General features: G+C 49.2%; 6 protein-coding genes across 23 annotated transcripts; 3 read left to right on the top strand and 3 right to left on the bottom strand.

The window, feature by feature from the left end:
• Window positions 1-9,432: 9,432 nt before the first annotated feature.
• Window positions 9,433-12,766, bottom strand: CCDC87 (coiled-coil domain containing 87). Its single transcript, XM_027531618.1, has one exon. The coding sequence runs from the start codon at window positions 12,613-12,615 to the stop codon at window positions 10,042-10,044; it is 2,574 nt and encodes an 857-aa protein (XP_027387419.1). The 5' UTR covers window positions 12,616-12,766; the 3' UTR covers window positions 9,433-10,041.
• CCS (copper chaperone for superoxide dismutase) lies at window positions 12,757-26,406 on the top strand. The gene is made up of 8 exons (XM_027531619.1): window positions 12,757-12,906; window positions 13,239-13,311; window positions 20,436-20,573; window positions 20,788-20,965; window positions 21,537-21,597; window positions 25,750-25,827; window positions 25,899-26,002; window positions 26,083-26,406. Exons 1-8 carry the CDS (start codon window positions 12,868-12,870, stop codon window positions 26,234-26,236), a joined length of 825 nt encoding a protein of 274 aa, XP_027387420.1. The 5' UTR covers window positions 12,757-12,867; the 3' UTR covers window positions 26,237-26,406.
• An 11,498-nt stretch (window positions 26,407-37,904) lies between these two features.
• Window positions 37,905-55,275, top strand: RBM14 (RNA binding motif protein 14). Of its 4 annotated transcripts, none has more exons than XM_027532553.1 (3): window positions 37,905-38,333; window positions 44,004-45,468; window positions 46,243-47,123. In XM_027532553.1, the coding sequence occupies exons 1-3, from the start codon at window positions 37,997-37,999 to the stop codon at window positions 46,448-46,450; spliced, it is 2,010 nt and encodes a 669-aa protein (XP_027388354.1). In that variant the 5' UTR covers window positions 37,905-37,996; the 3' UTR covers window positions 46,451-47,123. The 4 variants fall into 4 exon arrangements, 3 of the variants coding, with proteins under 3 accessions (XP_027388354.1, XP_027388356.1, XP_027388355.1); XM_027532555.1 differs by having other exon boundaries at window positions 37,908-38,333; window positions 44,004-44,114; XR_003509428.1 differs by lacking the exons at window positions 44,004-45,468; window positions 46,243-47,123 and adding exons at window positions 53,793-53,988; window positions 55,052-55,275 and having other exon boundaries at window positions 37,912-38,333.
• On the top strand, window positions 53,862-61,709 carry LOC113886385 (RNA-binding protein 4). Of its 3 annotated transcripts, XR_003509429.1 has the most exons (5): window positions 53,862-53,988; window positions 55,052-55,475; window positions 58,756-59,440; window positions 59,606-59,770; window positions 61,292-61,707. XR_003509429.1 is itself a non-coding variant. In XM_027532556.1 (4 exons), the coding sequence occupies exons 2-3, from the start codon at window positions 55,064-55,066 to the stop codon at window positions 59,430-59,432; spliced, it is 1,089 nt and encodes a 362-aa protein (XP_027388357.1). In that variant the 5' UTR covers window positions 53,862-53,988; window positions 55,052-55,063; the 3' UTR covers window positions 59,433-59,440; window positions 61,292-61,709. The 3 variants fall into 3 exon arrangements, 2 of the variants coding, with proteins under 2 accessions (XP_027388357.1, XP_027388358.1); XM_027532556.1 differs by lacking the exon at window positions 59,606-59,770 and having other exon boundaries at window positions 61,292-61,709; XM_027532557.1 differs by lacking the exons at window positions 58,756-59,440; window positions 59,606-59,770 and having other exon boundaries at window positions 53,901-53,988.
• Window positions 61,710-76,310: 14,601 nt separating this feature from the next.
• LOC113886382 (RNA-binding protein 4B) lies at window positions 76,311-86,187 on the bottom strand. Of its 6 annotated transcripts, none has more exons than XR_003509427.1 (5): window positions 85,954-86,134; window positions 84,868-85,291; window positions 81,206-81,308; window positions 79,338-80,014; window positions 76,311-76,918 (listed from the first exon to the last, which is right to left on the bottom strand). XR_003509427.1 is itself a non-coding variant. In XM_027532551.1 (4 exons), exons 2-3 carry the CDS (start codon window positions 85,277-85,279, stop codon window positions 79,347-79,349), a joined length of 1,080 nt encoding a protein of 359 aa, XP_027388352.1. In that variant the 5' UTR covers window positions 85,280-85,291; window positions 85,954-86,175; the 3' UTR covers window positions 76,311-76,918; window positions 79,338-79,346. The 6 variants fall into 6 exon arrangements, 3 of the variants coding, with proteins under 3 accessions (XP_027388352.1, XP_027388351.1, XP_027388353.1); XR_003509425.1 differs by lacking the exon at window positions 81,206-81,308 and adding an exon at window positions 77,575-77,796 and having other exon boundaries at window positions 76,311-76,999; XR_003509426.1 differs by lacking the exon at window positions 81,206-81,308 and adding an exon at window positions 77,575-77,796.
• Window positions 86,188-96,882: 10,695 nt separating this feature from the next.
• Window positions 96,883-138,395, bottom strand: SPTBN2 (spectrin beta, non-erythrocytic 2). 8 transcript variants are annotated; one of them, XM_027531540.1, is made up of 37 exons: window positions 138,038-138,395; window positions 130,779-130,957; window positions 125,479-125,630; window positions 124,870-125,043; window positions 123,721-123,812; window positions 123,497-123,577; window positions 123,069-123,184; window positions 120,650-120,762; window positions 120,341-120,528; window positions 118,810-118,927; window positions 118,064-118,222; window positions 117,440-117,742; window positions 116,115-116,268; window positions 115,026-115,896; window positions 112,825-112,962; window positions 111,491-112,247; window positions 110,708-110,910; window positions 110,060-110,150; window positions 109,672-109,818; window positions 107,163-107,426; window positions 105,533-105,757; window positions 105,148-105,237; window positions 104,375-104,635; window positions 104,156-104,286; window positions 103,699-103,903; window positions 102,765-103,139; window positions 101,651-101,895; window positions 101,417-101,555; window positions 100,896-100,980; window positions 100,437-100,633; window positions 99,964-100,106; window positions 99,814-99,874; window positions 99,680-99,730; window positions 99,245-99,480; window positions 98,573-98,746; window positions 98,047-98,089; window positions 96,883-97,738 (listed from the first exon to the last, which is right to left on the bottom strand). In XM_027531540.1, the coding sequence occupies exons 2-37, from the start codon at window positions 130,933-130,935 to the stop codon at window positions 97,505-97,507; spliced, it is 7,173 nt and encodes a 2,390-aa protein (XP_027387341.1). In that variant the 5' UTR covers window positions 130,936-130,957; window positions 138,038-138,395; the 3' UTR covers window positions 96,883-97,504. The 8 variants fall into 8 exon arrangements, with proteins under 8 accessions (XP_027387341.1, XP_027387343.1, XP_027387342.1 ...); XM_027531542.1 differs by lacking the exon at window positions 138,038-138,395 and adding an exon at window positions 137,372-137,456; XM_027531541.1 differs by lacking the exon at window positions 138,038-138,395 and adding an exon at window positions 137,179-137,197.
• Window positions 138,396-139,024: the final 629 nt, after the last annotated feature.

The raw sequence follows: 139,024 nt of genomic DNA, 5'->3' as shown, positions 1-139,024 counted from the left end.
CGGGGGACTTTTGGCAACAGTTACAGTGGGGCTCGGTAAGTTCTGGAAGTGACTTTGGTTTTGGGCTCTGCACCTGTGACCTTGGTACAGGACTCCATACCTGGGACGCGTCTTTTCCCCGCTCTGAGCCTCTTTGTATTGATGCGTTAGATTACCTAAGATCATGCAGTTCCTCCTATCTGCTCACTGAACGGCAGCCGTGGTGGACATTATTATGTTGACCGATTCCTTGATGACACAAGAGGCAATAACACTGTTCTATCTTTCTCAAATAAGTCCTCAAACTCCGATGCCTAGCTAGCTCTTTCTTTTGAGGCTCCGCATGTCCCTCCCATTCTGAGTTGTCCAAAATCCGCAGTGATTTACTCAGTCCCAAAGAGGTGCGGTGAGGCTAGTTTCTGAGGCTACTGCCAGTGGTCTTATCGCTTTCTCCACCGAGCAAGGTAACCGGAAGTCCTGAGTTCACTGCTGTTGTGACTTATTATCGCCACACGATGGCGCTGTTGAAGCTCGGTCCTGGCCACTCCCAGGGCGTCCACAGAGCAGAGCCCCTTTCAGGGTCAGGGACGGACTCGGTGTCCAGCGGCTGGGAATGCCGCCCTCCGCTGTCAGCCCCTCGAGGACTGCCTCGGCTGCCGAGTCATGCCCACTTCCTCAGGCAGCTGCATCTAATGACAAATCTGAAGGGTCATCCCAGCTTCAGAGCTCCCTGCTGGGTGGGAAGAGGTGTCCCTTGAGATTGCAGGGCAGCGAAAACTCTCCCGCTGCCCAGCCTGGCCTCCTTCCCTTCTCTTCCCCGGCTGTTGATCCTCAGAGTGCTCCCAGCAGACTTCCCGCCCGCCAGTCACTCTCTCCAAATCTGCTCCCCAGGGAACACAACCCAACCGGCACCGTCCACTTAGAATAAAATCTCATCTCCATAAGGCTGGGCATCGCCTGGTCCCTGTCCCCCTATCTGAACTCACCTCATGCTCTCTCGCTGCCCCGCACTAAGCCCCCACCACAATGATCCTCTTCCTGGCCACAAGGCAAGTGATTTTCAGGTTCAGGGCTTTTGCACTGGCTGTTCCTTCTGCCTGGAGAGACTCCGCCTGCTCTGTAGGGGGCAGGCTCCTACCCAGCGGTCCAGTCAGCCTAAATACTGTTTCTTCGGAGTAAGGACCCTCCTGCTCCCTCAAAGCACTATATTTGTCAGCACCCATCACACTCTGTCCTTATTCCGCTTATTCCCACTGGGCTGTGTAAACTTCTGAGAGCAGGGACCTTGACTGTCTTATTGCGGTGTTTCTAGCCCTGATATGCCGGACCCTCAGGGCCATTTTCTCCCCCTAGACACCAGAGACTTCTGAGCTCTTCAGAGGCTGTGAAAATGTTAGAGTCTGGAAAAAAACTTTTATTGAGTCCAAAAAAAATTTTAATGGACTTTGCTACATATTTAATTAAATGCCTGAAGTCATCTCGTTGACTTTATTATTAAATTCAATATTCACAAAAATTTTGGTACAACTGAGAAGGATTTATGAGTTAGAGTTTCTCAACCCAAGCCCATCTGGTGTATACAGGCTGATTGTTTAAAAACATCACAGTAAATCATAATTTTTTTTTTTGTAAGAGCTTTGGGGTTTTTTTTTTTTTTGAGTATTTTTGTTTCTTTTTAAAAATTTTTTTCTGTGTGTCTTTTAGTCGTTCAGTTGTGTCTGACTCTTTGTGACCCCACGGACTGTAGCTCGCCAGGCTCCTCTGCCCATGGGATCCTCCAGGCAAAAATACTGGAGTGGGCTGCCATTTCCTTCTCCAGGGGATCTTCCCGACCCAGGGATCGAACCCAGGTCTCCCTCACTGCAGGCAGATTCTTTACTGTCTGTGCCACCAGGAAAGCCCCTCAAATCATAATTTAAACAAGTTACATGAAGTAACCTGTGGGGTGTCTTCCATTTTCTCGACAGAGTCCATGGATGCGCAAGTTCTAAATTTTTATCTGTCACTTACTAACTATACTATTCAGTAGGACTCTGCTGATGAATACTACGGAATAAAGCCCATGCTGGACCTGGCCCTCCCTCCCCCTCCAACCCCACTCCCTTCCAGGCTTTTTAAAGGCTAGTTAATGCCAAAGTGCTTGTAGTTCTCCCACATACACTATGCTCCTCTCCCATACTTCTGCTCATGCTGGGCTGAGAAAGTTCTCTTCTCCTCTGCCACCACGTGCCTGATGACTCCCACTCAACCTTCTAGACTTTAGACTGCTTGAGTGTGGCCTCTTCCAGGAAGCTCTCCCTGATCACCCTCCCTCTCCTCCTCCTCTCCTGGGCTCTGTTGAATATTCCTTTTGTGGGCTCCCACTGTACCCTTCACATGCCATATGATTGAAATTATCTTCCTTAGTAAACCTGAAATTCCTCAGCAACAGGGACTGGTTCTCTTTGGTTTCCTCTGGCTCTGCCCTCCCCACTCCACCCCCCAACCAACCCCCCAGCTGTGTCTGGCACTTGGGAGGAGTTCAGGGAAAGTGCTCTGGGCCTGGAAGAAGAATGATGTGGCCTGAGTCACTGCTGGGAATCAAGTGGGCTGTGCCCAGGGCCTGAGTTCCCTCAGGTCCAAGTGATGATGAAAGCCAAGAATGTGATCATATTCAGCTTCTTCCCAAGGGCCTCAACTGGGCAGACTTGTTTTTGGTATTTGTGACGAGAAACAGTAAAACACTTAAGAGCATGTACTTGGTGTCAAGACGTCTGGGTCAGAATCGAGACTCTGAAATGTTCCTAGTGGTGTGACTTGAGCAGGTTATATAACCACTTGTGCCTCAGTTTCCTCATCTGGACCACGAAATGATCATAGTACCTACCTCTACCTCACCACATTCTATGAGGACTAAATGAATTACTGCATGAAAAGTGTTTAGAATGGAGCCTGGCACTTAATAATCATACAGTATTAGCTAGAGTCGGACACGACTGAGCGACTTCACTTTCACTTTTCACTTTCAAGCATTGGAGAAGGAAATGGCAACCCATTCCAGTGTTCTTGCCTGGAGAATCCCAGGGACGGGGGAGCCTGGTGGGCTGCCATCTATGAGGTCGCACAGAGTCGGACACGACTGAAGTGACTTAGCAGCAGAAGCAGCATCAGTGTGATTAAAATAGCCTTTTAAAATAAGTTTTAAAAGTGAGTCACTTTCAGGACTTCGCTTGCAGTCCAGTGGTTAAGACTCCACACTGCTACTGCAGGGGGCGCAGGTTCGATCCCTGATTGGGAATTAAGATCCATCTGCGAGAAGGAAATGGCAACCCACTCCAGTGTTCTTGCCTGGAGAATCCCAGGGACGGGGAGCCTGGTAGGCTGCTGTCTATGGGGTCGCACAGAGTCAGACAAGACTGAAGCGACTTAGCAGCAGCAGCAGCAGCCAGTTGGCTCAGCCAGAAGAAAAGTGAGTCAATATACTCACGCAGAGACATAGACAACAGACTTGTGGTTGTCGAGGGTGAAGGAAGGCGGGGGAGGGGATTTGCAGATGCGAACTAGGGTATATAGGATGGATAAAGAACAAAGTACTTGCAGCACACGGAACTATATTCAATATCATGGTGAACTATAAAGGGAAAGAATATGAATATATGTATGTATAACTGAGTCACTTTGCTGTACAGCAGAAATTAACATAACATTGTACATCAAATATACTTCAATAAAAAATTTTTTTACAGTGAGTCAATATAAAGAAAATTGTTTGGGGCCTTCCCTGACAGACCAATGGTTAAGACTCCTCGCTCCGAATGCAGGGAGCATGGTTTCAGTCCCTTGTCAAAAAACTAAGATCCTGCGTACCCACAGTGTGGCCAAAAAAAATCATTTGGCAAACAACAGTACAAGGAAGAGGTGGACCAAACACAGAAACCCCAAGACCAAGAGGGGTGGGACTGTAGGCTTAGTGGAATCAGAAGTACATGGGCCCAAATCCAGCTTCCATCAGCACCTGTGAACCATCGGATCTTGGCTCCGTCCTGTGGGTCTCAGCTTCCCAGAGTGACCGGGTCACCCCAAGCCCGTCAGCTTGTCCGCAGCTGGATGACCAATGTGCTGAGCTGCCGACTGTTTTTAAGTTGCGGTTTTGCCTCTGGCTTTGCCCTTGACATTTTATAAGCAAACAAGCTGGTCAACAAACCCTTCCGCCATGTTTACTGCCCTTGCCCCAGCCCCTGCCCACCCCTGACTCAAGTCTCACTGTCTCTGCCTCCATCCCCACCACTGTCTTTGCCCCCACCTCTGTCCCTTCATGCAAAAAATACAAATAGGGCCCCCCAGACCCTTTCTGGGGTTTTCATGATGTCCAAACCATTTTTGGTAATACTGCCAACATGTTATCTGCCTTTTCTCCCTTCACTGTCTCCTGAGTAGTGTGTTTTCCACAGGCTGTGTGAAGTCCGACATTGCAACAGATGCAGCAGAAACATAAATGAAAATCTGGCTGTCTCCTATTAAGCCAGACACTCAGAAGATTTGCAAGACAGTAAAATAGCCACCCTTCACTACTTAAAGTCATTTTTCATAAAATACATTATCTCTGTAAACGTATAATGGGATTCGTGTTTATTTATTTTTTAAAAATGTTTATCAATTTATCTGGCTGTGTCAGGTCTCAGCTGCGGCACGCAGGCTTATCTAGTTCCTTTGTTACCCGGTGGCATGTGGGATCTTAGTTCCTCAAGCAGGGATCGAACCTGTGCCCCCTGCATTGGAAGGTGGATTCTTACTGACTGGATCACCAGGGAAGTCCCAGCATTAAATAACAAATATAAATAAATAAATAAATAACAAAATATATATATAATAAATATATTATAAAATATATTCTCTCTATATATTAAAATGTGCAAATGAATGATCCATCCCTTTAATGTAATAATGAATACAGAACATATTGGACTTTCATGGGTTTAGACCCTAGCCCTGCCTTGACAACGAAAGGGCTGCAGCAAATGATCACAGCCCAGATTTTAAAGTATTTTTCTGATGGCCTCTGGGTTTGGGGAAGGCCCAAAACTAAAACTTCCACAAAAATCCTCAGTAATTTAGAGAATTAATTTTGTCCAATTATCCTAGAGTCCAGTTTCCCCAGAGGGAGGTATCACTGCCCTCTCTTTCTTTGCAAGGTTGCCATGAGGATTAAATGAAATAATATCCTTAAAGCACTTCAGCGTAACTGGTTCTCAACACAGTTGAGTTTGCTGGCGTGGGACCTGGAAACTCCAGCTGCATGGAGGCCTGGCACCGAGCAGGAGCCCCCACTGGCAACCAGACCCCCCAGGCAAAGGACTTACTCCAGATCTGGGTTTAAGTCACAATTCCACCAGTTCAGAGGCAAGTTACATTCGACTGATTCTCAGTAGAATGACCGTAAACAGCACTTTTTAATCAGTAGAACAAGGATGAATATGAATTATCATCATTATTAGTTATCATTATTATTATTCCATATGTAATACTCACATATATGTAATAATGGTAATAATTCACCAAATCTATATATAGGATCAGCAGGGAGGGGTCACTAAGCCATGGGTTTAGGCCTGGAACTTCGGGAAAGTCAGTCCTAGGCCTTCAGAGTCTCAGATCCAGGGACTAGGATGAAAGGGAGGATCCGAGAGGCAGTGTTTTGAGGCAGCTGCAAGAGTCTCCAGGTCTCCTGTGGCTCCTTCTTGAGCCTGTCCAGGGCTTCATGATGTCCTTTCACATCCCCTGAGGCCCAGATATCCCAACTGTACCTGTGTGTCTAGGACTATACCCTCCCGTCCTATCTCTGTGTACTATTCCCATCCAGACGATCGGTGGTGATTTCCAAGGACTAATTCATGTGAGCTGTTTCCCAAAATTAACTTCCCAATGACCATAATGGCCATGAAGGAATAAAAGCATTCTTTGTATTTTTTGTAAGACCCATCCAAGCTCCCAATGCGCTCCTATGTACTGTGAAACTCTGAGGAATTTCAGGAATGCAGTATGTAATGTTCCCCAAGGTTATCTGACCGTGGAACCCTGGAACCCTTTTCCCAGGACTATCACTCAGGACTAGCTTACTTGGCACACACTTTGGGAAATGCTGCACTAAGCCTGTTGGCTTCCTCCTCCTGTGTGTTTGCTTCTTAAAGGGGCCGATACTATAGAGCTTCAATTAGCAAACTACACCCTGAGGCAGCTGCCTGTTTTTGTAAATAAAGTTTTAATGGAACACAGCCTGCTCATCGGAGAAGGCAATGGCAACCCACTCCAGAACTCTTGCCTGGAAAATCCCATGGACGGAGGAGCCTGGTAGGCTGCAGTCCATGGGGTCACTAAGAGTCGGGCACGACAGAGCGACTTCACTTTCCCTTTTCACTTTCATGCACTGGAGAAGGAAATGGCAACCCAGTCCAGTGTTCTTGCCTGGAGAATCCCAGGGACAGGGGAGCCTGGTGGGCTGCCGTCTCTGGAGTCGCACAGAGTTGGACACGACTGAAGCAACTTAGCAGCTTAGCAGCAGCCTGCTCATTTACTTATATACTGTTATAATTGCTTTCACACAACAAAATCAAAGTTGAGCCTTGGGACAGAAACCATATCGCTCACAAAGCCTAAAATAGTTGGTACTGTCTGGCCCTTTAAAAAGCTTGTGGACCCCTGCTCTAGTGTTGCTCACCTGGGTTCTGTGTAACCTCTAGAGAACACAACAGCAGATCAGGAGGGAAACCATACTACAAAGGCTGACTATAGCGTATCTGCCTGGAGGGCCAGTTTCATTCAAAGCACCAAATGGCAATCCACTCCAGTACTATTGCCTGGAAAATCCCATAGACAGAGGAGCCTGGTTGGCCAAGGTCCGTGGGGTTGCAAAGAGTCAGACACAACTGAGTGACTTCACTTCATGGTTTATATTTAAAAAAAAATCAAAAACAAAACATGGACAGGGAATTCCCTGGTGGTCCAGTGATTAGGATTCAGGGCTTTCATTGCTGGGGCCAAGATTCCTGGTAGGGGAATTAAGATCCTGCAAGCCATAAGGTGTGGCCAAAAAAAAAAAAAAAGTACATATTACACAGAAGAATGCAAATCTTGCATAGATTTCAAAACTAAAAACTTCCAATTTCTCAGGCCTCTCAGGCTAGCACTGCTTTACCCTCCCTGCTCTCAGCCTCCACCCCAATCCCTCATACCTGACCAAGATGCTTGCTTCTGTTCCTCAATTCTAAGACTTACCTGGGTGGAAAAGTTTGAGAAGTGCTGCTTTGTTAGGAAAACAAAGTAGAAGTGCATGCATCCATATCAGCAAAGAATGAATGGAGAACTTCTGGACCAGGGGCTTTACCTTACTTGTGCAGGCAGGTGAGGCAGGCTGTGTGTAAGAGCTTTCTTACCATAACTCACAGAATCAGTGCACCAAGACAGACCTGGGCTTGGAGCCTGGCTCTCCCATTAACTATCTTTATGATCTTGGGTTAGTCACGTTATCTAACTGAGCCTTCATTTTCTCAGGGGTAAAATGGTGATTAAAATACATGCTTCACGAGAAGTCTAAGAGATTGTGCAGAGAGAGTGTTCTCACTGAACTCAGTAAGTGCTAACTCACTACTAACATGTCAGCTAAATTTCCTGAATAGGTAAAGAGCTCAGAAAAATCAAGAAAGCAAAATAGTCAAAAACAATAGAAAAGGAGGCAAAGGGCTTGAGTATTTTACAGAAAAAAACCAACCAACCAACTAACTAGGGCTTCCCTGGTGATTCAGTGGTAAAAAAATCTGCCAGCCAACGCAGGAGACATGGATTCGATCTCTGGCGCAGGAAGATCCTACACGCAAGGAACAACGAAGCCCGCGTGCTGCAACCATTGAGCCTGTGCTCTAGGGTCCGAGCGGCACAACTACTGAAGCCTTAGCACCCTAAAGCCTGTGCTCAAGAGAAGCCACCACAAGGAGAAGCCCGCACTCCACAATCAGATGAGCCCCTGCTTGCCGAAACTAGAGAAACCCAGCACAGCCAAACAATAAAGTACTTAGAAGAGAAAAAACGCCTTTAAACTTAAAAAAGATGCAACTTCACTCAGAGAGAGGTGAGAACACAACTCAAATGAGATCCTATTTTTTCACGTATTACATGACAAAGATGAAACTTTCTGATAATACTTCTAGTGAGAGTGGGGAATTATTACTATTGTCAGGCAGTGTGGCTGATAATGCAAATGCTTACAGCCTTTGTGTAGCCTCAGTAATACCTATCAAAACTACAAATGCTGGGACTTTCCCGGCAGTCCAGTGGTTAAGACGCTGCATTTCCAAAGCAGGGGGTGAGGTTGGCTCCCTGGTGGGGGAACTAAGATCCCACATGCCGCATGGCATGGCCAAATAGAAGGAAAAAAAAATATATATATATATACTTATGCTTAGATATAATTCCACTTCGAGAAACTTTAAACCATAGAAACAGCTGCACATAGTGAATAAACGAACAAGGATTTTTTTAGAGCATTGTCTGTGTGTGTAAGATCTTAGTTCTCTGATCAGGAATAAAACCTGCGCCCCTTGCATTGGAAGCTCAGTCTGAATCACTGGACAGCCAAAGAAGCCCATGTCTTTGTTTGTAATAAGGGGCTGATTAAGCAAAATAAAAATACACACAGTAGGATATTCTATAGCAACCAAAACAAATAAAGCAGCTCTATGTGTATTAATGTGGAATGAGCTTGGGGCAAATTAGGATAAAATTGAAAGGGGCGAAACAGGAGACAATGCTACTGCTGGTGCCGCTGCGGACACAAGGATGAACAATATATTCACGCGTGTTCATACACACATCGGCTCTCTCTAAAATAATTTTCACATAATCCAACCTGCCCCCCTTCCTTGCCATGACCCCTCTGACTCATGTCTTTCTCCTCCTCGCTCTGCTCCACCCACACTGGCCACTTTGCCTTTCTGGAACACCCCAAGCATCCGCCTGCCTTAGCTGGCGGGAACACTGTTGTCCCGGATGTCCACAGGGCTCACTTCTTCCCCTCCTTCAAGCCTCTGCTCAAATCTCCCCTTCCCGGCGAGGCCTGCGTGGACTACCCCAGTAAAATCACATCCTTCACCCTGTTTCCTCTTGCCCTCCTCTGCCTTTTCTTTTTTCCAGAGTACGTATCATCATCCTCCATTCTATTATTCAATGTGCTTCCGTACTGTGTTTATGGTCTACAGTCTGTGTTCCCTCAGGAGAATGTAAACTTTACAAAGGGTAAGGGTCTTGGTTTTGTTCAGTGATAAAGACCCAGCATGAGTACCTAGCTGGTATTCAGTAAATATCTGCTTTTGAATAAGGGAATGGAAAGATACACAAGCAACTGGCAACAGTTGTCACCACAAGGAGAACGGGGTTACTGAAGGGAAGGATGGGAAGAAACACTTTTCAGTGCACACCCTTGTGTACTTTGTACCAGGTGCTTGTATGAATTGGTAAATAAATTTAATGGAAAATTTTAGCTCTGCCAACGGTGTGCTAGACCTGGAAGAAGTGACAGCCAACTCCTTTATCTGACACAGGAAGGTCCAGATGTACAGCAGTTAGGTACTTTGCCCAAGGTTACACAGGCAGGACTTAAACCCACATCTACTAACCCAGAGCATTAGCTCTTAGTTATCATGCCATTGAGCCTCTTGGCTTGGTGTTCTAATCAGTCAATCTAATGGCTCGTGATAGAAACGCTGAGCTGAGGTGTTCCACGGGGCATGGTTTCTGTCTGTCTAACATTTCCTATTACAATGAACTTCAAGGGATAGTCTTAGTTCTTTTGATACATGAGACTTTGGCTGTAATGTGCATGGTTTGACAGAAATGGGACTACTGGGCTCGGGGCTTCTTTTATGAGAACTTCTTGGTCAAAATACAGTGTTAATGTCAGTCCCTTGGTAGCTGGAATGCAGGTTTCCTGAACTCTACCCTCCCAGATACTTCTTCTTTCAAAGGAGTCAAGAGGTCTGGATGAGCTGCTGTGTGTATGGGGGTGACAGAGAGATCCGAGGGCGCTTGATCCGGTCAAAGAGTAATGGGAGTATTCCCTGGGGCTACTAAAGGCTGGCTGCTGAGCTTCCTGGACAGGACTGACTGATGGGAGGCCCTTTTGGCCCGGGTTAGGTGGCGGACCCGCCGCTGCTGCTGCAGCCAGTAGAGCATCTCCACTTTGTCGTGCTTCATCTTGTCCAGGTAGCGCCGCCCCTTGAAGGTCACCGGCTCACCAAAGACTAACTCGATCTCCTCCAGGAGGGGAACCAAAGGAGCCTCCACCATACTGAGCTTCCTTTGGAGACGGCCGCGGATCTGACTCTCCTCCAGGAAGCGACTCAGGCCCACATCAGTCTTTTGGAAGAAGCGGTTAGGGTCAGAGGCTTGCCGCTCAAACCACTCCAGTCTCCCCAGCAGTATCTCCCGCAGCTGGATGGGCTGCAAGGCCCGCTCCCAGGCACTCACCAGTGCCGGCAGCTGCCTCAGGCGGGCGTTGGAGCTGTATTTGATGGCCATGTCCAGCCGGTCCTTCTCTGGAACGTCAAGCATGGACCAAACCTGCTCCAGACGCTTCTGCAGGCTCAGGATTTTGTGAGAATCTTCCAGGAGGCTGCTCTTAGTTTCTAGCCTGTGTTCCAGCACCGTGTCCCAATCCCACTCTCCTGGCACAAAATCTGGTTCGTCATCTTCTAGCAAGGGGGGTGGGTGTTGGATCTTTATGGACTCTTTGATAGGGGCCACGGTCTCCACAGGACCCTCCTCTTCATACATTTGGAAGATGACATGGAGGAAATCTGTCTCCTGGGTGGTGAGGTACTTAAAGTAGTCACCCACAGACAAAGTGCTTTTCCACCAGTTCAGCCATCTGGCCCTGTTTGACCACCTGTCCCAGCTTTTACTTGCTTGGAGTGATGTGAAGGAGGATATCTTATCTGCATTGGACTGTAAAGTGCTTGATTTTTGGGGATAAAGTTCAGCCAGCTTGGTGTTGATGATACGATGCTGTTTTTCTTGACGTAGGAAGGCTGAGGACAGGAAGGCTGACCAGTCTTTATTGGCTGCAGGCTCAACCAGGGGCCCCTGGTCAAAAGTGAAGTGGTTGTTAGAGACACGGCTCATCAGCTCCTTGTAGACTTCCCTGATGCTACTGCCAAAAGTGCGATCTATATCCATTTGCTCGATAAGTTTGGGTTCCAGTTCACCAGCCAGGTGGTTGTATAGCACACCGGCCGGCTCAATGTGGAAGGAATCCAAAAAATTTCTTCCTGAGACCTGTACAGCAGCTATCTGGACCATCTGATTTTTTAGCTTCAAAGTAACAGTCACTGGCTGTGGTTCAAGTGGAGGGGGTTTAGGGGATCGGAGGCCCCGATGTTCCGAGGCCTCTTGCTCCTCGAGGCTGTTCAGCTTTCTCTGCAGCTCTTCTAGGTGATGGGTAGTAGCTGGGCGGTAGGTCAGAGCCCCCAGGAGTGGGGGCAGCCCTGAGTCCAGCGGTGAGTACTGAGACCACCCCAGCTGCATATGCTTCATCATCTGCTTCAGGTCCTCAGCCACCGTGTCCCTTGCCAGCTCTGGTTTGCTCTCTGCCACCAGGACCAGTGGGGTTAAGGGGCGAGGACTGAGTGGAGGAAGGCCCAGCTCATCTGCTAGCCTCCAACCCTCACGCAGAGAGGGCATGGACTGGCCCCTCTGGAGCTGGGAGTAGAGGGGCAAGTGCGAGGTGGGGGGAGCCCGGCTGCGGGGAGCCACAGAGGTCCCAGGCAGTGATGCAATCTGTGAAGTGAAGGTGCTTTCTCTCCTCTTTTGCATGGAGGACAGCCAGCGCAGAGGCTTCTTCTTCTTCAGCTGGGGAATGGACTTCAATTCCTTCATTGGATCCTTTTCAGGCTCACTGACAAGGTCTCGCGGGCGGCTGAGTTGGATGAGGTAGTTCAGGCTGAGGTTGAAATGTGGCACTTGGGTGACGCCAGTGATGTGATGCCATGGGACCTGGAAGAGCCTGTAAGCCCCAAGGCCAGCGGCGCGCAGTCTGGGCGCGGAGACTCGGGCCTGCTCTTCTTTGAGCAGGGCAAGGAAGTCAGAGAGCAGGCTCCGGTAGACGTCGGGGCCGGTGAGGAAAACTGTGCAGTCCCTGGCGAGGCTGGCGGCCAAGCGGGTAAGCGTGGCTGATTCAGTGAAGACAACTGCGGAGGTCGACATGAGCTTCTGGAGGTGCAGGTAGCGTACGAAGAGCTGCTCGCAGCTGAGCAGCACGTAGATCAGGAGCCGCTTTCGTAGCCTCTGATTGTTCAGGTGACTCATGCCAAGTTCGGTGGGGGGCTCCTGCCAGCCGCACTTTAGCTCGTCCAGGATGACCTCGGTGAAACGGAGCCGTACCTTGTGAGGCGCCCGCGCCTCCAGGCCGCTTTTGGTCAGCCGCTCGGCTACCTGGCGGCAGACCAACTCCGCCGTCAGCCGTGGAACCGGTAAAGGCAGTAGCATCGGGACCTCCTGCGAGAGGTGCTCCTGAGACGCTGTGCGTGTCGTCCTGCGGGGGAAGAGCGACAACGGACGCAGCAACCGGTGGTAAATCCGCTGGAATTCGGGGTCCAGCTTATACGGCTCCATCTTAAGACGAGGCGGTGCCGACAGCGCCGGCTGCTCTAGCGGTTACTAAGGTAACGAGGGGCCAGCGGGCCCAAGTGCGCCTGCGCAATCCCTGCCCACCGTCGCGTGGATGCGGGAAGGAGCAGAGCCTTGCGTGCGCGCGCACCGGAAGGCGGGGCAAGGAGTGGCTTCCGGGGCTCCGCCTCCCCCTCCCGCGGCGCGGCTCCGGGCTGGCTCTTCAGTTCCTGCCCTCGGGCGATAGCTGGATCCTGGATGGCTTCGGACTCGGAGGACCGCGGGACTGCCTGCACGGTGAGGGTCGAGGCCTCGTGTGGGAGCCTCGCAGGGCAGAGAACTTCGGCCCCTGGAGAGCGATCGTTAACTTGAGAATGAGGGAAGGAGCAGACACCTGGGCTGGGGCCTGGGGCCAGGGCTGGACTGTGAGAGTAGGAGGACGCTTGGCGTTAATGTTACGGGGTGTTGCTCCTGGAATGATCGTGAGCGACAGTGAAGAAGGCGCTTGAGGAGGGGTCACATGGGGCGTTACTATAGGCCTTCAGGGGTTGTCCTAGGGGAGGTAGTGAAACAGGATCACGCAAGAAGTTTCCCCAGCTCCTATCAGCCCGTCCCTGCCACCCTTGCAGCTGGAGTTCGCGGTGCAGATGACCTGTCAGAGCTGCGTGGACGCGGTGCGCACGTCCCTGCAAGGGATCGCAGGTAAGAACCAGATGAACTTTTGTGAAAGCAAACCGGAGACCTCGGGGAGGGGCTGGCAAATCTCTTAGGCCTACCCCGCTCCCGTTTACAGAAACAGAAATGAAAACCTGGAGAGAGGAAAGAATGTTCTCAGAGTCACACTGAGACCCAGAAATGGAGTCTAGTATGCAGGTCTCAGGCCTGCTCTGCCAGATTTTTCTACTGGCCCTAACTTCCTGCCTTTCTGGTGTCTTAACCTCAGGTGCCTGAAAAGTAAGGAGGTAGGCAGAGAGTAGTCCCCCTACAGGGTGTTCCCTGGAAAACAGACAGTTAGTTCTTGCTTGAGAAGCAGCATAATCTTGACAAAGCAAACAGCAGCCCTGGCCATGTTCTATCCAGGTAGCCCTGGATTTTTTTTTCCCCCCACACTGCCCGGTATGTGGAACTTTCCCAATCAGGTATCAAACCTGTGTTACCAGCAGTGGAAGTGCGGAGTCTCAACCACTGGACCATGAGGAAGGTCCTTGATCTGGCATGATCAGCAAGCTCTGAGAAGGCAAGGCCACCAACATGGCCTGGAGAACTGCCTGTCTTTGAGTCTGTTAAAGGTTTATTCAGTGATTCAGCAGGTATAGACCAGACCCTGGGAGCTTTTTAGGGAGAAGGGTTCACAAGAGTTTCAGGCACAGCCCCTGCCCTCAGGTAATATGAGCACTTGAGCGTTGTGCTGGGAAGAGCCGTTCTTGAAGAACTCCTGCTTCTGAAGCTGAGACTGATGGCGCTTGGCTCTGTATCAGGCGGTTGTATGTCGCTGGCATTAGGGGTATGTGTTCCAGAGTCAGACTGTTCAGATTCAAATCCCGCCTTTGCCATTTAATGGCACTAAGGCCTCATGCATGTTACTTTTTTTTTTCTTTTTTTCCAAAATGGAAGTCTTAGACCTTTATCTTTTTTTTTTTTTTTTTTTTTTAATATTTATTTATCTGACTGCCTCAGATCTTTGTTGCGGCATGCAGGATTTTTCGTTGCGGCTCATTGGCTTAGTTGCTTTATGGCATGTGGAATCTTAGTTCCCTGACCAGGGATTGAACCCACGTCCCCTGCACTGGAAGGGGGATTCTTAACCACTGGACCCCCAGGGAAGTCCCACATGTTACTTTTTATGCCTGTTTCTTCAGGCATATGTGCAAGATAATGGAAGCTACCCCAGAAAATCATCAAGAAGAGTAAATTAGTTAATATGTGTAAAAGCACTTTAGAAAAGGACTTTGGCATATAGTGAGAGCCCATTGAATCTTAGGACCTGTGAGAGGAAGGGCTTATAGGGGGTAAGCTGGTTGGGCAGAGGAATGAGGGGACACGTCTTTGTTTAAAGTTGTTCAAATTGGTTTACTTTGGGGTTCCATTTTCACTCAATATAGATTTTATGTATCTCTCATAGGCTTCTTCACTCATTAGTTCATCTAGTTCTGAAGGGTTACTGAATGTCATCTTGATCAGCCAACCATCTTCATAACAGCATCTGTTGACAAGTCCTGGATTTTCTGCAGGAGCTTCATTCATTTAAGTAACTTCTCCTGATGGAGGAGAACTAGTAGCTTTCACACTTTCCACAGCACCAGACTCCTCTTGTTTGTTCAATTTTGTCCCCACTCCAGGCAGACTATAGGAAATGACGTCTCCCAAAGCTTCCTGTGCAAATATGCTGATTCTCATTGTTCCAACACCGTTTCCTGTTGTTCGTCATGTGTGTTTACCTGTGAATTTACGCATGGAGAACAGAGCGCCCAGGCGCTGTCTGCCCTCAGCCCCCAGAGTGCTCCATGGCGGCTCCCAGCGCCACTTTCACAGAGGGTAGAGATCCTAAAGCTGGGTTTGCTTAGACTGTGTGTTTGAGGGTGGTGGGTGAGGGTCCAAGAAAACCGAACCATTCCACTGTGAGTAGAGTGTTCTGACCACAGATTTCCAAGGCTGTTAGGCTCTCTACCTCCTGTAAAACATTCTTGCTGGGAAAGCAGACAGCTGGACTTCTGCTGAACATAGGGCAGTTTCTAGCTGTTAGCAGATTTCTTAGTGACCAGATAAAGACTTCCAGTGACTCTCTGTTTCCTAGCCTGGGTAACTGGAATCAGCTTGGCTTTCTCATGGGCTGGCTCCCCAGAATGCAGAGGAGAGAGAGAGATGGGTTGGTTGATTTGCTCTCTCCAGGAGGCCTGGGTTTGGGGACAAAGGCTCTGCTTTCCTCCTAGGGGTAAGTGGGAGGCCCTCCCAGCCCAAGGCTCACTCCCTTGAATCCTTATCATCACTACCCTAGAGCCCCCTATGGCCTTGTTTTTTCTCCCTCTCTGAGCTAAACAGATACGGGCCTGGCCACACTCCACACCAGCCAGACTGAACTGCTACTCTGCTAGGGAGCCAGCCCTCCTGGTTCAGACCCACGTCAAAAGTTCAGGAAATGTACAGTCACAGGGAGCTTCTCACCGGGGCCCTTCCCTTCCAATGCAGAAAAGCAGCTCTTAAGAGATGTCATTGCTCTGCTTAAAATCCTCAAACAGTAATAATATTGAGAGCTTCCCATAGGCCAGGCACTGTTCTAAGTGCTCTGTGTGAGATGACTCATTTAGGCCTTCAGTAGCCCTCTGAAATAGGTTGTATTATCATCTCCATTTGCAGATACAGAAGCTGAAAAGAAAACTCAACACAGAAAGGTTGAGTAAGTTGTCTTAAGGCCACACAGCTAGTACATGGCAGACTCAGGATTTCAACTCCAGAGCCCATACCCTCAACCACGATACTCCGTGGCCTCTCCCAGCGGCCTCCCCTGCATTAAAATTAAATCCAGATTCTTTCCTGTTGTCTGCAGGGCTTTGTTTGATTGGTCTCCACTTGTACCTTCACATCTTATTCTTCTCTTTACTCCAGCTGCAGCCACTCGGGCCTTTCTCAGACACATAGATGTCGTTCCTGTCTCAGGGTCTTTGCCCAGACTGTGTCCTCTGCTGGAATGTTCTTCCCTGACTACATTCAGGCATTTGCTTCAAGGCTCAGAGAGACCTTCTGTCCCTCTGTATCTCACTGTGCGTGCTGTTCACTGAACCCATGGTAGGCAAGGTGCATGTAGGGAAGCTGGAAGAAAACTCAAGGAGCTGAAGGAACTGCAGACGTGTTTATTCTCTCCTGGCTGGTGCTGCAACTGTAGCAGCAGACATAAGATAACATAGCCTAACGTAACATAACCTCCCCAACAAGGACTTTCCAGTTGGAGCTTATGTATGCTTACAGAACAAAAGTAGCCCGTGGCCAAGCGAGTACCTTGTGACGCACATGCGCAGTGCTGTTAGTGATCTCAGCTGTTACATAATCATTATTCACAAAAGGGCCTGACCACGCCATCTTGGCTAGTTTGCTTTTTCCCTGCACCTTCCTTGACCAAGCCTGTCTAAGTGTTCATCCCCGAGTTGTTCCCTCAGACCTGCTTCATTGAGCACACATTGCACTACCCGAATCTCCCTGAGCGTGTGTTTGATATGCATGCTCCTGCCCTGGAATACATGCTGCTCTGTGGGGCAGGGACATCACCTGACTTGTTCCCTGCTGCATCCCTGCTGCCCTGAACAGGGCGCATGAGAGGTGCTTAGTGTACATTTGTTAAATGACTGAATAGGCATGTGAATCCCTTGCACTTCATGTTTCTTTGAGCCCTGGGAGCCTCAGACAGTCAGTCCTTTGGGGCCCAGTTCTACTTCCTGTGGGACGAAGGGACCAAACAGTCAGCTTTGGGGTTGGACCGGCTGCCTTCTGAGCTTTGTGATCTCGAGCCAGCTGCGTAACCCCCCTGCCTCATTTCACTTGCCCAAGGAGGACAGTATCACCATCCTGATGTGTGTAAAGCGGAGCACACAGTTTGTGGCATTCCCTAGAGGCTCAGGCCCCAGGAGTTCCCTGCCATTCTCCCTACAGCCCCTTGGCACCCAGAAGCACCTCTGGGTGAACCCAGAGCGCCAAGGCTTCACGCCAGGTGGCCTAGTATGAGATGTTGTGTGAAGTGATGGCATTTGGGTTCTTTGGAGAATTTTCTTCTGGCAGAATTGCCCTGTACTTGCTGGGGAGGATATAGGTGTGTCTGTTTACAAATCCGGCCCCTCCCCCAACCGATGCGGCTGGGATCTATGGACGCAAGCCCATGGGACCTTTTGTAACACAGGCCAGATAGTCCTGCCTCTTGGATGCTGCCTCTTCCCAGTACCATTTCCGTGTTGCTTCGAGTTGGAGGGAATCTGAACAGCTGACGTTCCTTGTCTGTGCCTCAGGGATTATACCCTTGCTGGCAGGGGAGAGAGGGAAACCAAGGATGGAGGGAAATTGGATGGCTTAGCCTTCAGTCCACAGAGCGCTGGCTCAGCAGAGGGAAACGCCTCGTTTAACCTGCGTTTGCTGGGCTGCCCAGGGCTCCTGGCTCCGGTGGGCTTTACTCTCACCCAGAACAGCAAACACACTAAGATCAGAGCAGGATGTTTGTAAGCTCCACGGGTGAGGTCAACGTTCAGAGTTCCCAACCATCCCCTGTATTCTGGTTCAGAATTCAAATGTCCTCTTGAAAGGTTTGTGAGCCCTGAAGATCTGAATGGAAGAGAAGCCCCTTCTTGTCCTTCTCTTGGCCCGACAGCCCTCTAAGCTGAGTGTGTGTCAGAATCACCCTGCAGGCTGTGTGCACAGCAGGGTGACTCAGGGATTTGGAGGGCAGTTGAGAGCCACTGACTTTTGAACCTGACGCTTGTGGGCCACACAGAGGATTGCAGTCCACACAGCTTGAGTTATGTGGGGGAAGTGGGAGCTGCCGCAGGAGGACGGGGGAGGGGGCCCCAAAGCTGGAGGCTGGAGCTGCTTCTCAGGGTGAGCAGTGTCCAGGCGAAGTGCTTGGAAGCTGGAGCTAGGCTGCCTGGGATGAGTTCGAGTCCCTCCATTTACTACAGTGCAATGAGTTTGAGCAAGATCTGGGAGTTGGTGATGGACAGGGAGACCTGGCGTGCTGAAACATGGGGTCTCAAAGAGTTGGACATGACTGAACTGAACTGAACTTGGAGCGTTCTTAACTGAACTTGAAGTTCTTAACTTCGCTGTGGCTCAGTTTTCTCACCTGTAAAGTGGGGATAACAGTGCTCAACTCCTAAGGTTACTTGTGTTAATACAGGTACAGTATGAGAAAGCCCACAGTGCATGCTCAGTGAATGTTAGCTTTCATAATGATGGTGATAGCCCCATCTTTTTTTTTAATGTGTGCCGGCTTTATTGAGATATAATTCATGTGTTATAAAATTCATCCATTAAAGTATACAATTCAGTGGTTTTTAGTATATTCACAGAGTTGTGCAGCCATTACCACTATCAATTTTTGTATTTCATCACCTCATGAAGAAAGTGTACCCTTCAGGGGCTTCCCTGGTGGTGCAGGGGTTAAGAATCTGCCTGACAATGCAGGGGACACGGGTTCAGTCCCTGTGGGAAGATCCCACATACCACTTAGCAACTAAGCCCATGAGCCACAACTATTGAGACAACGTTCTGCAGTTACTAAAGCCCAGGTGCCTACAGCTCGCAATTATCTGAAGCCCAGATACATAGAGCCTGCATTTCACAAGTGCAGCCGCCGCAATGCACCACGCCTGTGCACCATGACTAGAGAGCGGCCCCTCTCACTACAACTAGCGAAAGCCCGAGCACAGCACTGAAGACCCAGTACAGCCAAAAATACAATAAATAAATCTTAAAAAAAAAAGAAATTATACCCTTTGACTATCACCCTCCTGTTCTCCTGCCCCCTCATCTACTTTCAGTCTCTGTAGATTTACCCATTCTGGATATTTCATCCACAGTGACATCATCCAATATGTAGTCTTGGTAACTGGCTTTCACTTAATGTTTTTAAGGTCCATCCACATCACGGCAGGTATCAGTGCTTCATTCCTTTTTATGGCTGAACGTCTACCATCGTATGGCTGTACATTTGGTTTATTCACTCATCATTTGATGGGCTTTTGAGTTGTTTTCACCTTTTGACTATCATGAATATTGTGACTATCGATAGCCCACTTTTTTTTTAAGATTTATTTTTTGGCTGTGGTGGGTCTTCGTGGCTGCCTGCGGGCTTTCTCTAGTTGCAATGAGTGTGGGCTACTCTTTCTTGTGGTACTGGGGCTTCTTATTGCAGAGGCTTCTCTTGTTGCAGAGCATAGGCTCTAGGTGCTTGGGCTTCAGCAGTTGGAGCACGTGGGCTCAGTAGTCGTGGCACAGAGGCTTAGTTGCTCTGTGGCATGTGGGATCCTCCCAGACCAGGGACCAAGCCAGTGTACCTTGCATTGCAAGGCATATTCTTAACTACTGGACCACCAGGGAAGCCTGATAGCCCACTTTTATGTAAATATTTTTTCATCATTTATTTTTTCAAAATTGAAGTACAGTTGATTCATGATATTGTGTTCAAATATTTTTAAAAGAACTATCTATGTTTCAAAGGGCTACCCAGGTGGCTCAGTAGGTAAAGAATCCACCTGCAATGCAGGAGATAGAGGAGATGCCAGTGCGATGCCTTGGGTTGGGAAGATCTTCTAGAGGAGGCCATGGCAACCCACTCCAGTATTCTTGCCTGGAGAATCCCATGGACAGAGGAGCCTGATGGGCCACAGTTCATAGGGTTGCAAAGAGCTGGACACGAATGAAGTGACTGAGCATGATCACATGCATCTATGCTTCAAACATAGATGAATAACTCTTGGCACAAAATAAGAACTCACAACAGTCCTGGGGGCAATGTGACTTTATCCTCACTTTGTAAGGAAACAAGCTCAGAGAGGTTAAGGGCCTGGACTTCCCTGGGGGTCCAGTGGCTAAGATTTGAATCTTCCACTGCAGGAGCTGAGGGTTTGATCCCTGATTGGGCAGCTAAGACCCCACATGCTGCTTGGCACAGCCGGGAAAATAAAAGAGAGAGGTTAAAGGCCTTACAGCTAGAAGGCGGCTTTGGAGCTTGCCTCTGGCCACAAAAAGGTGATGAAGATGGAGATGGTGAATCACCGTCTGTTTCTTTCTTCCCTGCTCCCAGCAGAGGGGTGCTAGCCCTCTGCTGCCCTCTGCCCCCTGTCTTCTAGGCATCCAAAGTGTGGAGGTGCAGTTGGAGAACCAGATGGTCCTGGTGCAGACCACCCTGCCCAGCCAGGAGGTGCAGGCCCTTCTAGAAGGCACTGGGAGGCAGGCGGTCCTCAAGGGCATGGGCAGTGGCCTGTTGCGTGAGTAACCACTATGGCCTTGGACTCTCTGGGAGGGAGGTGGCCTGGGTGTGGTACAGCTCTAACCAACCATAGGATCTGGGGGCTTTGGGTTGGAGAGGCTTCGGGGACCATGTGAAGGTTACATGGGGCTCTCTCCCTGCCCTTTCCAAGCTGATGAACGGGTGGGGCTGGGTGAGGTGGCGAGCCAGCCCTGGTGTCTGATACCTTACAGAGAATTTAGGGGCAGCTGTGGCCATTCTCGGGGGGCCTGGCCCTGTGCAGGGAGTGGTGCGCTTCCTGCAGCTGACCCCTGAGCGCTGCCTAATCGAGGGGACCATTGATGGCCTGCAGCCTGGGCTGCATGGACTCCACGTCCATCAGTTCGGGGACCTCACGAGGAACTGCAACAGGTGAGTCCTCTGGAACCTCCCTGGAGCATCCTCATTGCCCTGGTTGTGCACCCACTGTGCACAGGGGGCTGTACTCAGCTTTTTACACATACATTCACATATGGTCCTCACAAGTACCCTGGGAGGCGTATACACACAAGCCCAGTCTACACATGAGAAAACTGAGGCTCAGAAAGGTTACATGACTTGTCAAAAGCCCTAGAGCATGTAAATGACAGAGTGGGAATTTGAACCAAAATCTGACCTTGACACTCCTGCTCCTAGCTCCCAAATGGAAGGAGACTCCTGAACATGGGAGGATCAGTTCTCCGCGAGTGTCATGGTGTTTATCATGCTGCAATTAGTATTTACTCACCCATGTTTACCCTGGAGGCCTGCTGAGGACAGGTCCCATGACTGATTCTTCTTACTGATCTCAACCCAGAGCCTGGTACAGAGTGGGTCCATTTGTTGAATGAGTGGATGAATGAATGAATGAGTCAATGAATGGAACAAATGTAGTTAAAGTAAAAGGATGGATCACCTGGTCCGTGAGCTGTTTCACTGCCTACCTGCTATCTTTTCTTCTTAGCTGTGGGGACCACTTTAACCCTGATGGAATGTCCCATGGGGGCCCCCAGGACTCTGAACGGGTAAGTGTTGATCTTGGGCTGGGAGAGAACCCGAGATCTCAGAGGCAGGGCAGGCAGCTCTTGGAGCCTGAGAGTGTGATTCCATTTGGGGGGAGTCTTTCTCCCTCACTTTATCTTGTTCGGGTTAGAAACATTTATAGGCACTTCCTGTGCTCAAGGCCTGACCCCGTCTCACAGCCTGGCGAGGGAGACACTTAGAACTCTGTGGTTGCAGCATAGCCAGAACATCTTTGCAGGAGCCTCCGGGAGGCCCTGGGAACCCAGAGCAAGCTCCAGATCCAGTCCGAAGGGCACAGGCTGTGGGAGAGAGCTTCCCAGAGAAGGTGATGGTGTGGAAGTTAAAGGTTTTACCTTAAGTAAAACGGCTGTTCCCGGGACTTTCCTGGATGTCCAAGGGCTAAGATTCCGGGCTCCCAATGCAGGGGGCTTGGGTTCAATCCCGGTCAGGGAACCAGATCTCACATGCTGCAACTAAAAATCCCTCGTGCTGCAACTAAGACCTGGCACAGCCAAATAATAATAATTTTTTAAAAAGGCCATTCCTGACTCTGCAGCTCCTGGCCCTGGACTTTCATTTTACACCAGAGAATTGGCCCCCCTCGACTGTGAGTCACATGCCACCTTAATGATTTTTGCCTTATCTGAGTCCTTCTTGTTCTGTTAGTTACTCAATGTTTTGATTTAAACTGGCTGATTTTTTTTCCCCCTTAAGTAAATTTAATTTATTTTTAACACTTTAATCTATCACGGAACATGATTTCAAACATGTTCTGAAGTGGACAGACTAGGGTCCCAAACCCCTGTGTCCCTGTCACCCAGCTTTAACAGTTGCCAGCTTGTGGCCAGTCCCCATTCCATCTACACCCCTGGCCCTTCTCCATTATTTTGAAGAAAATCAAGACGTCATTCATGTAATTCAAGTAGATTTATTTTGAACAAGAAATGATACTGCCACAGAAACCAGTACTTCTAGCTCCAAGAGAAGGATCCTTCTAAAAATAAATCAGTGCAGACCTTAAAAGTGTCATCAGGGGAATTCCCTGACGGTCCAGTTGTTAGGACTCTACATTTCTGCTTCAGGGGGCATGGGTTCGATCCCTGGTTGGGGAACTAAGATCCTGCAAACCATTCAGTGTGACCAAAAAAAGAAAAACAGTGTCATTAAACACCTACGAGGGACTGCGGCCTGCTTATCTTTGTTAGAGTGCTTAGTGAATGTTAAGAGAGGTCCTGGGTGTTGTCCAGGAGGACCGCCTTCTCTCCTGGGGATATTTCTTTCTTTTTTTTTTTTTTTACTTACTGGGCAGGGAGGGAGGGAAGGAGGGGAGCTTGGAGAAAGAAGAAGAAGGGGGAAAAAGCTCTGTCTCAGGAGGTGGTCCTCTGGGAGCGGGTGAGGTCAGGCTCAGCTTCACTCCTCGCTGACTCGATAGCTTTGCTCTCCTCCTCCCGCCACCTGGGGATATTTCTTAACGGCCCATCGACATACGCCTAATTCCATCTCTTCCACTTGTGGCGGTGTGTTCCCCTCCTTGCGAATTCTGTACCAGGGCAAACAAGTGAAAATGTGGTGTGTGTTTCTTAATTCATGTCAGTGGTAATTCTCTCTTTTTTGGACTTCTGACTGCTCTGTTACATTTCTAACAGTCAAAAGTTTTTACTTCTCACCCGCCACCCCCTGGGGAGCTGAGGAAGCCTTTCTATGGGGTCCATTGCATAGCGCCATGCTTGTGTGCCCTGCGTCAGTTATCTATTGCTGAGAATCAAATTACTTTAAACATAAGAGTTTTGGTTTTTTGTTAGTGGCGCGAGGCTTGCAGGATCTTAATTCCCCAACCAGGGATTAAACTGGGGCCCTTGGCAGTGAAAGCACCAAGTCCTAACCACTGGACCGCCAGGGACTCCCCACATTTAGGGGTTTAAAACAGCAAGCATTTGTCATCTCACAGTTTCTCTGGGGCAGGAATCTGGACACAGCCTAGTTGGAGCTTCTGGCTGAGTGTCTCTCAAGGCCTGATTTGGGGAAGACCCACTTCCACACTTGTGCATGTTGCTATTGGCAGGCCTCGCTGGGTGTCGGCCAGAGACCTCAGTCCTGTGCCCCATGAGCCTTTCCCTAGGGCACACACAGCACTGCAGCTGCCTGTCCTCAGAGCCAGAGAGAGAAGGCGTCCAAGACCCCAGCCACACTCCTTTTGAAACCTCAGCTCGGAGGTGATGCCTGGTCCAGCCCACACTCAGCAGGTGTGAATCCGGGGGTGCTCCTTCAAGGCTGTCTTCCTCATGAGCTTTGAAAGGTGCTGAGCAGGTGAAGTGGGGAGAGTGGGAGCAGAGGCTCAGCACGGGGCCGCCCCACAGAGCGAGCCCCGGAGGCATGAACCCTCGAGACTGAGTTCTGGGAGGAAGTGGAGTTTCGAAGGGCAAGAGACTACCTTGCCTTGACCTGGGCCTGCTAGGGGTAGGGCATCTGAAGGGTCTGGTGCCAGCTGCTCCATTGTACCCAAGCCCTTGTACAGACGGAGGAAAACTTGAGCGAGGGCTCCATAACCAAGCCACCATGGTGACTGGCACGTTCCTTTGGGATTTCAGCATCTGGTTTTGCCCAAGTGGAAGTGAATTCAGTGAGGGGATTTATATCCAAGCCTGGTTGTCCCTTTGCATGTCTCCTAGCTGGTTTCCATGCTTCCTTCCGCCCTCCCCCTGCCCCGCTCCAGTCCTTCCCCTCCCTCTCCATGCACTGCATTTGAGAAATTGCTCCAAAGCATGGGGTAACCATGTCACACCCCTCCTGAAACCCTTCTTGGCTCCCCAGTCCCCGAGGGTACAGATCCCACGTGGCTGCGTGGTGTGACATTCGGTGCCACCACTGCCTGATGATACCTCTGAGCCACACACCGGGCGCTCGCATCCTCTGTCTGGTCCTATAAACTCCTCCCCATCCTTTACCTTCCCACCACAAAAGGCCCCAACACCAGGTGCAGCAAAAAGTGCCAGGTGTCGGCAACAGAGGTCCCCCAGGGAAACAAGATAAAGCAGAGGTGGCTCTTCTCGCCGCTTGCTCATCAGCCCCATCACGTGGCAACATCCTTTGTGACCAGCCCAAGGCAAGGCCATGAGTACCAGTCCATGTTGGCAGGGATCCTTCTGCCCAAAGTGTCAGGTTGGGGACGGTTTATTTGCACAGATCCTACTGTGACTCTCCAGTAGTCTTGTCACAGGGAAGCACACTCACTGTTGTAACCCTGTGCTTTGCAGCCACTAGTCTGCTCCATGTCTGGCTCCCCACAGTGTTCCAGACCCCTGAGGGTGTTTGACCACGTACGCATCCCCAACCCCCAAATCCCACCTGGCAGAGGGTGTCTGACGTAGGAGGTGGTCAGTAGCTGTGTTGTTGTTATTTTAGTCACTAAGTCGAGACCGACTCTTTGTACAAACTGTAGCCCGCTAGGCTCCTCTGTCCATGGGATTTCCCAGGCAAGAATACTGGAATCAGTTGCCATTTCCTTCTCCAGGAGATCTTGCCAACCCAAGGATCGAACCCATTTCTCCTTCACTGGGAGGCGGATTCTTCACCACTGAGCCACCAGGGAAGCCCCCAGTAGCTGTGTTAGCACATTTTTATACCTTCAAGAGGAAAGGTGGGCAGAAACAGTCTTGGGGGCAGGATATGCCCTCTGCTCCTGTGTTTCTTCTCTCTGTTCCTGGAGGCTGGACATCAGGGAAGGGATGCTGGCTGCCTCTGATGGTCAAGAAGCCAAGCTTGGCCAACTTAAGTGCAGGGGAACTGCAGACTGCCAGGGGCTGACAGAGTCATCGGGAGGCTGGAGAACTGGGCTTACAAAGAAGCAGGAAGCATTCTGAGGCTGGGATGCACAATGGGCAGATGCCTCCTAGGGGAAAGCAGGCTGGGTAGTGGCGTGACTTCCTAGGAAGAGGGCCACTGGCTATGTCCAGTGTGCCATCACCCGACCCAGGATTTTAGTTCCAGGGGGAGAGAGTCCAGTTGCCTTCTGTGTGTCCTGGGCTGTCCCTTCGTCCTACCAGACTGAACCTGTAGGAGGACACTGGTACCCTGGGGACGGGGAATCAGACACTGGGAAGCCAGAAGTCAGCTGCCGTGTCCCACATGCCCTCTTCCCCCGGCTCTCACTGCAGCACCGCGGAGACCTGGGGAATGTCCGTGCCGATGAGGATGGCCGAGCTGTCTTCAGGATTGAGGACGAGCAGCTGAAGGTGAGGTGGAGGAGAAGGCAGGGACCTTTCCTAACAGATCCAATGTCTGAGGCTGTTGTCTCCCCTCAAAGGTGTGGGATGTGATTGGCCGAAGCCTGGTCATCGATGAGGGAGAAGATGACCTGGGCCGGGGCGGGCATCCCTTGTCCAGGATCACAGGAAACTCAGGAGAGAGGTGAGTGCTCTGCCCGCGGTGTACACAGAGACCTGGAGGGTCCTGGTGGGTGCTCAGTTCGACCCCACGCTCTTCTGCAGGTTGGCCTGTGGCATCATCGCACGCTCTGCTGGCCTCTTCCAGAACCCCAAGCAGATCTGCTCCTGTGATGGCCTCACCATCTGGGAGGAGCGGGGCCGGCCCATCGCTGGCCAGGGACGGAAGGAGCCTGCCCAGCCCCCTGCCCACCTCTGAGCGCAGCCTCTGCCTCGGGTCTGTCACCGTCCTCCCTGCTGAGCACCGTCCACTTCCAGAGGGAGGCCCTGCTCACCCAGTCCTGGGAGAACCAGTGTGCAGGCTATGTTTGATCTCAAAGGGTTGCTTGCTCTTCCCTTGGCAAATTAAAGTTTTATTTTCACATGGAACTTTGTGTTTTGTCTGTGTCCCCTCCTCCCTTAATGGGCTTAGTAAACACAGTCCCTCTGCCTCTGTCCTCCCTGTTGAGGGCCACCTCTTGGCTTTGTAGGCAAAGAAAACTGGATTCAAATCCACACAGTTCTGGGACTACCCAGTGGTCCAGTGGTTAAGACTCCATGCTTCCACTGCAGGGGGCATGGTTTTGATTCCTGGTCAGGGAAGTTTGCATGCGCATGGAACGGCCAAAAAGAAAAGAAGAGAAAATCCACACAGTTCCTGAGGGCCACTTCCTTTTCCTCAGGGTAACAGCGAAAGACCATAGCAGACGTATTTCTGTTTGTGGCCTGACTCCTCTCCCTTCACTATGGCCAGTTGGAACCAAGATGGACACCTGACCCATTCAGGGCCTTGCTTTCCTGAAGAAATCAAAGCAGATCCAGCTTTAGTTTCCCCCTGAGCGTATGGGAGCTGTGGGTGGGCCTTTTCTCCCTGCCTTTGTCACTGTTCAGTCCCAAGTCATGTCTGACTCTTTGTGACCCCATGGACTGCAGCATGCCAGGTCTCCCCTGCCCTTCACTATCTCCTGGAGTTTGCTCAGATTTATGTCCATTGAGTCGATGATGCTATCTATGCATATCTATGCTATGATGTCGATGAGACAACAGCTATCTCATCCTCTGCAGCCCTCTTTTCCTTTTGCTGTCAATCTCTCAGCATCAGGGTCTTTTCCAATGAGTCGGCTCTTTGTATTAAGTGGCTAAAGTACTGGAGCTTAGTTCACTGATTCCCTAAGATGTTGATGTTCATGCTGGCCATCTGCTTGACCACATCCAATTTACCTTGATTCATGGACCTAACATTCCAGGTCCCTATGCAATATTGTTCTTTACAGCATCAGACTTTACTGTCACCACCGGACACATTCACAATTGAGCATTGTTTCCGCTTTGGCCCAGCCGCTTCATTCCTTCTCCCTGCCTTAGGGACTGAATATCAGAAAAAGCTGATTGATCTGCTGGGGAGGAGGAATAAGGCAGATTCACAGGAAGAACCTAAGAATCGCGGGAGAATGCCAGATGCTCCAGAGTCCCCAGTCTGGTCCTTCCCTGAGGCCAGCTACCTGGAAGTCAAGAGACAGTTCTGTATCCCTTCCAATGCATCACCACCTATTTTTTTTAAATCTGGCTTGAGTTGATTTCTTTATTCACGAGTAAAAGACTCTTAATTAATGGAATAAATAAAGTGCTTGGCACAGGGCCTAGCACACGGTAGGTTAAGGGAGCAGTGGTGGCGAATCTGAGGCTCCATGGGGTGCCTAGAGGCAGACTGAGCCAAGCTCCTGTCTCACACAGATGGCCAACATCCAAGGACCGGTGTATGAGGCCAGGAACTCTGGGGCTCCCCACTCATCTGTTCTGCCCACCTGCCCCCACTGGACTGTGTCTCTCTTGCTTATCCATGACAAAGCTGCTTTCGTGCCCAGGTAGCTAGGCTGGCAGGGTGCAAACTTTGCCCCTTACACGGACTGCTTGGAGCTGGGTGGGTGGTTTCACAGTCTGTTGGCCTTGGCTTAGATGTGCCTGGCTCTGCTCCCATTCCCCAGGCCCTGCCTGTTTCCCCATCAAGGCTGCTGGCTCTGCCTCTAGCCCTGTTCTTTCTCACCGAATCTACATTGGTTGCTTTCCAGCTTTCCTTGGTTCCTGGGGAACCAAGTCCTTTTAAGCCTAGGCCCAGGCTGTGTTTCTCCACCTCAGAATCATTGCAGAATGTCCTCCTGGACTCTGCCCACAGCCAACCCCTGGCCTCCTCTCACCTTCATCTGGAATTCTAGCTAGTTTCACCCATTTATGGCTAAGCTGCTCACCATCCCCTGCCACTCTCTTTCTACTCCTAAGGGATCAGTATTCCCATTAGCTTTTCTCTCCTTGAAATTCTCAGCTGTGTGGTTTTCAAACTTCGAACTTTGTTTTTAAATCACAGAATACTGTTCAAATACCTTGAAACCGCATCTGTAAAGCAGAAGTGGAACTACAACCAAAGCTGCTTAGTTGTGACTAAGCTCCCCCAAAGCCCTGGAGCTCTAGGGAGCACAGCTGGAAAGTGAAAGTGTTAATCAGTCATGTCTGACTCTCTGCAACCCCATGGACTGGCCGTCCAGGCTCCTCTGTCCATGGGATTCTCCAGGCAAGAATACTGGAGTGTGTTGCCATTTCCTTCTCCAGGGGATCTTCCCAAACCAGGGATTGATTCCCAAACCAATGCTCTCCTGCATTGCAGGCAGGTTCTTTACTGTCTGAGCCACCAGGGAGGCTTCCAACTTCCTGGTCCAGTTGGAAAATCTTTGCCAAATTCAGGCATTTTTGTGTTATCTCCCAACTTCTGCTGTGTCCACAAACCATCTGTTCTATCATTAACCAAATACTGTTCTTTAACTCACTTTTAAACTTACTTAAAAAGGAAAATTTACCCCAGGTGAGTGATTCTAATTTTAAAAAGACTGTGGGGTTCAAGTCCAAGTGGGGTTAAAGTTTGACCTCTTACCTTCTGAGATGGCCTGTACTCTGTGTGGGAAGTGTGTTTCTCTCTAAATAAATCCACTTCTTACCTCACAAAAAAGAAAAGAAAACTTAGTCATATTAGCTAATACCTATATAATGATGATTAAGTGCCAGGTTCTATCCTGAACACTTTACATGCGGTAATTCATTGAATCCTCATGACAAAACCACAAGGTAGATTCTGCTATATTTTCTTAATAATAATAAATAAATAAAATAATAATAATAATAAATCTTCTTTATTTTTCTTAGCCACACCTTACGGCTTATGGGATCTTAGCAATGAAAGGGTGGAGTCCTAACCAGTGGACCGCCAGGGAATTCCTAGTAGGTTCTGTTATTGTCCCAAGTTACAGATGAAAAAAGAGAAACACAGAGTGATTATGCAACTTGCCCAAGATCACACAGCTAGTGACATGGCCAGATCTAGATTCAGACCCAGGTACTCTGGCGTTAAGGCTATATTGGTTCTCATTATAAAGTATGAAAAGCAAGAGTCACTTGTTATAAGTTTGCAGGGAATTCCTTGGAGGTCCGGTGGTTAGGTCTGCCTGCCAATGCAGAAGAAGCAGGTTCAATCCCTGGGTTGGGAAGATCCCCTAGAGAAGGGAATGGCAACCCACTCCAGTATTCTTGCCTGGAGAATCCCATGAACAGAGGAGCCTGGAGGGCTACAGTCCACGGGGTCGAAAAGAGTCAAACAGGACTGAACAATTGAGCATGTATGCATCCGCATGTATAACGGATTCACTTTGCTGCACAGCACAAACTATTAATAATACAACATTATAAAGCAACTGAACTTCAATAAAAAAATTTTTAATGCCTTGTATGTGATTTTGAAGCACACTAAAGTTTGAGAACTACTAGTTGCAAGTTATAAAAACTGGTTAGCTCGGGATATTCCCTGGTGGTACAGTGATTAGTAGGACTCGGCACTTTCACTGTCATGGCCCAGGTTCAATCCCTGGTTCAGAAACTAAGATCTTGCATGCCCCGGGGCACACCCACCCCCCTAAAAAAAAAATTGGAATGATGTGTTGCAGTAGAGGTCAGAACCATCCTCTAGCCCCCCAAATCTTCACCTCTAGTTTTTATTTACTGTAAAGAATTTTTCTAGTTACCGGGAATTGCTACTGCTGTTAGCTTTTTATTTATTTATGTGGTTGCTGCACTGGATTTATTTAGTTGGGGAACTTGGGATCTTTAGTTGTGACACATGGGATCTAGTTCCCTGACCAGGGATCGAACCCCAGCCCCTTGCTTTGTGAGCATGGCGTCTCAGCCACTGAACCATCAGGGAAGTCCCTTCCCCTCTAATTTAAATACATACAAGGCACCTATTTCCGAAAAGGACTTGAGGTGTCTTAGCCAGAGAGAAAGAGCAGATAATAACTAAAAATTCAGATGAGGGAAGCACCAATACAGAGAGAGGGCTCAGCTTGGAGGCAAAGAGGAAAGTGCTCTGGGTTCCTGGGTCTAATTGCTTAATAATACAACTAACAATATCAGCAGGGTAGAATCCTGTCACTGTGTCTATTATGCATTTTAGTGGTTTTAGTGGACATGAAGAGACTGTGATTATGCTTTTTTGTCAAGTTACTGCGATTGGCTCATAATGGCCCTCCAGATTATCAGGTCTTAATCTCTGGATGCTATATTACCTTATTGGAGAAAAGGATCTTGGCAGATATGGCTGAATTACAGATTTTGAGATGAGGTTATCCTGGATGATCTGGATAGGCCCTAAATGTAAGCACCTGTATTCTTACAAGAAGGCCTAGCAAGTTGTTTTTTTTTTCCCCCCACTGCAGAGCATGTAGGATCTTAGCTCCCTGAGCAGAGATTGAACTCTCACCCCCTGCAATGGAAGCATGGAGCCTTAACCATTAGACCACTAGGGAAGTCCTGAGAGAAATTTAATGATGTTGACCCTGGAGACTAGAGGGATTCCTAAGGATGCCAGCAACCACCGGAAGCTACAACAGCTGGAAGAAGCGAGCAATGGTTTCTCTCTTAGTCTTAAAGGAACAAGGCCCTGCTGACACTTGATTTCAGCCCAGTGCTACTAATTTTGGACTTTCAGCCTGCAGAACTGTGAAAGAATAGCTTTTTTTGACATATAATTTATTTACTGGCTGTACTGGGTCTTCGTTGCCACATGGGCTTTTCTCTATCGCAGCGAGCGGGGGCTTCTCCTGCATGTTGCTGAGTGCTGTAGGGTGCATGGGCTCAGTGGTCACAGTCCCCAGCTTCTAGAGCACAGACTCAGTAGCTGTGGTTCATGGGCTTCGTTGCTCCTTGCTGTGTAGGATCTTCCCAGACTAGGGTCAAACCGGTGTCTCCCGCATTGTCAGGTGGATTCTTCATCGCTGAGCCACCAGGAAGCCCTTGCCACATCACATTCTATTGTTTTAACCGACCCAGGTTTTGTTACAGCATCCACGGGAAACTAATACAGTTACTATTCAATCACATTAAAGTAACACACTTAAAGCCTAGTTTCCTTAAGGCTTTAACTCTACAAGGTTTATTGATCTGTTTATAAATCTAGTAAAATAAGAGTTATTATCTTCACCTTTTCTTTGATAAATGCTGGCAGACTACATTGGACTCCTAAAATCATACCCATTTGCAACTTAAATTCCCTCAAACTTTAAAAAAGTTGCATTTGTATATTTGTTTAATATTCTTAACTACCACAGACCCCTGACCTAAATGTAAACTTCACAACAAACTTCCTGATAAGTCTTATACAGTGAAATTACTCTATAACTGTTTACAGACTTAACAAAAATTATACATTTTAGCTAAAAATTGCAACCCACTGGTCATAACAAACACCCTCTTCCAACAACACAAGAGAAGACTCTATGCATGGACATCACCAGATGGTCAACACCGAAATCAGATTGATTATATTCTTTGCAGCCAAAGATGGAGAAGCTCTATACAGTCAGCAAAAACAAGACCAGGAGCTGACTGTGGCTCAGACCATGAACTCCTTATTGCCAAATTCAGACTTAAATTGAAGAAAGTAGGGAAAACCACTAGACCATTCAGGTATGACCTAAATCAAATCCCTTATGATTATAGAGTGGAAGTGAGAAATAGATTTAAGGGCCTAGATCTGATAGATGGACTGCCTGATGAACTATGGAATGAGGTTCGTGACATTGTACATGAGACAGGGATCAAGACCATCCCCATGGAAAAGAAATGCAAAAAAGCAAAATGGCTGTCTGAGGTGGCCTTACAAATAGCTGTGAAAAGAAGAGAAGCGAAAAGCAAAGGAGAAAAGGAAAGATACAAACATCTGAATGCAGAGTTCCAAAGAATAGCAAGAAGAGATAAGAAAGCCTTCTTCAGTGATCAATGCAAAGAAATAGAGGAAAACAACAGAATGGGAAAGACTAGAGATCTCTTCAAGAAAATCAGAGATACCAAAGGAACATTTCATGCAAAGATGGGCTCTGTAAAGGACAGAAATGGTATGGACCTAACAGAAGCAGAAGATATTAAGAAGAGATGGCAAGAATAACAGAAGAACTGTACAAAAAAGATCTTCACGCCCCAGATAATCACGATGGTGTGATCACTGACCTAAAGCCAGACATCCTGGAATGTGAAGTCAAGTGGGCCTTAGAAAGCATCACTACGAACAAAGCTAGTGGAGGTGATGGAATTCCAGTTGAGCTGTTCCAGGTCCTGAAAGATGATGCTGTGAAAGTGCTGCACTCAATATGCCAGCAAATTTGGAAAACTCAGCAGTGGCCACAGGACTGGAAAAGGTCAGTTTTCATTCCAATCCCAAAGAAAGGCAATGCCAAAGAATGCTCAGACTATCGCACAATTGCCCTCATCTCACACGCTAGTAAAGTAATGCTCAAAATTCTCCAAGCCAGGCTTCAGCAATATGTGAACCGTGAACTTCCAGATGTTCAAGCTGGTTTTAGAAAAGGCAGAGGAACCAGAGATCAAATTGCCAACATCCGCTGCATCATGGAAAAAGCAAGAGAGTTCCAGAAAAACATCTATTTCTGCTTTATTGACTATGCCAGAGCCTTTGACTGTGTGGATCACAATAAACTGTGGGAAATTCTGAAAGAGATGGGAATACCAGACCATCTGACCTGCCTCTTGAGAAACCTGTATGCAGGTCAGGAAGCAACAGTTAGAACTGGACATGGAACAACAGACTGGTTCCAAATAGGAAAGGGAGTACGTCAAGGCTGTATATTGTCACCCTGCTTATTTAACTTATATGCAGAGTACATCATGAGAAATGCTGGACTGGAAGAAACACAAGCTGGAATCAAGATTGCCGGGAGAAATATCAATAACCTCAGATATGCAGATGACACCACCCTTATGGCAGAAAGTGAAGAGGAACTCAAAAGCCTGTTGATGAAGGTGAAAGTGGAGAGTGAAAAAGTTGGCTTAAAGCTCAACATTCAAAAAACGAAGATCATGGCATCCGGTCCCATCACTTCATGGGAAATAGATGGGGAAACAGTGGAAACAGTGTCAGACTTTATTTTTCTGGGCTCCAAAATCACTGCAGATGGTGACTGCAGCCATGAAATGAAAAGAGGCTTACTCCTTGGAAGGAAAGTTATGACCAACCTAGATGGCATATTCAAAAGCAGAGACATTACTTTGCCAACAAAGGTCTGTCTAGTCAAGGCTATGGTTTTTCCAGTGGTCATGTATGGATGTGAGAGTTGGACTGTGAAGAAGGCTGAGCGCCTAAGAATTGATGCTTTTGAACTGTGGTGTTGGAGAAGACTCTTGAGAGTCCCTTGGACTGCAAGGAGATCCAACCAGTCCATTCTGAAGGAGATCAGCCTTGGGATTTCTTTGGAAGGAATGATGCTAAAGCTGAAACTCCAGTACTTTGGCCACCTCATGCGAAGAGTTGACTCATTGGAAAAGACTCTGATGCTGGGAGGGGTTGGGGGCAGGAGGAGAAGGGGACGACAGAGGATGCGATGGCTGGATGGCATCACTGACTCGATGGACGTGAGTCTGAGTGAACTCTGGGAGTTGGTTATGGACAGGGAGGCCTGGCGTGCTGCGATTCATGGGGTCGCAAAGAGTCGGACACAACTGAGCGACTGATCTGAAAGTCAAGTTTCAAGAGTTTTTCTACTTTTAAAATTTCATTTATTTTTAAATTTTGGCTGCACTGGGTCTTCCTTGCCGAGCCATGTGAAGGCTTTCTTTAGCTGTAGCCTTGGGTCTTAATAGTTTTGACTTGAGCATGCCGGTTCTTAGCTCCCTAAGCAGGGATTGAACCTGCACTCCCTGCATCGGAAGGTGAAGTCTTAATCACTGGACCACCAGGGAAGTGCCACCACGATACCTTTATTTTTTTTTAATTTATTTAATTGGAGGCTAATCACTTTACAACATTGTGGTTGTTTTTGCCATACATTCACATGAATCAGCCATGGGTGTACATGTGTTCCCCATCCTGAACCTCCCTCCCACCTCCCTTCCAATCCCATCCCTCAGGGTCATCCCAGTAAGGGCACCAACCCTGAGCACCCTGTCTCATGCACATGATACCTTTTAAATGGCTATGTGCCCTGGGTGTCTAGAGGCCTGCTGATACCCTGCTCTGAGAGTACTGCCAGCAGTTTGGATTTGTGGAGATATCAGAGTGGTATCAAAGTGATGCCCCTCTTTTCCTCCTTATAATGTACTTTTTTAAATTATAAAAGAATTAGATGCTCATTGCTGAAAGTCTAATGATATGGAAAAGTAAAAAAAAACATTAAACCCCATCTCATTCCCTTGAGGTAATCCATATTATTTTTCCTCTGCTGAAAAACATGTGTATCATATGAAGTTTTTTTTTTTAATCTATATCTTAGAAATAGGTAATGTTATATAGTCACATTTTTTCCCTCTTAAATTATGGCCTCCTTCCACATCATCCTTCCTCATCAATTCTGACCTATTTTTAGTTTTTAGAGTCTTAACCACTGGACTGACAGGGAAGTCCCTTGACCTATTTTATTTATTTAAATAATTTATTTGCCTGCATCAGGTGTTAGCTGTGGCAGGCAGGACTTTGTTGCATCATGTGGGATCTTTCACGAAACATATGGACTCTAATTGTGGTGAGCAGGTTCAGTAGCTGCAACTCACAGGGTTAGTTGCTCTGAGGCATGTGATCGTAGTTCCCATCAAAGGGTACATGCAATCCCTTGCATTGCATGGAGACTTCTTAACCACTGGACCGGCAGGGAAGTACCCTCTGACATACCTTTAATAGCAACATGATATTCCATCCAATATTCCCTTATTTATGGACATTCAGGTTGCTTCCACTACTTGCTACTACAAATAATGCTACAATAAATAAATTTATATCAATATCCTTATTGATGAGTTTTCTGTAAGCTAGATTTCCAAAGCAGGATTACCATGTTAAAGGCTCACTACATTTAAAGTTTTGATATTGCCAGAATACTTACCAGGAAGGATATAGAGATCACACTACATATGTAACTCATACATACAATCTGTAAGTGTAATTTCCTCACACCCATAAGACCAACAGATATAAATCTTTTTTTTTTGCAAATATGAGGCATGAAAATGTTCTAATTTTCTCACAAAATTGCATTTCCCTGATTAGCAATGAAGTTTCTTTTTATTATTTGCACTTCTTTTCCTATAGAATTACCAGTTAGCATCCTTGGCCTATTTATCTCCTCTTTTTCCCCCTATCAATTTGTAGGAGTTCTTGTACAGTACAGATATTTGCTCAGTCGTGTCTGACTCTTTGCGACCCCATGGACTATACAGTTCACGGAATTCTCCAGGCCAGAATATTGGAGTGGGTAATCTTTCCGTTCTCCAGTGGATCTTCCCAACCAAGGGACTGAATCCAGGTGTCTTGCATGGCAGGCAGATTCTTTACCAACTGAGCTATCAGGGAAGCCCCATAGATATTAACTCTATAGATTCACAAATTTGTATCAATATCTTCAGTCCAGACTTCTCCCCGAACTCCAGACATATCTAATTGTCCATTGGTACCTCCATTTGATGACTTGCAGGCATCTCAAACTTATCATGTCCAGGGAACTCCTTGGCAGTCCAGTGGTTAGGACTCTGTGCCCACTACTGCGGGCCTGGGTTCCATCTATCCCTGGTTGTGGAGCTAAGATCCTGAAAGTGGCAATGAACCGCCAAAAACAAAGAAACAAGTAAACAAAACAAGCCCCCAAATTTTTATGTCCAAAAATAAATTTCTGGCCATCTACAATGTTCCCCATATCAATAAATGGCAACTTTATGCTTCCCTTTTCCTGGTGTCATCTTTGACTTCTTTCTCTCACAATTCACATCCTATCACATACTGTGTTGGCTCTACAGTCAAAGTATATCCAAATCTAAGCACTTCTGCTGAATTTTACTACAGCCACCCTAATCCACTCTCACTTCTCGCCTGGATTTTTTTTTGACAGCGCCCTGCAGCAGACCAAAGATTAAACCCCTACCCCCTGCAGTGGACGTGCAGAGTCCTCATCACTGGACTGCCAGGCAGGTCCCTTTCTCCTGGATTTTTGCTGCAGTGATAACTGTTCTGAGCAAATGACTATCTTCTGTTTTTGCCCATTTCAAGAGCCGCCAGAATGATACTCATAAAACTATGAAAGCTAAGTCCTATCAGGCGAACCCCTCTTCTCTCTATAGACTTTCAGCCTCACTAAGACTGAAAGCCAAAATTATTTAAATGGCCCACCAGGTGCTATACCTCCTCCCTGTCCTGATCTATTATTCACTGTGTTCCACCCTCCAGCCATACTAGCTCTTGTGATTCTTTGGACAGACACACTCCTGCCCCAGGACTTTCTGACATGTTCTTACAGGCTGGAATGATTCCCCCATAGCATGGCTCCCTCAGTTATTTCAAGTCTTTATCACTACAGGCTATTATGTTTTACTTATTATCTGCCTCTCTCCACAGTAATACAAGCTCCAAGGTCGGGATTTTTGTCACTTTTTGTTCACTGCTTTATTTTTGGTCTTGTCCCAACAGGGTGGGCGCTGAATAAAATTTGTAGAATGAACTTGCAAGCAAACATTTTCCTGAACTTGTCACATGTTCTTACATTTTTGACATCTTCTGCCATGCAAAATCTTTTCCTCTTTTTTAAAGGCTCAACTTTCATCCCCTCAAGGACTGTTCTTTTGACTCAATTTCCGATTTTATTAAACTTTTTGTTGTGGAAAATTTCAAACATATATCAAGATTGATATATCTTATTCCTTGTTTTTAATGTCCATAAAGGCAGAGGTGGGGTCTGATTGGCTTTTCAGTGTCTCCAGCGTCTGCCTGGACCTCAGCAACCTCAAGGAATGTGTTTCCAAAGAAATTAATAGCACGAGGGTTTCTATGGGGTAGATGCCGCTCAGGGCCCCCTCAGACGGCCCAGCACAAGCGGCAGTCCTGGGAGCCAGTCCCGGGAGTCTTCTGCTGAAGGAAGGCGTTTGTCCTGGTTTCTCCCGCCAGGCCAGGACTTCCCGTGGACACTCTCGCTGCTACCCCTAGCTAGGCGCGGGTTTGGCCTAGGCGGCCAGAACGGGAGAGGCTCTGACTTACGACTGAACTAAGTTTTTCCTCTGGGCCTGCCGATCCCGCCCCACCCTGGCCAGAGGCCGCCTAGCTCCCTAGGCCTCTCAGCTGCCCCGGCGCTCCCTGCGCGCGTAACCCCTTTTCTTCCCCTCCCCCCGGCAGTGGCGGTTGGTCGCGCGCCGTCGTCCCTCTCCCACCCACTCCGCTAACGAGCGGGCTCCAGACCCTCTGGGATTGGCTGCGTCTGAGAGCATTTTCTCTCAGCCTCTCTGATTGGCTGCATGACGCGCGGGATCCGGGCTCCGATTGGCTAGGTCAGGGCGCCTGCGCGGCGGGGTTCTCGGTCGCCAGCCATTCCTAGGGAGGACTGCCGGCGGTTCGGACGTTTCGCCTGTCGCTGGAGGAGAGGTCCCGGCTCTCCGGGAAGGCGGCTGCGGCGGCAAAATGAAGATATTTGTGGGAAACGTTGATGGGGCCGATACAACGCCGGAGGAACTGGCAGCTCTCTTCGCGCCCTACGGCACGGTCATGAGCTGCGCCGTCATGAAACAGTTCGCCTTCGTGCACATGCGCGAGAACGCGGGCGCGGTGCGCGCCATCGAGGCCCTGCATGGCCACGAGCTGCGGCCGGGGCGCGCGCTCGTGGTGGAGATGTCGCGCCCACGGCCTCTTAACACTTGGAAGATATTCGTGGGCAATGTATCGGCAGCGTGCACGAGCCAGGAATTGCGCAGCCTCTTCGAGCGCCGCGGACGCGTCATCGAGTGTGACGTGGTAAAAGGTAACGTGCAGGCGGGGGCGCGCTCGGGGCACTCTGCTTGTTAGCCACGCCCCTTTCCCGGGGGCCGGTCACAGCGCGGTTGGTGGGGCGGGGGTGGGGCGAAGTCCGCGGGAGTGAGGCCGGAGGTGTTGGGGGCGCGTTGGGTAGAGCCACCGTCCTCCCGTGCGGTCCAGGCACCATTAACCAAATGGGAGGAAGCGGCTCAGGGTGGGTGCGGCGGCCACTGAGAGCCGAGCTACGGGGCCGGGGACGCGCCTGAGATACTTGGGAGTATACCGGGGGCGCGCCTTCTACTGGTCTCCTGGGCCTGGCACCGAGCGGAAATTGGGAAGTGACGGGCGCAAGCCGGATCATGGAGCGGGGAAGATTTTGCCACTTCCCCACTTCCTCTCCAGACGTCTGTCAGAGCAAGGGAAAAGGTGGGGGCTGATCTCCCCGCCCCCCACCAAAAGCCATCCTCGTGTTCCCTCCCGGTGAATGCTCCCGAGCGGAAGGTAACGGGGCCCTTGGAAGTTTTTCGGGCTGGGATCTTTTAGTACTGTGTGGCGTGGGTCTGCTCATGGGCATAGTTAACTCCTGGGTACCGGGCGGGAGGCGAGGGCTTCCGAACTACTTTGGCCTTTCAGTATTGTTAGGTGGGTTAGGCCTGGCAACTCTGCGCTTTCCAACTCCCTCAAACTTGTCCCGTCCCCCACCCCCCGCTTTGAGACCGATTTTACATCCGTAAACTGGAAGCCCCGACCTTTGACCTGTGGAAGAAGGCTTGTTTTATGAAAAGGCCTCTTCTGAGCCGCTAACTTGTCAAGCCGGTGCCCCGGAGCAATGTCCTTCTTTTCTAAACACGGTGATTTTGCAAGGGGGCACACTCTGTGGCTGAGGAAACATGGGGACTTAGTAGTCGTCTTTGCTTGAGTAGTCTTCGTGATCGGGGTAGATCCTGAGAAGAATGTATCATCATAGTTTAGGCCTGACTTCCTTTTTTGGACCCAGGTGACTTCTTTTCATAGTCTGGGTTCTTACCCCTTAGGCTCTTTTTCTGTTTTGTTGGCAAGATCAGGAATACAGTCTTTGTGTGTGTCCAGTCTGTGTTCCACTTGGAAACAGATGAGAGTTAACTTTGCCTTGCTGTATCTTCAAGGATGCAACCTAGGAGTAAGTATCTGGTTCCTGGCTGCTGGTTTTGAATTCGTACCTGCTCATAACCTGTGTAAGAAGTTGTGAGGATAGTAAATAAATTTGGGGGCAGGTGCTTTATTCATTTCCTCCAAGATGCATCATTTGCTGTCCTTGAAAGGCGCATCTTTTGGGTCATTCCTTAGCCTTTCTACTGGGGGAAGTGTAAAGGCTGGTAGTCATCATTAGGAGTAATTCCTTCTTCTGCATTAATACTGCGTTCTATTTTCCTCAACTCAAGCTGTACAAGTTCATGACTATCCAGGCAGGCTGTATGGTGCATGGATTTTTGCTTTTATTTAGAGTGAAAGAATGGGAAAGGCCCCAGATTGGGCTCCTGGCCAGGAATTGGATAGGGGTATACGAGAGTTCTGTGTTTTGACCTACTACGTTTTTGTGTGTAGTTCTTTAAGCAGGCAGTCTACTAGATTGAGAGTTCTGAAACTTGCATCTGAGGGGACTGTCTATGGAACTCATTGGTCAAGGAGCCTCCTTTGGGGTGGTAGAGAGAGCTGAATATTTGCTTGAATTGCTTGGGACTGACACAGTGACAGTGGATGTGGGGGTGGAGTGGGGTGAACTGTGTAACTGGGTCTGGTTTTTAGAAATTTTGTTTCCTTGTGAAAGTTTTGTGCATTTTGTCCCTTTGTGAACATTTGATTTGCCAAGTGCTTTGACTTCTTCAGGGAGTGGTGGTTAGCTGTTATTTATAGTTATGCTGATATGTGAGCTCAGGATAATATTTTGATACAAAGGACTCTGAGAAAGGTTTGAGGATCGTATGCGGGCCCCCCCCCCCCCCCCATGCCTTTCTATTTAGAGTGAAGGAAAATGAGGTTTTTAAGTTAGGACTGTAGTAGAGGAGACTGGCTTTGGCTCTATAAATAGCTTACTTATTTCTTGGTCTGGGAAAGGACATTTGAGGTGTCTTATGTTGATTGTCAGGTCTTTGAAAAGCACAGAAGCTTAGTATTGCACAGGGCAGCCAGTTCTGTTTTATTTCACAGGGGGAAAATTTAGTTGCTTGGTTCCGGGACCTTAGATATGATTTGATTTGGAGAGAGTAAAAATCTCCATAGCAACAGCAGATTGTAGCCACTCTCCACCGTTAAATTCTATTGGGTGTTAAAGGATGAAGTCTCAAGTGTTGCTGACAGCTTTAGGAACCAGTCAGATTTCAGAAGTCTGAAAGGCAGAAGAGGAAACTGTTTCCTATGTTGTGGGTGGCCATTCTTTCCTTCTATGTATAGCTCTGTAGTTTCACTTTAGAAGTTTTTACTCTGAGAATAGGAAAACTCATGTTTCCACATTCTGTTAAGTTGGGTATTGGAGGAATTGTGATGCCAGATCATTAGGGGATCTCTGTAAATCATTGCCTGGTAGTCCTTTTAAATGAGATGAATTACTTCAGAGGTCAGTTTCCTCGAACTAATTCAATTCAGGCCAGTGAGTCCCTGGAGTTTGCTAGTTCTTTGTTGTTGTTGTTGTTGTTGTTGTTGTTGTTTAAATCATCCTAAGAGGAGTTGGGTTCCTGGGTGTCTTTGATAGGGCTAGGCCTGGGGTGTTTGAGTCAACTGGACAACCTTTTCACACTTCCCTCCAGTATCAGGCTTAGAAACTTCCTGATATAAATTGGTTATAATTGTATCTCATGGCTTTCTGTCAGTTATATAGTTCATCTGTGTGGTCAATTGAATTGTACCTATGAAATTTCGGTTTTCAAGTTTCACAAGTTGGTCTCTAAATAAAACCTAGCTAAGTAGGAAATAGACAATGTGATATCCTATTGCTCTTGTAAACCCATTGAAACATTTTTGTTGGGTGTTTTTTTCCCTAGTTTCATATAGTCCTAGGAATTTGTGGATAGGTTAACCAGGAATATAGTATGATTCCCTTGTAGTTCCTGGAGGCTTTTTTTTTTTTTTGGTAATTCCCTTTAATCTGCCTACAAACTTGCTTTCTACTTACCATTGCATTCCCCTGGTGCTAGGCTCAACTCAGTCTTTTCTTTTGAAGAAATCTGGGACTACCAGCATTGATTTTTAGCTCACTCTACCCAGAGTGGAGGTGAGAGATCAGAGGACAGTTTTAGTGCCCTGTGGCTAGGTCTAAAGAACACTTTTGCTTTTCACAATTGGTAGATGAATCAGGTTTGGGCCGTAAGAGAGTGAAGACAGTTGTGATAGTTCATCTTGTTTCTTTATCATCTCTGGCAAGTTCCAAAGTTGCGTTTACAGATGGCATTGTGTCTCTTGTGTTTTATTAGAAATGAAGGATCATATCCTGTAAGGAAATAAGCCTATGGTTATTCCTAGGCTTGAATAAGGATCATGATTTTTATCATAGAGCTATTTATACTTTCAGCTGTTGTTCAATCACTAAGTTGTGTCTGACTCTTTGCGACCCCTGTGGGTTGTGCCCCTAGGCTCTTTTGTCTGTGGAATTTCCCAGGCAAGAATACTGGAGTAGGTTGCCATTTCGCTCTCCATATTTATACTTTATAAGGCATTTTTATCATCTCATTTGAATGATTTGGGCTTGCCTGGTGGCTCAGATGGTAAAGAATCCACCTGTAATGCAAGAGACCTGGGTTCATTCCCTGGGTCAGGAACATCCCCTGGAGAAGGAAATGGCAACCCACTCCAGTATTCTCGCCTGGAGAATTCCATGAACAGAGAGGATCCTGGCAGGCTACAGTCCATGGGGTTGCAAAGAGTTGGACATGACTGAGTGCCTAAACACATTTGTTGAATCTTGAAACTCTGAGGTGGGCAGGAAGAGGGGAGAAACAAATTTTAAGTTCTGTAAGAACTTAATAAAGCAAGTCAGTGATCTGAATCTTCAATTGAGGCTAAATTTTAGCAGCTAGTTCCAGAATTCTTTTGCCATACCACACTTCTGACTTCTACCTGTTGATTATATCTTTATTCTCATTTTTGTAAGAGTCACTTCGGTTGCATTGCGTTACATCCAGGAAAATTACTTGCTTTATAGAAGTAGCTATAGAGCCAGTCCCAGTGTGGAAGTTTCTGAATATTAGGACACTTGTTTAGAGGACATTTAAAAGGATTTTTTAAAATCAAGAATGGAACCTTAGTAATTTCATGTAGGTAATTTTTCATTTCCTAAAGTGATGTAAGAAAGATGGGGTTCTGATACTTGAACTTTAAAAGTAGCCTCAGGTCCAAGTGGTGGTAAGTACATGACCCCGCGTTACCACAGGCATGATCTCATTGTTCTTCAGATTCTGCTTGCACTATTGTGATTTGTGAGATTGGATTTGGACAAGAATTTCTTCCTATTCCTTTCTTGAAGGTTTCCTGTTCTGTGTAGTTGATGAGTAGGACTTTGAGATCAACATCCTGTCTTAGAGCCTGTCCTCCCACAGCTCATTCAGATCCTAATTGAGGGCCTGTGGGATAACCTCTTAGCAGAGCCTGGTAGCTGCAGGAATTGCAGCTTCTTCCATGAAGCTGAGAAACTAAATCTTTTCTCTGAACAGAAGCCCAAGGAGTAAGGGATGTCTCTTGATACAAGTATCAGTGGAGAAGGTAATGTGGCCTAGGAGTGGGGAGTGGCTTGTGCCTGAACTGAGTAGGGCCTGGCTTAGACTGGGCGGCTCAGTTTCCATTCCCACATTTCATTGGCTTACATGGGGTCCAGCGTCTCCCTTTCTCAGCTTAAGTGTCTAGTCTTAATACACAATCCTGCCTTATACATTGACTTCTTAGGGATAGACTGGTGTCGTGAAGAGGCATGGAGAGCTGGGATTCTGTTTCTGGCTCTCACAAGTGAATTTGGGGCAAGCCATATAAATTCTCTTGAGTGGGTTGGCCCACCTGTAAAATGGGGATAATGATCCTTTGCTCTGCCTGCCTCCTGGGATTGTTGTGAGGCTCCGATGGGATCTTGTGCATGGAATGCTTTGAGAATTGGGAAGTACTGAGGGGAGATCATATTGGAGGACTGTCACAGATTGTGTATTGCTATGTAGCTCTGCCTTAATTGGACCCTGGGCTGAGACATGGGTCATGTCGAGACATAAATGGTCATTTCCAGTGTTTGAGAGTTAAGCCTCAAAGGTGAACAGAAGTGTTTGGTGGTCTTGGGTTAGAGAATACTGAATAATTGAGTGATCCAGGAATGCTGTCTGCATTTTTGTCTGCGGATTTGTACTTAATAGAAGATGAAGATTAGTGAAGATTTTTATCCTCTCTTGCAGTTCATCTTTGCTCTTTCTTTTCTGAGCAGGCAATTGGGTGAGGTGGCAGGGGAATTGGGGAGAACAGGAAGAAAGCCATAGGCAAAGCTATTTGGGACAGTCAGAAGCTTTGTTATATGGGAATTACATTTTATGACCTACTCCTGGAGAGGAGGGTTTGGAGGCCTGGAGGTAGCTGGCAACAGCTGGGTGCTGTTGGTGTGTCCAGTTTGGGACCCATCAGGTAGCGTGCCCTGCCCCCCTAATTGCTAACCCTCTGTCTGCTGCTTTATCAGACTACGCGTTTGTTCACATGGAGAAGGAAGCAGATGCCAAAGCCGCCATCGCGCAGCTCAACGGCAAAGAAGTGAAGGGCAAGCGCATCAACGTGGAACTCTCAACCAAGGGTCAGAAGAAGGGGCCTGGCCTGGCTATCCAGTCTGGGGACAAGACCAAGAAACCAGGGGCTGGGGATACGGCATTCCCTGGAACTGGTGGCTTCTCTGCCACCTTCGACTACCAGCAGGCTTTTGGCAACAGCACTGGTGGCTTTGATGGGCAAGCCCGTCAGCCCACACCACCCTTCTTTGGTCGCGACCGCAGCCCCCTGCGCCGTTCACCTCCCCGAGCCTCGTATGTGGCTCCTCTGACGGCCCAGCCAGCCACCTACCGGGCCCAGCCCTCAGTGTCACTGGGCGCTGCCTACAGGGCCCAGCCTTCTGCCTCTTTGGGTGTCGGCTATCGGACTCAGCCCATGACAGCCCAGGCAGCCTCTTACCGCGCTCAGCCCTCTGTTTCCCTTGGGGCCCCATACAGGGGCCAGCTGGCTAGCCCTAGCTCCCAATCGGCCGCAGCTTCCTCGCTTGGCCCATACGGTGGAGCCCAGCCCTCGGCCTCGGCCCTCTCCTCTTATGGGGGTCAGCCAGCTGCGGCTTCTTCGCTCAACTCCTATGGGGCTCAGGGCTCCTCCCTTGCCTCCTATGGTAACCAACCATCCTCTTACGGGGCACAGGCTGCTTCTTCCTACGGGGTTCGTGCAGCTGCATCCTCCTACAACACCCAGGGAGCAGCTAACTCCTTAGGCTCCTATGGGGCCCAGGCAGCCTCCTATGGGGCCCAGTCTGCAGCTTCATCACTAGCTTATGGGGCCCAGGCAGCTTCTTACAATGCCCAGCCTTCAGCCTCTTATAATGCCCAGTCTGCCCCATATGCTGCACAGCAGGCTGCTTCCTATTCTTCCCAACCTGCTGCCTATGTGGCACAACCAGCTACAGCTGCTGCTTACGCGAGCCAGCCAGCTGCCTATGCCGCACAAGCCACCACCCCGATGGCTGGCTCCTATGGGGCCCAGCCAGTTGTTCAGACCCAGCTGAATAGTTATGGGGCCCAAGCATCGATGGGCCTGTCAGGCTCCTATGGGGCTCAGTCAGCTGCTGCGGCCACCGGCTCCTATGGCGCTGCAGCTGCCTATGGGGCCCAACCTTCTGCCACCCTGGCAGCTCCTTACCGCACTCAGTCGTCAGCCTCATTGGCTGCTTCCTATGCTGCACAGCAGCATCCCCAGGCTGCTGCCTCCTACCGTGGCCAGCCGGGCAATGCCTACGACGGGACAGGTCAGCCGTCTGCAGCCTACCTGTCCATGTCCCAGGGGGCCGTTGCCAACGCCAACAGCACCCCGCCGCCCTATGAGCGTACCCGCCTCTCCCCACCCCGGGCCAGCTACGACGATCCGTACAAAAAGGCTGTCGCCATGTCGAAAAGGTACTGTATGCCCCCCCGCCTCTGCCCCCAGCTGGGGCTCAGGGCAAGGGGCTGAGGTTGGCATGGGAGGGAAACTGGAGCCATCGGCCCCTCCCTTGGCCTTCTCTACTCCTGTGGGATGTCCAGAGGCCGAAGTGGGTGATGTCTGTGAACTTCCTGGTCACCAGGGTTCAGGTGGAGCTTCGTGCTCAGCCTGGGGTGGTACCAGCTAGTCAGGCTGGGAGGAGTGTCACCTGTCTAGACTAGCCCAAGTGCTATTGGAGCTATTGCCTGCAAGATTGTGGCCCATAGCCTCTCCCACTGTCTCAAGGATCCTTAAGCCTGTTAACGTGGTTGTCCTGGCCTTTGGTGGGGGTGGGTTTGAAAGAGTAGTCCCTTTGGCACTCACTGGCTGAAGGCAGGGTGTATGTGGTGCGTCCACTCTTTGGGAAATTGGGGACCTTGCTTTCGTCCGCCGTTCTGTTGGTAAACAACCAAGGTCTTTTCTCTGCAGGGCCCAGGGGTGGGGATAATTTGTTTGTGGTTTGGGAATGTAGGCCAGCGTCCACCTTGGCCAGTTCAGAAGGGAGGGCTTCAGTGGTGGGCTTGGTTTCCCACAGTTGGACCAGGCTTGATTTCTTGGCCTGGATAAGGTGATGAGCCTTCTGAAAAATCTTGTTTGTTGGAGACCAGTCTGATTACGCCCTCCCTGCCCCCATTGGCATTTCCCCAGTGCCCACCTGGAGCCCTCCCCTCGATTGTCTCATTCACCAACTGTCTTCTTCTCTCGACTAGGTATGGTTCCGACCGGCGTTTAGCCGAGCTCTCTGATTACCGCCGTTTATCAGAGTCGCAGCTTTCGTTCCGCCGCTCGCCGACAAAGTCCTCGCTGGATTACCGTCGCCTGCCCGATGCCCATTCCGATTACGCACGCTATTCGGGCTCCTATAATGATTACCTGCGGGCAGCTCAGATGCACTCTGGCTACCAGCGCCGCATGTAGGGCCGTCCTGCGATGGGGCACCACAGGGAGGGAAGGAGAGGAGAGATGGGGTCGGGTGCAGATCCAGGTTATAACTGCTGGCCCATACCTCTCCTGTTGGTGGTTTTTCATCCCCTCTACCATGTGGGCCTTCCCCAGGAGACTATCCTTTTGAGTGTTCGGCAGTAACCTACTTTGTTCCTTCGCCTCAGCAGCAAATCTTGCTACTGGCTCTAGATCTGCGGTTCCCCTCTCCCCTGCCCCATCTCCCTAGGATGGGAATCTCTTTTATGTTTTGATTTTTTTTCCTGGCTCCCTTTTATTTTTGTGCGCGATATTTAAGGTCGTCTGGATGGGGAAGCAACCTGCAGCTGAGGTCGGCGGCGCCTTTTTCTTTTTAGATGTGAGGGAGGCCAGGAAAGGGTTAGCTTAACCATTTCCTATGCGCCAAGCTGTGCCAGGTGTCCAGGGGGCCCTGACTGTGTCCCTCTATAGACTGTGTTGAGACTGAGTTCCTGTTGGGACAGTCGGTTGGTACATGTCCAGTCCCTACTGACCCCTGACGTTCTAGCTGATGCTGTGCGCCACAGTGCACTTCCCCATCTCCCCAAGTAGGTGGTGTTAGAAAACCTTAATTTTTTTTCCCTTTTGTATGGACTACAAATAAAACTTGGGGCGATTTGCAGTTTGGAAACCTGGTTGTCATTGTCTTGATTGCACTCAGTTTCAGAGAAGCCAGTTTGACATCCAGGAATACATGACAGCTGAAGGGAAGGTGGCCAGAGGACCCAGGGCAGATGAGGAAAGGGGTCTGAACCTGGGAATTAGAATGATTTCCCTGCTGCCAGAGGGATTTAACTCCTTTCTCTGCTAGTCTGCCATCTTAAGGACTGGAGAATCTGGACAAAGTTGCTTCGACTTGGGTTAATCACACCAAAATGCAGTAAATTTATTGCCCATTTTCCTCACCCATGCTTGGCTGTTTCCTTGACTTGTCTCCAGTTCAGAAACAACCTGGACTCCAGCAGGGTGGTTCTGGGGTTTGACTTCTCAGGTGAGAAGTGGGGAATGGGCTCCTTTGGTGCTTAGAAGACTAGTAGGGCCTTCAGGCAGTGGGCTCCAGTGAGTACTGGGGCTGGGACCTGGAAAAGGGTCAGTTGGGTTCAGGCGGTCACGTTAACTGTGGCGGTGTCTCTGTGGTTGGGACATTTGGAAGCCAATATGGGGGGATTCTGGCCATAGACCTGGTATTTTGCCTGTTGAACATCATCCTGGAGTGTCCTGCCTGCGTCCTGCCAACCCCTGCCATCATAGTCACCGGCGACTGCAAATTCCTTCTCTCCATCTGTTAGGGTTTCCAGATGTTTTCTGGCTGGGTTTATATTTGAAGGTGTTACGGTAGACCATGGGAAGGGGGCAAGGTGCAAACATAACTAAGAAGGGTGCTGGGACAGGGTAAGGAATTGAGTCTTCCTATACTTTTACTCTGGGACTAGGGGTTCAGAGGACCTGGGCACAAAATAAGATGATTCTAGCCATGACAAGATGGAAGCTTGGCCTTCCTGATGGGTGAATGGAAGACTGGTTGGGTAGGGTGGTAACGGGAAACCTCCTAACATTCCTTTGGGAAAGGGGCTTTAGAGATTTGATTTGGGAGTCTTTGGGCACGGTGATTTGGGGGAGGTGTGTTGTCAAGTGGAGTTCAGGTTGGTTCTCTTCTGCCTCCACTGGTTTCTTGCGAACTTGCTTATGACACAGTAGTTTGCCCCAGGTGTTCTCTTCCCTCTGCCCAGTGGGCCAAAAGCACAGGCTCTGTGTTAAGTATGAACTACTTGCGGATGCAAACTGGAGTGATCTCAGGGGTGCTGAGGCCATGGCTCTCACTTTTCTTTCTGCTCACTGCTTTGCTGCTGCTTTCCGTTTCTTTTAAGGACTGGGAAGAGGGGGAATCTAATAGGTTTCTTGTCAGTTTTCTGCAGTGAGAGTGGGGTTATCACAGGGCCAACCTAACAGACTTAGCTCTGGTTATTTCCCTGGGAAATCAAGGGTTGTTTAATTGTAGTGCTGTGATTGTGGCCTGTGTATTTGTAATTACTTCTTTCTTTGTCAGTGTGATTTTCTGTCATCTTTCTCTACAGTGAGCGTTCAGCCACTGTCCCAGTCCCACAGTTCGTGTGAAAAATAGCCTAATGTGCTCTCAGGGCCAGTATTGATATTTCTTTATTACAGCTTTAGTTCTTCAGAGCAACCTGGCCGAGATGATCACCCAACTTGTCATCTCTAGGTACTGATGCCCTTGCTGCCTCTGCTGCCAGGCTTCTGGTTTAAGCTCTGAAGAGCTCTAAAGCCAAATCACTTGTCATTTTCCTCTTCCTTGCAGATTGTTTTAAAATTCTCTTCCCCTTTTTTATTTAAATTACGCTACCTGTGTTAATCCTATAGCCAGCTTCTCCTACTTTGCTTTTTGTGGGTTTCTGATTTCCAGGGTCCTATAACTTGAAGACGGTTGGGTTGAGTGAATGGGAGGATAGACATTTAATGTGTGTTTTGGGAAAAGGGGGTGGGAATATGGGCTCACAATATCCTTCAGGTCCTTGTAGCTTGATCTGTCAGCTCTAACTTGACCTTCATTGGAGAAGTTTTAAATGATTTATTCCTGGAACAAGACTAAAGTCTTCTCACCTCATCAGTCTGTTCTCTGAGGTTCGGACCTTGTTTCAGATCGTCTGGGGTGGGTCTGGGGCTGCTACCCTTGTACTGGCGGTAATGGGGCTCACTGAGTGGTCAGCCTCTATAGTAGGCTGCCTTTCTAGTCATTGTCCATTAGTTAAGCTCTGCCAAAGTCTGTACACAGATGGTTGGTTCCAGTCATTTTGTCCTATTAAGCCAAGTAAGTTGACTATAATGTCATAATGAAAATAAATTTCCTAGATTTATGGACCAGTGTGTAATGTATTTAATAGGAGGTTTGGGTAATAACGATAAGATGGATAGGATAGGTGGGAAATACTTACCTTCTTTCTTTCTTTAGGTGCCTTTAAGAGATCATTAAGGGTAGAATCTAGTTTTCCAGGAAAAAAGTTCTTAAAATGATTTCAAGTCTGTAAATCATTAGAAATACGGTGTGTCTGTATTGTTGGAAATAGTGTTGAGGCAGCTGAGATGAAATGCAGTGATCACCCTTGGGCTGATCTTGGGGAATGGGTAGCCCAGGGGAGGCAGGACCTGCCTCGATGACCTAGTTACATACAGTTAATAGCAGTGCCAGGCCTTCCCTGGCAGTCCGGTGGTTTGCACTGCACTTCTGCTGTAGAGCAGTGTGGATTTGATCCCTAGTGGGGGAACTAAGATCCCTGTACGTGCTGGGAGACAAAAAAAATAACACTAGGGAGGTTGTAGGTAAAGGAGGAGCGAGGATGGTGCAGTCCCATTAGAGAAAACTGGAGCTAGGATTTGTTTGCTTTGAAACTGACTTGGCAGAGAGAATTACTGAGGGTGCTGGCTCTAAAGTCAGACTTCCTGGGACTTCACTGGTGGTCCAGTAGTTAAGAGTCTGCCTTGAAATGCAGGGGACGTGGCTTTGATTGATAGTTGGGAAAGTAAAATCCCACATGCTGTGGGACAACTAAGCCTGCGTGCCCCAACTAGAGGGCCCATGCAACTTGACACAGCCAAATAAATATTAAAAAAAAAAAAAAAAAAGACTTTCTGAGTTTGGATCTTGGTTCTGCCATGTATCCGTGTGGTCTTGGACATGTCAGGAATTCTACCTCAGTATTTTCATCTATAAAATGGGGATAATAGCTCACATCTACTGAACATAACTTTATTGCAACTCAAATGTATTAGGTACTTATAAACCTTTGATTAATTGGGAAATTGAGTCTGTAGGTTACGTAACTTCACAAGGCTGAAAAGTAGTGGATCAAGGAATTGAATCAGCCATTTTGAGCCATCCAGGATTTTGCTTGTAATACTGTTGGAAGGAGCAAATAGCATGTATCAGGTATAGGGCCTCATATATAGTCACTGCTAGCCATCTCAGAAATAAGGAGTTAGAACATTTTGGGGAGGTTGGGATGGCCTACTGAAAGCACACAGCTGAGGAAAGGACTTTGGATATGGGTGTGAGTGCAGCATGTGAGTAACAGTGAAGGAAGGAAACTTCTGTAGTAAGTGGTACCTGTGTGATGTAGGCCACTGGACCGTACCAGTTTTGGTCACCTCTGGTTTCAGACAACACTGTTGTATCCTGGGGATCAGATTCTTCTAGGTATGGAGAAGAAAGGTATGGGGTAGGGCAGAGGTTCCCAACCTCCAGGATCTAATGTCTGATGATCTGAAGTGGAGCTGATGTAATGATAGAAAAAAAGTGAAAAAAAAAAAGTGCACAGTGAGTGTACCGCACTTGAATCATCCTGAATCCAAATCCATCCCCAAGCCGTGGTCTGTGGAAAAACTGTCTTCCGTGGAACTGGTCCCTGGTGCCAAAAAGGCTGGGAACCATGAAGATAAGAGGACCTCCCCAGACATTAATGGGAGGCTTAGAGGGCATCACCGACTGAATGGACGTGAGTTTGAGTAAACTCTGGGAGTTGGTGATGAACTGGGACGCCTGGTGTGCTGCAGTTCATGGGGTCGCAAAGAGTCAGACGCGACTGAACTGAAACTAGAGGGTGTAGCTGGCAGTGGTGTTGGAGGCCTAGTGGCTCCCTCTGAACACTCCCAGAGAATGTTTCCCCCTGGCTTTTGAGCATCTGCTTGTTAGTACTAAGTGTCCATGTTTTCAAGCTGGTGTTGACTAAAAATCCAAAGTTATTTCTTTCCTCTTGGTTATCAAGAATTTAACTCGTGTTCATTTGTCCATTTGTTAACAAATACTTGAGTGCTTGCCATGTACCAGGTACGGTTTTAACACAGGATAAATACATTAGGAAGGAGAAATAATCTGCATACTCACATACCCATTCTCTCAAAATGCCTAGTGCAGAAGGGCACACATTGTTTCTAAAATTCATTTTCCTTTGATGAGATTTAGGCTCAGATGGTAAAGAATCTGCCTGCAAAGTAGGAGACCTGGGTTCGATCCCTGGGTCTGGAAGATCCCCTGGAGAAGGGAATGACAGCGTTCTTCAGTAATCTTGCCTGGAAAATCCTATGGATAGAGGAGCCTGGCGGGCTACCATGGGGTTGCAAAAGAGTCGTACATGGCTTAGCAACTAAATTAGTAGGCAGTAAGAAAATGTCCTTGCCCTTGTAGAACGAGTATTTGCTGGGGGCAGGGGGTAGGAGGAAGTGAGAAAATGAATCAACAAGTAGGATTTCAAGTGGTGGTAAGTATTTGGAAAACTACTGTGGAGTTCATGGGGTAGAACTCCAAGGTGTATGTAGGGTTGGAGTGGGGAGATGTCTAGATGGGGTGACCAGCTTAGGACCTGGAGAAAAACAACATTTCATTCAGCCTGAATGAGCTTGGGACATAGGCTACTGTGCAGGAGTCTAGTGGGAGTGGGGGTGGGGTGTGGGGTGTGTGTGGGGGTGGTAGGAGCACTGTTAAAGAGATTGGAGATTTTGGAAATCCAGATTGGGTAGTGTGCATTGAAGCTTTTCCAGTTGCCATGGGCTTTAATTTAAAACCCATGATGTGATGGATTTAATTAAATGATTTAATGTGGTTTGCTCAGTTGGAGCAAAATCAAATACAACTCAATCTAGAGGGCTTTCAAAAGGTAAATCCGATTAGGGAGTGGGTGTGGTTGGTGGTCTGCAAACTGGCCTGAACTGTGATCCTGAGAATTATATTCCCAGTTTTTCACCTTTGGACTTGGGAGAGATTGCCGGTAGAGTAAGCTGACCTCATATGCTTTGGTATTTTGAAAGGTTTATCTCCAAGGCCACTCAGGGCAAAAATTTTGGAAGATCAAACAAAGGAGCTTAAAGGATTTCTAGACCGGATGTGTTTCCCTGCCCAAATGGAGTTGTGACTGCCTCCAACTTGTAGCAGACTAACACGGAGTTGTTTTTTTTCCATCATTGATCCTTTGCCCTTTACTCACAGCTGGAGTGTCAGCATCAGGATGCACAATGAAAATGGACCACGATTAGTGATCCCATTTGTAAATACAACATTTTCACATTTTTTAGATTATCTTTTACTACCCTAGAGTAAGCCTGGTGTGCTGCAGTCCATATGGGGGTCGCAAAGAGTAGGACATGACCGAACTGAACCCTAGCATAAATTCTTGACCACCATTTATTTCTGAGTCGTCAGGTTTTAAAAATGTTTCTACTTTGACTTCGCTTTTCTCGCTATGATCCCCACCCCTTTTGGCGGGGGGTGGGGGTGGTGAGCTCCTTTGAACTGGTGCTGTGTTCTATTTGTATTATCTCCACTCCTGAGGATCCCTTTCCTCAAACCACTGCTTTTATCATGTTTTTAAGTTCTTCCATTCTCCCCTTTAAACTCCCTCTTCAAGAACTGCCTGCAAAAGGGTCATATTCATAATATGGGATTAATGTGAAGAAACCAAAGGATGATTTTTTAAAAAGCCAAATGGACGCCCTGCAGGACTCTGTTTTGGATTGTATTTTTGCTTGTTTAGCTGGTTGTGATTTATTAGGTTCTTTATTCCCTTTAAGGTCGGTTCTAGTTTAAACCTAACAACTCTGACTGATGGCGCCCAATAAAATAAAACAAAAAACTTCGCTGCTCTAGTTTTTTTCTCAGGGCAAGGTGGGGGTGTTTTCTCAACCTCCACAGAGAAACCTTTTCCTCATCTTGAATCCCAGGAGGGTGGTTTCTTGAGGGAACCCTCAACCGAGTCGAATTCGTGGACCTTTATAGCCTAATTGAAGCTGAGCCCATTAACCGTTTTGAGAGTCCTTTCACCACCTATGAGAGCAGTTTCAATTGGAGGGTAGCTCTGGAACTTCCAGGGCGCCACTGTGGACTCGGCCGAAGGAGGTTGGTTTCTTCAGATGGGACGCTTCGCTGTTTTTCTTACCTGGCTTCTGGGTCTGCGTAAGCGTCCTTCGTAGCATCCGAGCTGCGAAGGGGTGGCGTTTGGGAATTTAGAGGGAGAAGTTCGGAGTAGAAGGCAAAATGGAACGCACGTGGATTGGCGAGAAGTGGAGACTTAACAAAAATTGGCGCCATGACGCTAAACACCGACCGCACACCGGAGTCCTAACTCGCTCCGCCTAATGGCGGGCGGAACCCCGCCTGCGAAGCTTACGTTGGTAGGCCCGCCGTCATGCCGACCTCCTACCCAATCAATGACCTCGGCTTCATGAGGGTGTTGCTCATTGGCTTTCGCGTAAACGCTCCGAGGTTACTGACGTTTCCACCTCTTCCCGGCCTCAGGTAATTGGCGTTCGTGATAACCAATCAGGAAGAGCATCTACAGGAACGCCTGCCTTTTATTTTGTTGAACGGCCAATCCGGTGGTAGGTTCTCCTCCCCCTCTCTACCCAGAGTCACTACTGCGGCCGTCGCCATTTTAGCGTTTTGTCAGAAGCGTCCGCGCCGCGAGGAAGAGCATCTGCTGCTTTTCGTGCGGGTGAGAGACTCCGAGCCTTTTCACTGTTTGTTTTGCCTTGTTAAATCTCATTCCTTGGGCTTCAAGGGTATCCTTGTGGGGTAGTGGCCTCCACACCCGTCACTGAGAGCCGACCTCTGCTCGGCGTTGCGCGGTAAGCCTGAAGCAGCCCTTCCCCCACAACCTCCCCTGAGAATATACTTTCTCCCCACCCTGCCCTCTGCCCGACTAGGCTCGGCCCACTGCCTCGAGGTTTCCATCGAGTAACCGCGCTTCCGTTAGATTTAGGAATTAACCACGTTTTAAGGATCTCTTAGGCCCTGAGACTTGGTTGTCAGGCCGATGAGGTTCAAGCCCCCTTTTCCAACCATGCATTTCTCCAATTCTCCAGGAATTCGTAGGACGGCACCCCAAGAGAGGCGTTCCCAGTTCTACACTTATGTACTCTTGGAACGCCTGACTCTCCGGCCTAAGTCAGCGGTTCACTGCTTCTAAAGGAAACCCTAAAACCTACTTTTAAGGTCCACCTTTCCGGAAATGGTGGCTGATTCTTCGGTTACGAGAGGAAGAGACAGTGCATAGTTTCAGACGGTCAATCCAGTTAGACCTTTGTTTTCTTTTAAAAAAATATTTTGGCGGCTCTACCGCACGTCTTGCGGATCTTAGTTCCCGGCCGGGAATTGAACCTGAGCTCTCTGCGGTTCAAGCGTGGAGTCCGAACCACTGGACCCACCAAGGAAGTCCCCCTGATTGTCTTTATAGTAGTTAGAAAGTCCACTATTCTCTCGGCTACATTTATGCCCTCACTTTCATTTCCATTACCGTTTAAAATTATTCAAGTTTTATCAAACCGTATTTGACTACCAAGGATTTTTATTACAGATGCTTTCTTGTATCTGTTGGTTCTGTAGCGGGCCTTCTTATTCCCGATTCCCTCTGATAATTGTGTAGAAGTGTGCGTGTGGGACGTGAGAGAAAACTGGAAATATTTGCCAGACAGAAAGGAGATGGCGGTATTGGGTTTTTTTAAAAGCTGATGTGGGCCTGAGATCTTTCGTTAGAAATTTTGTTTCTTTTCGCCCAGGCTGTGTCCGAGATGGTGAAGCTGTTCATCGGAAACCTGCCCCGGGAGGCCACAGAGCAGGAGATCCGCTCTCTCTTCGAGCAGTATGGGAAGGTGCTGGAATGTGACATCATTAAGAACTACGGCTTTGTGCACATAGAGGACAAGACGGCGGCCGAGGATGCCATCCGAAACCTGCACCACTACAAGCTGCACGGGGTGAACATCAACGTGGAAGCCAGCAAGAATAAGAGCAAAACCTCTACAAAGTTACATGTAGGCAATATCAGCCCTACTTGTACCAACAAAGAGCTCCGAGCCAAGTTTGAGGAGTACGGTCCAGTTATCGAATGTGACATCGTGAAAGATTATGCCTTTGTACACATGGAGCGGGCTGAGGATGCAGTGGAGGCCATCAGGGGCCTTGACAACACAGAGTTTCAAGGTGAACCATCCTTTTTGGGAAAGAGGGCTGAACACAAGGCTTGTGTAGAGAATAGATTGGATAAGTAGAAGGGAGGGGTCATGGGTAGAGACAGCTGTTGGTTGGCTGATGGATGGTGAGGATTAAGAGTGGATGATGAACTTAAATGGAGAATGCATGGGATTTAGAGGCTTTACCTCAGGCAAATCAAGTTTGGGAGAAAAATCACTTGGCTTTAGATTGGAACCCCTAGGCATTTTTATCTATTGGTGCAGAAATCTTTCCACTGAAGATTTGTTTGTTCTTTTTTTTTTTTTTTGGCAGTAGTAGTAGTAAGGGAGAAGGCAATGGCACCCCACTCCAATACTCTTGCCTGGAAAATCCCATGGACAGAGGAGCCTGGTGGGCTGCAGTCCATGGGGTTGCTAAGAGTCAGACACGACTGAGCGACTTCACTTTCACTTTTCACTTTCATGCACTGGTGAAGGAAATGGCAACCCACTCCAGTGTTCTTGCCTGGAGAATCCCAGAGAAGGGGGAGCCTGTTGGGCTGCCGTCTATGGGGTCGCACAGTCGGACATGACTGAAGCGACTTAGCAGTAGCAGCAGTAGTAGTAACGGTAGTAGTAAAGCGCAGAATGGTATTTCACTCTGAAATTTATTGCCTCAGCACACCATGTTGCATATGAAGGACTTGGCAAAAGCTGCCTTAAGCCACCCGTTCAGAAGCAAAATACCAGTTAAGCTTCCCAACTTCATCCCAACTCATAGCTTCTTAGTAAATATAATTCATTGTTAAACAAGTCTTTAGAGAGCTAGTGTGTTTAAAGGGCTTTATCTCTTACTACTTTTTTATTATGCATGCACCAGAGGTTCAGTTTGGAGGATGAGGGCACAGTGGGATTAAAGGATAGTTTCAGGAGTGTCTGAGGAGAAGGTATGGGGATCTGCAGGGGAGGGGGAGTCATCAGGGAGGGGGCGATAAAGTTGATGCCTTTTGCTGGTTTGAGGAGTGGGCTCTCACATCTTTGGTGGAAAGACCACTTAGATGGGTGATATCTTGGAGCCTTGACGAGAGTAATAGTGTGCCTGGAAGGCAGTATGCTATGGATGATAGTTTATTTGGAATATATTTTGGTGGTTTATGATCTGAGCTTCTGTGGCAAGAGTGGCAGTCATGAAGGGGATGGTAACCATGGTGAGTTGCTAACCTTAGTCTTCTCCCATCTGCTTTGGGTTCCCAGTATGGAAGTCAGTAATGAGCCTTTCACCTTTGGTGTAGCTGCTTCTAAATTATAGGTTATTCCCATAACTCCTTGCTATATTTTTAACCTATATTCCACTTTTTCAGCCAAACAAGGTAGTGGCTGCTGCTTTTCCTGAGCACTCCTCTTAAGAATCATTTTGGCTATCTTTGATGTTTATATAAATTGAACTTTCTTAGATCTGGAAGTCTGATCATCATTCCCCCTAAGTTAATGGGTGCCTTGTGTCATGGGTGTTACTGTGCATTATTAAAGACAAATGTCACAGGTCTCTCAGGTCTCATTTTCCATTTTTAATTGGTAAGTTGAGAATTACCTTGTGTCAACAGTGTAATTGGGCGCAAAGGCTGCTCTTGTGGAGGTTTTAATACTCTTCTACATTTTAACCAAGTTACAGAAGAGGTGGTGGTGTCTCTTTGCTACCACATGTAAGGGAAGGACAGTGTGAGCTAATACAGGATAAATCCTTGGACCATGACTCTTGGCTTCTGAACTGTAGGCTCTTTGATGCTTAGTTACTTTTGCGGATTTTTTTTTTTTCCTGGAGAATTTTTAGATCAGGACATTTATTAGTGACCTTCATGCCTTGAAGGTACATGATTGGTTCCTTAATTGCTCTTGTTATGTCTGGTTTTGTTAGGTGCCAAAGTGGCCACTTGGGCAAATGCAAGGAACGTGGGTTAGCACTTAAAGTACTTAATTGCATATCCTATCTCTTAATTGGCAATCTGCACCTACCAGAAAGTTTGTTTGAACCAGAACTTTTTTTTGATAGTTTGATCCTTCCATCCCCTATCCCTTTTCTAGTCTTTAAGAATTTACCTTGAACTTTGTAGGTGAAATTGTACCACCTTCTGTAATGTTAGGTGCATAGATGACCCGACCTCTCTGTTTACCCCCCTGATTAAGCATTTTTAAGCATGGGACCACTGTTCTTTGCCATTTGCATGCTTGGGGGCATGATAACCAGTTGTATTGGAAACGTTTTGCTGGAATTTGGCTTACTGTTAAAATGGTAGATCATGTTAGGTGGACACTGCTTCTGTGAGAAGGTTTAAAACTTAAACTTTCTAAGAAATGTTTCTTCTGTTAGATTTTCAAAAGTAATATTTTTCCATTTCCAGAATACAAGTTCTAATTTTCAGCAAAAAAATAGTGTTAAGTACATGTTGTTGGGATCTTGGGTTTTTTGAGGAAAAGTACTTTAATTTTGCTGAAATGAACAGTTTGATCCACTAACATAAGTATTCATTCTCCACTTTTCTCATCCTTCCCCCTTTCTTCCACATTTTTCGTAATACCCTTTTTGAAAATTCAGCCATCTTGTGAACTGCCTGCCCTGTTTTCTTTGACCCCCTACTTTAAGAGGTCGCTGAAGATTTTAAGTAATTCTTGTTATAATGAATATCAGAACTAGCAATTTAAAGGACCCAGTTAAGGATAAAGCAGCCTGTCAACTTGTATTTTGCCCCTCTTCACGCATTTGTGAGGTTTTTTTTTTTTCCCCCAAAAAAATCTTGGAACTTCCCTACAGCATTCAGCCATGGATCAAGTCTGGATCACTATCAGTGGTAACTTCAGTGTCTTGCTCTATTCTCTTTGATTTTGGGGTGATGCGGAGGACTGACCTTTGCATTTTCCTGCTTAATGAAGTCAGGAGTCTTAATAGTGAAGATTGGAGGTGTCAGAATGTTGTAGAGCACTCTTAATTGTGGTGTCTTCTGACATTGGGCCCCTGTTCAGAGCAGTTTGTGTCCGTAGTTACTTGGCAAAAAATGAAATGCCTATTTTTGAACGAGAGTAGTTTTTCTTAAGCATTAGACTGATGTTTGAGCGGAAACATTTCTTCATTTATCTTTGCCTGAAGTCAGGTCATCATACTGAATTTATACTGGACCTTTAAAAAACCATTTTAAAATGGCAGTGAGTCCTGCATTACAGTTGTCTAGGTAAAGCCAGCTATGACCAGTGTCTGGGGTAGGGGCTGGGGCTATGACTAAGAGTATAGCAACCCTTCTTGCGTCTGTTTCTTCAAGGCAAAAGAATGCACGTGCAGTTGTCCACCAGCCGGCTTAGGACTGCGCCCGGGATGGGAGACCAGAGCGGCTGCTATCGGTGCGGGAAAGAGGGGCACTGGTCCAAAGAGTGTCCAGTAGATCGTTCGGGCCGCGTGGCAGACTTTACCGAGCAATATAATGAGCAATACGGAGCAGTGCGTACACCTTACACCATGGGCTACGGGGATTCATTGTATTACAACAACGCGTACGGAGCGCTCGATGCCTACTACAAGCGCTGCCGTGCTGCCCGGTCCTATGAGGCGGTGGCTGCTGCAGCTGCCTCTGCGTATAATTACGCAGAGCAGACCTTGTCCCAGCTGCCACAAGTCCAGAACACAGCCATGGCCAGTCACCTCACCTCCACCTCTCTCGACCCCTACGATAGACACCTGTTGCCGACCTCGGGAGCTGCTGCTGCTGCTGCTGCAGCAGCTGCTGCTGCTGTTACTGCAGCTTCCTCTTCATATTACGGGCGGGATCGGAGCCCCCTGCGTCGCGCTACAGGCCCAGTCCCTACTGTTGGAGAGGGCTACGGTTACGGGCATGAGAGTGAGTTGTCCCAAGGTTCGTCGGCTGCGCGGAATTCCCTGTACGACATGGCCCGGTATGAGCGGGAGCAGTATGCGGATCGGGCGCGGTATTCAGCCTTTTAAAGCTTGAGGTGAGAGCGGTGGGGTGTCCCTGGTTCTGGTTTTGCCGTCCCTCCTGCAGCCTAAAGGCTCCAATTAGGCTGCCCTGCTTGCTTGCTTTTGCAGGGTTAGGGTAAGGATGCTAATGGTTCAGGGGATTAGGGAGAAGTCCTAATTATTTAATTTTTCTGAAATAGACAAACATCTTTAGCCGCCATGGCTGTTTTTCCAGGACTCCTAGTCCCAGGAGTCAACCTGATTCCATTTGTGTCTGGAAAAGCAAACAGTGTGACGTGATGAATCTCGGGTCACACCTGTGTGCTGTAATTGAACTGAACCTGGAACCCGGACATCAGACCCAGGTGTGTCGTTTCTCAGAGCCTTTGTTGGAATTCCTAGGTGTGTGACATTATTAATGTTTGCAGGGTTCCTCTTCTGCTTCATGCTATGTGAAAGGTCTGCTAGGACCTGCACAGTTAAAATCTGTAATTGTAGTTATAATTGGTCATCACTGCTCAAGTTCCAGTTACTATGAAGACTACCCAATGGTATCATCTTAATCTTGAAGCAGTGTGTTTCTGACATTTCTGAAGTTAATCCCCTATGAGCTTTAGAGAAAAAACTTACTTGATGGTAAGTTGGGGTAGAGAGGAATAGAAAAAGATCTTTCAATTTATGAAGTTAATTTCAACACGGAGTCTGGGGCATAGACTCAAATTCAACTTCTCTCCTCAGTTCACATTCATTCTCTGAGCTGAATAGGATGCCCACTCCATTGCTTTATCTTTGAATCTGTTCTGTGAGAGCCTGTTTACTTTGTCTAGTTTTTTTTTTCCCCACTGTCCCCACAGTGTTAGATTTGACATCCTCTCCATCTCTTTAAGGTACATAATAATGTAAATAATGTATGCACCCCTGCCAGTTCTACTCTTCAGTAATGCTGAAATCCAAGGTTGGGAGCTTTGCCTTAAGCGGATCACTCCCTTCATCTTCCCACCAGGTTTGGGCAGTTAACACTCTTGAACCACCAGCTGTGCCTTGAGTCCTCTGGCTTTTTCCTATACAGTTTGAGCCTCATGATCCGTTTGGCTCTACTTGACTGTATTCTCTTCTGACGCTTGCCAGCTTTGGGCTCTAGGTGTATGAGATTGCTGTTGTATTTAGGGGTGTTTCACAACACCCTTTGTCTTGAGTAGCTCTCATTGTGGCCCAGACATTCCCACTGATCCATGATCCTGAGGTAACAGGATGGGTGGTACTGCCACCTTTTCCCATTAGGGCAGAAAATACGTGACTTGCCCAGGGTTTTGGGATAGGGAATAAAACTAGTGGAAAAGAAACTTGAGAGACTTTATGTTTAGCTTACACACGCTCTCCAGTACATTCTTTTATTCCCTAGGCAGAGTTGGATGCCCTCAGGTCTTACAACTTACTCAAATTGATGTTACTTTTTCCTGGACTTTAAATGGTTTTTAACTTGCAGCCCCAAGATTCAAACATATTTTTTTTTCCAGAGAGCTAATTGGAACCTTTTCCTTTTTCCTGCCCTTCAATGACAGTTTTTAAATGTGGAAATTACCTTCTTTGAGGAATGCTGATACGTTAACATCAAGAGAAATGCAATGTCTTATCTACTGTCATAAAAGAAAGTTTGCCAGTTAATTGAGAGAAAAGAGCCCAATCTGGGGTTACTTGACCTTCCCAGTTACTCTGGCCTTCAGGCTCTTTTTCACTTTGAGAGATTATTGTGATACTGTGGATGGATACAAGTAAATTTAAAAAGAGTGTCAAGTTACCATACTTTATGGATGTTCTTTGAAGGGTTAAGTGGAAACGCCCTTGTGAGCTTTGCTGTAAAGCCCCTGTATTTTGCTCTCTTTCAGGTGGGATGTGTGTGGGCTGAAATTCCGAGCTGCGGTTGTGCATGAGAATACACCCTTCGTGGTACCCCATCTCCGGGACGGCTCTGTGCGTTCAGTCCCTCAGGAAACGTGGACCTTAAAATTTATCTTGAAAAGTTCAGACCACCTCTTCCTCTCCTCTCTCCTGCCCGTTTCCCATTTCTTTCTGTCCTTCAGTACTTCTGTAGCTCCCCGTTATGTTCTTTTCTCCCAGCAGGCCTCATTGTGTGCAGAAACGGGTAGGGGTTGTGCTGTCGCCCCACCTCCTGCTTCCAGTGGGTGTTGTGAGAGTGTCACCGCTCCTGAGTCTTTTTGACCCAAAGGCTTGTAGCGGGTGGACACATAGAGTTGAATCACTTTTTTCTTTCCGGTGAAATAAATGGTTTTTCAACTTAGGAAATGTGTGCTTTGAGAGAATTCTTACTTAGACTTGTGTCTGGGTTCTTTATTTGTCCCTAGAAGAGAAGGGGAGTGGGTAGAGTCTGACATTCAGTTCTGGGTGAACATCACTGCCATTACTTTCTTTATCATATAGAGAATTTATAGGTGCCAAAGGAAAGAGAGGGGTTATGTGGAAGAACCCAGGCAGGCAGCCTTACTCCATTAAAGACTGCCTTCACTTGATCACACCGTTGTTAGAAAACCATGTACCTACTAGCAGTTTTGAAATGTGGGACTTTTCCATGCTTGCAAAACAATCCTCATCCACCCCTTAGTACTACCATTCAAACTGCCCAGTCACTACATCTAGCTTGACTTATTTTCCAAGGGATAGGTCTAGGAAAATGAAGGGTTTGAGGGACCAGGAGGTTAGCTTTCAGTTCATGACATGTGGAAAATTAAGCTGTGGCTTTATTTTGTAGGTCAGCGAGTAAAGCTTTTTGATGCCTTTCACCATCTGTATGTGTGTGCTTAGTCACTCAGTCGTGTCTGACTTTGTGACCCCATGGGCTGTTGCCCACCAGCCTTCCCTGTCCATTAAATTCTCCAGGCAAGAATACCTGAGTGGGTAGCCATTCCCTTCTTCAGGGGATCTTCCCAATCCAGTAATTGAACCCAAATCCTCCTGCCTTGGGGATGGATTATTTACCGTTTGAGTTACCAGAGCAGCCCCAAAATGTATAGTTCTGTTGGAATTCAAGGAATACCTCAGTGGTCCCACTAGTGCCTCATTGTCTTTAGAATGATAGGCACAGAAGGACCCAGAAGTGAGCTTTAGATTATTTAACAACAAGGATGAGTAGAGGGGGCAGGGTACGAGGAAGAGCCGCTGCCTCTTAGTTCTATGCATCTATCAAAATAGACTGTCTTGAAGATACTTTTTGTCTATACCTTCTTGCTCCAGTTTTAGCGTAAATACAGTGGGGTTATGTCTGGTTAGGGCATTTCCTAGCATCATTTGAAGAATCATGAGCACCTAACTGCCAAGCATTATGGGCTTCCCTGGTGGCTTAGTTGGCAAAGAATCTACCTGCAACGCTGGAGACCCCAGTTCAATCTCTAGATGGGGAAGATCCCCTGGAGAAGGGAATGGCTATCCATTCCAGTATAATTGTCCAGATCATTTCATGGACAGAGGAGCCTGGCAGGCTATAGTCCATGGGGGTCTCAGAGCTGGGCATGACTAAGTGACTAATATTTCACTCTATGCCAATCATTATGGTTTTAGGAAAGGTGAATTGTGGTACTGGGAGGTAAGAAAAATGAGCTAATTTTTGGTAATCTCAGGTTTTCCTACTAGTTTCTAATTCACAGAAGCCTGAGATGGGAGTAACTATCAGTACAGCTTGTAATTTATTGGATATTTGCTCGCTGAAACCCTGTGAGGTGTTCTATGTGTTATCTCCCAGCCACCATTTTATTGAATATGGAAGTTGTCTGTGGTGAGAAAAAAAGACAGCAGTTCCAGGAAAACTTAAAACTATTAGCTCCTACAGATAAGTGATCAACAAAGAGGATTATTACATCTAGGCTAGGTCCTTTCTTTGCATCTGTCTTTATCTTCCCCTGGCTGGGTTGGATTTCTGCCACTTGGAGGGTTTGCCTGCTTTGGTCTGTTTTTAATCAAACATACCCCTTGGTCTGATGGGTGGGGTTGGCAAACTTCAGAAGATGGAAGCTAACTTTCTTGATTGAACAAATAAAACATTTTGAGTGATACTCTGAAAGGTACCTAGGTGTAGTTCTAGAACTTGTGTTCTAAGAGTGTCAAGTGGAGAATTTTACTTACGTGGGAATGGTCAGCAAAGATGTGATGTCATACTGGAGTGTGGGGGGTAATATAGTTTTGCATTATAAAGCATGCTGTCTGGTTAAACTTGAAAAGGGAGTCTTTCTCCATTTGAGAACACAATCTCCCTACAACAGACAAGTAGTTTTTCATGACTGAATCTGTGCTGGTTTACTGCCGCATTCCTAGAGTGGTTTTTTAAAAACCACTGTTAAAAGGAAGAAAAAAGCAGTGGGAAAAGACCCAAGTTCTGAAACCAACCTTAAGTCTTTGGGGGGGGCGGGGGGGGAGTCTTTTGAAATGATTGATTTTAACTTGCTAATATTTCAGCCTTACATTGTTTGAAATTATTTTTGTGTAAACTTAAAATCAGGTGTATCTGAGTTGAGGCCACATCATAGTCTCTCCTCTGTGTAATTAACAAAGTTATACTGTCCTCACTTAGACTCAGTAGTTGTACAATAGTTTTTTTTAAAGTGAAGCTTTAATACACTGGCTTTCTGTAGCCTTTCGCCTTTTTTTTTTTTTTTTTTTTTGGGCTGTGCCTTGTATCTTGGATTTTTATTTCCTGCCCAGGGATTGAACCTGGGCCCTCAGGGGTGAGAGCACCAAGTCCTAACCACTGGACCAATGGGGAGCTCCCATGTAGCCTTCCACTTTTTATCCTGTTCAGTAAACTGGTTAGCATTCACCTGAGAGTTTGCTTTGCACTTCGTGATGTACTCACTGGTTGCCTACTATGTGTAAGTACCATGTGGAGAATACAAAGAGGAATGGGTGCCTGTCCTAACTCTCCAGTTAATTTTTTTTTTATTTTTTTAATTTTACTTTTTCTTTTTTACTATACCTCTGCACTCTATTTTTTTTTTTTCCAGTTAATTTTTTTTTTATTTTTTTAATTTTATGTCCTAACTCTCTACCGCCACAGGCAGCTTTCTGCCTTGGCAGTTTGGGTGTGCAAGTAACTGGCACATCATTGTGAGATAGGTGGGGATGGGGGTGGCTACACTTCTGTTGCCACATATTTGACCCAGCCTGATTCTGGAGGTCAGAGGACTTAGGAATGCAGTTTTCAGGATATTGATTTGGTGTCAGACTTCGTAACTTTGACTTAAAAGTCTTCCTGCTGTTAAGTCACTTCAGTCACGTCCGACTGTGCGACCCCAGAGACAGCAGCCCACCAGGCTCCCCCGTCCCTGGGATTCTCCAGGCAAGAGTACTGGAGTGGGGTGCCATTGCCTTCTCCAAAAGTCTTCCAGACACCCTCAAAATTGGGGTTGAATTGGGTGAATGCTTAATTAAACCGAGTTCCTTATTCCAGAGTGATGTCAGCAATAAGTTAGATTCTAGGGGGATGGAATCATGAGAGGTAGACCATTTGCATTACATAGTATTACATTCTGGTGCAAATTCCTAAAGGTTACTTAATACTAGAATTCTCCGTGTGGTCTTGTGCTAGGAGTTCCCAGCACTGCTTTTCTACTTGGGTTTGGAGAACGGTACTCTAGGTTGAAACAGGAGAAGGTTGAGTTCTAGAATGGAATGACTCAGACTGAGTTTAAAGCTTACTATATGAGGGACTCCCTGGTGGTCCGGTGGCCAAGAATGTGTAGTTCCCTGGCTGCAGGACATACCTTAGACTTAACAAGTTATGGGGCCACTATGTTGGCCTCAGCAGAGATCTTCCCCATGTTTTCTACTGGGTGGAAGACTTGCGGAACCTTTACCCAACTGGTTTTCTGTGATGGTTGTGTAGGTCAAGCTATAGGTTGGTTTTTTTTTTAAAACCCCTGATTTCATATTTGACTTGGTATATGTAGACAGGCATTTCTACTGTTTGATCCAGTTTTTCATCAGAGATGAACTCTTAGGTACTTCTAAAACTTCGGATTTTGAGTCTTGTTTAGAACCATACTGATTTGCTTTACCAAAGTAAAGAATGAATATAAATAGTACCTGGGCATCCTCAAAAGCCAGTCATAGATTTGTCATAAAACGATTTCTCTAAGCAAATTTCTTTAGGTTTTAGTGTTGAATGTCTCTTTAAGATAACATGGATAAGAAATTGACTAGTAGTGTTTTCACCAAGAGGGAATGGGTAAAGCACCTCCATGGTGTACTAAAACACCAGATGAAATGGAAGTGCCGGGAGGGGGTTTGTTGTGGTTTGGAGACAGCCCTTCAAAAATGCCATCCTTTTAATCTTTTGTAATTTATTTCTTACTGTCAAATCAGCCATCGTCTGTCTTTCCAGATTGCTTTGTTTAGTATGTCAACACTTTTGACTCATTGGAACTTAACCATCTGTTGATTTTACTTTTCAGTGTCCTTCACCCTCTGCTGTTTCACCTCCTTATCCAACTTGAAAACTGTGCCAGTCACTCACTTCTTTGCTGCACCATTTTTCTTGCAAGCCCCAAGGCTCTGTTATACTTGGAAAAACTTCCCAGGTTAAATACAATTCATCTATTCATTTGTCTGACTGATGAGGCTGAAGGTTACTGGAGAAAAACAATCTCAGTGACTGCTTTCATTTTAAATAAGTTACTACAAACCTCATATCTTGTGTAGACCCATAATTCTAATTCTGCCAGGCAGAACTGGAAAATAGATCCTTGGTTCATTTGCCTTCCCATTCAGTTCCTCTCCTGTCTTGCTTATTCATATAATGAATGACCTGCTTCATACCTTGCAGAAGAAACTGAAGCAGTCCGAAGAGAATTAATCAGCACACCTGCCCACCTTCCAGCAGCCCAGTTAGCTGCATTTGTCTGAGGGTGGTGGTTCTGCGCATGCGTGAGCGCCCAGCCTCTTGCTCTTGTGGAGGATGACCTTTTCCTCTTAGGTCATCCATTTTTCCGTATTAAGTCAGTCCTATTTGCATTACAAACATTCTGTTATTCCCATTTTTAACATGTCTTCAATCCTCAGCACCTCTACAAAAAAAAAAAAAAAATAGCTTTGTTTTCCCTGCTGGTTATCACTTTATTTCTACACTTCTTTTGTACAAAACTCAAAAATGTTTTATATGGTTTCTGTCCCTATGTAATGATTGCTTTTCATTTCCTCTTAAACTTTTAATCAGGCATTCACCCCTACCATTCCATAGGAATGTTGCTAGTGATTTCATGCTAAATCACGAAAGGATCTTTTTTGTTTTTTGACTGAAGAAATTTACTTTTTTCCAAAATGATTTTTTTTTTTAAACTTAAAAGGTGAAGGCTCTGCTACTTGTCCCTTATTGTTGTATGCTGGTTTCTCCTCTCTATTAGTCTCATCTCATCACCCAAGCTAATGGAGGCTCCACATTCTGGAACTTCCACTCCAGCCCGAGACAGTAAACATAGTAAATAAGCAAATAGTATGTTAGGAAATAAGAGCTTTGTATTAAAGAGGGTAGGGTTGAGTAAGGATTGGGAGAGCGAGAGCATTGTGTATGTGTGAAGAATACTGACATTGAGATTTAAGCAGTCTTGAATGAGGCAGAAGTTGGCCAGACAGTCCTCTAGTACTTCAAGTAAAGAGAACAGCTTGAGCAAGGGCCTCAAGGTCAGATTGTAACAGTAAGGAGGCCAGAGTGGTGGGGGAGGTAGAAGAGGTGAGACAGTTAAATGATAATCTGAGGGGTCCTTTTGGCCTTTACTCTGAAAGGAGTCTTTCATCGTTCTTAAGCAGAGGAGTATCATGATGTGATGCACCTGGCTGAAAATGGAGGTTGTAATGATGGTTCTACCTGCATTCAGCCTATCAGTCTTGGGTCTACTCAGAATTCCCAGTAGTACTCTCAAGTCAGAGCCAGCATCAAGCATCTCTCACTTGGATTTCCTAAGTTCTTTACTAAATAATGTGCCTGCTTCTACCATCCAGTTAATATAACAGCCAGATTGATCCTTTTAAAATGGAAATCAGACACCATCACAACTCAGTTCAACGTGCTCCCTGTCTCAGGCCCTTTCCCCTCATACACATTTTTCTAACCACATGGGCCGCCCTTTCAGACCCTATTCACCAAAGACTTTCCTGCCTCTCGGCCTTTCTACCTGGAAGGGCCTTTCCCTTGACCACTTTAGGGCTAATTTCTTACCTTCAGGTCTTAGGTTCAGGATCAAGCGTTAGAGGGCCCTCCCTGACCCCGTTCTTCCCACCATTGTGCCCAGTTTGTGTATTTTGTGGTACTTATCTCAGTGTCTTTGCTTACTCATTTATTGAATTTTTGCCTCACAAAATGGTAAGTTAGGAGGCTAGGAAACTGCCCCAGTGCCTAGCAACAGTGCCTGACATGTAAACAGGCGTTTAATAATACATGTGTATATGTGTGGGTTTCCCAGATGGCTCAGGGATAAAGAATCTGCCTGCCAATGCAGAAGACACAGGAGATGCAGGTTTAATTCCTGGGTTGAGATGATCCCCTGGAGGAGGAAATGGCAACCCACTCCACTATTCTTAGCTAGAAAATTCTATGAACAGAGGAGCCTGGTGGGCTGCAGTCCATGGGGTCGCAAAGAGTTGGATGTGACTGAGCACACACTCACAGACCTGATATGTGTAAGCTTGCATTTGAATGATGTGCTCTTCTTGGAAACTTACTACCCTCTGCCCTTGTCCCCATTCATTTCTTGCCTTAGCAGTCACCAGTCATTCAAGAAGCTGAGTGCCAGCTTAGGACCAGACTCGGGCAGGACCAGAGGATTCCTGGATGGCCCGTTAGGGTTGGTGTTATGCCCCATCCCGTAAGTCAGCAAAGACAAACAGTGAAACTGATAACTTAGGAAAGCCCTTTAGCTTTGAGACCTGATGAACCCTCGGGGCAGAGCTTAAGCAGGTTTGTGTCTGGGTTCCACGTCTGGGTGCCATGCTGGGTGCCCAGCATTCCACAGCTGGGCAAGAAAAGGGGAGCTGGAATCCCTTAAGACTGAAGAGGAAGTGATGACTGCTCTCCCTCTAGCTCCCTTCATGGATAGGGTGGAACGTCTCTTTTGCTTGTACACATCACAGTTCTCTGTGATGATAACCAATTGAGTGCTTTGCATTTACTCCAGACAGCTCTTTAAGAGGAAGCTTATTATGAGGCAGCAGTCTCAGAGAGGTTAAGTAGCAAGTCTAGGACTATAGAAAGAGCATGGATTTAAGTTCTGGCAACCCAGCTCTGGAGCATGAATTTCAACCTTTAGTCTGGTCAGTCTGTCCTGAGACCTGTGGCACTGTGAGCTCCTTTCTCAGTTGCACTCAAGGTTCTGTCTTTGCTGCAGCGTCCAGACCTTTGAGCCTCTTCTGGCCAGCCCTGCACTTGCCCGTCTTGAACTTGGTTCACCTTGTCCAGTACGGTGTGGTTCCAGGTGAGGGGTGGAAGGGGGCCTGTGGCAGTGGTGGCCTGGTCTCTGGATTGTTGGCCAGTTGCTCTGCTAAGGATATTGGCACAAATGCCTCATTGTGTCCCTATGGAGAGGCGCAAACGTGGACACATGATTCACAAACACGGCCACTGAAGCGTACCGGCTGTGCCCCAACTTGGAGGAAATATAATGGCACTTAGGGTGGGGAGGGTCTTTTCCCCTAACCACTCATTTTCCTAATTCTCATAGCCCCTGTCCTTCCTCTAGGACACCAGAGCCAAGGGTGGGCAGGGCCACGGTCACTGGAAGTTAGTTCACCTTGCCCAGTGCAGAGGGAACTTGCCCCCTCACCACACCCGTTCCATGCAGGGTAGATCTCGCGTCTGGCCTTAGGGCTGCTGGTGCCTTTGCCAGCTGTTCCTCTTCATTTCGGTAGCTGCTTTCTTTGGCTTTCTCCCGTGGTGAACAAGAAGTAGGAGTTGGGGGTCTTTTTCCTCACTGTTGTGTGTCTGTGGGGCGGGTGTTTTTATTTTATTGAGTTTTGGCTGCACTGGGTCTTCGCTGCTGTGTGAGGGCTTTCTAGTCGCAGCAAGTGGGGGCTGCTGTCCTGTGCTCAGGCCTCCTCACCGTGGCGGCTTCTCTTGTTGGGGAACACGGGCTCTGGGCACCTGGGCTTTGGTAGTTGTGGTACACAGGTTGGTTGCCCCTCAGCATGTGGGATCTTCCCTGACCAGGGATCAAACCCATGTCTCCTACATTGGCAGATGGACTGTTATCCACTGGACCACCAGGGAAGTCCTATTTAACCTTTTTAAACCCTGCATACATGGTGTGTGTGCTAAGTCGCTTCAGTTCTTTGCAACACTATGGACTGTGACCCGCCAATCTCCACTGTCCATAGGATTCTCCAGGCAGGGATATTGGGGTGGGTTGCCATGCCCTCTTCCAGGGGATCTGACCCAGGGATCGAACCTGAGTTTCCTATGGCTCTTGCCTTACAGGCAGATTCTTTATCAAATAACTGAGCTACCAAAGAGGCCCCTTTTTAAACCGTACTTGCTTTGATTACTACCTCATTGAGTTCTTGTGGATTAGCACAGATGATGGATGAGTCATTAAACCTGGGCCACTGTGCAGTTTAAATTTGGCCTGGATCCTCAAAGGATCTGCAAATCTAAGATACTACTATTTGAAATCATCCTGCCGGACCGTTCCCTCTTCCTTTGTGGGTTCCTGGGACTGAACTGTAATTTCTTGCTCTTCAGTTCTCTTGGCAATAGAAATAGCCCTGATCTTAAGAAAGCCTTGAGATGGATTCTTCTGACAAAACTGACAACTCTTCCTAGGAATGTATTTTTATCTTCTTCCTCCCAAATGTCCCAGAGACACTTCATCTCTGAGGCCCAGATTTGTGAGCCAAAGGCCATGAGGCCAATCTTAGGCTAGTTCCTTCCCTTTTCTGGGCTACTTTGCAGCCAGGAAACCTTTTCCTACCCTTGGACAACCTCTGAGCAGTGCCTTGAGTCCCCAGAGGACCTTACATCTTTTATGCCACACTAACTTCATTGTGTGGCCAGAAATTAGAGGAAATGGTAGATCTGAGTCTGCCCCAGGCCTGAAAGGCGGGGCTTGGGCTGCAGAAGTCTAAGCTTTTGCTAAGTTGGAGCTGTGGCTCAATAGTTTATCTCCCCCACCACCCTAGGAATAAAACCCAGGGGGTTCTGAGACAACATCTGAGGGGAATCTGCATGCTTTTCTCCGGCTGTAGTATTTCAGTTAGGCTGGGGTTCTTTTGCCTTGTACTTGAAGTACCTTAAGGTGCTGCTGTTATGGCTGGGCCTTGCTTGAGTGGTGCCTAGAAACTCCACCTCAGATAGCTGACTGCTCAGGAAGAAATTTATGGAAACGGAAGGCCTTGGGTATTATCCTTCCTTTTTCTTTTCTCCAAACTGGGTTAGGGACATGTTCTCGGCCTTCATCCCTCACAAACATTTCACTCACTTTGTGGACTCCTGATGAGTATATTTTCATTTCAAAGGAAAGAAATATTCTTAAAGTTTTAATCTTAAAGCACCTGTGGCGGATTCATTTTGATATTTGGCAAAACTAATACAATTATGTAAAGTTTAAAAATAAAATCAATCAATGCAAAAAAAAACAAAAAACAAAAAACAAAAAAAAAAACCTCTATGTACTATTCAAAAAAAAAAAAAAAAGCACAAAAAATAAGCTATAGAGTTTTGGTCAGTCAGTTGAGTTGCTCAGTTATGTCCAACTCTTTGCAACCCCATGAACTGCAGCATGCCAGGCTTCCCTGTCCATCACCAACTCCTGGAGCTTGCTCAAACTCATGTCCATTGAGTCGGTAATGTCATCCAGCTGTCTCATCCTCTGTCGTCCCCCTCTCCTCCTGCCTTCAATCTTTCCCAGCATCAGGGTCTTTTTCAGAGTCAGTTCTTCGCATCAGGTGACCAAACTATTGGAGCTTCAGCTTCAGCATCAGTACTTCCAATGAATATTCAGGACTGATTTCCTTTAGGACTGACTGGTTTGATCTCCTTGTAGTCCAAGGGACTCTCAAGAGTCTTCAACACCACAGTTCAAAAGATTCAATTCTTTGGTGCTCAGCTCTCTTTATGGTCCAACTCTCACATACATACGTTACCACTGGAAAAACCATAGCTTTGACTAGATGGCATTTGTCAGCAAAGTAATGTCTCAGCTTTTGAATATGCTGTCTAGGTTGGTCATAGCTTTTCTTCCAAGGAGCAAGCATCTTTTAATTTCATGGCTGCAGTTACCATCTGTAGTGATTTTGGAGCCCAGGAAAATAGTCTGTCATTGTTTCTATTGTTTCCCCATCTATTTGCCATGAAGTGATGGGACTGGATGCCATGATCTTTGTTTTTTGAATGTTGAGTTTTAAGCCAGCTTTTTCACTCTCCTTTCACTTTCATCACAACACTCTTTAGTCCTCTTTGCTTTCTGCCATAAGGTGGTATCATCTGTGTATCAGATGTCATCTGTGTATCAGGTAATTGATATTTCTCCTGGCAATTTGATTCCAGCTTGTGCTTCATCCAGCCCAGCATTTTGCATGATGTACTCTGCATATAAGTTAAATAAGCAGGGTGACAGTATACAGTCTTGACATATTCCTTTCCCAATTTGGAACCAGTCCATTGTTCCACGTCTGGTTTGTTGCTTCTTGACCTGCATACAAATTTCTCAGTAGTCAGGTAATGTAGTCTGGTACTCCCATCTCTTGAATTTTCCAGTTTGTTGTGATCCACCCAAAGGCTTTGTTTTTCTGGAACTCTCTTGCTTTTTCAATGATCCAATGGACGCTGGCAATTTGATCTTTGGTTCCTCTGCCTTTTCTAAACCCAGTTTGAACATCTGGAAGTTCTCGGTTCACGTTCTGTTGAAGTCTCACTTGGAGAATTTTGAGCATTACTTTGCTAACGTGTGAGATGAGTCAGTTTTGTTGGTAGAATTGCACAAATAATTCTTCTCTGAACTCTTACAGTGCTGTTACATTTCTTATAGCAATTACCGTTGTAGTCATACTTTCTCCTCTCTTAAGATCTCTGAGACTGACCTCATCTCCCTTGCCCCTCAGCACTCAGCAGTGCCTGGTGTACAGCCTTTAGGTAGGGCCTGGCCTGGAGCAGGTGCTCGGTGGTGGTAGAGTGGAGAGGCACAGCCCATCCGTGGCAAAGGCTTGACCAGTCATCCTCAGGGAGTTAAACCCTGTGCCCTGGAATTGTGTATGTGTGGTTATTTTTCTGTGAAGTATTTTTTCTTCCTTTAAAACAAAACATGAACTCTGTTGGCTTCATGATTAGGTGAGAGACCTCTATCATGTACCAGGCAAATCTCACTATTCTCTTTTAAACTTTTAAAAAATATTTAAAATTTTGGATGATTCTTTAAATTCTGTAGTGCTTTACAGTTTTCAAGAGAGTCACACAATTTCATATAATCCTGTAACTTTTTTCCCCCTACCCCTGTGCTGCCCCTCCAGCTTCTGTCTCCCCACTGGTAACCACCAGTTGGCTTTTCTATATAAGTCTTCTTATTTTAGTCACTCAGTTGTAGTTTTAGATTCAACATGTAAGTGATATCATACAGTATTTGTTTTCTTATTTCACTTAGCATGACAGTGAAGTGAAAGTGTTAGTCACTGTTGTGTCTGACTCTCACCAGGCTCCTCTGTCCATGGAATTCTCCAGGCAAGAATACTGGAGTGGGTAGCCATTTCTTTCTCCAGGGGATCTTTCTCCTGATCCAGGGATTGAACCCAGGTTCCCTGCATTGCAGGCAGATTCATTTTCTGAGCCACTAGGGAAGGCCTCACTTAGTCATAAAGTTCATCTATGTTGCTGCAAATGGCAAAATCTGTTTTTTTATGGCAGAGTAGTGTTATAGGAATACCACCATCTACACACACACACACACACACTCCACACATCATCTTTGTCCATTCATCTGTTGATGGACACAGGTTGCTTCCATACCTTGGTATAATAACTGTAGATAATGCTGTTGTGAACATTGAAGTATAATGCTACTCCCTTTTATTCCTGTCCAGTCATAGTGATCTTTCATGAAAAATGAATCTGATCCTATTATCCTCAAACTTAAAGCCCTTTTATAGCTTCCAGATTTTTTTCTCCTTAGCCAGCCTATGACTATACACAATTTTTTTTCATGTCTAACAGCTTTATTGAGATGTAATTCACATGCCGTACAATTTACCCATTTAAAAAATATTTACTTGGCTTCATGAGGTCTTGGTTGCAGCATGCCAGATCTTCGTTGCATTATGCAGAGGCTTTCATTGTGGTGCACACACTTTCTAGTAGTGCTGACTGGGCTCAGCAGTTGCAGCACCATGGGCTTAGTTGCTTTAGGACTTGGGGGAATCTTAGTTCCCTGACCAGGGATCAAACCCATATCCTCTGAATTGCATGTGCTCTGAAGTTCCCAATTCACCCATTTCATAATAATTCAGTGGCTCTTAGTATATTCACAAAGCTGTACATCCATCCTCAATTTATTCTAGAGCACATGTACATTACTCCAAAAAGAAATCTTGCTCATTTTGGTTGTCTACCCCCAACCCCGTCCCCCCCGCCACCCCCAACACACACCCTTCTCTAGGCCTAGGCAACCACTCATATACTTACTATCCCTGTGATGGTAAGTAGATGAGTGGGCTTCCCTGATATCTCAGTTGGTAAAGAATCTGCCTGCAATGCAGGAGACCCCAGTTCGATTCCTGGGTCAGGAAGAGCCCCTGAGGGAAAGGCTACCCTACCCACTCCAGCATTCTTGGGTTTCCCTTGTGGCTCAGTTGGTGAAGAATTTGTCCACAACGTGGGAGGCCTGGGTTGGGAAGATCCCCTAGAGAGGGGAAAGGCTACCCATTGCAGTACTCTGGTCTGGAGAATTCCATGGACCATATAGTCCATGGGGTCACAAAGAGCCAGACGTGACTGAGCGCCTGTCACTGTCCCTGTAGATCTACGTATTCTGGACGTCTCATGTGCACAGCATCAGGCAGCACGTGGTCCTTGTGTGTCTGGTGTCTTTCAATTAGGTTTTCAGCATTATCCATGTTGTAGCATATATTAGTACTTCATTCTGTTATTAGATAATTAATGGGTTATACAGATGTTATCACATTGTACTTATTCATTCATCAGTTGACAAACATTTGGGTGGTTTTCACAACTCATTTTTTTAAAATATGCAGACTTGAACCAGACATTTCATTGAAAAAATATACAAATGGTCCGTAAGTACAAGAAAAGGTGCTCACTATCACTAGTCATTGTTGTTGTTCTTTAGTCACTGCGTCTCTCTTGTGGCCCTACGCACTGTAGCCCACCGGGCTCCTCTGTCCTTGGATTTCCCAGGCAAGAATAGTGGATTGGGACGCTATTTCCTTCTCCAGTTTCCAGTTAAAGATGAAATTCCTTAACATAGCCCATAAGGCGCTTGTAACTGTGCTGGAACTTACCTCTTCAGATTTCTGTTATATAGACTTTGCTTCCTAATGGTTACCACACTTTTGCTGATCAGGGGCCTTTACATATGCGGTTTCCTCAACTTGGAATAGCAGTTGCCCCGCTCCACCCAGCCCCTAAAGTCAGCCACTATTTACGTTTTCAAAGTACCCTGTACTCGTCCCTCTGCAGTGCTTACAGCGAAAATCACATCTCATTCATCAAAATCCTGGTTTGGAATTCAAATCACTGATGAATCAGTTCAGGAACTTTTAGTGTGAGATGCCTTGTGGCACTTTAAAATGGTCTATAATGAGAATTTGGTCTTGGTGGATAAAAGGAATTATGTACCCCCACATGGAGTTTTTAAACTGAGGTTTAGAAATAAACCTGTTTCAACAGTCCTCTTATGTTGTCTGAAAACTAACCCCTTTCCAGTGTCATCTGTTTTGGGGAGAGTGAAAGGATTTTCTAGGGGAAAAGTATTTTATATGATTCTTCAAGGCTTTTTCTCCTTTACCTTTTTTTTTAAATTAATTTTTTTGGCCACAACATGCAGCATGCAGGAACTTAGTTCCCCAACCAGGGATCAAACCTGAGTCCCCCGCAGTACAGGGATGGTGGTTTAACCACTGGACCCCCGGGAGGTCCGTCCTTCAGGTTAGACTGTGCTGTGCTATAGTCACAGTAACCACTAGTCACACGAAGCTAATTTAAAGACTTCAGTTTCTCAGCTTCACTGGGCACGTTTCAAGTACTTTTAATAGCCACATGTATCTAGTAGCTATAAATTGGACCACAGATATAGAACACGTTCAACAATGCCAAAAGTTGTACTGGACAGTGCTGATGTAGAACTGTACTGAATCATTTTTTCTGGCTTTTTCTGCCAGTGATACGGAATCAAGACATGTTAAGTTGCTATGTTGTGACTTCCCTAGTGTCCCACTGGCTAAGACGCCATATATATAAATATCCCCACATCATCATAACTATTTTATTCATTTTAGCCAAAGTCTAATTCTAGTTTAAATTGTGAATTTAAATGAACATATACTGTGAAGTCAAACTGAGTCAATACGACAGGTCCCTGTTCTGACTCAACCTTTTCCTGACACAGGGTTCTCCTGTGGGGCTTTTATCACTACTAACCTGGGTTTGCTGGTGTATGAACGGGAAAAAGCAGCACTGGTTATTTACAGAGGAGGAGCCTGACCTCTAGGTGTAGCATACTTACTAATGTCTCAAGATGCTGGCTAATTCATCTCCACTCAGTGCTGAGGCTGAAGTACTTATCTCACTAAATACTTTTCATGTAAATTTCAGATTTCTGTTCTTCCACTGAAATTTGTAGTTTGAGCACAACTGAGAAAGAACCAGAAGACATTTGTGGTAAATTAAGTCATACAAATACAAAAAGATACTTAAGTGTTAGAAACGTTTATTTGTCAAAATATATATATAAAAAAAAAAAAAGTGGGAGAAGTGGAGTAAAACAAGGCTAAATTTCAGCTACTGCTGTACCACGATCACAGGTCAGACATAAAACAAAACAAAACAAACAAAACAACAACCAAAACCCCAATGGTCCTAGCAATTTCAGAAGATTAGCTTCAGTGTTAAGAGTCCAGAGCTAACAGAGAAGAGCTAACAGAGAAGAGTAAAAGGTTGCTTGCCTCTACGTGGAAGGGAAAGGAGATGTTGCAGGTAGACAGGGAGAAGGGGTCAACTCCTAAGGAAAGCAAGATAAGAGGGATCCCACTGTACAGGAGAAAGGGGACGCCAACATAATCCTTACCTAGGGCTGCTCAGAGGCTGGGAACGAGAGGAACAGAAAGGCTACAGAGACTAGTACCAGGAGGAGAGAAAAGTGAATGTAGAAGAATTAAATTAAGAAAGAAAACATAGTTGGTCACAAACTCCTTTGTTTACTGAAACATGAAGCAATGGAAACATCCCGGCAAAGGGGACCGCGCGGAGCAAGTTCTCATATATGACCGCAGCCCGAGGGTTCAGTCCGCAATTATCCTACCTGAAAGAGAGCACAACACAAGAGGCTTACACAATGCCTGGAGAGCAGCTTGGCTCCGAGTACAAGGGCCCTGGTCCCGTCCTGTATTCCAGGGGGAAAAAGAACAGAACAAAACAAAACCAAGTCAGACTGGGTCAAAGTTACATCTCATGTAATTACCTTTCTACTATGGCTATATATAGGAGTCTACTTATATACAGAACAAGAAGCAATCTGTCTGGAAGACTGCTGTATTGGTGAGGAATGTATCTTTCTCATTTGTTTACCCATCTTTTAGGTAAAACTACTGTCACTGAAACCAAGGGCATACAGATACCAAGAACCATAATTTAATTTTTGGTTTCAAAAAACCAGAAGATGCTAGGTCTCAAATATGGTCAGTTATACTATTCTAAATATGTCTCATTTTAATCTTTCATATAAACACGTTTTCAGAAGTAACAATCATAAAGGGTTTCAAGGAGTGGTTCATTCATCCTCCAACACACCTGCATTATCACACTGTCACAGATTTAGAGTCACAGTTACAGCAGTTCCTTTAGTTGACCAAATCTCCCTTACCAAAACAAGAGAAGAAATCCTAAATTCTCTAATTCTTCCATTGGTGATGGGAACGCCAGACACCAATGGCTGGGGGAAAAAAAAAGTTAACTCACACCAAGTTCCTCTACTTATTACAGACAAAGGGCCAAATCTTGGTCTTGATCTGTGCCAATCGACTTCAAAAGTTGTGACGTTCTTGAATCAGTTCTGCTAGGGTGAGACCCGAATTTGGATCCCCAACAGTTCTGGAGTATTTCATCCTGGCAGCCTCATTAACATCAGGCTCCTGGGACTGCAACCAACTCAGGGTTATTCAGTCCATATGAGGTTCATACCTGGAAGGTAAGTTTCTTTAACAGTCATCACTAAAAAGAGGTTAGTTGAACAACCACTGCTAGCAGTCAAAAACCACGTAAACATACCTTAGTAATACTTTACAGACCACAATATATACTATTTAATGTTCAACTTTGGAACACAGTTGAGAGAAATGTACAGTTATCTAGAAGACACCACCTTACTCTAGAGGCATATCCTCACTTCATGGAAGACCAGCAGCATTAAGAGATGAATGGCAGACTACACTAGTTGTTAAGACTATCTACTTGGTGCACATGGACACTCACTGCTACACAGGAGTCACAGCGCATCCCTGTCTTGTCACAGTCACACAGGATATAACATCACAGGTTCATACATTTGCTTCTCACTAAGCAAAAGGGAAAATTCCTGTCACTTGGTTTTCTTCTACTCATACATCAAAGAGGTCTGTTAAGAACCCTGGAAACTCGGTGGTAACTCAGTTTAACTTTCCTACTGGGCCTCCAGTTCTGCTGATGCTCAATTTCAAGGTACTAAGTATCAATCTCTAGATACTCCAATTATTCTTGACATTCCAACATCTTTGCTTACATTACCTGAAGGAGGAAAAATTAAACTGCCAGGGTTACCATCAATGGGATTTCATACACTTCAGAAAATTACTTGTTTAATCTAGCTCTTTACATGTTCTCAAACAAAAAAATCCCCCAAATTTGCTGGAAGCAATGGGAAGTGTCAGGCTCTTGAGAGTAGCATCATAAGCCATGCAGAAATACAGCTAAGTGCCCATGGAGAACAAGATGCTTACTATTAAGGAAGGGACCCACGGAATCCAGAGCAGACAGTGGCATCAAAACATTGCTTTCCAGCAAGTGTCTTGGAACTAAATGCCTAAAACTCAGAGGATTTTATTTGGCTTATATATTAGAAGAGTTTTTTCTGATAAAGGCTCATGAGCTAAGTAGTAGTTTTATTAGCAAATTGGAAATCTGAAGTTACTTTAAATCCTCATTGGTGACATTAACTTCTGAACCTGTACTCTTCCACGTACATCACAGTGACTTGTGGTGGAAAGAGAAAGTGGTTTTGGACTCAGGTAGGCCTGACTATGAATTCTGGCTTTACCTCTCAATCACCAGATGACATCAGACAAAGCACTTAACCTCTTTGGGCCTTAGGTTCCTTTCTCCATAAAAGGAAGTGTCTTAAAACCTCGCTGTATCATTGGACGATGTATGTGCAAAGAGTACTCAAGTGTTCTCTTCAACTATATTTCCTGTAACCTGGATCTGCTTACATTTGATTAAAGAACAATATCCTAATAATCTGAGTTGTTGTTTTCCCGGGATGGACAAGTTGGTTGGAGTTGTAAATGAAGACCTCAACAGGCCAAATGAAGCTCTGGCCTAGAGAAATATTTAAGACTAAAATGCAGTGACTACCTTTTGGATACTGTCCTGACAGCAAACAGGTGGCTTTAGCCTCCTCTATGTGGCAAGGTCTCCTTTCTGGGGAACTAAGTGGACTCTCTTAACCACACCCACCCCACTCTCACCTCCAGTTTTTAAAAGGCTGAGTACCGTGCTCGGTCCACATACTGCTCCCGTTCATACCGGGCCATGTCATAGAGAGAATTCCGTGCAGCTGCTGAAGCCTGAGACAGCTCACTCTCTGGCCCATAACCGTAGCCCTCTCCGACCGTGGGGAGTACAGCTGCACCACGACGCAGGGGGCTCCTGTCCCTTCCGTAATAGGAGGAAGTGGTGGCAGCGGCAGCAGCCATAGCAGCCGAGGTGGCAGCAGCGCCTGAATTTGGCAACAGGTGTCTGTCGTAGGGATCAACGGAAGTGGAGTTGAGGTGACTGGTCACAGCTGTGTTCTGGACTTGAGGCAGATGAGACATGGTCTGCTCTGCATAGTTGTACGCGGAAGCTGCTGCTGCTGCTGCCACTGCCTCGTAAGAGCGGACTCGGTAACGCTTATAGTAGTCAAGTGCTCCGTATGCGTCGTTGTAATACACGGATTCCCCGTAGCCCATGGTGTAAGGTGTGCGCACCGCTCCATACTGTTCATTATACTGCTCAGTAAAGTCCGCCACACGGCCCGAACGATCTACTGGACACTCTTTGGACCAGTGCCCCTCTTTCCCACACCGATAGCAGCCACTCTGGTCTCCCATCCCAGGGGCAGTGCGAAGCCGGCTGGTGGACAACTGCACGTGCATTCGTTTGCCTTTAGGAAATAGATGTAAGAAGATTTATTATAACTCATTAACCTCCCTTGTCTTCCCCAAAATCAACTAGTTGGCAAAAGACACACAAACATACAAACACACACTCCTGCAACCCTATTTCAACAATCCCCTCCAAAAAAGAAGCTGAAGTTTTAACAGAGGAGACTTAGAAAATCTGAGTTCTCAGAAACCAGTCAATACTTTCTACTTACACCAGTAGACCGGGATTCCCTCCTACTTCCGTCTCCAAGACTTTCTTCTCCCCAGCACAGCAATTGAGAGTTTCCACTTTTCAATACTATTATCAAAACCTGACAATTTTTCCAAATCAAATATCCAACACCACCTCAGTTATGGTCTGCGTACTAAAGCATCTTACCAACCTCTCACTGATGTACTCAGGGCCACATAAGGCCTAACCATGTACTGCAGCTTAAAAAACCACAGCATACGCTGTCTGTCTTGTTTCTTCCAGCCGTTTTTGTAAGTGTCACCAGAAGGCTATGCTGGGTACACAAATCATACCTGGCGCATCATCTGCTTCAACTCCAGGACCTCTTAAGAGTTAGCTGTAAGACCTTCCAGACTTCAACCCCACCCCCACATTGCTTTTTAAGCAAAGGTGAATCCACGCCTGCTGTGGAAAGAAAACCATCTACCCAGGTCTCTCAACAGCAAGAGATGGTTCTTGAAGCGGTACTGGTTTCTTAGGGACAGTGTGTTTTCATATAATGGAATGATTGGCATTTCATCCTGTTATGCAGTAAACTACATAAACCTGTAAACAGTTCTTTACAGGGAATTGTCTACTTGTTAGAAAAATGCAGCACTGGGCTAAAGGCTTCAGGGCACCCGTACAAACAAGCCACATCCATACTTGCAGGAAATGACCAGCACAGGAACAGCTAAGAGAAGAAACAATCTTTGCCCGGGCTTGTGTACAACCAAGCCCAGGGACCCTTGCTAATGAAAGCATCCGAGGTCTTTAAAAGCAGTTTGAGAAAAGGCATATTCTTGGCAGCATTTGGTGCTGAACTGCCTAAGACTTTGGAGATCAAGTCAATGCTTTACAGATCATAGCCAAAAGCAGCCAGTACAGATGGAGAGGAACTGGGGCTTTGCATCACTAAAGGGCTGCTCAGGACAAATCCCCCCTCCGCGATCAGCAGGTTGCTCTCTCTATAACAGACCTTGTTCTGGATGCAGCTATGCGGTAGGAGGCCTCGTGCTCCACCATCCTGTTGGAAACAGCCCGATTCAGGACGGCAGCCAGAACAGCGCCATGCACTGACCCTGAGAGGGGAGCGGGTTAGTGCGGTAACATCACTTTAGTCAAACTCAGTTCTGCCCGACGTCCAACATTCCTACCACCCCAGTTTCTAGTAGCTGCTGCCTCAAACTTAAAACCCTTTCTTTAGCAGAAACAAAGGTGCTCAGGTTTTTACTTCCAGCTGCTAGTAGAGAGGCAGCACCCACCATAAACACTCATAAGTCAGCAAGATACCAAACAGCAATTTAATATGAAAGCAGCATTTAGCCATCCCATTATTTTCAGAGATACAGATACTCCCATTCTTAGAAGTTATTACAGGTCAAATGCTAACTGTGCTTAGAACAGAAGCACACGGAATTTTGCCCCAACTTATATCCCAAATGTAGAACTCCCTATAATTTGTACTGGAGGGATTACAAGCTACTTGGCTTTCAAACATGCATGGTGACATTAAACTTGTGTGATAGACACAAACTGTTTCAATTCTGAAGTCAGTGTAACCATGCCAATCTAAAAAGCAGCCAATCCAGAGACCTAGAAGTACATTTTCAAGGAAAATATGTAACTTAGTCCTTTACAGATTATGGGTCCATTTTTTTTGAGAAACAAAACCCAGTGATTTTTCCCCCTTGATGTTTCTATTACTACATACAATCTCCACCACTGCTTTTAGAGTGGAATTCAGAAGTTTATAAACATCTGTAGTAGCTGTAAAAAGGATTCAGGTAAACCACTCTTTAAAAAAGATCTACAACAGAAGTGATAGATTTTTTTCACATGATCTTTCCAAAGGTGGTAACCAGGCATTTAATTTAAATTTCCTAAAATTCTTATGATAATTGAAATATACTGTGCTTCTTTATTTCCTTAAGGAACTAATGCAAAGAAAACTGAAAGAAGATTAAATTCTACTACTCTACTACACTTGGAGAGGCCAAAAGCTTAAAAATTTTCTGAAATCTCCAAAAAAATTACTGAGGTATGTTGCCAACATTTCCCAGAAAACCAGCCTCCACCGCCCACAAGTGTTTTCTTTTGAAAGAAAGAGGTGGGCAACCTGAGATCCTCAATGCTGAGCTCCTACCAAGTAACAGGACCCAGAGATTAGGGATATAGCTTGATATACAACTGTACTCCAATTTAATGTTTATTTACACATTGGTTAAAAACAAAACACATAAACTCATATAACCAGCTTCCCAGCTCAGCTGCCTGAGTTATTACTTGGGAATAGCTTCTTCAGGGTCTTTCAATGCAAACTGCTTGCTAAGTCAGTAGCGGTTCAGTTCACTGCTGTTTATGGGGAGGAAACAGATCCCCAGAGACTCAGGTAAACTCAGATTTTGCTCCTTTCTTTTTAAGTCGTACAAGTCAGGACGCCTCAGTAGCAGCCATTAACATATAAAGGTTCAAAAGATGACCAAAGTGGCACTCTTAAGAGGTCCCCTTTATTAGGAGATGAGTAAAAAGGCTTTATGAAAAAAATGTGACAAATTGGTATCTAGATTGTATTTTCTGTAAGACTGCAACTTATTATCCAATGCTAAACTTTCTCTTGTCATCTGGAAAAAAAACAGAGCTGGTTATAAAAATGTCTGTACGTAAAACATAACGAAAAGTTGGGTGCTTTCTCTAGAGAGCCCAGGCTAAGAACATGAAAACCAAATAAAGGATACTTTTTTTCCCCCAATAATGACGTTTAAAAAAATCTCATGGATCATTGTGTTATTACATCCTGAATGAAACCCACTGTATTAAAACACATTTCTTTCAAGCCAACCCCCTCTCAATTAACTGATGTCCATATACCTATTTCTGATCCTATTCTTTTACTCAATAGCATATTAAAAAGGTAAAGACAAGCAGTATTACACTAGAACATCGCTGCAGTTTGTACCAGACTTTAACTGCATTCTTTCACATTTTGCTTGTTACCTATCAAGAGAGAACTCCCATTTCCTCCAACACTGTCCATTCATGATGCCCTCCTTCATCCAATGAAAATAATTCAGGGTATTTTTAAAGGTATCTGAAGCGCAACAGCTTTCCAAAATAATAAAAGAAAACCAAATATAAATGAGGAAAGGTATTACATTTTAAAGCTTCTAACCATCATAGAAACATTTGTTGTTGCGAACACCACTCACCTTTTATCACACAGTGCTTTACTGTCAAAGCACTTTCACATCTATTGCCTCATTCTAGCCTCACTACCGTCCTGTGAGGGAGGTACGGCAGGGATCATTATAACTCTATTTTACAAGTGGGGAAAATGAAGCACAAAGAGGTTAAAACGCTTGTCCAAGATCATATGACAAGTAAATGGTAGCAAGTCTACAATTTTTGCCCTGTGCTTTAAAGAGCAGCTAAAAGCCAGGACACCACTGGCTGAAGCCAGAAATATCTGATGTATTATTTGCAATCTCTACTATCTGCAAACTTTCTTACCCTTTTCTGGTCAACTTTTCCTCTTCTCCATTTCTTTTCTGTTCTCTAGGTTTAGTAGAGGACCCTTAAGTACGTCTTTACAACCCTTTTAAGGGTACTCAGAGAAAAAAAATGATCTTAATTTATAAACCTGAAAAGTGGATGTAAACATGTGGTCTAAGATGACACTATCAACAAAAAGCTTGTAGAACAGCGCTGTACGACAGAACTTCCTGTGATGATGTAAATGTTCTGTATCTGCACCGATACAGTCACCACTAGCCTGTATGGCTTCTGAGTACTTGAAATGTGTGCAGCACAACCGAGAAACGGAACTTTAAAATTTATTTAATTTCAACTTAATGGCTACACGGGGCTAGTGGCTACCATATCAGCACAGTTCCAGAGAGTCTTCAACCTCCTGTAGTACTAATGACAACGTATGTACTTTTATTAATGATATAAATAATTCGATATGACACTCTAATAGGAATCTTCTCAGAGGCAGAACCGTAATTCCCATTCAACCTAACATTTTTAGAAATGTCCTTTTTTCCCTTTAGGATTAAATAATAGTATGTGGAGCAGAATACATAGCACAGTTTTTGACTCTGCTCATATAGTTCATCACATACTGAACAAATTTGAGTACTCAAAAGATAACCCCCCAAAATCAGATTCACCACCCAGATTTATAATACAGAGATTCTTAAAGATGTCTTTGTTCTTTCCCATCAGGGCCCATTGCCCAGGGCAGTAAGGAGTATAAGCCCTATGCATTTAAACTCTCAAATATATTAGGCTTCCTCATCCTAACAAAAGCAGCAAGTAAGCCACAGACCTTTATCCTCCTCTCCCATTTGCAGATTAAACTTCCAACAGCACCCAAATGAATGACGCTTGCAGAAAAAAGTGACCTACCGTTTGTGATTCTACAAAGTTGTTGAGAAACATCTTGGCAAATCTGAAAAGGAGAAGTGTTTGCTTCTCCAAGAGTTGTGTTTAAGCATGGTAAACATACAATCGTTCTATTATTTCCAGCTAAAGTAGAATGGAAGACACCACCCTGCCAGCCCCATGGTCCTGTGTTCTTGCCTCTGTCTACACCTAGACCCCACTCGGTTTTGCCACCCAGGCCCCAGAGCAGTTCACCTTGAAACTCTGTGTTGTCAAGGCCCCTGATGGCCTCCACTGCATCCTCAGCCCGCTCCATGTGTACAAAGGCATAATCTTTCACGATGTCACATTCGATGACTGGACCGTACTCCTCAAACTTGGCCCGGAGCTCTTGGTTGGTACAAGTAGGGCTGATGTTGCCTACATGCAACTTGGTTGAAGCTTTGCTCTTATTCTTGCTGGCTTCCACGTTGATGTTCACCCCGTGCAGCTTGTAGTGGTGCAGGTTGCGGATGGCATCCTCGGCCGCCGTCTTGTCCTCTATGTGCACAAAGCCGTAGTTCTTAATGATGTCACATTCCAGCACCTTCCCATACTGCTCGAAGAGTGAGCGGATCTCCTGCTCTGTGGCCTCCCGGGGCAGGTTTCCGATGAACAGCTTCACCATCCTGACAAGAGCCTGAAAGAGAAGAAAGGAGATTTTCAGAAGTTAGAGGCGAAAGTTTCAATGCACTGCATTTTGGATTAATCCTCCTAAGTTCTTGGCACCTTCAAGATGCTCACACAGACGTTCCTTCTTTTTTCAGTAGCGGGAGAAAGGTTAGCTCTTAAGGAGTAGTGTGAGCTGTGTGTAACACGCGAACGGGTCGGTTGTCAGCATGCATTGCATAGTCCCTCGTGGAATAAGGCGCATTTTAAGTAACAGGGTTAGCTTGAAATACTCCTGTTTGGGGGCAGGTAAGAGAAGAATCCAAATGTGGGGAAGAGGCATACATATATCTAACTGTCCCTCGTAACGAGGTTTTGGAGGGAAATCTGTGTACCTCTCTTCCGTGAAGCATCACCGTTCAAAATACTTTTAAGAATAAAAAGGCCCCCTCTGCCCCAACTGGGAACCCCCACCCCCGCCCTGGCGACCCAACTCCAGTGCCTTCTCCCCAACAAAGACTCGACTCGACCCCTGCCCCGCCCCCTCCGGAGACCCGGCCCCGCCTCCTCCGTTGTCTTCCCCGGACCTCCCGCACCAAGAGAAGAAACCCAAACCCTGGGCCATCCCCGTCCGCCAGAGGCCCGGCGGCCCGGCTCTCAGGCTCCCCACACACCCACAAGAACCTTGCGCACCTCCGGGTGGCAGCAGCGCTGGCGGCGGCTCCCGCGTCAGAGAGAACCCTACAAAATGGCGACGGCCGCTCAAACCTCGGCGCGACCGGGCCTTTCTCGCGCGCCACCTGACGCACGCGCGAGTGCGCGCTGCCCACCCCCTCCTCACCCTCGCGGGAGCCAGGCGACCAATCCCGCGGCCGCGTACAAATGGCTGCCCCGGGCTCGGCTCCCAGTCGCCCCGATACGGGGCGGGGCCCGCTGCTGTCGGCGCGGCGGAGCGGAGGTCAGCCCGCCCCCTGGCCCGGCTAGCCAATCAACACCTTGGACGGTGGTGTGGGTGGGGGTCGGCGCTCACGCGTCAGAAGGCTCTGGGCGCAACCACTGCCTTGGTGAAATCGGAAGCCCGGGAGTCATAGTCGATCATAATGGATCTATTCACAATGGATCGTGCTATTGGGCCGTGTCGGGGGGGCGGAGGTGGGGAAGGACGGCCGCCGCTGATGACAAAGGGTTATCCCACTGAGTCCCCGATAAGCGGGTTTTCTTAGCAATCGGCCAGCCTGTATGGTAGCTTGGGGCAACATTTTAGGAATACAGGTGGGCCACATTTCAAGCAAACCTGGCTTTTTTTTTTTGGTAGAGCTTTGTAAGATAATTCAAAAAATTTTAATTGCAAACATGTACTTCATTGGTGAGGAAACAGAACCGAAGATGGCAGAGCTGAGATAGCTCGTAGAGGCATTCTATCCAGGCTACTCTCAAATCAGTTGGGTTTTGTTTGTCACATACGCGAAGGCTGGTTTTCTCTCCCTAGCTAGAGAATTAAGCTCTAATTATGTGTCCTTAACAGTTCCTGATTCGTGGTGAGCACACCAACGAATGCTTGGTATAAGAGAATCAGAGAGGTTTCTTGTTTTGGGGACAGGCCAGGGTCTCCACCTCCAGACCAAGCTGCTGGAGGACAGGGCAACTGACCGGGGCATTTTCCAGCTTTCAGAATTCAACTGTGGTCCAAGGGCACCTCCTGCTGGCAAAAAGGAAGTTACTAAGGGGGATTACTCACTGACACCTTTGGACAAAGAATAGACGTTTATGGAGATTGATGGACTTAGCTTATCTCCAAGTAGAGCATGCCAGGATGTTTGTCCAGTCACCATTCCTCCTTGGTATCTTTTCTGATACTATCAGGCACAAACTGCATGCTGTCCTCTTCCTCTCCAGCTACTCGGTTACATTTCTTTTACTGAATTCTTTGTTTTCCACCAATTTCAGAAGAGGCACTGTTCTTCCAATTCTGATAACATTCATGCTTATCTCCCACCTAATTCTATTTAACCCACCCCTTGAGTAGCCATCATGGTCAACAAAAGAGTCCGAAATGCAGTACTTGGATGCAATCTCAAAAACGACAGAATGATCTCTGTTCGTTTCCAAGGCAAACCATTCAATATCACAGTAATCCAAGTCTATGCCCCAACCAGTAACGCTGAAGAAGCTGAAGTTGAACGGTTCTATGAAGACCTACAAGACCTTTTAGAACTAACACCCCAAAGAGATGTCCTTTTCATTATAGCGGACTGGAATGCAAAAGTAGGAAGTCAAGAAACACCTGGAGTAACAGGCAAATTTGGCCTTGGAATACGGAATGAAGCAGGGCAAAGACTAATAGAGTTTTGCCAAGAAAATGCACTGGTCATAACAAACATCCTCTTCCAACAACACAAGAGAAGACTCTACACATGGACATCACCAGATGGTCAACACCGAAATCAGATTGATTATATTCTTTCCAGCCAAAGATGGAGAAGCTCTATACAGTCAGCAAAAACAAGACCAGGAGCTGACTGTGGCTCAGACCATGAACTCCTTATTGCCAAATTCAGACTTAAATTGAAGAAAGTAGGGAAAAACACTAGACCATTCAGGTATGACCTAAATCAAATCCCTTATGATTATAGAGTGGAAGTGAGAAATAGATTTAAGGGCCTAGATCTGATAGATGGACTGCCTGATGAGCTATGGAATGAGGTTTGTGACATTGTACATGAGACAGGGATCAAGACCATCCCCATGGAAAAGAAATGCAAAAAAGCAAAATGGCTGTCTGAGGTGGCCTTACAAATAGCTGTGAAAAGAAGAGAAGCGAAAAGCAAAGGAGAAAAGGAAAGATATAAACATCTGAATGCAGAGTTCCAAAGAATAGCAAGAAGAGATAAGAAAGCTTTCTTCAGCGATCAATGCAAAGAAATAGAGGAGAACAACAGACTGGGAAAGACTAGAGATCTCTTCAAGAAAATCAGAGATACCAAAGGAACATTTCATGCAAAGATGGGCTCTGTAAAGGACAGAAATGGTATGGACCTAACAGAAGCAGAAGAGATTAAGAAGAGATTAAGAAGATATTAAGAATACACAGAAGAACTGTACAAAAAAGATCTTCACGACCCAGATAATCATGATGGTGTGATCACTGACCTAGAGCCAGACATCCTGGAATGTGAAGTCAAGTGGGCCTTAGAAAGCATCACTACGAACAAAGCTAGTGGAGGTGATGGAATTCCAGTTGAGCTGTTCCAGGTCCTGAAAGATGATGCTGTGAAAGTGCTGCACTCAATATGCCAGCAAATTTGGAAAACTCAGCAGTGGCCACAGGACTGGAAAAGGTCAGTTTTCATTCCAATCCCAAAGAAAGGCAATGCCAAAGAATGCTCAAACTACTGCACAATTGCACTCATCTCACACGCTAGTAAGGTAATGCTTAAAATTCTCCAAGCCAGGCTTCAGCAATACGTGAACTGTGAACTTCCAGATGTTCAAGCTGGTTTTACAAAAGGCAGAGGAACCAGAGATCAAATTGCCAACATCCGCTGGATCATAGAAAAAGCAAGAGAGTTCCAGAAAAACATCTATTTCTGCTTTATTGACTATGCCAAAGCCTTTGACTGTGTGGATCACAATAAACTGTGGGAAATTCTGAAAGAGATGGGAATACCAGACCACCTGATCTGCCTCTTGAGAAATGTGTATGCAGGTCAGGAAGCAACAGTTAGAACTGGACATGGAACAACAGACTGGTTCCAAATAGGAAAGGGAGTACGTCAAGGCTGTATATTGTCACCCTGTTTATTTAACTTATATGCAGAGTACATCATGAGAAACGCTGGACTGGAAGAAACACAAGCTGGAATCAAGATTGCCGGGAGAAATATCAATAACCTCAGATATGCAGATGACACCACCCTTATGGCAGAAAGTGAAGAGGAACTAAAAAGCCTGTTGATGAAGGTGAAAGTGGAGAGTGAAAAAGTTGGCTTAAAGCTCAACATTCAGAAAACGAAGATCATGGCATCTGGTCCCATCACTTCATGGGAAATAGATGGGGAAACAGTGGAAACAGTGTCAGACTTTATTTTTCTAGGCTCCAAAATCACTGCAGATGGTGACTGCAGCCATGAAATGAAAAGACGCTTACTCCTTGGAAGGAAAGTTATGACCAACCTAGATGGCATATTCAAAAGCAGAGACATTACTTTGCCAACAAAGATCCGTCTAGTCAAGGCTATGGTTTTTCCTGTGGTCATGTATGGATGTGAGAGTTGGACTGTGAAGAAGGCTGAGCGCCTAAGAATTGATGCTTTTGAACTGTGGTGTTGGAGAAGACTCTTGAGAGTCCCTTGGACTGCAAGGAGATCCAACCAGTCCATTCTGAAGGAGATCAGCCCTGGGATTTCTTTGGAAGGAATGATGCTAAAGCTGAAACTCCAGTACTTTGGCCACCTCATGTGAAGAGTTGACTCATTGGAAAAGACTCTGATGCTGGGAGGGATTGGGGGCAGGAGGAGAAGGGGACGACAGAGGATGAGATGGCTGGATGGCATCACTGACTCGATGGACGTGAGTCTGAGTGAACTCTGGGGGTTGGTGATGGACAGGGAGGCCTGGCATGCTACGATTCATGGGGTCGAGAAGAGTTGGACACGACTGAGCGACTGATCTGATCTGATCTGATCTTCCCTTCTTCTCTTGATCATTTCCAGTTTCTCTCTATAGTCAGACTTTTAAAACACCAGCGAGGGACCCCTTTGCCCATTTCTGAAATAGTTTTTACTTATCTTTGCTATGAATGATTTCTAGCTTGGATTTCTTCCTAGTGTTTCAGGATGGATTTTTGCAAACAGTGTGAACCGGCTGTTGCCCACCTTTATGCCTGTGTTTTGGGTTCTGTCTTCCTCTCCAATTGAGCAAGTTTTCTGAGGTTACCAAAACTATATCCTTTTAACAGTTTGCACCCCTCTAAAATTTTTCGTTCGTTCACCATCCTTTCCTCCTGTGTTTTTATATTTTATACTGTTTCTCCTCATAGCTCTGACCATACCATTCCATCTTCTCCCCCATGTATTTCCCTATTCTTATCTATTCCCTTTTACCTCCCCTTCCCTTTCCCTCATTTTTTGAAAGTGAAAGCCGCTCAGTCATGTCCGACTGTTTGCAACCCCATGGACTATACAGTCCATGGAATTCTCCAGGCCAGAATACTGAAGTGGGTAGCCGTTCCCTTCTCCAGGGGATCTTCCCAACTCAAGGATTGAAGCCTCATAGGCAAGCGTTAAATGAATTCAGAATGTATTATTTTGTGTTCTTGCAAGATACATATTTTTTAAAAAATTAAAGTATATTTACCATGTGTTAGTTTCTGGTATACAGCAAAGTGATTCAGTTGTACGTATACATTTACTCATTTTCATATTCTTTTCCACCTCAGGTTATTACAAGCTCTTTGTTTATTTGTCTTAGTTGTGGCATGAAGGATCTTTTTAGTGGGGCATGGAAACATTTAGTTGCAGCATGTAGGATCTCGTTCCCTGGCCAGGAATGGAACCCAGGCCCCCTCATTGGAAGCTCGGAATCTCAATCACTGGACCATCAGGAAGGTCCCTACAAGATATTGAATATAGTCACCTGTGCTATCCCTTAGAACCTTGTTGTTTGTCTACTTTATATATAGCAGTTTGCATCTGCCATTCCCAAACTCCTAATTTTCCCTCCCCTACCTTCCTCTTTGGTAACTATAAGTTTGTTTTCTGTAAGACACGTCTTTTTAATGCACATTTGCTTTTTCCATTACAAACAATGTTTCATTGTGGACATTTTCAAAAAGGCACAAATAGAGAATATTATGAAATCTCCTGGGCCCCTTACTCAGCTTTGACAATTATCAACATTTGCTCATCTGATTTCATGCAGCCCCTTTGCTTTGTGTGTGTGTGTGTTGGGGGCAGGTGAGCTAGAGTTTTTTTTAAGGCAAATTCCAGTCATATAGTCACCTATAAGTTTTTCACTAACTGCCTCTAAAAAATCAGCTCTAATTTTTTACGCTAATATCATCTGATCCTTATATTTAAATTTCTACTGGATTGTCCCAAGTATCTGTTTTTACATCTGGTTTCTCCTAATATGGATCTAAACAAAGTCCACCCTTGTTCATTTGGGTAAATTTTATTTGGGTAAATCTATGCAGCTGCTGCTACTGCTGCTGCTAAGTCGTGTCAGTCGTGTCCGACTCTGCACAACCCCATAGATGGAAGCCCACCAGGCTCCTCTGTCTCTGGGATTCTCCAGGCAAGAACACTGGAGTGGGTTGCCATTTCCTTCTCCAATGCATGAAAGTGAAAAGTGAAAGTGAAGTCACTCAGTCATGTCTGACTCTTAGCGACCCCATGGACTGTAGCCTGCCAAGCTCCTCTGTACATGGGATTTTCCAGGCAAGAATACTGGAGCAGGTTACCACTTCCTTCTCCAAGGGGATCTTCCTAACCGAGGGATCAAACCCATGTCTCCTTCATTGGCAGGCAGATTGTTTACCACTGAGCCACCAGGGAAGCCCTGTATTATTGTGTGGTATCTAACTACTGAGCAATACTCCACAGTGTGCAGCTACCATATTTTATCTGTCTATCTCCCAGCATAGGACACTCACGTTGCCTCTAAATCCTTATTCTTGTTATAAATAAGCTTGCAGTTGACATCCTTATGTTAATTATGTGTACCCTAATAGATTGGTGTGAAAATTTGAGGGGAGTTAGGACTGGGATGGAATTTCTGGGTTGCTGAGTCATAGGGTATACATTAAACTGTTACCAACCAGGGTTCTTGGCTTTCTCCGATTAATAGAAATTGATCAGAGGTCAGACAAGAAATTCAGGCAAGACTTTACTGGGACCCCTGTTGCAGCAGGGGGAAGTGAGAACAAACAGGTCCCCTTGCTGGCTTGCTCCCCAGGGAGGCGCAAGCTTGTTCTTTATATGGGGTGAGGGTAGGGGTGTGTCCAGGGGTTGGGTTGGAGGGATGGCTTAGGTGTTTTGTCCCCTCCTTAGGTGGTGCAATGGCGCCCCACTCCAGTACTCTTGCCTGGAAAATCCCATGGATGGAGGAGCCTGGTGGGCTGCAGTCCATGGGGTCGTTGGGAGTTGGACATGAATGAGCGACTTCACTTTCACTTTTCACTTTCATGCATTGGAGAAGGAAATGGCAACCCACTCCAGTGTTCTTGCGTGGAGAATCCCAGGGATGGCAGAGCCTGGTGGGCTGCCTTCTATAGGGTCACACAGAGTCAGACACGACTGAAGCGACTTAGCAGTACGTGGTGTTGAGTGCAGGGAGCATGCGCAGTATCCTGCTTTTGCTTTTTGCTTCAGGCACCTCAAAAGTGGCAGTTGGGTTTTTTGGTCTCTTTGTATCTTTTTGGCCCAGAATTTGCCCAAATTGTGCCTGCATGCAGTTATTTTTAGTGTCATCTGAGGAGAGTTGTGTCCAGGCACAAGCACTGTAGCACTGCAGCAAAAGGTCCGGGATCCCAGGACTGTCTCAGAACTAACTTGACTAAGTAGTGTCAGGTTGTCCTCTGGAAACCAGTCTACCTCCCACCCGAGGGATCCTGCATCTCAGTGTCTCTGCCAGTGTTGGACATGATCCAGTTTTCTAATTTTTGCCAGGTATAAAATGCTGTATCATTGTTGCTTTAATTTGCATTTCTCTCATTACTAATGATCCTAAACATCTCTTGTTTCTCTTGAGTTTGGGAGGTTTACTCTTCTGTAACTTTCCTGTTTATATCTTTTCCCCATGTTTCTTGTCAGGTTACAGTCTCTTTTTTGTTGCTGATTTGCAGGATTTTCTTGTCTATTCTAGATATTCTAGATATTACTCTAGATATTACTGGTTTTGAGGCAGGAGGTAGATGGATCTCTCCGTAGTAAAGTGATAGGGGATTCATTCCCTGTGGACTGAAACTCCAAGACAAGACTAGCAGGACAATTAAGGGAGAAGGCTGGGCCCTGCGCAGAACACATGTTTCTCATTTTCAAAGACAGGAGACCTCTATGACCACACACACGCAGAAAGGCTCCTTGGAGGTCAAAGGGGAGTGATGTCAAGGGATGCTCTACCCACAGGCCTTTGCGGTAGAATCCATGGGAGAATCCTGAGATGCACAAAATATGGACTGTGAACCAGGCAAATCAGAATGACTGGCCAAAGGAAATCTGAAGGAAATGTCCCATAAAAGTAATTCAAACTGCCACAAGGATGCGACTCAGCAACATGGTCTCTGAGTCCACTTGTGTGTCCGTTGTCAGTCAGTTCAGGCGCTCAACTGTGTCCGATTCTTTGCGACTCCATGGACTGCAGCACACCAGGCTTCCCTGTCCGTCACCAACTTACTCAAGTTAGGGTTACTGAGTTATGGAGCTTACTCAAACTCATGTCCATTGAGTCGGTGATGCCATCCAACCATCTCACCCTCTGTTGTCCCCTCTCCTCCCACCTTCAATCTTTCCCAGCATCAGGGTCTTTTCCAATGAGTCAGTTCTTCACACCAGGTGGCCAAGGTATTGCAGCTTCAGCTTCAGCATCAGTCCTTCCAATGAATATTCAGAACTTATTTCCTTTAGGATGGACTGGTTGGATCTCCTTGCAGTCCAAGGGACTCTCAAGAGTCTTCTCCAACACCACAGTTCAAAAGCATCAATTCTTTGGCGCTCAGCTTTCTTTATAGTCCAACTCTCACATCCATACATGACTACTGGACAAACCATAGCTTTGACTAGACAGACCTTTGTTGGCAAAGTAATGTCTCTGCTTTTTAATATGCTGTCTAGGTTGGTCATAGCTTTTCTTCCAAGGAGCAAGCGTCTTTTAATTTTATGGCTGAAGTCATCATCTGCAGTGATTTTGGAGCCCAAGAAAATAAAGTCTATCACTTTCCATTGTTTCCTCATCTATTTGCCATGAAGTGATGGGACTGGATACCATGATCTTCGTTATTTGAATATTGAGTTTTAAGCCAACTTTTTCACTCTCCTCTTTCACTTTCATCAAGAGGCTCTTTAGTTCTTCGCTTTCTGCCATGTATTGTACCCTTTTCCTCCTAATAGAAACACGTTACCTTTTTCATTACTTTCTGTCTTTGTGGGAATTCTTTTCTGCAAAGCTGAAGGGCCAGGGCCCTTGTCACTGACCATTGGTCTAGTGGCTAGGATTTGGTGTTCTCACCGCTGCGATCCAGCCTCAGTCTCTGGCTGGGAACCCAAGCCCCACTCCAAGCTGCTGCAGGCTGAGGTCACCAGAGGTCAGTTTCAAGTATCTTCTCTCATCCTATCTAATTATTAATTTTGTCCATGGAGTCCTTCATTGAACAGAAATCCTTAATTTGTTTATGTGATTGACAATCAATTTTTGCCTTAAAGTGTGTGCTTTTGAAGTTTTGTACAGAATGGCCTTTTCTGTCCCCTTGGGTCATAAGTATATTCTCCTACATTTTCTTCTATTAACATTAATGTTTTTACCTTTCACATTCAGGTCTGTATGTAGTCCATTTAGAGCAGTGCTATCCAAATAGAAATATAATGTGAGAAACATATACAAAATTTTCTAGTAAACACATTTAAGAAACAAAAGGAAATAGTTGAAATTGACTTTAATATTTTTGAGATCCAATATAGCTAAAATATTGCAACGTATCATCAAATACAAATTATTGAGATGTTTTAAATTCTTTTTTCCTTTTCAGTCTTCAAAATCCAGAAAGCATTCTACACTTAGAGCACACCTCAGTGGGACTAGCCAGATTTCACACGCTCAGTGGCTGCACGTGACTCGTGCCTGCCACACTGGTCAGCACATATCTCGAGTTTGCCCTTGGAAGTGGGGTTAGGTAAGAATGCAAACATTTTCCTCTAAATAATTAATCCATTTTTGTCTGTCCCTATTTCCCCATTGATTCGTGAAGCCTGCATTATTGTATTTTTGTGCTCTAATCTGCTTCATATCCACCACTGCTCCATTCCATTCTCTCATCCTTCCTGGAACTTTCGTCCACTCGTTTTCGAAGGTGTCTCCCTTACAAGACTTAACTTCCTGACTTTATGCTTATCCTCTTCTACGTCCTGTCCTTAACGATTCGTGGACTCAGGCAGCTTCAGCTACTGTGTGTATGTAAATGCTCAAACCATATTTTTATTACATCTCCACTCACTGTGTCTGACTGCATTCTGCAGGACTACTTCATTTGGCTGCCCTGTTTACGAGTTAAAACGCTAATTTCTCCACTGTTTTCTCACCCTAATACACGTTTTTTCCCTTCTAAAATCTCCAATTATTGCTTTCTCTCCCAATGCCTAGGCTTGCCACCAAGGAGTGCATCCACCCAGCGTCCCCGAGCACCCCACAATGTGTGACTTTCTCTTCCTACAGTGGAGATCTCAGTTATACCTGGAGAACAAAAGAAGGTATCCGTGTAGTGCTGATGTCTCACGACAGAGTGTTCCAGTTATGTTATCACATGTCTGCTTTTAAGTACTGAGTCTGCTCTTCTTGAGAGAAAGTGGTAATTATTCTGTGAGCTGTCTAATCTACTACAGCTCATGTTTGGGAACTTTCTGGGCCTGCACACACCTGACCCTGTCTTTATCATGGCTGATGGGAGGGTCTGCTCAGCTAGGGCCCGTGGCCTACTATGCTAATGATGGGGCTTGCTTTCCTGGAAAGATCTCGGAGCCCCGAAAATGGTTGTTTGTGTATAGATGGGAAACAATGAAAGAGCAAAGCTTTTCCTATAGGAGGCCACCAAGGCAAATACTATTGCCCTAAAACCTTCAGTGGCCGAGCCAGAGACCACGGGGAAAGTCATCGACTTTAATACCTCACTGGATCTAGAATACACTTTCCTGTGTGTTTGTTTTGCACTTAGGACGTGCCTCATGGCTTCCCAGGGTGACACCATTCTATTGGTCAGTGGATTGAGAACCTGAACTCCCTTGACCCCTTATTGGGGTCCTCTCCATCGAGACAGAAGGCGGGGCCAGTAATCACTGCCTGTATCCACTTTCCACCGTCAGGCGGAGCCGTGGCTGATACTAGGTGTGACAGGGCTCTACTGCCTTCCATTTTTTTTTTAATATTTACTTATTTGGCTGTGCTAGGTCTTACTTGTGACACATGGGATATTCAATCTTTGTTGCAGCATATGGGATCTAGTTCCCTGACCAGGGACCAAACCCAGGCCCCATGCATCGGGAGCATGGCACCTTCGCTACTGACCCACTAGGGAAGTCCGCCGCCTTCCATTTTTGAAAACAGTTGGGAGGATCATGAGTGAAGAAAGTTGTGCACCACAGCAGCGGTCCTGCACTGCCTTCTAACATGGATACTGCTTGTTAACGTCATGGAGAACTTCTCTGGTCTAAAAAGAGGCTTGACACTGGTCAACCCAGCAAAGTGGCTGCCATTACCATGGGGAAATGAGACCATGGTAGGGAGGCTCACAGACTAATATGGTTCTTGGTGGGCTTGGATGCTGGTGGACACCTGACACACAGGAGATCCGGGCCAGAGGGAAGGACTTGGGCACGGCTAGAGAGGTCTGTGGTCAGGAAATCAAAGACACCCAGAGGCAGTAAGAGAAGCTGAGCTGTTTAATCACCTCCTTGGCCAGACTCAAGGCTGTGGTTGGCCCCAAACAACTCACACTTGGAAGCTGTCGAGAGTTGCCGGAGATGGAGGGGCTGCTTGAGTCAGAGGACGAGGGAGGATGGGAAGGGGCAGCTTTGGAGTTTCTGACCCGTCATCTGGCAATCTAGCCCCCAGGTCCTGCTTCCGCTCTGAGAGGTTCCTGGCTGGTCCCCAGGGGCGAGGACTGGATGGCATGCCCTAGCTGTGGTGGGAGAAGGACCCTGGGCAGGGGAGCCATTCCCCACATGGCCTCGTAGAGGGTGTGGCGCTGCCTGCGCCCGTGGTGGGGACAGAGGCGTAAGGCTGGGGAAAGAGGGGAGGGGGAGGAGTGGAATTGGGGGTTGCCTGCGCCCCACCACCAGTCTAGAATTAAATAGCAGAAAAGAAGGGTTGCCTTTGGGAACACTGACTTGTCCCCAGAGACAGTTCCTGGTGATGGGTTGACCTTGGCAACAGACCCTAGCAGCAGGCAGTTGTCCTGACAAGAGGGTGATCCTTGTCCACGGTCCCTGGCAGTTTCCTGGACAGAGGGAGGCAGTTGGCCTGGGAGTCTCGCCCCCAACTACTTGTTCTTCTTGAAGAAGCTGAAGCGCTTTTCTCGCTCTCGTTCTCTGCCATCCTTGCTGCGAAGCACGACAGGTCCCTCAGCCCCGGCCGGTGACACCGGGGGCATGGTCATGGCCCGGGTCATGCCCCGCGTGGCACTGGGCACCGCTGGCTCTTCAGGCTCTCCGGAGGCGGAGGACGCGGTGGCAATGGCTGCATTCACCACCCTCAGCCACGAGCTCATCTCTGCCTGCAAGGGGCGCGGAAAGACACCTGGTCAACTTGGAGGCTGTGCTACTGGCGGCTGTGGCTCGCACTCAGTGGGGAAGGGTAAGAGAGGAGGCAGAGATGCCTGCCCCATCTCTCTGGAGAAAAAGACCCCTTTAAGGGAGGGAACATGTTTTGGTGCAGCCTTCACAAACATCCAGTTGGCACAATGTGGGTTGTCTGACATCAAAGAAGGAGACACTTCAGACAAGCAAAACGAGAGAGAGGTGAGGAAATAAAGAGTACATCTGAAGGGCTCCAAGGCAGCACGGAGGGAAGGGGACAGCTCACCTCATCCTTGGCCTGGAACAGATATTCCTTCCCATCTTGTAAGCTGTTGGGAAAGAGAGAAAACTCAGGGCAGAGCTGAGACTCTGACCGGCCAGCTCAGGGCTGGCAAGACGGCCTTATCCTCCAGAGACCAGACGGGAGAACAGCCTCAGATGCTCAGAGCCAACTCGTCTAGACCCTTTCTGCACCTTCTTCCGAGTCTCAGGACTGGGGGTGGGGCCAAAGCAGCTCCTTCCTGATTGGCTGCCGAGGACGAGGGCACGCTCACTTCTGCCCCCGGTGGCTGGCAGGCAGGGGCAGGCCCGCGGGGGCCTCGGAGACAGGGCAGTGCCCACATCCTGCTGACAACTCTCCCCTGCTGTATATTGCTCAGCTTGACAGGCTTGCGCTGTGGTGCTCCCGCTACCCTGCGTGTGAGCACAACCAGAGCCCCCGCCTCTCCCTCGTCGATGTTGCTATTCCCAAATGCCTGGCCCAGTGCCCTCGCGGCTGTATCACTGGGAGCCTCCCTCCTGTCCATTCCTACCCCAGCTTGAAGACATGCTTGCGCTTTCGATAATCAAAGGCCACGCTGCCCTGGGCCCTGGCCAGGCTGACAGGCACTTCTCCATGGTACGGCACTCCTGCACTGGCTGCCTTCGCATCCTTGTAAAAGCCAAGGCTCCCGCGCCGCAGGACACAGTACACATTCTGCCACGACCTGGGGGTGGGGGGTGGGGAACGTGGTGCAGGTGAGGAGGAAACGCAGGTGCCTGGCCGGCCTTTGAGGGGCCAGCCACCCTGGGCACAGCCTGGTGGTCCCAGGACTCCCAGGGCCACTGCTGTCATTGCTAAGTTGCTTCAGTCGTGTGTGACTCTTTGCAACCCTATGGACTGTAGCCCACCAGGCTCCTCTGTCCAAGGGGATTCTCCAGGCAAGAATACTGGAGTGGGTTGCCATGCCTTCCTCCAGGGGATCTTCCTGACCCAGGGATCGAACCCGCCTCTCTTACGTCTCCTGCACTGGCAGGCGGGTTCTTTACCACTAGCGCCACCTTAGCCCATCTTGTTTATAGTTTCCCGGCCCTCCTGCCCCCACCGAGGCCCCACACTGCTCCTGAGTCCTACCCCTTCCCCCAGTCTAGGAAGAGGTTCTGGGCAAGCCTGTCTAGAACCAGGAGCCGAAAGGGCCTCTGCGTGGTGTGGCCAGACCCAATACCTGTTGGCGGCCTTCTTGCCAAAGGCCTCCATCTCCTGTTTGCGGCACAGCAACCCCTCCATCTGTTCCTGGGCGGAGAGCTCCGGGCCTCGAGTGGGCAAGGTGGCGACCCGGGCGGACTCGGATGACCTGCTCTGGGGCATTATCGGAGGGGTCGGGCCCTGTGTCCGGGCCTGCCTCTCTCCCCGTGGCCCGTCGGCCTCGTCCCCAGCACCGGAGCCCTGTGAAGATGGTGCCTGTGTCACAGAAGGTGAGACGGGGGACATCTGGCTTGAAGCGTGTGAAGCTTGAAGTCCAGGAGCGGGTCTTCCCACCCCCATGTTTCCTGTGAGCCTCTGCCCTCTCCTGACCCCAGTGTCCCCACCGCCCGGCTCACACCCCTTTGCGTCCCTTATCTCCTAGTTATCAACACCCACACCCCCAGGAGTAACTCACAGGCCCTTCTGGGAGGCCGCCCTGCTCAAGTCTCTGCTGTTCCATCAGGGGCTGCAAGGACAAGATGCTGTTAAGCAGATGCAAGAGGGGGAGGGGCTAAGATTCTGACAGGGTGCTCGGATGGGAGGACTCACCTGGGGGCCCTCTGCATCTGTGCAGACGCCGTTCACACTGGCCGGCAGGCGGGGGTGCACTCTGGAACGGCAGGGGCGACAGAGAACGCTAAGTGGTGGGGTGGCTCTGGCTCAGCCTCCTTTTCCTCCCCAGGGTGTCCCAGCTCTCACCCGTCCCGGGCAGTGGCAGGGGCCGTGTGGCTGTCCACCAGGTGCCCTTCGGGAGGACTGGCCGGGGGTTCTGGAGGAGGGGGCAGCTTCCTCCGTTCCTCTTCCTCCCTCTTTCTTTTCCGCTCCTTCTCCTGTTCCTCCAGCTGCCAAGAAATTCTGAGGTCAGAACATAGAAGGTCCAGGGTGCTGGGGAAAGCTGAAGTGTCTCAGCTCTGGTCTGACGAAACAGGAAGGATGAGAAGAGAAAACCAGAAGAAGGTGGGGATGAGGAGCCATGGGGGAGATGCTGTCTCTTAGCGCCACCCAGGGAAAATGATGGCTCCCAGAGGTGAGGTGACCACAGGGCACCTTTGGCTCACATCTAGGAGAGCCTGGAGCAATGGGAAGAGAAATGTCCTCCTCATGCAGGAGAGTGTGCGGGGCCTGGGGCAGAGGGAGGGGGCTGGTGTTCCTGGGGTCCTGGTTGCCCTCACCGCCGTGAGCTTCTCCAGCGCGCTGAACCGCTCCTCCCAGGCCACCGCGGACTTCTGGAAGGCCTCGTGCCGCTTGATGAGGCTCTCGACTTCATCGACGGTGCAGCCCAGCTCAGCGCTTCGCACCAGCGGTTCCTGACTACACAGCCAAGCCTCCGCCACACCTGCGTCTCTCCCGAACACCAGCACCTCCAAAACTGCAGGGGGGGCGGGTTGCAGAGAGGTGGCAAGTCAGAGTGGGCAACGGCAGGGCACTATGGCCACTTTGGGAACAGGGACACCAAGAAGGACACCGCCCCAGAGCAGGAGCTCAGCGCAGAGCCAGGCAGCCCAGGGCAGAGGTCTTGGGTTCCACACCCAGGATTCCTGGTCTCACCTACTCTGGAAACTACAGGGTACAAGGCCCCCGGTGTGCCCCCCGGGCCCGGAGCCCCTGGTGGTTTTTCTACAGCGGCTCACCAAGCTGCAGCCAGTCCATCTTCTCCTGCCACTTGTCAGCTGTCTCTTGGCGCCGTGCCTGAAGCTGAGACAGCTTCTCTGAGATCTGGGGAGGCAGAGATGCGAATTAGCACTCAGCAGGGCCTTTCTGGGGGGTCTTACTAATGATATCTTTTTTTTAAAACTATTTATTTTGTATTGGGGTATAGCTGATGAACGGTGTTGTGACAGCTTCAGGTGAACAACGACGGGACTCAGCCATATATAAACGGGTATCCATTCTCCCCCAACCCCGCTCCCATCCAGGCCACCACACAACGTCGACCAGAATTCCACGTGCCGTATAGTAAGTCCTCACTGGTAGTTTTTTTATTTCAAGAGGCAGACAGAAAAATCAAATGGGGAAATCCCTGAACAACCCTGAGGGGACGGTGAAAGGTTTCAGCACAGAAAGAATGAGAAGAAGCAGGAAGACTCCGAGGAGAACTCAGCATTCAGGCCTCCCCGGTGAGGGTGACCGGCTCTGCCCTGGCCTCACCCACCTCCTCTGCCGCGTAGTGGCTCCTGGCCAGCAGCCCCTGCCCCATATCGACACAGGAGGAGAAGCGGTCGGCCCTGGCCTCAATCTCGGCCTTGATGCCTTGGTGGTTCTTGATGACCAGGTCTGCGGAAGACACGTCCCTGGGGGCACAGAAACCGAATCACCCGCTGCCCACCACCCTCTCCCAGCCACGAACCTGTAGCCCTTGGAGGCCACCAGGCACTGTGGGTCTCACCGGGGCCGCTCCTGGGCGTCCATCTGCAGGTTCACCCCGTCCATCCACAGCATCAGCTCCCGGACGGCCTTGAAGAAGCGGAACTTGTCCGTGGTGTCCAGCAGCAGCTGGCGGCGGGCAGCAGAGCTCCCCTGAAGCTGCGCCCAGGCCTCGGCCACGGCCTGCATGTGGCGGCCGATCTCCTCGGCCTTGTCGCCGGCGTAGGCCTTCTGGAGCCGGTGGCCGTCGTCCTGCACCTGCTGGACCTGCAGGGGCCCAGGGCAAAGTTAAGGGAGCCAGGAGATCCGAGGGGCTGCAGCCTCCCTCGGTCCTGGCCCCTGCTCTTCACCTCCTGCCCAGTTCACCAGCCGGGGAAGCAGCGGGAGAAGTGGGATGAGGGTGAGGGGGCCACTGGGAAAGATGGGGGCTGGCACTCAGAGTCAGCCCTGTCACACGCTGCCCTGTGGAGCCCTACTGGGGGGCCTGGGCTTAGCCTGGGGGTCAATGCTTTAAAAGGGCCACTAGCTGGCTGAGCTTTCAGAAGCCTGTCCAGCACGTGGAGGACCTCAGAGATTGCTAGAAGGAGATTTTCAGCCTGAAGAAGGGACTAGGGTGGGGGGGGCCCTCCTGGGTTTAAATGGCTGGAAGAAGGAACTATGCTTATTTTTCGTAGGGCTAATGTCTGAGTGGGAGCAACAGATGGATTTTAGTACAAAGGGAAGAATCTTCTAGCTCCTGGAACCACTTGAAAATGTCATGGGGCCGGACTTCCCTGGTGGTTAAGAATCCACCTGGGTTCCACCCCTGGTCTGGGAAGGCCCCACATGCCGTGCTCTGCAACGAAGAGCAGCCCCCATTTGCCACAACTAGAGAAAGCCCGCACGCAGCAACCAAGACCCAGTGCAGCCCAAAATAAAAATAAACTTAAGAAAATGTCACGGGCCCTCAAAGAGCCTTGTCATTCTGGGTGTGGACACAGTGGCTAGATGTCCCCTGGCCAGAGATGGTTCCCTGGAAGCACTCTAAGCGCATGCTTATGTGGCCCTGCAGGGCATGCCCACCCTCCAGTCCCCCCGCTGCATTCCCCACTGAGTGTCCTCAGACACCGTCGCCCCCACCCACGCTTGGGTCAGACCTGGGCGCTGAGGGCCTGGATGTCGTGCTCGAAGGCACAGTGTCGGCGCTGCAGGGCCTCGGCGGCGTTGAGGTCCCGGCCGGTCCCATCGGGAAGCTGCTGCTGCTTGTGCTGCACGCGCGCCAGTGCTTGGCGCGCCCCGTGCAGGAAGCGCTGCAGCTCGTGTGCAGCCGCCAGCACCTGGCCCCGCGTGTCCAGCAGCTCCAGCAGGTCAGCCCAGGCCTCGTTGAGGCTGTCCTTCCACTCGGCCACCGTGGCCCGGGCGGCGTGGCCCCCAGCGATGAGCCCGTTGGCCAGTGCATTGGCACCATCCACGCGCTCCTGGCCGATGGTGCTCGTGTCCCGCGAGAACTCGCGGAATTTGTCCCGGAGCATCTGGTGGAGGAAGCCATTGCCCGGACAGTGCTGTGAGGCTGGAGAGTGTGGTACCTACCTCGGGGGCGGCGGGGGGCAAGTCCTTTCACACTGAGAACCCATTTCTTGCCCTGGGCCACTTCAGCAGGGCCAAGTTGGTGAGCAAAAGCAACTGGTTCCCACTGACCCTGTCTTTGACACACCCCCAGCCTCCAGCCCCCAGTAAAGGGGTGCTCAGAACCTTTAGTCTTCCGACAAGGGTACCCTAAGTACGGTCTATATTTCTGCACCAGTGAGGGTCCAAACCCCCACCCCCAAACCACGGAGGGGAACCTCATGCCCCCTATACTGCTGAGTTCTGTTGGAAAAGAGTGACTGGTCACTCTTCTCTTGCCCACGTCTATGTGCAGTCCTGCCTCCTCCTCTCTGCACAATTCTTTCAACAAAACACCTCGAAATTCAACGAACAGCATCTGCAGCCCCTGGTCTTGCACCCCTGCCCCTTGGGGCTCCACCCAGGATGAGGTGCTAGCCCTCACCCCGGAAGCCCACGTGTGGCCGCCGTCCTCCCCGCACTCACGGTCACGTGCTCGTAGTCCTGGCCCAGCTCGTGAGAGGCGGCCACCACCTCACGCTCCTGGATCCACTGCTCCAGGTCGTCCAGCTCCCGGCGCAGCTGGCACAGCCGGAGGTGCTCCTGCAGACGCTCCCGCCGCTCGCCCGCCAGCTCCTTCAGGCCGGCGTACAGCTTGTCCACCTGGGCTTGGCGGATCGACAGCCGGGTGCTGCGGGGCGTGGAGAGGACACACCGCTCTGACCCCCGGCCTAGGCCGCGGAGTCCTGGCCCTCTTGGCCCCCCAACGACTTGCCCCGTCCCGGTTCCCCAGCTTTCTAGATGGTTCTGTACACACACAGGTCAGAGGGCTCTGCAGTCTCCTGGCCTTCCTGAACCTGGCTGCCCCTCCCCCTCCCCCTACTCCCCACCCCTCCCCGCTGCAGCCCCCGGGACTGGCCCCCTTGCTGCCTGCTGGACTCACTTCTCTGGATGCTCGTGGTCAATCATGTCTTGGCTGCTGGCTGCCAGCTGGTGGATGGTCTGGGCATAGTCGGCCAGGGCTTGTTCCAATACCTGATGCTTCTTCACCTCCGCCTGGGCGCTCAGCTCGTCCTGAGGAAGGGGACAGGGGCAGCAGGGGGTAAGGGTCGGGGTGGGGGGTCGGGGGAAGACTCAGCCTGAGCTCTGTCCTGGCTCTCACCTTGGCCTTCTCCTGGCCCATCATGTGTAACTCCTGCTCGCCCATCCAGGCCTCAGCCTCTGCAGCATCGCGGTAGAACTGTTGAGCCCGCAGGGCCTCCTCCAGTCGCTTTCCTCGCAGCTCCAGCTCGTGGCCCAGGCGCTTCCACATTTCCTGGAGCTCCGCCAGCTCGGGGCCTGCTGCTGCCACGCCCAGAGTGCGCTGCCGCTCCGTCAGGTCCGCAATCCGGGGCTCGTGGCCCTGGATCTCCTTCTGCAGGGTCTGTCCACAGCAACAGAGGAGACGCTGAAAGGCTTGCTGAGGGAACCCCCTCACCCTACACTTACTCCACACAAGCCCCCCTTCACACTTCTGCTTCTCATCCTCCCTGAGTCCTCTTCACTTCCCCTCTTTTCTGGCCCAAGGATGTGACGAAGGTGCCCCTTCAATCCTCAGGATCTACTACTAGGGGAACCCACCCTCCTGAGGCGAGGAAAGGAGACCCACTGAAGTCTCGGATTATGCCCAGCATCAGGGGCAGCCAGGGAAACTCCAGGTCTCAAGAAAACAAACTTTTCGGACTTCCCTGGTGGTCCAGTGGCTAAGCCTCAGTGCTCCTAATGCAGGGCGCCTGGGTTCAATCCCTGGTCAGGGAACTACATCCTACATACTGCAACTAAGAGTTAAAAGATCCCTCGTGCTGCAACTAAGACCCCAGGGCAGCCAAACAAACAAACATTCAAGTCTGGGGAGGCTCTTGGGACCCCTTCTTTTGCCTTTAAGCTCTGCCTCACCTGGTTCTTCTTCATGAGGAGCTGGACACTGGGCAGGTCCTTGCCGTGTTCCATGGAGCTAGCCATGGGTAGCCGCTCCGTCACCCACAACTGGATGAGAAAGAGGAGGGGTCCGTGGAGGTCCGGAGGGCAAAGTAAGAGCCAGGGGTTGGCTGGGAAGGGGTTCCCGGTGGAACGTTTTCCAGGGCTCTGGTTCTGGGGGCAAGGGGCCTAGAGGGTATCCCTGGGTGTTGCCAGAGGGTTGACTTCCAATGCCCAAGGGAAGAGACAACAGAGCCCTGCTGGCATCCACCCCCAGCACCCAGGAAGGAGACAGAAAGCCAAAGGCCGGGGGCCATTTACCCCGATGCAGACTCTAACCCTGTCCCAGGTCCCAGAGACTCACGATCTCATCCTCCACGTCCCGGTGGAACTGGTGCTGCTCGCGGGAGGCCTGCAGGCGCCGGCAGCGCTCCTCCATGGGCTGGCACAAGGCCCTGAACTTCTCCTCCACTGCCCTCGAGGTCCTCTCCACCTCCCCCGCACCCTGGTCTTCCTGGGCCAGCGCTTTTGCCTGCGCCTGGATCGCCTCCACCTCCTTCTCTCGAACAGCCATCTCCCTTTCCAGCATCTGCCAACCGGAAGAGGAAGCAGATGTTAGCACCGTGCTTCCACCTTCAAAGTCAGCAGAGACACTAGTCTATATCAAGCTGATCATGAATTCTTATCCATACAGCTCAACCCAGGGAGAGTATCTCTTCCTCGCCTACATCAATGGATCTCAAACTTCAATATATCTAAGAATCCAGGGGGTGTGCTATCTGTGCCAGTAATCAACTTATGGTCTCTTGGTCTTCTCCAATCCATCTCAGTTTCAAGTACACCTTTGCCCATTTTGAGTCTTGAAACCTGACCCTGTAAAGACATTTCCTTGGTCCGCTGGTGCAATACTAGGACTTGTCCACAGAGGGCGCTGGAGGGACACCACTATGAAAAGGCGAGGCATGGGCTTCTATTTATGGTTCCAGCCTGTTTTTCTTCTAGCTCCTATAGGAGACGTGGTGGCTCTTACCCTACACCAAGTTTTGCTGGCATCCCAGTGCCATGCCGTCCAGCCTTGGCCTGCCAGCTTCAGACCTCTCTGGTTTGTGATACCCCAGCAAATTTCTATGCCATCCAGCAGGCCTGTGCCTTCTCTAACAAGGTCTGAAACTCAGCCTTGGGGTAGGGAGAGGGCATCTCAGTCCTTCCTGGGGACCCCCTCCCCAGTCCTAGGGACCTAACTCTTCCCTACATTTGCTATTCCTGTATTCATTAGAGCAGGGGTCAGCAAACCCTGTCCCTTGCCTGTTTTTGTAAATAAAGTTTTATTGGCACACACCACACTATTCTTTCTTACACATCACCTGTGGCTGCTTTTACCCTACAAGGACAGAGTTGAACAGTTACAACAGAGACTGTTGCTGTTGTTAAATCACTAAGTCATGTCTGACTCTTTGCAACCCCATGGACTGCAGCACGCCAGGCTTCCCTGTCCTTCACCATCTCCGGGGTTTGCTCAAGTTCATGTCCACTGAGTCGGTGATGCCATCTAACCATCTTATCCGACAGAGACTATATGACCCTTAAAACTCAAAATACTGGATTTGTTTGGATTTTTCCACAACATCTTAGAGAAAGCGGGATGAACTTTTTGGCTAACCCAATATCATTTGGCCATTTACAGAAAAGTTTTTTTCTGATCCTTGCTTTGGAGTACTTTTTACCCCATTGGGAGGTAACCGCCTTTTATTAATTAAGAGTTCTTTCCCCTAAAATTTCCTTGTTCAAGTTAGAATGTGCTGTCCATCTCCCAACTTTACTCTGACTGACACACATTCCTAGAGATTCCAACACTGGTGACCCATGGAAATTGCTTTGAGAGATGCCAGTTAAGACGTCTGTGAGGCCTGGGCACGGCCTCGTGAGTCTCAGAGCTGCTGACTCCCATCTCCTCATTTCCCGCTCACCAGCCCCACCAAAGGCCCGCGGCGTACCTGCTGCTTCTTGAGCAGGATGTTGACGCTGGTGAGGTCCTTGCCGTAGTCGTCCGAGTGCAGCTGGGCCTGCAAGCTCTCCAGCCAGCTCTCCAGGGCGGAGCAGCTCTGGGCAAACAGCTCAGCTCGGTTGGCATCAAAGAGGCTGCGGGCTTTGGCCTGGGTGGTGGTCTCCAGCTCGTCCCAGCGCCGGTGCAGGTCCTCCAGCTTCTCCCACACCAGAGCTTTCAGCTCAGGCTTTTCCAGAGTCAGCTCCCGCCCTTCCTGGGTGTGCGACAAGGAAGGGGTCAGTGTCAGAATTAGATGCCACTGGACTTCACGGGCCAGTAGCAGAACGAGATCCAAAGGACAGCAGAGACCTGAAGTGAAGGCAACCACACCAAGTGCTCGGGTGTTCTCCAAGCTTCCTGAACTTCTCTGCCCTCGCTGCTGAGTAAACCCTCCAGGCTTCTTCAAGGTCAGAACTTATCTTGGTTCAGAGGCCATTGCACTCTCTCCTTATTGTGAGTTCTGGTGTCTCGTGGTGCTTGTGGTACCCAGGGGCACACTGCACACGGTCACACGTCACTGGCCATCATTTCACGTTTCTCAGCTCATCCCTCTTCACCGAGCGAGTCTCGCCTGGTTTCCCCACTCCCATCCTTTCTGCGTGGGGACTCTGGTTTCTGGGACGGTGAGGCCAGCATGGTGTGGTCTGCATGCCAGGTGGCCTGGATGTGCCAAGGAGTTACTGCCCCCTGAAGCGGCCCTCAACCAGTGACAGGAAATTAGTGGATGAATACTGGGCGTGCTTGCTTTGGCGGGGATAACTATGTCTGTTCCACATGGTCTCCCAGGTGTCCCATGACAACTGAGCGCCAGGTGCCCCCTGGGTCACCGGCATGGTAGTGGACCCTTCGCTGACCGCCTTCCCTTCTCCACCTCGTCTCCCCACCCCCTACTGGCTCCCCTGGATCACCTCCCATGGAAGCGGCTTGCGATGGAAGCCTTGCTACTAGGTAAACAGAACCGAGACACTGCCTTCAGGCCGTTTTCCATATGCTGCCAGGACGAAGAGCGCCAGAGCCAAGCTCAGCTGGGTAACTTCACACACCCTCTTGTGCAGTCCTTATGTGGTGATCCGGGTTTTTCATGTCCCAGCCCACTTTCACCCCCATAGCCCCTTCACACATCCTGTGCTCCTGCCAAAAGGACTTGCATCCTTGCCCCCATACAGGTGCCCCATGTCCACACCCCTGGTTTCCCGTTTCTCTACCAAGAAACATCTTTCCCCCAACATCTCTGCCTGTACAAATTCTACCCATCCTTCATGAACTTCCCTGCAGGCTCCTGCTTCCAGGATCCCCACATCTCCTCTCTCCTTAGCTTATTGGGCTCTCTCTGATTACATTCCTCATGTTCTGCTTTGGGCTGAATTTGGCCGTTTATGTGCATGTCTCAGATCCTGGCTCCAGCGTCATCCCTTGAGGGTGGAGCACGCAGTGGAATCACCTTTGTTCCCCATTCAGCGCGAACACCAGGCCTTGCACCAGGCCTAGCACCGAGTAAATATTTGCCGAACAAATGAAGAAACCAGATCCACACTGGTCTCCTCCTCTTCCCAACCGTCACGCCCTTGAGGGAAGGAAAGAGTCTTTTTATGTACCTTGCAGTACCTAGCAGAGCGCTGAGCACACAGGATGTTGTCCAGGAATACTCACTGAGTGGAAATTAAGTTTTACCTGTGCTCAGCTCTTGAAGAAGAGCTGGGTATGGAGACCAAGTGCCAGGAAAGCAAGACTCTAAAGCACCGTTGACAAACTGCGGCCCAAGGGCCAAATCTGGCCCACCACTTGTCTTTATAAATAAAGTTTTATTGGAACTCAGCCGCGCTCATTCATCTATGTATTCTCTTTGGCTGCTTTGTGACACTGGCAGAGTCAAGTAGTTGCAGCAGAAACTGTGTGGCCCATACAACCTAAAATATTTACTTCCTGCCCCTTTTACAGAAGTTTGCTGACCCTGTTGAAGAGTATCATCCTCTTCTGGACCAAGAATAGATATCATGCTGACCCAAAGCTGCAGGCCGCATGTGTGCTAAGTTGCATAGTAGTGTCTGACTCGTTGTGATCCTATGGACCACAGGCCATCCATTGTCCATGGGATTCTCCAGGCAAGACTACTGGAGGGGGTTGCTGTGCCCTCCTCCAGGGGATCTTCCTGACCCAGGGATGGAACCTGTGTCTCTCACGTCTCTTGCATTGGCAGGCAATTCTTTACTACTAGTGCCACCTGGGAAGCCCAAGCTGCAGGCTGGCTCCCTGCTGATTTGTCCTTTTTCAAAGTTTTGGAGTCACTGGCCCATAGGCCTAAGACATTTGTCCTCTAGACCTTGGAGGTTTGGCTTCTAGGGCTCCATGATCTCTAAGCCTGATCCTGAAGCCGGGACCCTCCCCTGCACAGAGGCTGGGATGCTGACGGCAAGAGGCCCCGGATGCTCCCTTCTTGCTGCTGCCGTCCCCTCGCTCACCTTGTCCACCTTGTCCAGCCAGTCTTTGTTGGCGGCCAGCTCGGCCATGAACGCCTGGTGCTTCTGCCACTTGGTGTGCAGGTTGCGGGCCTCATCATAGGACACGTCCTGCGCCGTCAGCATCTTCTCATCAATCCAGAGCTTCAGCTGGACAGGGTGGCGAGCGGGGATGGAGGAGGGCAGAGAGCATTTCAGAGGGAGGGTAGCGTGAGGCTAGAAGGGGCAAGGGTGCATCGGGGGAGCTGGGGGACGCAGGGAGAAGCCAGGCAGGGGTTCACTTGCTCAGCTGACACTGCAGGGGCCTTATTCTAGGCTCAGAGAGTGAGAGTGCTGTGGGAAAGGGGTGGCCAGGCAGTGTCAGAGGTGATGCGGGGGCAGGGAGCTTCACCTCGTGACAGTCTTGTAAGAAGTGCTGCTGCTCTCGGTTGTCCCGAAGACGGCCCAAAAGCTGCTGCACTGCTTCTTGATTCTTCTTGTGTCTGTAATGACAGGCCTTTGTGGAGCCCTTGAACTTGCTCTGAAAGGGTTACGACCCTCTAATTCAGCAGTCCCCAACCTTTTTTGGCACCAGGGATTGTTTTTGTGAAAGACAATTTTTTTCCATGGGCCAGGGTGGGTGCGGGGGATGGTTTGGGAATCATTTAAACACGTTACATTTACTCTGCACTTTATTTCTATTATTATTGCATTGCTGCACCTCAGATCATCAGGCATCAGATCCTGGAGGTTGGGAACCCCTGTTCTATCTAACCTAGATGCTTTTGGTCCTCCTCCTATGGGGACAATACCTTCCAGGAGAACCACGTGACAACCCAGGAATCCTGAGGTCCAGTGTCTGGCTACCTTAGGGGCTTCATTTCACCCCAGTGTCAGGGAGGCAGAACTTCTCCACCCAGAAGCTCTGCAACCACTTGGTTCCTCCTTCTCTAGGTTTGGTCAGCTCCTGACCCCCGTCTGTGGATCTGAGTGCTGTGTTCATCCCGTTTTCACCTGGTTCCCTTTAGGGCCCCCCACCTGCCCACCGTCCTCACGGTACCTCCTCTCCACCGAGTCTGCCTTCTCCTGGATCTTCTCTGCATGGACGTTGCCTTCTGACACCAGCTGGCGTCCGGCTTCCAGAAGACCACGGATCCGCTCACCGTTTGCCTCCATGGTGCTCATGAAGTCTTCCAGTTTTTTAATGGTGGCATCGGCTGCCTGGAGGGTCCCTGGCATCTCCGTGTGAGACAAGACATATTCCTGTGGGAGGGGAGACACTGAGCTCACTGCCCAGCTTCCCAGAAGGAATCTTCGAAGGGTGGCCATCTGAGACATGGACGCTGCCCAGGGTGGGACAGGAGACTCTGGCTCAGAGACAGAGGGATGGTACTGACTATGTGGAAATCTCAGGTTAAAAGGGAGCTGGGCTGGAGTGCCTTCAATGCTCCAAATCCTGCCCCATCTTATTTATAGCTGCTGTTTACATTTCCTTAATAGTTATGACAAGCTAGGTTTTCTATTTCTTCTTATGTCAGTTTGGTCAAGTTACATTTACATCTCTCTTTTTTTTTTCATTCCTTTTTTTTTTGGTGGGGGCCACGCCTCATGGCATGTGGAACTTTCCTGACCAAAGATCAAACCTGTGCCCCTTGCAGCAAAAGTGCAGAGTCTTAACCACTGAGCTGCCAGGGAAGTCCCTCACCCTTTTGGCTGTGTTCCCCCTGCTCATCCTGTTTGCTCAGCTATTCCACCTGCTGCCATTTCTCTCCCCATCCATCAGTCCCTCACATTCCCCTGACCCACTTCTTCCTGGTTCGGACGCTGCCCCCCGGACTCTTACCTGACTGCTGAGTACGCCTTCGGCCTGGCGAGCATCCCGCAAGAAGCCCTGGAAACCATGGGCCTGGGCCAGGCGGCCTTGCCGGCTCTCCCACATGCGGCCCAGCTCCTCCCAGCCAGTTCCCAGTGCTTCCAGTCGCTGCCGCAGGAAGAGGCACTGGGGATCAGCCTGGTCCCGGGTCACCTCCTCACCCACAGCCCGCAGCTGGCTGTACTCGCTCCGGGCCCGTTCCACCTCTCCCCGCAGGGCTGCGTGTTGGGCTAGGAGGGCCTCGGCTTCAGGCAGGGTGGCAGGTCCTTCTTCAGAGGCCACGGAGGTCTGCGTGCGGCCAAGCCAGGCCTGGAAGTCATCCAAGCTGCGCAGGAAGTCCTGCAGCCGCCGCGCCTCGCCCAGCGACTCCTCTCGCCGCCGCATGGTGGCCCTGAGGTCCTCCCAGCCGGCCTGCACCTCTCCAAGCCGGGCGTTGATGGCAGGGGCTTGGGCAGGGTGGCCAGCAGCCAGGGCATTTGCCTCTCGGGTCAGTTCGCCCACCCGCGCGGCGATGGCCTCCAGGTCCCGCTCAGTGCCAGCCAGCTTGCGCTGCAGCGCCAGCACGCCAGCCAGGTCATTACCCAGGCCCTGGGTGGACTCGATGACCTTGGTCTTTTCTCTCATCCAAGCCTGTGTCTCCGTGCACTCTAGGTGGTAGTTCTGGATGCTCAGGGCTGACGTCAGGGCTGCCTTCTTGCCGTCCGCCAGAGACCGAAACTGCTGCCACCTGAGGGCCGAGGGGGTGTCTGGAGTTGCTCAGCTTCCCTGCCCTTTCCAGGTATATTCTGCAGCCTCTTCCTGCTTCTCTCTCCCTTGATTTAAGCTACCACCTGCTGTTTGCAGAGGCTGCTCCCCACTCGTCTGCCCTCAACTCCTTGTCTGCCCCCAGTCCAGGCCCAAGCCTCTTCAAACGACCTTTTTTTGGTGTTGCTGTTTAATCGCTGTCATGTCTGGCTCTTTGTGACGCTATGGACTGTATAGCCTGCCAGGCTCCCCAGCCCATGGGACTTCCCAGGCAAGAATACCAGAGTGGGTTGCCATTTCCTTCTCCAGGGGATCTTCCTGACCCAGGGATCGAACCTGCATCTCCTGCATTGGCAGGTGAATTCTTTACCACTGAGCTGCCAGGGAAGCCCCAGGCAACCTTTAACCCATTTCCATCTCTTTCATCACCAGCCCCCTTCCCCTGGACATATTCCAGATGGCTTTCTCTCCTCGTCTTTAGCCTGTCTTTAGCCTCCATCTCATCCCTACCGACTCCCTTCCGGCTGCCATCCTGTCTGCTGCGTGCTTTCTCACCCCACCTGTGGTTGAGCTGCTTCTGGGTGTTGACAATGCTGTCCTTCCCTGGCGGGTTGGCCTTCAGCAACTGTTCTGCGATGTCATTCACGGCAGTAATTCGTGCAGCAAGTGCGTTCATTTCAGGCTCCAGGGTCTCAAACCTGATGGGTGGAAGAGCTGGAGGTGAGCGGCAGGAGGCAGCGGTGCACTGGGCCACCTCCCTTAGGTGCCCAAGAGAACTCCTCTCTGTCAACATGAGGCTTATGTATAGGGGCCTCTGCATCTCTTCCCTACATGGTTCACAGCATCTGTGGATCAAGGGGGAGCCCCCCACTCCCGCTAATCAACTAGAAAAACTGTCACCTCTAGAGCTGCTCAAAAACGTGGTGAAAATTAAAGGTCAGGAACAGCTGGACAACAAGTCAAACTAATCCCTAGCAGCGGACCTCACCCTTCAGCACAAGCTCCCTTATTCCTCCTGGGACTTACCCCTTAGCTGCCTACGTGGGTCCCACCTTACTAATATGTGTTAAAAGATGAACTGATCATGGCATCCGGTCCCATCACTTCATGGGAAATAGATGGGGAAACAGTGGAAACAGTGTCAGACTTTATTTTTTGGGGGCTCCAAAATCACTGCAGATGGTGACTGTAGCCATGAAATTAAAAGACGCTTACTCCTTGGAAGAAAAGTTATGACCAACCTAGATAGCATATTCCAAAACAGAGACATTACTTTGCCAACAGAGGTCCATCTAGTCAAGGCTATGGTTTTTCCTGTGGTCATGTATGGATGTGAGAGTTGGACTGTGAAGAAAGCTGAGCACCTAAGAATTGATGCTTTTGAACTGTGGTGTTGGAGAAGACTCTTGAGAGTCCCTTGGACTGCAAGGAGATCCAACCAGTCCATTCTGAAGATCAGCCCTGGGATTTCTTTCGAAGGAATGATGCTAAAGCTGAAACTCCAGTACTTTGGCCACCTCATGAGAAGAGTTGACACATTGGAAAAGACCCTGATGCTGGGAGGGATTGGGGGCAGGAGGAGAAGGGGACGACAGAGGATGAGATGGCTGGATGGCATCACTGACTCGTTGGACGTGAGTCTGGGTGAACTCCTGGAGTTGGTGATGGACAGGGAGGCCTGGCGTGCTGCGATTCATGGGGTCGCAAAGAGTTGGACACGACTGAGCAACTGAACCGAACCGAACCGAGGACTAAAAAAATTTAAGTGATAAGTAAGTGAAGCATATCTTTCCCCAGAAACATTTCATATTTTCCTAGAGCAGATTCTGCAAATGGGTCAGACAGTAAATATTTTGGGGCTTTCCTGGTGGCTCAGATGGTAAGGAATCTGCCTGCAATGCGAGAGACCCAGTTTTGATCCCTGGGTCAGGAAGTAAATATTTTAGGTTTGGTGAACCATTTGATCTTTCTCACATGTATTCAGCCAGGCTGTTTTAATGCTAAGGCATCCTTAATGCATCCTTTAATGCTAAGGGATGATATGTAAATGAATGGGTATAGCCATGTTCTGATAAAGCTTTATTTATAAAAACAGGCTGAGGCTCAATTTGACACAGGGGTGGTACTTTCCTGACTCCTGTCATGGGATATCTTGAAAACAAGAAAAAAAATCTTTCATTATATTTTAAAAACCACCAAAAAATCTGACTACAGTTTGAGTAGTAGATGACATCACGGAATTCCTAATTTTGTTTTATCTGATAATGGTATTGTGGGTGGTTCTATGAGAAAAACATGCTTTCTAAATTTTAAGATTTCTTATTCTGTAAATAAAGCTACTTTATGAGAGACTAATCCGTGTCTCTGTCTAAAAGGCTTATAACTTCAAAGGCTTAGCTATTTTAAGTCTGCACAGACAGTGATAAAACAATTTGCTCATATCACAAACTTCTATGTTCCTGGAAAGTACAGGGGTGAAATGTTCCCATTGGAGATTTGCTTTTGAAAAGGAAAATCAGTCTAACAGAGCATGATGCTGATGATTATTGAATCTGGCTGAGTCTGTTGAATAAGGTTTCTATTTCTGAGTATGTTTAACATTTTTCATTAAAACCAAAAACAGACGCCTGCTAAGACTCAAAGTAGGGTAGCAGGAGCAGGCGGGTTATGGCGGGACCTCACCCCACATGCTGGCTCCCAGCTCACAAGGCCAGTCTGGAGGCGGGGGTGGGGGGCGGGGGGCAGGGGCCAGGGCGCCTACCTCTGCTGCACGACCTCCAGGTCCTCCAGGCGCTCAGGCAGGGCGAGCCCGTTGAGCCACTGCTCCTTCTCCTCCACCCAGAGCCCGCAGGCCCCGGCCTCGCTGAGCATGGTGTAGAGCGCCAGGCCGGCCTCCAGGGCGCGGGCACGCTCGCCCGCCCGGGCCCGCAGCTCCTCGTAGTGCCGCTGCAGGGCGGGCACGCGGCCCTGCACCTCCGGCGCGCGGCTCAGCGCGAGGGGCAGGGCGGCCGCCTGCTCCCTCAGTGCGTCCAGCGTGGGCCGGTGGCCCCGGATCTCTTCCTCCAGGGCCCGGTGCTGCCGGGCCAGGGCCTGCGTGGAGAACTCGTCGTGCCCCAGCTCAGGGCTGGACACCAGGCGTAGCGCGTCCACCAGCCAGGCCTCCATGTCGTTGGCGTCCGCCTGGAACTGGTAGAGGCTGGCGGCCTGGGCGAGCCGCTGGGCCCGCTCCTCCGCCAGGGCTTCCAGCCGCTCCCACTGGGCTTGGAGCTCGGCGGTGCGGGCGGCTGCCTGGCCGGCCCCAGGGTGGCCCTCAGCCACTAACTGCTGGCCCTGCTCCAGGGTGAGCTTCAGGGGCCCCAGGCGGCCGCTCATCTCGCCCCGCAGGGCGGTGTGCTTGTTGAGCAGGCGGAGGACGCCGGTCAGGTCCCGGCCGGTTTCTGCCGAGGCCAGGAGGTGCTGCTGTTCCCGCACCCAGGCCTCGGCCTCGCCCACCTCCCAGAGGAAGCGCCAGAGCCGCCGGGACTCTTCCAGCCGGGCCCTGCGAGCCGCTGCCAGTTCGCACAGCGACTCATAGCTCTTCTCCAGGGCAGCCACCCGCTCCGACACCAGCTGGGGGTCACAGGGTTTGTACTCTGCAAAGGTCACACCAGAGGGCCAAGAGCTGTGGCCCAGCCCTCCGCCTCTTGTGTGTGCCCCCCAGTTCTAACCCCCTCACCCCACACTTCTCACTCTGCCACCCACCAACCACCCATCGCCTTTCCTGTCCCCAGGTTCTTCCCGTCTTGCTGCTTCGGCTCTTACTGTCCTCCTTCCAGCCCCTCCCTTTCCCAGTCCCTTCCCCCGCTGTCACCTTTCCCGGGGTCGCAGAAGCGCAGCGCAGAGGCGCTGACCGCCCGCACCCTCTCGGCCTGCACGGCGATGTCGGCTTCCACCAGCTCGTGCAGCTGCAGCAGGTCCTCCACTCCCGTCAGGTGTTTGCCCAGGTCCTGGGACTGCAGCCGGCCCTGTGGGGCACGCCGGGCATGTCGATGCCCGTCTGAGAGCTGCACAGTTCCCTCTGAGCTGAGGCTCTTGCCCCGCCCCACGCACGAACGCGTGCGCGCGCACACACACACACACACACACACACCCCTCGCCCTGTCTTCCAAGGATCAACCACACAACCTGACTCTTTGGGCAGCTCCACTTGATCGCACCCACGTGAGCAAGCCTGCTTCCGTCCATCCGTCAGCCTTCACTCACACACATAGGGACCCCTGAGCTCTGTCCTGGCACCCTGGCCTCTGCACTCAACTCCCCTCCTGCGGAACGATTTTCTTACTAAATCCTGCTCTAGGAATCTCTGCGCTGACTCATTTTCTCAGCCCCAGAATTATCCCCGCCCTCCTATGGTCGCGGCTCAATCCCCAGCCCCCCAGAGAACGTCATTGTCTCTCCTGGCCTATCCGCGTCCCCATCTCTCGCCTGGATCACTGCAACAGCCTTGGACTGGTCTCTCAGCTCCCACTCTGGCTGCCCACAGCCCTTCTTCAAATAGCAGCCAAAGTGACATTTTAAAAAAATGTGAAAATGCAGAATCATGTCTCTCCCCCTTTTCAAAACCTTCTAAGCACCTTCAGTGCTCCACGTTACTCTGAGTAACACCCAAACTCCTTGACCAGGCCTGTGTGCCTTAAGTGAGCTGGCTACTTCCTCTCTGACCTTATCCCCTGTGCCCCCCCCCCCCCCCCGCCCCCGGTGCCTGTTCTTACTGTCCCCGCGGGCCTCCCTTCTCATTGGAACGTGCCACACATGAGCAGGCCCAGGGCCTTTCTGTTCCTTTGGCCTGGAACATTCTTTCCTCAGAGCTCCACTCTGCTCTCAGCATAAAAGGCATTTTTCAGGGAGGCCTTCCTGGACCACTCCATCACGTGGCCTGTTGCTGTTTCCTCATAGGTTTCACACCCAGCTGCTATATTGTTTATGGACGGGCCAAGGGTTTTATCATCAGTCTCCTCCCCCTGGAACGTGAGCCCCACGAGGACAGGGAGCAGTCTGCTTATCTGAACCGAGGACAGGGCCCCAAACTGGTGTACACTCTGCAAAGACCTGGCTGAGCAGCTGAGGGAACCTGCTCATCGCCACCCCCCAGCACGGTCCCGACCATCTCGGCCCGACCGCAGCATCTGCGGGTACCTTCATCTCTTCCATCCAGTCCATGAGGTAGAGCAGGTCCTGGAACACCTTCTGCAGCTCCAGGTTGAGGAGGAGCCGCTCCCGCCGGGCGGCCACCATCTGCCGCAGGAAGTCCCAGAGCCGTGATACGTTGTGCTGCCGCGCGGCGATGCGCTTGATGTCGTGGTAGCGCTCAGCGGCCAGCTCTGCGGCCACGGCGTCCACCGCCTGCACCCGGCCGCTGTAGGCCACGATGTCCGTCTCGATGGCTTCGTGCTTCCGTACCGCTGCCTCCACGGCGGCCAGCTCCAGGCCGAAGTTGTCCTGGGGCGGGGCAGGGAGGGAGGTCTGGGGGCTGGGGGCCACCGCTCTGCTCACCCCCTGCCCGCCCTAGAGCACTTCTGCTGCAAGACACCAGCTCCAGGGGGTGGTTCTAGGCGTCCCATCTGTCCCACCCCGTCCTGGCTCATCAGCCCTATTCCCGTTCAAGCCTCCAGTTCCCGGGTTCTTGGTCTGCTCATCTGAGCCATGGAGTTCTTGTTTCATTAGCTCCCCACGCGGCAGGGTTCCTTATCCACCTCTGTCTCTCTAACTCCCCGTGTCTCCAGACCTGCCTGGGTGGGCCAGGAGCCCCCTGCGTCCTACCTGGGACACCAAGCGCTGGTTCTCACTGAGCCAGGTCTCCCGCATGGCAGCCTTGCGGTCGAAGCGGGCGGCCAGCTGCTCCAGCTTCTCCTGGCGGATGAGCTCTGTGCGCAGGGCTAGCTCGCGCTCGTGCTCGGCTTTCTCGAGCCGCTCCCAGGCCTGCAAGGTGGAGACCGTGGAGACCAGGTTAGCGCCCAGGAACCAGGGCTCAGGAAGTGAGGGTGGGGAGGGCTGAGGGGGATTGGGGGTGGTGCGCAGGGTGGGTCCCAGGGCAGCTCGGTCTAGTGGGTCTGTGGAATGCGATCAGATGCCTGTGCAGGGAAGTGTGAGGAGCCGGGCAGGTGGTGGCTGTGCCACAGAACCACGTGAGAAACACGTCTGCTGGGGACAGAGATGGGAGGGGCGTGGGGACTAGTGGAAATCGCTGGACTTGTCTGCGGTGGTGGGACTGGGGGGTGAAGTCTGTTAACTTCTGTTAATCTTACGTTGTTTGTGAAAAAAAAAAAATGAAATAAAAGTAGGGCCAGAGATCTGGGGACATGCTGAGCAAGATAAGGGGCTGGGATCTAATTTTTGTAGAGAGACAGATGGAGGCAGAGGGGAGGACGTGCGGGACTGGGAGAGGTCATGGGAGTCCATGACCACGGGAGTTCCATGGGGGGCAGCCGGGCTGAGGGTTCAGGCGGGGACAGGAGGGGCTGCGGCTGAGGGTGGGTCGACCGGGACACAGAAGGGAGGCTGTGGACCTTGTTGATGTCGGAGATGAGCCGGCCCTCGCGGGGCGTGTAGACCTTCTGGTTGTTGGCCCGCAGCTTGCTCTGGATGGTGAAGAGCAGCACTTCCAAGTTGCCTTTCTCGGTGAACCTGAGGCAGGAGGCCGAGTCGGGTCAGAGGCAAAGCCCTTGAGGGGCCTGGGGTCTCATTATGTTTCAAAATGAAGTGTCTCGTGTTGCTTTTCTTCTCGGAAAAGCTTTGTGGGAAAGCCAGAAAATCCTGGCAAAATCCTCGTTTAAAAAGAACCTAATTTTATTTATTATTTTTTAAGGATTTACTTTAATTAACTGATTGGACCGTGCTGGACTCCAGTTCTTTAGCTGCAGTATTCGAACTCTTAGTTGTGGCATCTGGGATCCAGTTCCCTGACCAGGGATAGAACCAGGCCCCCAGCATTGGGACTGCGAAGTCCTAGGACCACCAGGGAAGTCCCAAGAACCTAATTTTGAAACAACTGAAAACTACACAGACGCAAGCACCGTCCCCCTGGGCAGGCGAGTCTGCAGACGGGATCACATGAGAACCATGACTAACATTTGTTGAGGACTCGCTCGCTGACCGCCAGGCCCTGCTTTCAGGGCTTTGCATACATTAACTCTTAGCTCTCACTACATGCTCCCATAACCCTCATTTTCCCGATGAGAAAACCGAGGCACAGGCAGGCTAAATAAGATGCCCAATGCTCACCAGGGCTAGATGGCAGAGCTAAGATTTGAACTCAGGTACTCTGAACCTTGGTCGCTTAACCCTTTGCTCTCTGCTGTCTTCTATTATGTTCCATGGACATCTTTTCAGGTCAATAAACACGTTTCTTCAATATTGTTTTCAGTGGCTGTCCCATGACTTATTTTTCTTTTACAAAGGTCACCTTCGTGAAAATCCTTAAAGCTACATTTTTGTTTAATGCCCAGAAGAGGACTTTCTGGGTCAAAGGGCACACCTCAAATCATTCCCCGGAAAGCGCAGAAAAGGGTGTTTCTGGAATAATACTAGTTTTGGAGCCAAAACACGTTAACTCCGAAAGAGGTCACAAATAAAAAATCGAAGTTTTAGCATGTTCTGTGTAGAACTGCCCAACAGTCAAGCCACACTTCAACAGTCGACTGCTAAAATACATAAATGATAAGAAGCTGTGCAGCGCGGAAGTGACAAGCCACACACCTGTATTGCCAGCAGTGACCACCTGTCAGGTCCAATGCCCTGTCCTTAAACTAGGATTGGGTTGTTGCAACACCCAGACCAATCTTATCTGAGCGGACTGCACCAGCTCTATGTACTACAGCAATCATTTCCATAGCATGATTTCGTGTAATGGATAATTATTTTTTTTAAAAAATTGCTTTGGTGCTGCTCCTGGCACTCTGAGCTGGGGGAATGAGCAGCCACTGAATTTCTGTGCTGCCAAATTTCTCTCCCAAAAGGCCCCCCTAATTTAGGCTTCCTGTGTGTGAGCACAGCTCAGGGCAGGCCAGCTGAGGCTGGGTGACGCCCAGGGACACCTACTTGGGTGGCTTTTCCACGGTGCGGTAGGAATTAAAGGACTGGAGCTGGTTCTGGACTCCGCTCAGGGAGTTGGCCAGCTGCCGGTCATTGAGGGTCACGATGGTCTGCTCGATCCACTGGAGCAGCTCGGAGGCCAGGGATTCATACTTCTCCACCAGGCGCTCTGCCTCCATGGCGTGGTCCAGCACCTGTGAGACCGCGACGTGGGGTCACCGGCCCAGTCCTCCCCTGCCCCTGCTTCAGGGGAACAGGACCCCAGGTCAGGCCTCCTCTGGACTGTACGCCCATCAACCCCATGCTGGAGTGTACCTTGCCAATTCTTTTGCCTTCCACGGCCAGGGCTTTCATCTTGGAGAAGTAGTGGTAGTAAGTAGCCACATAGGTAATAATTGATTTCTCATCTGGTTGGTCCACATTCACATCTGAGAAAAAGGATCACTCAGGTCAGACAAAGATTAGAATCCTGCCTCCCAGAAGTAGGCCCACAATCTGAATCACTTACTCCAGTCCCAATCCCAATCACTTACTCCCCTCCCAGCTCCACGAGGTTATCTCTCCAGCTCCCTTCAGAGGAAAAATGACAGATTAACCATTTGGACTAAAAGGGCATGAAAAGCTAACTTCTTTCCTCTAAGAAACAAGCAGAGAATAAAACCCAGATGCCCAAAGAGGCTTTTACCCAGTTTTCCCAATGGGGAGACCAAAAGGAGTTGCTTGGAGGAAGAGAGACAAGAAACAGCATTCCTACTTGGGGATGGATTGTGGGCTTGTGGGCTGGAAAAATGTCCAAGAAGTCATGCAGTTTAGGGGCACCAAGACAGAAGGCACGAATGAAGCCTGGGATGTCCAGAGGATGGACCCAGGGAGCCCTGGGAGCAGGGACAGAGGCCAATTCTCAGGGCCATCTCAGGACACAGGCATGGCTATTTCTTCTTTTTTAATTAAAAAAATTATTTTTGGCTGCACCTCACAGCATGCGGAGCTTCCCTGATCAGGGGTCGAACCCTCACCCTCTGCAATAGAAGAAGAACCTTAACCACTGGACCACCAGGGAAGCCCCCAGCATGGCTATTTCTGACCCCACTCTCAAAGTTCAGTTGTGGGCCCAGGACGTGAGTGTCCTTCAAGCCATACTAGCGTCTACCTCGAGGACAGCAAGGCTGACTATGACTTGAAATCCCCAGGTTCTCTTAATTAGGCCAGATTGTATCCTACCTCCAGGGAAGACTGAGACTAGAAGCCCTCCTGACCACCTTGGCCGACCCACAGCCAGGTGGGAGCTGTGGAAATCACCTCAGAAAGTTACAGGACACTAAGTTTTTTTGTTTTTTTTTAGGACACTAAGTTTTACTTCCACGTTCTTTATCATCGCTATGCTTCTCAAATGCTCTCCAAGGAGACTTGTGTTTGGCCTGCTTCAATCATTGTTAAGCTGATATTCGTCATTTTGGACTAAGAGGGCATGGGAAAAGGGGCTACTGGTGGGATGGAAAACAGGGAGAAAACAGCCAAGTCCCAAATCTGCCCAGGGAACCTCAGAAGGAGCATTTCCAACAAGGAAATGCTGGAAATTTCCTTGGCCCTTCTGTCCTGCTCTTTTCTGTACCAAGACTGTTCTCTGCTCTCCCAGGGAGGCAGCTCAGGAAACAGGCTCTAGAGCTAGGCTGCCTGAATTCAAATCTCAGCTCCTTCAGCAGTGTGACCTTGGGGGAGTCACATAACCTTTACAGAACCCTGTCTTTTCTTCCATAAATGGTGTAATGATGAAACTGATTTCAAAGAGGGGTGTTGTGAGAATTCAGTTAGTTAAAGCATGTCAGGTAGGTGGCACTAGTGGTAAAGAACACGCCTGCAGATGTAGGAGATTTAAGACAGGTGGGTTTGATCCCTGGGTCAGGAAGATCCCCTGGAGGAGGAAATGGCAACCCACTCCAGTCCTCTTGCCTGGAGAATCCCCATGGACAGAAGAGCCTGGTGGGCTTCAGTCCATAGGGTCGCAAAGAGTCGGACATGACTGAAGTGGCTTAGCACGCAAGCGCAATGTCAGGTACAGAACAAAGCCCGGTGGCCATTCCCAGTCTCATGGGCATTAGATCAGAACCATAGGGACCAACCAGCAGGGTCAACTGACCATGATACCAGTGCTTGGTGAGATCTCAAGGTCACAGAGCTTAATTTAGAACCCTAGAATTTTGGGGCCCTTAGAGACCTTGTAGACTAAGATTAATGTTTTGGCCACCCCATGGGGCATTGCAGGATCTTAGTTCTTCATGCCCCTTGCGTTGGGAGTGTGGAGTCTTAACTGCTGGACTGCCAGGGAAGTCCTTTTTTATTTTTATTTTTTTTAAATATTCTCATTTTAGAGGTGAGGAAACTGAGCCACAGAGAAGCCAAGCAACCAGCTCTGTGTTACAGAGCTGCTTCGTGGAGGGCTGGGATAGAACCAAACCCCACACAGGGCTGCCTTTCTTCCTACACTGAAATAGAATTTTTATGCCATAAAATTCACCTTTTTAAAGTACACCGTTCCGTGGATTTTTGTATATTCACAGGGTTGTGCAACCATCACCGTGATCTAATTCCAGATCATTTCCATCACCGCCCCCCCCAAAGAAACCAGGTAAACCTCCAGCAGGGACTTCCGTTCTCCCCGCCCTCAGCTCTTGGCATCCGTCATCCACCTTCTGTCTCTAGCCCACAGCCGCTCTTTCACATAGCTCTGTCCCACCTTCAGGATCCAGCAGCTTCGTAAGTCCCAGCTCCTTCTCAGCCAGATTGAAGGCATTCTGCAGATTGTAGTGTGCATTACACTTCTTCAGGGACTCGAAATCCAGCAGGTCTGGCCTGGGTGGGGAGGGAATAGAGAAGGAATCAAGGGCACATGAGAGCCTAAAGAGGAAAAGGAAAGCCACCCCATCTTGATCTCTAAGTTCCCAAGCCCTCCACCCCCACTGCACCTCCCCACCTCGACTTCCCATCGCAAGACCTCTGTGCAGGAAGCACCCCCACATTCTGGGCTCTTCTCTGAACATTCACGCCTCCTGACTGCCGTGGAGCTCAGCTTGTCTCACTGCTTTGTCTACGTGTGTGTGCGGGCCCCTGGGTCATCAACCCATCCAGCAGCTCAGACAGGATGGCCAACCCCCGTCTTCTCACCGGTGTTTATGCACGATGGCGTTGAAGGCCAGCCCATCTCTCCAGCTGGTGGTGAAGTTGTTCACGTTGACATTGGGGTACCTATAAACAGAGGCCGGGATAGACAGTGAGTAGGCCTCCAGGATGGATCCGCAGCTCATAGTTCCTGGGCCCCCGTCCTTCCTTCCTACTGCACAGCCTTGGTGCATCCAGCCCTCCAAGGCCATGTTCTCTGGCAGCCTCACCCAGCAGTCTTCATCTGGCACCAGAGTAGCAAGGCATCCTTGGCTGACTTCTTCTCCTTGTTGTCTTCTGTTTCCACACTTATGTCTTGGATCTAAGAGGGAAGGAAGGAAGGAAGGCCCTCACTTCCTGAACAGCTTCCTTTCCGATAGCTCCTGGAGTTATCAGAGATGCTCAGTTATCAGAGATGTCCTGGAGTTATCAGAGATGCTCAGAAGCTCCTTAGACTCCTTAATTAGGGGCCTAGGGATACAGCCTAGGGCCTTTCTTCTCGGACTAATGACCACAGAACTCCAGGTCAAAAGGATTTGAGGCAGCAGAAAGGGGTAGGAATTCAGAAGAGGAAGTGCCTTGAAGGCAAAGATGCTGGTTCTTGCTGAGGGGAAAACTACAGGTGGAGAAGTGAACATTTCCTGAGAGCTGGGCTTCAAAGGTGAAGCTGATGGAGCTCTGCTTAGGGCTGGAAGGAGCAGGGAGTTACACTCAGGGTGTAAGCAGGCAATCAGGAGAGCTGTGATGGCATTAGGACCCTGAACTGGCGATGCTCAGAGCATAAGAAGGAGCTGGGTGGCTATTCTTTTGACAGAGGCGAGCAGAGTTTGAGGTAGAGGAGTGGACTGGTAACCAGACCCCAAATGCAGTTCTAACACTCTCTGTGGTTTTTTGTGCCCCCAAATGTGGTCCTCCAGTGGACCAGGCAATGGTGCCTGACTCCAGTCCTCTTGCCTGGAAAATCCCCTGGGCGGAGGAGCCTGGTAGGCTGCAGTCCACGGGGTCGCTAAGAGTCAGACACGACTGAGCGACTTCACTTTCACTTTTCACTTTCACGCACCGGAGAAGAAAATGGCAACCCACTCCAGTGTTCTTGCCTGGAGAATCCCAGGAACGGGGGAGCCTGGTGGGCTGCCGTCTATGGCATCGCAGAGTCGGACACGACTGAGGCGACTTAGCAGCAGCAGCAGCAGCATCGGACCAGGCCACAGGGAATTTGCCATAGCAGTTTGACAACACCCACGCTGGCCTCTGTCCTGTTTAATGATGACGGTCCCCTGCCCCAGTGTGTGAGGTTCTGGGCCCCCCATGTGTGCAGTGACCATGGGAGATGCTGCACTGGTGTGCAGGGCACACGCCAGTTGACACCATGCGGGTACCTGGAATCGAAGGATGATGGTCCACACCAGCCCAAGGGTCAGGCGGTGGTTCCCGTCCACGATGTCATGTGAGCCCATGTTTTCCAAATGCACTTTTTGCTCCTTCAGGAACTGCAGCGCCTTGTCCACATTCTCCAGGCAGTGGATCCGCATGCGGCCCTTCGTGGGCTTTGGCTATGGAGGGAGGGGACACAAAGCCGTGGGCCTGTGGGCCTCCTCCTCCTCCTTTCCTCCTAGCTTTCCCGGGGCCCTGCTTCCTACGGCTTCCCCATGACCTCCCTCAGGAACACAGGCACCGCCCGGGGAAGCTAAAGCTGAGTTGCAGATGAGGCTTGGAGCAGATTAAGATTCCCAAGGGAATTAATTGCACCCAGAGTGAGTGGGGGAAAAAAATGTTTTCAATGGGGCCACTGTTCCTGTCTCCCTGAAGCAATGTTCCTGGTTTAATCCACACAGCAAAGCCTCTCAAACTGAAACCATCCTCTGAGCAGAAGGCAGCCACTGCTTTCTGCTCCGTGGTGTCACTCTTCTCGCTCAGGGCCACCCCCAGGGCTTGTCCCTCTGGCCACTGTCTCTCAGGCCACCTCCTCCCTGGCGACCCCAGCTCACCAGCGTCTCCCCTGAGAGCACCTCGAGGAGCCTCAGAAGGTTCCGTCCATCCCGGAGGTCGCTGTACAGGTCGCCCACCCGGCACGTCACCCGGGCCAGGTGCGAGTTGACCCACTTGGTGAAGGTTTTCTTCTGCACAGCTTCTCGCTCATCTGTGGCGGCAACATGGGGTCATTTCTGCCCTTCAAGAACCGGGAGCCTGCTTCTAAACATCAGTTGGTGGGGCTGGGGAAGTGAGGTCTGGGGAGGAGGAAGGGAAGGAATATAGCCGAGGGGAAAACCCGTAACTTGAAAAGTCGGGAAATAAATTGGAATGAGTTCATGACCAGGGTCAACAACAAAAATGAGAGACAGAGAGACAGAAAACAGGCTTTGAGAAGGAAGGATGAAAGAAATTACGGCAGGGGACATGCAGGGAAGGCCTGGGATCAGCGCTCTGCTGTGTATCAGTGGTGAAATCCTGTTGTTTAATCCATTAAGGCCTCACTTTCCTCATCTGTAAAATGGGCACATTACTTTCTCTTTCAACAAGTCACGGTGTTGACTGAGACACCACGTGTAAGATGCCGCATGAAATGTCTCCTGGATGAGTTACTGTTATTCAGGCATGATCTAACCCGAAGGAAAGAGTAAGAGTTGCTCCGGTCGGTCCAGCAGGAGCTATGGCTGTTCCCATTTGGTAGTGGGCAAAGGAGAGGGTATGGACTTCAATTACAGCAGCAGCTCTTCCAAGTGGTCATTAGAAGGATGTGACATTATAGAGCCTGCGGGTCTCCTGAGTCAGCTTGCCCTCCTGGGATAATTTAAAGAAAAGACGGGCTCCTCTATTTCTGGGCTGGTTCATTCAACTGGTTGCAAGAGGATCCTGTCCCAGGACACCAACATTCCAAAGTCAAGAGTGAATACATCATCGTGGAAGTTGGAAACAGGTAAAAAGTGAACCCGGGAAACACAGGGTGGGGCAGGGGAAAGCCAGGCAGAGTTCAGTGCCAATCTCACAAAAAGTGACGAGATGCCCACTGCCTGTCCACAGGGGGAGCTGCTGCTGAGAGACGGGATGCTGTTACATTTCCCAGAAAAACAAAAATTGAAATTATTATAAATGACATAGAGAATACCACTGACCCTGACACATTGGAGACGTTTACAAAGGTTTGTTGAATTGGACAGGAGCGTTAAGCCTTGGACCCGACATTTTTATAGCCTGGGTTTCAGTATATGAGTATTCAGTATACTCTTGCCTCATTATTTATGGTAATATCCACGACTGATAAATTAATTTCTTCCAGTAAAAAAAAAAGAAAAAATACAAATGACAAAGTGAGGGAAGAGGCTCAGCCCATTGGAAGCTGCTCTGGCCACTGGGATTTCCTCATGTCCCCCCTGGAGAGGCCCAGTGCAAGGACCCAACCCAAGTGGCCAGGGCTGAAGACTCACTTGTCTTTTCTTAGCACCAGCATCTCAGAAACCGAAAAGACTCACCCCTTAATCTCACATTCCTATGCACCTCACCCATAAAACACAGCGACACACCCATGTCTGTTCCTGTCTTTCTTACCTCCAACAGGGGACCTGGGACAACCTCAGCGTCCTACCAAGTGCTCAGAGGGCCTGATGCCTTGTGGGCCTCCTCTTAGGATCCACAGGCCCTGCGGGAGCCAGGGACCACCTGATCACCAGCCACGACTGGATCCAGGGAGTCTGCCCTCATGCCAGACACACGAGGCTGAGGCCATTTTGGCTCACAGGCAGCATAAAAGGGGTAAGACGTGGAAACAGGGGGCAGCTAGGAAAAAAAAAAATGTGCAAAGCCGACCACCAGAGACAGAGCGTAACTTTACCAGGTGTCCAAAACATCCGCAGGCACACAGAACACCACGGCCCCCAGGAGAAACACACTGGCCTATGCGTGCTAGAGTGAACACAGCCACCTCAGACCCATACTTGAACCCGTCTGCACCAGATCCCTTTGACACACTCCCCGGTTTCCACACACTCAAACACCCATTCAGAAATCCAGGGCAGCAAAACGCCCTGGGCCCCTCCCCCGTTGGTTCAGTCCCCTGCCTCCTTCCCGGACCACCCCGGCAGGCGCGTCCTCCCCAACCCCCGAGAGTCTCAGGGAGACCGGGCCGCGCCTCCGCGCTCCGCGCCCCCGGGGACACACGCCCAGCGGGGCACCGCCGCCACTCCAGAGGGTCCAAGCCTCTCCGGCTCTGTCAGCGTCCGCGGATTTCCCGGCCACTTGTAATTATTCCCCCGGCACTTTGTCTCCCAACACAAACCGTCTGAGTCACAGAAGATGCTCCCCCCACCCCGGGGGCCTGGCTCCGGCTCCTCTCCCACGCCCCCAGCCGCTCTCTCCGTGGGGGCCCCCTCTCCGGGCGGCTCCAGCCGTGGCCCCCGCCCCCCGAGCCCTCCTCTCGGAGCCCACCACCCCACCCCCGGAGCCCACCTTGAAGCTGCTTGAAGCGTCCCTCCAGCACGCTGGCGTACTGAGCCGGGTTGATGAAGGCAGCGGGCGAGAGCAGGAGCCCCCCGGGGTTCTGAGCCCCCTCCACCGCCTCACAGTAAAACTCGCCGGCCCCGTTCAGGCCGTACCCGGGCGCCCTGCCCACCCCGTGCCCATTCATGGTGCCGCTGCCTCTCGATCGCCCGCGGCCCAGAGTCCATGCTCTGCCCGCGCCGGGGCGGGGCGTCGAGGATCCGCTCCCCCGCGAGCCGGGGGTCCCGGCTAGCAGGCCGTGTGGCCCGAGGGCGGTGGAAGTTTCGAGGAGTTGGGTGAAAAAGGAGCGGCGGGAGGTCCGAGCCCCCGAGCGCTCCGGCACCCGTCGGCAGAGCGCACCTGGTGCGGCGAGAGGAGACGGAGGCAGCTCCAGACAAACAGGTCGGACAGTGACGGGGGAGGGGCGGGGCGGAGCCGGCCGGCTGGGGCAGGGCCGGGCCCCCGGGCCGGAGGAGGGAACCGCCAGCGCCCTCGAGACCTGCCGGTCTGGCCTGGAGTTGCCTCGGAGTGCACCAGACCCGAGAGGGCCGGTCCCCACCCGCATCCCTCGCCTCCCCCGCGCCCCAGGTCAAGTCCTGCTTCCGAAGGTTTGCAGGGGTGTTGAGGATGCCCCCTGGCTGTGACTCTGGGAGGTCCCGCTCAGGACGTGGGCTTTGATCCCCAGCTCCGAGAGCCCCGAGAAAGAGAAATCCCGGGAAGGGCCAAGCCAGCTCAGTACTAGCCAGGCACGGGGCTATACTGGTTGCTTACTTTCCTTCATTTGTGAAATAGATGGTGTTATCTTCCTCCCTTGTTTGTCATTCTCACCTCCAGTTCCAGATACTTCCCTGCCCTGGGGCCCATCAGGCGGCCCTGGGGCCCATCAGGCCGTCCTGGGGCCAGGCCATCCCAGGCCCCCAGTACACCCACAGCTGGGCACATCTACCTGACTCCCTTCCCACTTAAATATATATATATAGCGACCCCATGGACTGCAGCTTACCAGGCTTCTCTGTCCATGGGATTTTCCAGGCAAGGGTACTGGAGTGGGGTGCCATTGCCTTCTCCATATATATATATATATATATATATATATATATGTATATATATTTGGCTGCTCTGGGTCTTAGTTACTGCAGTGGGATCTTGAGTTGGGGATCTTGTTCCCTGATGAGGGATTGAACCCAGGTCCCCCGACTCTTCCTTGGGAGAGCCAGGCTCTCCCTGGTTCTCCCCCTTGGGAGAGCAGAGTCTTGGCCACTGGACCACCAGGGAAGCCTTCCCGTCCCACCTTTCTATGGGCTTCAGCCCTTGTCACTTACAGCCCACTCCTGTCCCCTCCCATCCTCCTTCATTCAGTATTTTCTGGCACCTGCTGGTGCAAGGCGCAGGGCTGGGTAAAGCCCATACAGCAAGGCCTCCTCAGAAGAGCCCGGTTTAGTGGTACAGATAAACGCCTACCGTCAGCCTGGGTTGGCATGCATTGAGCACACATCGAAATAGTCCTGGGTATCACACGTCATGTGCACACAGCTGTCATGACATTCTAGAGGCTACTCCTACCCAAAATCAGGGTACCAAAGTATCCCAAAGACTTAGTATTCTCTATGACCCACGTCTTCTGCCTTCGCTCAGCGATAGAAACAGTGATGAGTGTTTCACAAGCCTGAGTGTAGCCCTAACCAGAAGGACAGGGGAGCACAGGAGAAAATGATGAGGGATTCCCAGAAGTAATGGAATTACCCGAAGAGCTTTAAACCCTGAGTTCTGGACCATAGGTCCAAAGACTCTAATTCATTGTGTCCAGAAAGGGGTTTGAGAAGCTGTATTTGTGGAAATATCCCTGAGTGATCCTGTCAAAAGTGCAGCCAAGGTTGGGAACCGCCCCCCCGCCAGTGTCTCCCTTCATCCAGGAGGCCACCCCAACCACGCTGGGAGCACTGCCTCTCGGGGAGGAGTAGCTGTGACCTCTTCCACTGCACTGGGCTGGGAGGCCAGCAGGTCAGTGGAAAAGATGAGGGTGGCGTGGAGGAGGGAAACCAAACAGGGTGGGTGGCCTTGGGGTGTGTGGGTGACTCAGCCCCACGCCAGCCGCCGGTGGTGTCAGCTGGCAGCTGCACTCTTGTTGCCATGGCAACTCCTCCCCAGAACGCAGGGAGGCCCGTCGAACGGGTTTGCTGGTGTTCAGAGGAGCTTGAAGGGGAGAACCCAGGCCATAGGGGAAGGCAGGGGCTGAGGTGGGTGGAGAGCAACCCAGGAGGATGGGCGGTGGAAACCAGGGTGGGTGGAAGGAACCTGCTTCAGGGAACGGGTAGATGAACTAAAGGGAGGAACAGGCGGCAGGCAGGTGGAAGGAACAGGTGGGGAGGGAGAGGAGCGGCTACTGAACAGGGAGGGGGAACAGGTGTGAGAGATGACAGTGAGAATCAAGGAAGACAGGAGAGGATGAAAGGGAGGGAGAGGTGGGTGGAAATAGAACAGCAAGACTAAGAATGCAAAAGAATTAAGGAACGTGACTCAGGGACAGGGGCCAGGCAGTCAGCTGAGCGCAGAGCGGAGCATGGCTGAGTCTCAGCATCAGCACGGCTTCTCCCTGCTTGGGGGGGAAGGAAGCCGGGGCACTTTGTGGATTGCATGTGGTTTGTTCTTGAGGCTGGCATTGCGGAGTAGGGCTTGGTAGAGTGATCTGGATTTCCCACTCTAGTGCAGTAGCTTAGAAAGAGCGTCGGTCTTCCCATGAAGTTGAAGGACTCTTCAAGACAAGCTTCCCTCCCCGGCATCCTCAACATTTCCCCCAGCCCTCCCCTGACCTCACCTGCCAGGGCCTTAATTCGGGACCTCTCAAAGAGGCGGGCAGAGCTGCTGTCATTGTCCCAGTCCGAGTCGGGCAGGTCCCAGCGGTTGTTGATGTCACTGTACTGGCCCTGGATCTCCAAGCTGTCAAAGTCTGTGGGCGACAGGGTGCTGCTCATGGTGGTGGGTGGCCTCCTGCTCCTGCAAGGGGAAATGGGGCCGGTAAGGGGCATCTCGAAGCCACTGAGCCCACCACTCAACATGTCTTCCTCTCCTCCTGCCCTAGATCTGCTCCACTCTACTGATGACCAAAGACTGTGGTTGCTTTCTTTGCCAGTGGAAATCATCCCCCGGTGGGAGAGGAGAAGCCATGGTGGAGAAGCTGAGAGACAGGAACACAACAGACACATATGGAGTGAGGTCGGAAGGCGGCGGTGTCTCAGAGTGACATAGTGGAGACAAAGGGCTCCAGAGCCTCAGGCCAGAGACGGGCAGGAGGCAGGGAGCTGAAGGTGGCGATGGCCATCGGGGTGGCTCTGGACAGCAGTGTGTAAACTCCAGGGCAATGCGAGAAGCAGGCCTGGGACCCCGTGGGCAATAGGGAGTACAAGCCAGAGTCCTTTCATTCCTGGTTCCACAAACTGTTCAGAGCCCTGCACCTCCCCTACTGCCTCCCACAAGGTGGCTTCCTGTACCCTGGAAGCGATTTAAGATGGAAAGACCCAGATCCTGCTCTCAGGCCAAGCCTGATGCACTGCTAGCAAGTATGGATACAGAGCCCAGAAGTTTGACGGAGGACACAGTATGGTTCTCTCCCCGGTTTCTTTCTTTTGTTTGGGACAGAGAATACTTAATAGGTGCTCGATGAATATCAGTTGTGATATGTGTCCTCGTCACTTACATGCATCACCTCTGTGGGGCGAGGGACCACTATCATCCCTATTTCAGAGATGAGGAGGTTGCTCCGTAAAAGTTAAACCAGGGTTCAAGGTCACTGGAAGGAGTAGAGTTAGGTTTTGAAGCAGGATTCTTTCTGACGCTGGAGGACAAGCTTTTTTTTTTTTGCCTCCCTGGGCAGCATGTGGGATCCTAGTTCCCCAACTAGGGATCAAACCTGCGCATCCCAGCATTGGAAGTGCAGAGTCTTAACCGCTGGACCACCAAGGAAGTCCCTGGAGGACAAGCTGTTAATCACAATATTTACATGTTCCTCGAACTTCCTGGAGCCCTCAGAGCTCCCTGAGAGAGATCAACAGCCATCCCTCCCTTCCAGGGCTCAGGCTGGGGAAACTGGGACCATGGATGCTTGCCAGCACAACTCACGGCTCTGTGTTACACAAACAACCCTGTCCTTCTCAAAACTAACAAATGAGCTTCAGATTAGTTTCTAGGGATTTTTTTTTTTTAAAACAAAACTCTACAGTTCAAAGTTCTCGAGTAATTCAGCACTCATTCAAGAGCATGCAGGGGGCTGGCTCTGTAACTGAACCCCAAATTCTGCATTTCTCATTTTCCTAGTGCCTCTCAAATACAAAGATATTTTAATCCTTAGCGCCACTTCAGAGGGTTGAGGCTATGACCTTGGCAGTCTCTTGTTCTGGAAAGGAAGTACCTTACCTCCTGTGTGGTTTGGGGGGACAGAAGAAAGAATGGGTGGTGAGATGTGGGTGGGGAGGGAGATGTGTTCCCATGGGTGCACAGGGCAGAACTTGGCTTCTGTCATTAAGTGGTTCCACGAAGCGGAACCTGAGGCACCTGAAGGCCAGGACTGCCTACCCCTCCCCTTTCTCCCGAAGGGAAAACAGCAAGGATTTCCCTGGGGGCTCAGGTCTCAGGTTCCTAGATTTGGGCTTTTCATTCCCTGTAATAGGAAAGAGGGGCTTCCCTCATAGCTCAGTCGATAAAGAATCTGCCTGCAATGCAGGAGACCCCAGTTCAATTCCTGCGTTAGGAAGATCCCCTGGAGAAGGAACTAGCAACCCACTCCAGTATTCTTGCCTGGAGAATCCCATGAACAGAGGAGCCTGGCAGGCTATAGTCCATGGGGTCACAAGAGTGGGACACGACTTAGCAACTAAACCACCACCAGTAGGAAAGAGAGCTTCATTTCCACTAAGCTTAGGACTCCTTTCTCATTTAAAATCCATCCTTTCCCCTAATCCCCAGCAGAGTCTTTCAATTTGCTCTGTAAATATTTATATAAAAATAAATTCTAGGGCAGAGTCAGGGCATCCTGAGGAGAGAATGCTGTAGGCAAGGTGCGACCTGAGCTAGAGTCCCCTAACACTCTCAACCATGGGACAGGGAAGCAGTCCAAAGCCCAGGACCAATTCGAATTCCATTTCTCTGGGCCCCTCAGCTTAGGGCTTCCCCACGAGCAGCCATGCAAACACTTAGCTCTGGGATGGACATTCCCAGCACGCCCGCTCTCTCTGCATAGTGTGTGTGACCATGCTCTTTGAGACCACTGGACTGCAGCCCACCAGGCTCCTCTGTCCATGGGATTCTCCAGGCAAGAATACTGGAGTGGGTTGCCATGCTCTCCTCTAGGGGATCTTCCCTTCCCAGGGATCGAACCCTAGTCTCTAATGGCTCCTGCATTGGCAGGCAGGTTCTTTACCACCAGTGCCTCCTGGGAAGCCCCTCCCTGCATAGACCTGCCTGAAAAAATCCCTATATACCAGAAGTCCCCAACCTTTTGGGCACCAGGGACCAGTTTCGTGGAAGACAATTTTTCCATGGACTGGGGGTGGAGGGGATGGTTTGGGGATGATTCAAGCATTTATTATACACTTTATTTCTATTATTATTACATCAATTCCACCTCAGATCATCAGGTATTAGATCCTGAAAGTTGGGGACCCCTGCCATATATGATGCTCCCCTTCTATTCTGTGACCCTTTTTTCTTTTATCAGAAATCACAAACCTCCTAAAACCAGTCTCCAGGGGTATGGCCGGTGAGCTGTTGTAAAAGAACTAATTTGGGGGAGCTCCCTGGTGGCCTAGCGGTTAGGATTCTGGGCTTTCGCTGCCATGACCCAGGTTCAATCCCTGGTGGGGGTAAGTTCATGTAAGCCGTGTGGTGCAACCAAAAAAAAAAAAAAAACCCACTAATTTGGGATTCTTCAGGTGGGCCTATGCTTGCCATTTCTCTCCAGACCCCGCCACTCCCTGTTGGCTCCTTCCCAGCCTTGTCACACATTTTTATTACCTACTTGGTCCCTGAAAGCCTCTGAGGTTTTCAAACCCTGCTTCGTCTTTGTACTCCACAGAAAGCAGAAACGCAAAGCAGCAGACTGTGACCCCGTTTCCAAACTGTGTGTCCCCAGGACCCCTGGAAGCTGCACAAAACCAAACATGTATTGGCTTCTTTTTGCTAATCCAACTTGGTCCCCCTGATGGGACTGAGGTGTGGGATCCAGACCTCTCAGTGAGGTCCAGCTGTTAGAGCTGCTCCTATAACTTGGGGGAGAAAATGTGAAGCTGGAGCCTCCCCTTCTCCCAGATAAAATGGCCCTCTGGCCAAATCCAATTCGAGACATACATGCTTTTCATCCCTGAGTTTCCAGGGATGCCTGCCATTGTATGGATAAGGAACCAAGATGGCACTGGTGTCCTTAGATCACAGGTCCCCATAGGGTGCTTTCTGGTGTCCTTAAGCACAGCAGTTCTGAGGGCCTCTGAGTTTTGGTTTCCAAGCATTTGGGCTCTGGAGCCCCCTGGCCTTTTGGACAATATGCTGTGTTCCCTGCTACCATCTTCGGAGTCCTATAGATTTCTGTTTCTTTAGATAGATCCCACACTGGTTTCTTTTCTCTGATTTATCATTCCTTGCTTGTGATCTGGGTCTCCGTACTTATTTCCTTAGTCAGCCTGTACCCCTAGCCTCATGCTCACCTACGTCTCTCTCTTTGCTGGAGAATCATCTACCTGATTGTTCTCCATGGATTCCTGGACTCTGGCAAGAGGACAGTACAGCAGCTAATCCAGATTACAGTTTCACCAACGCCTTATTCTTAGCCGCTGACCTGGAGGCCAGACCAGAGTAGCTTACATTGTTCATGCTACGAGAAAGCCAACTCTCGCCAGCTGCAAGCTTGGGGTCCTGCTAGGTTCTCTGCCCAAGCACTGCTCAGCCTAGTGCCTGTCTTCCAGGGCAGCTGCCCCCTCCCCTTCCCTCAGTTTTGCTGGCATGTAAAGCTAGAAATCCAATCCCTCCTGCTAGAGTCTGTCTTGTACCCTAATTCCCTCTCTCGCCACATCCTCCTCCTGATTAATTCTCTACCTCCCTCAGAGACAGTTGATCATTCCCTCCTCTGTGCTCCCACAGCACTTCAGGATGCTGCTATTATTACGCTTATCACATTGTATTACAGTTAGTTGTTTATGTGTCTCTCTGCCTGCTCCCTTTTTAACCCATTGAGGACAAGGGTTGGGTTTTACTCACCTTTGTATTTTCCTAGTATGATAGCTATTCAATAAAGAGATATTGAATGAATGGGCTAGCATTCCTCCCCACTCTCATCAAATGCATTTCTTTTTTTTTTAGGTCTAGAGAAAAAACACAAGGAAAGAATGAAAATGGCATCAGAGAAGAGCCTCTGCTCCTCATCTCTAAAGTTCAGGATTATTCTCAAACTTGCATGAATAACAGTTACTTGGAGGGCTATTAAAACACAGACCAGTGGGCCCTGTTCCCCAGAGCTTCCGATGCAAGAGATCTGGGGGTGGGGCCTGGGAATCTGCATTTCTAAACTGTTCCCAGGGCACACTAAATCTACTGGCCTAGAGACCACATTTTGAGGACCACTGCTGTCCAAAGATGAGGAGCAGTTAGAATTAGAAAAGCTACGAGAGCAGAGAAGACACAACGTTTTAGGAGTGAGTGTGACCTGAGGTTAGCTTCTGGGTCTGTTTAGTCTCTATCCCATGCTAAACTCAAATACAACTTCCCCCGAGAAACCCCAAGACCCACAAAGAGCCGGAAGCCTCAGGCAAGGAGAGAGGAAAATGAAGATGGAGTGGGTTTGAGATCTAATGAGACAAATAGAGCTGATGGCCGGACACAGGCGAATCAGAGGCCCGGAAGGAGGGCGATATGGCTGGAGACGGGGCTGGGAGGCGGAGTTGAACCAATGACAGCAGGAGGGATAACAGATGAGAAGGAGTGGGGACTTTGGCAAAGTAAAAATCTTTTGGGACTCAAAGTATGAATGGACGAGCAAAGAGATAAAAGGAGAAAGAAATCACAAACTCAGGGCTGCTAAGATAGCAAAAGGAAGATGCACACAGGGAGACAAGACAAGCAAGAGACAAAACCCCAGCCTATTCCCTCAAGGCTGTGTTCTTGATAAAGCACGGGGAACTCTCCTCCAAGGAACTTAAGAATTGGGCTGGAGAGTGGGAATGGATTTTTGCTTCATCTTGTCCTTCAGAATCCTCCACTCAGGGCAGAATTATTCAGACTACTTTTCACTCCCTTGCTACGCCCCTCCCCCAAGTCTGTAACCCATGGGTTACATCAGTTTCCCTAAGGAACAAATTTAAGATCCCTATTAGCTTTTTCCTCCTTACTCCTTTGCTCTTCTGAATATGCCAAGAGGTTGCCCCGCACCTCAAGCTGAGACACAGATTTGGGACTCACTCTGCCCCCTTCACCCTCAAGGAAAACTGGTTTGTAGATACCCTGCCGGTGCCTGAACCGACTAGCGCTGGAATTGTAGCTGCCCTCGGAGGGGAGGAGGGCCGCTGAGAAACAACCCATGGAGACAGCATGTAGCAGGTTAGGACCGGGGCAAGCCTGCAGCTCAGACAAGCATGCAATGCCACGGGGTTAATGGGCTGAAGTCGTTCCGAGCCAGAAGGGATGGCAAAGGCCCGATTGTGGCGCTGGCGCTGGAACACCCCAGAAGGAGGCCTTGCCCGCTAGCTCTGCGCCCACGGACTCCAAGCCGAACGCACACATCTTGGCCACAGGGACACCTTTCGCTGCCACTTCCCCGCCACCCGCAGGGGTTTCATTCTCCTTTCTTCCTCTGGCAGCGTTCCGCTCACCACGGCCAACCGTGTCCCCTTCTCTCACACACTGTGGGGGAGCATAAAGGAGAGCGTGGAGCTAGCTACCAAAGAGGCGAGGAGAAGCCCACCCGGCTCCCCAGGGAGCCCCCGGCCGGCTAGCGGGAGGGAGTCGGGCGCTGGCAGCCTCGGGGCAGGGACCGCCGAGCGCGCCCGCAGCGCCTGGACCGGCGCCGGCCGGCCCGCCTCCGCGACGCGAACAGCTGGCGCTGTCACACACGCGCAGAGCCCGGCGACCTGCTCCCCTAACGCGTTTGTCAGCCCCAACTCTTCCAGACTCTTCTCTGGGCTCCGGAGAGGCCCGCGTCCCGCACGCCACGATCCCCACCGGCCGCACACGGGTACCTGGTTGGCTGGCGCTTGACTCTCCATCCAGTCCCAGGGACCCTGAGGGTGCGAGCACCCGGGGCCGCATCCTCCCGCCCCGGCTCCCCCGACCCGTCCCGACCCCGACCCCGACCCCGCCGCCCGCGCGCGTCTGCACAAAGCGCACCGCCCAGCCGGCCGGGACAAAGCGCGCCCCGGCGCCGGCACCTACCTCGGTGCGGAGCGCTGGCCCGACAGGCGGGAGGGCGGCGGGCGGGGGCGCACCGGGAGTCGCCGCGCCCGCAGCCCGGCCGCGTGGGGCGGTTGCGGGCGGCGGCCGGGCGCACGGCAGGCGGCGGGCGGGCGCTGTCACGGGGCGCGAGCCGCACGGGGGGCGCGCGGGGCCGGCGGCGGTGGGGCGCGTGGAGGTGCGCGGGCGCGAGCGGCGGGACTGCGGCGCCGCGGAAGGAGGACAATAGCCTCCCCCTGCCGCAGGCCGCCGGCTCCCGCGGGAGGCCGGGGACCATCTGGAGCCGGCGGCCCCGCGGGGCTCGAGGCGGGGCACGAGTCACCCCCTCCCCGCCCGGCGCCATGGCAACCACGGCCCCTCTCGGGTCTCTGCTTAGCTCCCCGGCCCGGGGTCGCTGACCTTCCCCGGGGCGAACGCGGCGTCGGCTCCTCCGCCGGCTCCCGACCCCCCACCGCCTACCCCGTGAGTGCCCCCAGAGCCCCGCCTTCCGTTCCTCGCCGGCCCTGGTCACCCTCTGGCCGTCTGGGTACCCCCCACCGCTTGCGGGGCTGTCTCCGCTGTTTGAGTACCCCACCTTTGTCCCTGCTCCGCTTTTCGCACAAAATCTACATCCCCGGAACATGCGATCTTTCCTTTAACGACACTCACCGCCCAGAAGGTTTCCCAGTATTCAGCCTCTTTTCCGTCCCGATTTTTTCCTCTTTGGGCACCTCCGGTCAGTCCATCTCCCTTTAAGCATTTCTTTCATCCATCCCTTCCCTCTCTGGTCCTCCTTCGGTCAGGGAGGCCGGCTCTCTTTCCCAAAGCATCTCCATGGTACCATGTGGTGGAGATTCGTCTCCTCGCAGATCAGATTCTCAGAACAGTCATCACTGCAGCTCCTCTCAGCTCCTTCTCAGCTCCTCTCATTTATCAACCAGAATTCCGGCCTACTCACTGTCTTAAAAGGGAATGGGGGTGGGGACGGACATGTCTAGGCCTGGCACAGCTGGGTTTCTCCTTGGTTTAGTGGCATCCGAGTGGTCTAATGATCTGAGGTCATTAACCAAGGTGAACTGCTATCTCCTAAGAGAGAAAAGAATTATACCCAAATAGTAAAGAGTGCCAGGTAGGTGCTAAAAGTGAATTTTCTCGGGTGATTCCCTCCCCAACTGCCACCCCCTCCCCAGCTCTAAGAGGTAGCGTACAGTTCTTTCTGACTTGAAATCGAAGCTCAGAGATAAACTAATAACAGTCAGTTGAACTTTGCACAGAGCAGTCTGGATATAACTATTCAATTTTATTGCCCCTGAACATGTGGGCCTGTCTCTACCTGGGATATGCCTGAAATGGCCAAATAAGGGCAATGTGAAGAATGGGCTTTGTGTGAATTATTGGTTTAAGGCTTTGTTTATTTATGGGTAATGGCATTTTAGGATTTTGCTCCTTTAGGTAAAGGTATACATAGTGAAACAAATGTGTAAGTAATTGAAGTACTTTCCAGATAAGATTTTGGTAAAGTGAAATCGTTTGTGTTAAACCCACTTGAAAACAATTTCAAGGTTTAAAAAAAGAGTCCTGCTACTAATCCAAACTAGTTGTGTCATCTCACCTACTTGGCCTCCGTCTTCCTAGACTATCAAATGGGTTGGGAGA

The sequence above is a fragment of the Bos indicus x Bos taurus genome, chromosome 29 (genome assembly GCF_003369695.1).
Source record: "Bos indicus x Bos taurus breed Angus x Brahman F1 hybrid chromosome 29, Bos_hybrid_MaternalHap_v2.0, whole genome shotgun sequence".
NCBI classification, from domain to species: domain Eukaryota; kingdom Metazoa; phylum Chordata; class Mammalia; order Artiodactyla; family Bovidae; genus Bos; species Bos indicus x Bos taurus.
The sequence above is the reverse complement of the archived record's forward strand: the minus strand, read 5'-3'. Positions and strand labels throughout refer to the sequence as shown.

What these genes read in the sequence shown, in the direction of transcription:
- CCDC87 (XM_027531618.1), bottom strand. Translation starts at nt 12,615, where the DNA reads ATGGAGCCGTATAAGCTGGACCCCGAATTCCAGCGGATTTACCACCGG.
- CCS (XM_027531619.1), top strand. Translation starts at nt 12,868, where the DNA reads ATGGCTTCGGACTCGGAGGACCGCGGGACTGCCTGCACG. An exon ending in GTCCCTGCAAGGGATCGCAG is followed by an intron (nt 13,312 to 20,435) that starts GTAAGAACCAGA and finishes CCTGTCTTCTAG; the next exon opens with GCATCCAAAGTGTGGAGGTG. An exon ending in GCCCCCAGGACTCTGAACGG is followed by an intron (nt 21,598 to 25,749) that starts GTAAGTGTTGAT and finishes CTCTCACTGCAG; the next exon opens with CACCGCGGAGACCTGGGGAA.
- RBM14 (XM_027532553.1), top strand. Translation starts at nt 37,997, where the DNA reads ATGAAGATATTTGTGGGAAACGTTGATGGGGCCGATACAACGCCGGAG. An exon ending in CGAGTGTGACGTGGTAAAAG is followed by an intron (nt 38,334 to 44,003) that starts GTAACGTGCAGG and finishes CTGCTTTATCAG; the next exon opens with ACTACGCGTTTGTTCACATG. An exon ending in GCTGTCGCCATGTCGAAAAG is followed by an intron (nt 45,469 to 46,242) that starts GTACTGTATGCC and finishes TCTCTCGACTAG; the next exon opens with GTATGGTTCCGACCGGCGTT.
- LOC113886385 (XM_027532556.1), top strand. Translation starts at nt 55,064, where the DNA reads ATGGTGAAGCTGTTCATCGGAAACCTGCCCCGGGAGGCCACAGAGCAG. An exon ending in TGACAACACAGAGTTTCAAG is followed by an intron (nt 55,476 to 58,755) that starts GTGAACCATCCT and finishes TGTTTCTTCAAG; the next exon opens with GCAAAAGAATGCACGTGCAG.
- LOC113886382 (XM_027532551.1), bottom strand. Translation starts at nt 85,279, where the DNA reads ATGGTGAAGCTGTTCATCGGAAACCTGCCCCGGGAGGCCACAGAGCAG. An exon ending in TGACAACACAGAGTTTCAAG is followed by an intron (nt 80,015 to 84,867) that starts GTGAACTGCTCT and finishes TATTTCCTAAAG; the next exon opens with GCAAACGAATGCACGTGCAG.
- SPTBN2 (XM_027531535.1), bottom strand. Translation starts at nt 128,528, where the DNA reads ATGCGGGTGGGGACCGGCCCTCTCGGGTCTGGTGCACTCCGAGGCAAC. An exon ending in GAAGCTGCTGGATCCTGAAG is followed by an intron (nt 120,763 to 123,068) that starts GTGGGACAGAGC and finishes CCTTTTTCTCAG; the next exon opens with ATGTGAATGTGGACCAACCA. An exon ending in ACTGGATGGAAGAGATGAAG is followed by an intron (nt 116,269 to 117,439) that starts GTACCCGCAGAT and finishes CGTGCCCCACAG; the next exon opens with GGCCGGCTGCAGTCCCAGGA.